The sequence below is a fragment of the Nyctereutes procyonoides genome, unplaced genomic scaffold, assembly GCF_905146905.1.
Source record: "Nyctereutes procyonoides isolate TBG_1078 unplaced genomic scaffold, NYPRO_anot_genome, whole genome shotgun sequence".
NCBI lineage: Eukaryota > Metazoa > Chordata > Mammalia > Carnivora > Canidae > Nyctereutes > Nyctereutes procyonoides.
In genome coordinates, this window is record NW_026575040.1 from 26569305 (window position 1) to 26713483 (window position 144179).

The 144179-nt window shown below is 40.0% G+C and overlaps 1 protein-coding gene across 10 annotated transcripts; it reads right to left on the reverse strand.

Moving 5' to 3' along the window:
* Positions 1-4404: 4404 nt before the first annotated feature.
* Positions 4405-60124, reverse strand: SEMA6D (semaphorin 6D). Of its 10 annotated transcripts, none has more exons than XM_055320084.1 (19): positions 59862-60124; positions 18875-19038; positions 18367-18478; positions 17737-17797; positions 17564-17626; positions 17353-17454; positions 17039-17129; positions 16286-16405; positions 15525-15613; positions 14602-14819; positions 14361-14492; positions 13900-14055; positions 13642-13815; positions 12709-12849; positions 12536-12613; positions 11966-12066; positions 11546-11602; positions 9885-10052; positions 4405-8110 (listed from the first exon to the last, which is right to left on the reverse strand). In XM_055320084.1, the coding sequence occupies exons 2-19, from the start codon at positions 18981-18983 to the stop codon at positions 6822-6824; spliced, it is 3261 nt and encodes a 1086-aa protein (XP_055176059.1). In that variant the 5' UTR covers positions 18984-19038; positions 59862-60124; the 3' UTR covers positions 4405-6821. The 10 variants fall into 10 exon arrangements, with proteins under 10 accessions (XP_055176059.1, XP_055176062.1, XP_055176060.1 ...); XM_055320087.1 differs by lacking the exon at positions 59862-60124 and adding an exon at positions 58790-59024 and having other exon boundaries at positions 11966-12027; XM_055320085.1 differs by lacking the exon at positions 59862-60124 and adding an exon at positions 58790-59024 and having other exon boundaries at positions 9897-10052.
* Positions 60125-144179: the final 84055 nt, after the last annotated feature.

Below are 144179 nucleotides of genomic sequence, written 5' to 3' on the forward strand. Positions count from 1 at the left end.
ATTAGCATTAATGGTTGCAAATGTCTCTCCAGACCATGCTGCCTGACCTAGGACAAAGCTCTGGAGCAGTCACTAAATTTGGTCCTTCAACATTTTCTGTGTGCTTACTCTGTGCCTCATGGGGGGGGGGGGGGGAGACAGCTCAAATCATCAGGAAACATTCTCCTTGAAATAAAGTCTTACTCCTCTAGCTCCCCCAACCATAAGGAGCAGTCAAAAAATTACAACCATATTTAACTCCCAATATGTAACCCCAGCTCAGTATGAAGCAATTCCAAAATAAGAAATAAAGTGAATTCTCCCCTGAGACTCTGACAGTCCACAGATGTAGATCTGGCAAGATGCCCAGAAACTTAGATGGGTACAATTTGGACATATCAGGTTAGTTTCATTTAACATTTCTGCATTCATCCTCTTTGGTTGTTTTCAACCTACACTGTGTCGGCTCAATCCATGGATTTTTTTCCAAATAATTGATTTGGCCTGTTTTTTACGATGGCCTAGCGTGTGACTGATTCACTGAATGTTTCATTTTTCACTGGATGTTTGGCACGTATTCCTGGATACTGTAATTATTCTACCTTTTTTATTTTTCCTCATTATACATGAAGCATTGGAGAGAGGCCATCCATTCTGATTGAACGCTGATATTCCCTTTCAGCCCTTTCCTGGGGGGTGTTGGTTTGTGCACAGGGCACGAGTGTGAGAATATGTGAATTAGCCCTGATTTGTGAATTGGCTGTCATCTACATTTCCATAGTTGTCAGCCACGTTGACCTCAATTTCTGTACCTTGAAAACATGAATGACAGATCTTATCCCTTTTCAACAAAAAACATGTTGAGTATTAACTGTATAGGCCTCAAAACCACAGGAAAACCTAAGATGAACCTGTCCACCCAAACCAAGTACTGATCCTCTCTCAGGTATCAATGGATGGGCTCATCATAGTTTCTAAATAAGGAAAATAAAAACAAAAGCAAACCCATATCCTTTAACTAGATCTGTAATTGGGTGATCAACTGTGAGCCCAGCTCACTGTGAAGCACAGGGGTAGATATACAAAATGCATATACAAAATGTGTCTTATCTTTTAACCAGAGTCCAATACTCCTTGGAATTGCTATATTTCAGCAGGCTGACCTCTAATAGCTGTGGCAATAACAGCAGTGGCTTTCTGGACCAGTGCTGTCCAAAAGTAGTATCTCAGGGGCATTGGCTATATTCCAGGTGCTCAGAAGCCATATATTGGATACTCATAGATACCATACTGGATAGCATATATACAGAACATCTCCACCAGCACAGAAACTTCCACTGGGCTGGGTTGCTTGACACTGACAAACCTTTCCTCTCACTAGTATACTAACTAGCCTCAAGTCCATATTTACAGTAGTGTCTTGTGGGTCCATCTCATGCAAATGAAGAAAAGTCCTAAGCAACAGTGATATTTAACAAATGCCATGTTTTCATTGTTTCCTTCACCTAGCATAAGAGGCTAAGATAAACCAAAGGGCATGTTACAAGGAGATTTATCAACCAGTAATCAATACCTAATTTTAAAAAGAATTATACTATGGGCCGGGGTCTAGAAATATTCGATTTTCTTTTATATGTGAATTCCAATTGATTCATGGTCTGAATATGCCAGATTTGACCACCCCCCACCCCATCCTCTCACCTCCCCCATTTTTTTGTGAATTAAACATTGATTTTATTATAGGTCCATTTCCTTCTTGTTTATGGTATCTCATCTATTTGATAAAGAATGCAACATTGGCAGAGATTTAAGTATTTTGCATGTTATATATGCAAAAAGGGTATACAACCAATATAGACCCAAGCTGAATGGCTTAAAGTGCATTGTTTATCATGCCTTATTTTATTGCTAATCTCACATATATCTCACATCTAACAGGGAACAAGCCTCACACACCCATAAAAAGCCTACAAACTAAGCTATTGAAAGAGTAATATTTAAGCATAGCATTCATAAAATACGGAATGGAATTATAGAGTTGACAGATACCATAGAACTGTCAACAAAACGGATGCTGAGCCATCTCTTTTCAAAAATGAGAAAACTAAAATCCAGAGAAGTATAGTGCCACAAAGTTATTTGCTGAGTGATGGAGTCTGGATTAGAACCCAGCTCCTGCTTGTGGAGCCACGGCTATTTTGGACACTTCCTTTGTTTGCTCAGATGAAGAAGATGAGCTGGGAGGGGAAGGCAGAAAAATGGACACTCTCAGACGGTGGGAAGTGAAGCATCTTGGTGCCTGGCGAGCACCTAGGCCATGAAAGGCCCACTATGTTGGATGAGAGACACTCTTTCTTCTTAGCCTACATAGGCATCTAAAGTACTCCAGGCTTCAAAATTGCCATTTCCCAAAGTAACCTAAATGCCAATCAATGAGACTTCTGGAACGAGAGTACAGGTGGTCTGTCCTGGTTAATATATTTTTTGAGTGTGCCTTTACGATGTCTTCCTTATGGAAAGCTCCAAGTTCTCTGACCCCACTTCTCTCAAATGGCCTCTAAACATTTATCTTGAGGATTCACAGATGTGGTCTTGGGGGTCTGTAAATCCCCTGAAAAGGAAAATGAAATTCAGCTTCCAGTCTGTATCATTCACTAAGTTATCAAAGATGATTGAAAAAAAGCCAAGAAAGATCTGCTATAAAGAGAGAAGAGAAAGAAGCACTTTTTTATTTATATTTTGAGAGAGAGAGAGAGCAAGAGAGAGAGCAGGAGTAGGGGAGGAGCAGTGGGAAAGTGAGAAGCAGACTCCCCACTGAGCAGGGACCCTGATGGAGGGCTTGATCCCAGGACCCTGGGATCATGACCTGAGCCAAAGGCAGACACTTAACCAACTGGCCACCCCAGGTGCCCCACTTTTTAGAGGAAAGAAAATTACTAAACCCAGGAAAACTGGCATGATGAACATAAGGTATAGGAAACACCAATTTAAAAGAAATAGGTAATGAAATTCAAAGAGAAATCAATGGTTAGGAAGCCCAGGAAGAAACAAGGTTGAAGATACAGTTCCTTTTATTGTCTTACTTCATTTTTTTTAAAGATTTTATTTATTTATTCATGATAGTCACAGAGAGAGGAGAGAGAGAGAGAGGCAGAGACACAGGCAGAGGGAGAAGCAGGCTCCATGCACCGGGAGCCCGACGTGGGATTCGATCCCGGGTCTCCAGGATCGCGCCCTGGGCCAAAGGCAGGCGCTAAACCGCTGCGCCACCCAGGGGTCCCTTACTTCATTTGTGAATCCCCAAGAGTTATAAATCAACTTCTGCAAGTCAGCGGGATGGGTGAAAACCTTCCACCCTCTTCTCCAGCAACACAAAAGGGTACAGGCTGACTCGGATTTCCTGCACTGATGGGTGGTGGGGCAGGGCTCGGAGTGCCAAGTCGGGCTCCATGGCCTGTGGCATCGCCTCGCTGCCTACCAGTTGTAGTGGTGGTAGCTATAAAGAGGGGCAAATTGCCTCCCACATTTCTTTTCCTCTCAGGAGAGGATCCTTGCAAACCATCCCTCACATCTACATCGATAAGAGTATGCCGTGATAGCAATGAAAAAGGACTCCTGAACACCACTGAGCTAACACTGAAATACAGCATTCTAATTAGATGACGCCATGAAGGAGAACCAGGCCCCAGACAGGAATAGACAAAAAGCTCCTACTTTTGCAGAGCTGCTTGCTGGGGTTCTGGGAGAAAACATGGCCAGGGAGGAGGTACACAGGGGCTTGGGTCAGGAGCAGAAGCTGAAGGGAAGAGCACAGAGATTGCTACGGATACCCCCATGGCCTCCCCAGAAGTGTTGTGACCCCTTCAATACCCACAAGATGCAATGACAGCAGCCACCAACTCACCCCATGCCAAAGGCAGGACCAAATGGGATCATAATTTTGTTTTCCATTTCCATATTTGGGGAAGGTATCTCAATATAGTCTATTCAATTACAACAGTGGAATTGAGAAATGCCATTTACCAAATTGCAAGAAACGTTCACAGGAACCTGGTTTGTCAGCTGTAACTCTGGACTAAAATGACATCAAAGTTTTCATGTGGGAATACAAATCATGCATTCTAAAAAATGCCTGCTGAACTAGAAGGGTGGACAAGGCGAGTCGCGGGTACGTCTGCCTGAAGCACTTGCCCGCTAATGCGGGCACAGTCCATCTGGCTTTCTGACTCGTTTCTCAGTTTCTCGAGGCTTCTATCAGTATTAGCTCTCCAAGAAGAGAATGGTGGTGGAACCATGACCAAATAGCAAGTATTCCAGATATGAATATTCTGGTACATTTTAAAAGGAACTCTCAGTGGTGCTGACTGTAAAATATTCTTAAAACATGATAAGCCATAAACCTCTTCAATATCAAGAGGCAGAATATAATGATTTGTATATTTTATTTTGACTTTACATGCGGTGTTAAAAACCCAAAGTACATATTATTTACACATCCACAATACAAGTTTACAAGATATCTATACATGTTAAAGTACTCTATAAAACAGTATAGAGCCACTTCACTTTAGGGTTACTTTTTTATGCCGTACCATTAAAAAAGATACAATCTGTGTTTACCTTTGCACAAATGGATAAAGCATTTAAAAATTAAATTAACAGGATAGAGACTAGATTTTATGTTAGAAATTTCAACATAAATACTGATAGAACTCACATTACAAACTACAAGGCAGCACAATGTTACAAAATGTTATCTGGGTTCACATAGAGTTACTGTTCCATTTTCCGCACGCTGGGATTAATATTGGTAAGGTGAATTCAAACACGTTTGTTGGCGGTGGGCTGAGTAGTGTTTACTGTTGGTTGGTTTAATTTATTATTAATCTGTAATATTTTAGTTGCAAAGCTGAAGTGTTTCAAGAACAGAAGTTCTAGTTTTTGAGCTTCCAGAGATCTCAGGGAATCACGTTCTTTATAAAACAATATTCTCAAAGGAAAAGAATAACTGTATCAGTATTCTACAATCTGTATAAAAATGCTCTGGTCTTCTGCAACCCATCCTCCCCCAAGTAATACATATGGTCAGTGTTATCACAAGAAATCAGTTGAACTTATTTGTCTGACTAAGTCAGGAGCGTTCCTCTGCCTTGATACTTTCTGGATTAGGTTCAATAAACCATGGTGTGGTGTGCAGCATTTTAACTGAAACAGTCATCAGGGTTACACATCATCAACTGTAAGTGGCTTCTGCAAAACTACGAATAAATGACTCTATGGTTTCCGCAGGTGTCACATTACCCGAGAAACCTCATTTGACTTCACATTATCACTGTTTCATCCTTAGGAAAGCAGGAGTGGAATGTTTATCATGGCAAAGGATGTAATGCTGCTATTTGGGTGGATTGTTTTACAATTAATTGTTCTAGGCTGTTTTCACGATTTTTTAAAAGTCTTTTCAGGTGCTGGTTGAAAAACATTTACAACTGGCACTCGGTAAATGATGTGCTATACTGAAAACACTTGACATATTTTAGTACTTCTATCATTCTCATGAATAAGGCACAAAATGCACAGATTCAGGTAAACTCACATGTAATATTTACAGTATATTGTCATTACCTGCATGACTTAGAAGAAAATTCTCATATAACACAACACAGACAGCATGATTGCACCACTGTTCAGTTTTCAGAGACTCTCTCTGTTAGGCCCAATTAGAATTCCTTTCACATTTCCTTCTTTTGTCTTCTGGTTTGTTTTGTTCTTTTCTCTTGGGGGTAGGAGGAGTTAAAGGAGGAGAAATTTTACCACATGGGAGAAACCAAACAACATCAAAATAAAACCTTATTAGTGTGTCCAAGGTTAAATACAGTGAGTCAGGCTTGGATTCACAGTGGACAGGTAAATTTTACTACTGAATACTGGTGGATAAATCAAGGATACCTCTTAACATCTCTATCTCCTTAAGCTGGCAAGACTGTAATAGAAGTTTTAATGAATAGCAGCACAAAATTACTTAGAACTCTTACATTCTGGCATTGGGGAGCATGTAAGTCAAGTTAATCATTTTGATGGTCAAATCAGCCTTGACTTTATTTCTTTTCTCAAAGCTGAACCCAATGGACTGCTGTGGGAAGAAGTTATTGTCTCTTGTTCAGTCATGCTCAATGTAAACAAGTCCATAGCACAAAAAGATGCAATGGGCACCAAAACAAATCTTAGTGGGTAGAGAACACACACACTCACACGCACGCACACATGCGCGCGCACACACACACGCACCACAGTTCATTGGTGGCATGAAAAAAATGCCACACTTGAAAAAAATGCTACAGTTTGAGTCAAAGACTGAATTCTTAGCAAATTGTTTGGTAATCTACAAGTTCGTTTCTTTGAGACATTACCATTGTTTTTTGACATTTGTGCAAGAGGCAAGGTGAATGCATACAATTAAAATGTTCACATTTAATGGGAAGACCACACATAATGGTAGTCTAAGTTGAACCCATTTTCAAGTATTTGCTCACAGATTCTTCTGAGTACTGTATCAGCTCTCTATACTGGTAGGGTAGCCCCTGAGAGCTACGCATCTCTTTAGCTTCAAACAAAAGAAATGGAATGACCAGCACCTTCCTTTGTTTTCGGGCAAGTACACAGAAGCTTTGCTGTAGTAGCTACATGTGGCAAGTTCTGATGTTGCCAAAGCAAGAAAGAGTTTCTTTGGCCACTTGGTTCTCTTAAAATACAAGGGAGTCTCTTGTCTGAAGGTACCCTTACAACATCATCCTCTCAACAACATGGACAGGATAAAGCCACACGGAGAAGAGCACACTTGAGGCCTAGTAAGTGTATTTGTTCAGTGGTCTGACAGATGTGGTTTGAGGAACAAATGAAGGCTTTGGTGGCACATCAGGTTTTAAGGACGGTGTCCTCTTTAGTCCCGTCCTAGGAAGGGTGCCATTACTGGTATAGCTGCTCTGTCTGGAGAGGGAAGGCTGCAGATGAACACTCACTGGTGCTCCCTGAATATAGTCCACCTTTGCCCCAGTGGGGGTGGGCACATACCCACCACGGTTCATACTAGGCTGTCTGGATAACAAAACACCATTTGGTGAGTTTAAGTTTTTAGGCATAGCAGATATAGAGTGCCTCTGGGAGGAATTTTTGTGGTAACCCCTTTGTCTTTCCAGAGAAGTCATTGGGACCCCAGGAGTGGTGGGGACATCCACTCGCTTGGTTGGGCTATTTCTGGGGAGAGTTGAAGGAGGAGAGTATAGGGATGCCTCCCGGTTAGGGACCTTGGGTGGGACCTCAGACATAGGTCCCACAGGATCCAGCATTAGGGTCTGGTGGGCCATCTGGATATCTCCCATGATGGCTTTAGGGTTGCTGTTTGGGTCATTTAGATGCTTCAGGAGATCATTGAGGGTATTTCTGGAATCCACAGAACGCCGGTGATCTCTTTTACTGGATGACTTTGTAAGTGGGTGGTCAATGTTTTGAAGCTTCTTTTCAGCTTTGTGAGCATTGGAGTTTGAGAAAGACGTGTTGTAGTCATGAGTAGCATTAGGAAGAACAATGGCACTGGGGATATGCCCATGACTTAATGGGGAATGGGGTGGTGGACTAGATGGGAAAAACTGTGAGGTTTCTTTCCTTGAAGCCCCATGGCCATGGGCCTTATCTGAGTGGCTCTTCATGGCCTGCAGGGTCTTCTGGTGAAGCACAGGAGTTGACTCAGGCGTGGGGAGAGCAGCCAGTTCGGGAGGTTGGCCTCGATGGTCCATCACCATGGATTTGGTATCTCCATTGGGTGGCAGCTCTTTCCGACTAGTCAGCAGGTTACTGTATAATTTGGGAGAATCGATATTCTGTTGATATTCCTTGACCGGGCTGTCAAAGAGACCATTCAGTTTGGCAAAACTTCCACTGGAGTCTGTGCATGACTGGGCAGATTCTGCATCCTTATGAATCTTTCTGTTTTTCCGAACAAACATGTCACGATAGCAGTATACTGCCACCCCTGCAATGAACGCACCCAAAACAAAAGCGGCAAAGACACAGGTGATGAGGACGTTCATGTGGACCATCTGGTTGGACTCTCCCGATTGGACTTCCCATCGCACACCTGCAACAGACACGTAGGAAAAGGTCTGAGTGGGGTGCTTCTTTCAAACCATATTAGCCGGCAAATGGCTTCCATTGAGCCAATACTGCCTTCACAATGGTCCATATGCTTAGCTTGGAGGGTCAGGGAAACTCTAAGATTCCATCTATATATTTTTCTTTAATCATGATCGGATCCCCAGAGACATACGATTGCTGCAAATGCCAGGATAACTCTGATCTCCCACCGATCCATATGTGTCTTTTTCCCCTTTTCTCTCTTAAGTAGTTATTATGTAACATTCTAAATTTTAAGAGTTTTCTGGTCTAAAAATTAGAGTTAGAAAGCACATATTTTCTAAATGGCCAATTTAGAAATGTTTTGAAATATTCTGTCTTATGATTTTTCTCCTAATTCATGTATCAGGATTACAGGGCAACAGCTGGAATTAGGAACATGTATGGATTGGCATAAAAGTACATTATGCTAAGATAATTATGCTAATATAATTATGCTATCTTCACTACAATAAAGACACATAATTGGTTCACAAACTAAAAGCATAACAATGACCTGCTTGGTGATTGTTAACTACAAATATGGACTTTCTTGTTTGCTTTGATATATTTTTTTCATTCCATCTTGGAGTGAAGTACTCTTGAATTGTTTGCTATGAAAGAGATCCAGATAGTCTAAAGAAGTATAATATGTAGTAGTTAAGCGATATTATCCAACTGTCTTGAGATATTTAAGAAATATTTAAGTTAGACTAGAAGAAGAGTGGATTAGTTTATAGTTAATGGGATTTTTAATGCAACCACAGACATCTAACAGTCAATCAAAGAAATGTTAGTTTAAGAGGTATCCAAGTCTGTTACATGCTATAAGCACAGCTATCCCAGGATAAGGTAAGTCAGTAATTTTGAAGGTTCTGTTGCTTTAGGTTAGTACTAAGGCCTTTGAACATTAGTTGTTTTTAATCAGTGTTTGGGATTATGGAATTCAGTGGCACTGGGAAAGACAAAGAAAAGAAAGTAGAAAGAAATGATATTACTAAAGAAAATAAAACAGAAAGAATGATTATAAAACTGTTTACAATGAAAACATATAAAACTCAAATCAACACATGTAAATCATAAATGACAATGTACTGGCATAAAAACTGATTGGAAACCTGATACCACAGTCTACTAAGCCCTGGAGATTTTTTTTTTTTCCCAGAGTAATATGTCTAATAAGGTAACTCAACAGGCAGCTGTTTTATAACTGCTTCTATCAAGGGCTGGAAACGATAGTTATGGACAAGGGCTCTGTTATGTTTTATTGCTTGTGACATTCAAGCAGCTCGCTAGCACCTTGCATATCCTTTTCATATTACATTTGGAATCAAAGCTAAACAGAAGGCTGGGAAAGGCTCTTAGACAAAACATCTGATACCAAGATATTTGCAATTAATGAGTTATGTGTTTTGATGTTGTTGGGGTGGTCCTGGTAATTATCTGACATTGAGCAGGCTCTCAGCACCTTCCAGCAGAAACCAACACAGACTAGATTGTCTGAGTGGCTGTCTTATCACCTCCCTTTCTTTCACGGCTTTCCACCTCCTTCATCTGTAAAGGAATGCACTCCAATACAAGCAAGGAAACTGGAGTGACCACAACCAGGGGAGGTGGCATGAGCAACAGCAGGGCTGTTCCAGCCCACTTCTAGGAAACCCTACAGCCACCAGCTCCTCACAGGTATCAGGAATCAGGTTTCCACTCAGCGAGAGATGAGTTCCCTGGTGAGGCCTTACCCTTTGGGATACCTGATAAAGGATCAGTAAAATCAGAAGTGTTTGGGTCATCTTGAACTACAAATTTCCGGGAGCTCGTCAGTTTAGGTCTCCAGGTATCAATCACTTTAGGTGTAATTTCTGGGATACTTGCCATTGTGGTAACAGATGATGAAGATACCTCCATGTCTGTGGTGGCAAACAGATTTTTATTAACGTGGATAGTGTTGACAGATTTCTCTGACTGCTCTGTTGCATTTTTAAGTAAAGCTTAAGTCAATTTTATGAGAAAGTCTGTTCGAGGATTTCATAAAAAAAAACAAAAAACAAAAAACAAAAAAACATCCAAAGAGACTACACCAAAACTCTTTCTTGCAAGGGAAAAAGAAAAACTAAAAATTAACCATGAAGACAAATTAAGCAGATTTCAAAATTAGAGACACTCAAAATGCTCCTACCAAAGCTCCTATGGTGAATAATGACCCTCATGGAAAAGGTAATATAAATCCCAAAGACTGACTGCTACTTTCTCCATCTCTTTGTGAGACGGCATTATTCTGTATCCTTTTGTGCAGAGTTTAAAAGCATTTTCGTGGACTGTTGGACACAGTATGTCCTTCACTGAGGAACCTACAGGGTTACTTCATCAGGAAAGACTTGGTTAAATCCTTGTAAGCACTTGGTTTTTGTCCTGATTGAGCTTTACTGAGGACCTCCCGTGCATCTGTGCCTTGAGGCCTCGCACTGTCCACGGTAAAGCACTGAAGCAGGGAGGATCCTTGCCTGTGCCTTTCAAAATGCTCAGGGAATTTCTTCTGAAGAATTAGCAGCAACTCATGCAAAAGAAATGGCATTTATAAGCTGCATAGGGATCTTCTGATATGTAAGATCTGCCATCCTTCTCTCCCTTCTGAGGAACCAAACTGCTGTGAGTTTTAGAAGCAGCAATAGGACCACAAGTGACTTAACCTCTTAGCGTGTATGCTACTCATTTCCACAAAGTAGATTTTCCCTCGGGATGTAAGCATACGGTTTTAGGTTAAAATTCTGGAGACCCCCATCCAGACCGGTGCAATGGTCGCAGATGAAGACCCCAAAAGAGATACAGACAGATGGGCACGGAGAGCCTATGGAACACCTTCATACGCCAGATACCAGCTTCATTCAACGGGAGCCTTTTACACACCACTGAGACCACAACATTCAAAGATTCCCGGGATCACTGCAAACCATTCAAAAAAAGATGTCCAAAATTTAGAAATACACATTTTGGGGAAATGTGTATTTGTTTACTAGGTCGTAGGAAAGGTGAGGAGAGAAGGGGGAAATAATGAAATCCTGCCATCCATTAAGTATAGATGGCCAGAGGGAACATCCACAATGCACAGGGGTGAGAGAGAAGAAAGCTCGGGTGGGCGGGCGTGCAGCTGGAATGCAGTCTATGTGAATCCATTGGGTTTTTCTTACGAGATGTGCCTTGGTCAATGATGAACTGTTAACATGCTACACAGGGGTGGAGTGCTGAGTAAGAAAAAGTCTTTCAGTACCATCAGTGGGATTATGAGTCAAAGCAGAAACATGAAGGGCTGCCAAACTGCGCAAAAGGAGGGGAGAGGGGGCTGAAAATGCTGAACTGAAGGAAAGAAAAGGTTGTTAATTCAAAAAAATTAAAAAAAACTAACCAGATGTTGGACCGCCAAATATTTTGTAATCTGGTGTAGTTGAAGTAGGCAAAATTTCTAAAAGAATTAAAGGAACAAGTAATCAGTAAAAAGTAACCAAAAGAAAGCAAAAATTTATGAATTCCAATTAACTAAAAAAGTCAAAAGAAAAGACTATAAATTAAAAGGTTAACCTACTGGTCAGACTACCTTTCTCTAGATTTTCTACAAAATTGTAAATGGTGAAGGAAAAAAAAAAAAAAAAAGTAAGATTCTCCTCTAACGTATCCCCATGACCAAACAGCTCAGCTTTTGCGAAGTTTAAGTTAAATGCTAGGTGGTATGTGTCCTGAGTCATTAAAAGGCTGATTGTAAAATAATGTTCACGTGCAAATGTGGTCAAAAAGAACTGTCAGAAGGGAAAGGAAGATCCAGTCTTACCATGGCAGTCCCCTAGGTGGGCCGTGTTGCCGTACTCTGTGTCTTGTTCATATCCTCCAGCGCTGTGGTTATGGAAAGCAAAGAAGTCTTCGGTTAACAGCCTTCATAGGGACACAAGTGACAACCAGAGCAGAACCAAGAACACAGATTAGTAAGAATGGGCAGAGAGAAAAAAATGGACATTTCAACACAGCTTGCTAAAAACGAGTATTTCTGTTCAACATCTCTCCCCTAGAATGTTTAAGAGGGGAGAGAGAATTGTTGGTTCTCTCCATTCATTTCCCTTAGGCATTATCCTGTCTACAATCTCCCTTCCTTCTTAATGCTCCAGATTTTTTTTCTTTTCTTTCTTTCTCTCTTTCTTTCTTTCTTTCTTTCTTTCTTTCTTTCTTTCTTTCTTTTTCTTTCTTTCTTTTTTTTACTTCTCCCATAGCTACAAAAAGAAAAGAGGTGAAGAAAAGAACAAAAGTGGTACAACTGGAATTTTTCTAAAATTTCTAGCTTTAGAGACCCCGAGAAGACAGACGCAGCTCTCAGAAGATCTTGGCTAATGTGACAGAGGATACTTACAGCATCCCTGGGGTCACTCTGCCACAGGCCCCCTGGCTTAACCAGCCACAGTATGGGTCCCGAGATGCAACACAAGACCTGTATAAAACCAAACAGAACGGAACTTGGATTTTCTCATTATCAAAAGTCATGATGCTGCAAGACACATGGTAAGGAAAGAAATACCAGCTTACTTCTTACAGGATCCATAACGCTCGCAACGGCTGAGAGGGAGGCGGATGACGCAGCTAGAGAATGCCACGTACACGGCGTGATGGTCTTTATCCAACTGTAAGGAGATGACCCTTCTGTCTTCCTCATTCTCAGCATTGCACCTGTATTTTGGGATACATTTTGAAGCCATATGCTTAATAAGTCGAAATGGACAAGGCAAAGTGGGGTTTGGTTTTGCAATTACTAAGAGCAAAGAGGTCCTGAGAAATATCCTCAGTAGCCAATCAGTTAAGTACATAGTTTGGGAAGTAATAATTCTGCATTTGAACTTCTGCTGCTCTGCACAATTGGCTAATCTTCAGGTTGGACAAAGGGTTTTTTAAAGATATCTTTCTTGTTCTGGTGACCCAAGGAGACTGTGTAAAGACCACTTTAGACTACTGGGAAGAAAAAGGACAGTGTTTCAATGCACTTAAATCTTGCTGTGCTAAATGTTTCTGGATCTCTCTTTAGTCTCCTTTGCTCCATTTCTCTCACCTACTTCTTGTTTTTTTTTTTTTTTTTTTTAAATGGTCTAGTTATCTTTTATATCAGTGGTTGGGAGAATTGTATTGCGTGTATGTGCATACTTGCAACCAACTGTCTGCGGCAGGTAGCAGCCTAAAATAAACCTGCAGGGTATGAGGGGTGGGTGCTAATGTGTTCTCATTGCCCATAGCTGAAAAATGAGGGCTGAATTATTTTTAAACTCATTAACTTTCCACCATCCTAGCCCTGGTGGACTTGGGAAAAACAACAAACTCAGGATTTATTTCACTGAGGGGGGAAAAACCCAAAACACTAATATTGCCAAACCACTGCTAATTTTGGGGGCTAAAAAGACATTACTAGATGAAATACACACAGGAAACTTCTGAGCAGTGCTGAAAAGCATTCTCATAAAATACACCTACTTTGCTTGGTTGTATGCTTCAATCTCTTCCAGTAATACACTGTCATTCAAAGAGAAAGGGCTGGTCTTTGCCAAAACTTTAAGCACCACGCCAGCTTCAGAGCCAACAAAGATGACTGTGTAGTTCTGATGGGGCCCAGCAGTGTGGTCAACAGCGATGGCCGTCAGTCTGTACCTGCCAGAGGAGGTATGTCAAGTCAGAGGCCCACAGGACGAGAAGGCATTAGATGGGAGTGGGCTGCTGCTTCCTGGGTCTTACCTGATCCGAGTCTTTGTGAACCAGGGCTCATCGGCAATGGGTGGTACGGCAGCGTCCATCAGCGGATGGGATTTGATGAATGACAGGGTTTCGTCAGGGAAATCTATGGAGGTTTTATAAGCTTCGGCAAGGCCATGCTTTGCACAACAGCCAGGCCTGAAAGGAAAAGAGTGTGATTTTTCCCCCCCTCAAAAATGTATCTAAGGAGTAAGCGTCTTCTCTGAAAGAAGAGGCCCAGAAAGAAGGGGGCATGAGCCAAACCAGAGGGGGAGCACAATTTCCCTGCACTCAGCAGGTTCTCCCCACGCAGGGCTCTGTGTCCTGGCTCCGTCTGCAGAGCTGCCCAGGGGACCCCTTCCTGGCATGGGAGGCTGGCCCCCCTGCTCTCTGAGGATGGATGCCTCCAGTGACCAGAGGGTTTTGTTAAAGACAATAACCAGTTTCTGTCTTTTTTTCTTTACCTTGGCTTGGGTACTTTGTCTTCAGGGACTGCTGTCCAAACAGAATCTGGGGTTTTCTGTTCTTTAAAGCGTCCTTTGAATACTTTTTCAATGTCATCCATGCTAAATGCACACACTGCAGACCCAGGAATGCTGAAAAGGGGGAAAGCATCAGGAAGACCATCGGGCGACAGTAGGCCCGCTCTCGGGTCCCCTCAGCCAGCACAGGACAGCTCGTGAAGTGCCAGAGATCTGTTCTCACCTGTTGAGCTGTGTGGTAAACACCCCAACCACAGTGGGGATGCCATTGATTTGTATGATGTCCGTAATAGACTGCAGAACATCAAAGTAGAAAAACGAATCTCCAGGGACAGAGCAGTTAAGTCGAGCCTTCAGAAATGAAGTCCAGTGTTTCTCCAGGACCCGCTGCGAGCCACCCATGTCATTTTTACATATGCGGGCCACACGGGAATATACAGCCTGCCCAAGGGACAAAAGCGAAGCCACAGGGTTATGCTCATGGAGGGGGGTAAGGGAAACAAAAAGCTGCTATTTAAGGGAGGGACAAAAGACCGCTAAAGATAGGTCTGGCTCAAAAGAATCTAGCAATCTTCTCTCTAGGGATTTGTACATAGGAATGTAAACTAGATTTACCTGTGAGAAAAGGGCCATTTTCCTGTCCTGCCAAACGAGCTCCCCAAGAAGTGGTGGGGTGAATGCAAACCATCCCCATGCTTTGTCTCATACTGGTAATGAAAGATGTCATCCTTAAACTTGGCATAACAAGGCTGTGATGCTTTAAAATTATATGGGCTTTTACTGAAGCACACAAAATTGAATGGGAGCCACTACTTTCCATCCTGCCTTTTGATGCTGAGAAAGAATAAACTATCAACAGATTTCTAAAGTGTTAAAGAAGCATCCATAGCTCAAGGGTGCCTGTAGAACACTCTCCGTAGTGACAGAAAAAAAATGAAAGCTTCTCAAGGCCCAAGGCTGCTGTTCTCACTCTGGCCATTGTTCAGGTGTTTTCCAGCAATTATTCTCATGATAAGCAACTCACTTCTCTGCACTTGGCCCTAAGTGCACTGAGTGCTAGAAAACACACAAAGAGTATAACCCTACCAAGGCAGCTCGATTCCATGCAATACAAGTCCATAATACAAGTCAAGTGCATATACTTGCCTTGCCTAAATTATTATGTTCTACAGCAATTTCTCGAAAGAAGAAATAGACATAGTTTCCATATTCTATGGCATGAAGAAAATGTGGCTCTGAAAGAAAAATTGAAAACAAGCTGGTTCCTAAAGGGTAATTCAATTAGCACAAGACCCCGGCTGCTAGGCTAGGCATGACTGACAGGTGTAGCAGAGCTCTGTTGAAGCCAGTGAGAACTCCAACACACCAACGAGCTCAAGGAGTCCCAATATGGGTGTGCTGGAGCTTTAAAGAACCCACGGTCTTTCATGTCAGCTAATGGACTGTAAAAAGCCTACAGGAACTGAACTACAGCAAAGGTCTTTGTTTCAACAGATTTATTCATTAACCTATTTAACTAGGGAAGAAAACTTCCTATACTGAGAATAAAAAAATCTTGGTATCTAGACTCTAAAGGACAAAATGGCTCTAATCAACTCTCGCTATTAACCCTGCAGGATTGGGGTAGATGGGCATGGGCAAGGAACATTATGTGCATTTAGATGTAGGCGAATTGGCACACGGAAATGAGATCTCTCTTTCTGGGGGTCAACCAGGATAAAATTGTAGAGGAATCTACTTTCCTGACATGGCGGCTAATCTCCTCTTTCCAATGTCAAAGCAACTTGTTCTTGCTCTAAATAAACAATATAAAGTCATGCACTGAACCTCCTGATGCCATGGCTCCTGTTCCCACTTGGCCATCCCAACCCCCTTGGTGATCCCACAACACTGCTTTTCGAAGGTACCTTTTATCCATTTGGAATCATATTTTATTGTACGAAGGGCAGATCCATCACCCATGCTTCGATAAATAACAGCATCACTGGCCAAGAAGTCAGCCACTGTGGCAGAATATAGCTTCCCATCTGAAACCAGAGTTATAATTTGGGTAAAATAACCATAATTATCTTGTAGTGTGTTATCCCATGTAGTGTGTTATACCCTTTGGAGTGCTTTCACCTGTTATCCCTTTTTATGCAAATAGGCCTAGACCTGAGGCTAATAATCAACCTGTGACAGGTTGCCCCATGGTATTACCTAATTTCACAGATTAAGGATCTAAGTATCAAAAAGTTAAGCAACTTATTCAGGGTCATTGACCTCATTAACAGCAGAGTGAAGTGTCAGAACACTTATGCTCACTTTTATTTTATTTTTTTAAGATTTTATTTATTTATTCATGAGAGACACAGGGAGAGAGAGGCAGAGACACAGGCAGAAGGAGAAGGCTCCTTGCAGGAAGCCTGATGTGGGACTTGATCCCGGATCCCAGGATCATACCCTGAGACAAAGGCAGATGCTCAACCGCTGAGCTACCCAGGCGTCCCTTACGCTCACTTTTAAATCCTCATTTTGGAAATCTTTTTTTCATAGCTCCTGGACTTCGAAACACCTATATCAAGGTAGCTACCCTAGTTATGAGCTTTTTTCTTTCTTTAAATTCCTTTTTACCTTCAATGTCATTAGTCATTTATATTCATTACACTAAAGGATCTTACCAGCAAAAAGGGCAACATTGGTTTGTCTGGCATCAAATGGGCATCTTGCCAGGCCACTAATTTCCTCTCCATCATACTCTAAGGTATTCAACTATAAAAGAAAAATAAATAGCTGGTGTCACATCTGTTCAATGTACCTGTTTGAAGGCAATACTGCTTTATTTGTACTGAAATTCTATTTGAAGAATTTTGTCTTTATTCTTCCATAGCATTAGGGATAAATGGGTTATAGCAGAAAGGATTCAACTCTAACAGCATGGAAGCGAAGAAAAAAAAGTTGATAAAAAAAAGCACACCATATGAAATATACTCACCCTATAGTATCTGCACATGGGATTGAATGCATTGGTACCACACACAAAAACCATCTCATCATTTCTTGGGACAAATACTTTAATAAAGTTGTGGCATTCATCCTAAAGAAAGTAATAATTAAACTACTATTAGACATTCCATATGCTGACATTGTGAGAGGAAGCCCACATAAAGACTAACTCTGGCAGAGAACTCGTCTGTTTTACTTACTTTATGTTTGCCCTTCATAGCACAGTTTTCTCGGTCCTGTTGTCTTGACCGCCATGTCAGTTTCTGTATTAATCAAGCAAAACCAAAGTTCAATGTTTTAACTGAAAATTTTTGGAGGGGAGGGAGACATTATTCGAATTCCAAGGGAATGCAAATAAGTTTCATTTGCTCACCTTGCTTGGTATTACTTCTGTTTTGGGGACTTCATTTAAGTTTACTGTATAAACTTGATCCCTGTTGGAAACAAGGCAATAAGTCACATCATATGAATGCATAAAAATGTTAAGCTGCTTCTTCCTATTTTATTTTTACAGATTTGCCTCTATTGTATTTTGGAGATCATTTGGATTTTTCTCTGTCTCCAACAAAGTCAACAAAGAGTACTTTTTCATTAGTGAGACGCTTTTTATCCATCACTGTAGTTATTAGGGAGCAAGGAAAGCTCTTCTCTTCAGGCATGGGTCAAACTGCTACTTGGTATTAGCATAGGCATACTTCTAATATTTGCTCGAATAATTCTAAGTTAAAAAAAGAATAAAGAAAGATTTTTTTCCCCTCTGCTGCTTTAGGAATAAAGAATGGTGTATGATTTCTTGATGGCAGTAATAAAATAGCACCGCTAAAGGCTTTAGCTCTGTATTTTGTTCGTGGTACACAACACTGACTCTTCTCGGTGAATATTTTTGGCTACTTGCAATTTTTGATCACAATCACATATTAGTTTTTCATGAACTAGACACATTAATGCAAGCACCACAAGAGAAAAGAATTTTAATCTAATAAACCAACGAGAGGAAAATTACCTGCCAGCAATATAAAGTGTGTCTCGAATTTTCAACATCAGCTGAAAGTCCAGCCTGTGCTGGGATTCATTGCCTGAAGGGCGTCCTCTAAAAACCGGATATTGCCTTGAATCTGCAAGTAAAAATGGGCTAAACCATCAGTCAGGATTATGGAGCTGAAGAATCAATATACAGCATTGATTAGCTGTATATACTAGTTGTAGAAGGGTTTTAACTAAATTCCTCTCTTAAGGTCCTGAATATAAATGAATAAAAGACAGTGAACGTTAGCAAATGGTCTTTTTCTTTTTACCAGAAAATATATAACCTGTACATGGGTTGCTTGAGAAAAGCAACCAACAAAGCTGTCCCATTTTCTCCAAACACTAAGCAATGACTCTGGATCAATTAATATGCAAAACAGTCTTAAGACATATAAAAAACTCTTTCTAAAAAGCGACACACTTAGAGAATCAAAACCAAAAAAGCTCCCTTCTCAGAAAAGAAGCATGTTCTTTAGATTACTTACAGTGATAATCAACAGTATTGAGGGGTTCATCATCTTCAGGAAAGCTGACTGCCCTCAGCTGGGAAATCATCAGGAGCAGCATGTAGGCACAAAGCAGGAAGAACCTCATGGTGGGGCCAAGATGAAGTCAGAGCAGCCCCTCCTCAGAAGTCCCACTTAGCTACCTGAAAAACAGAGACAATTTGGGGAGATCTCTAGTGTGATAAAACTTTCTCATCTGTAAGTGGTTCAATTTTCACCATGAGCTCTCTCCAGTGCCCCTCTCCCACCAGGAGCCCTGGCAGCAGGTGGGGGTGAGGTAGCTCTCAAAACAGGCAAGACACGGCAACGTGCCAGGCCTGATTAAAGCATCTGGTGAGCATATTGAAGTTTTAGGCACATTTGCAAGAGTTTTTGAGGTAACTATGTATGTCATCACAGCAAGATCACCAGAACCACAAACAGAAACGCTGGCTGCTGACTTGGCAAGAAGATGGGCTAAGTTGGGATTAGAATTTTAATTAAACTCCAATCTGCTTCCCTTCCCCCAGCCTGAAATACATCCAGTACAGCTTGTCTCTGCACCGTCCATCCCCAGCACCCCCCCACCCCTGCCATAAAATGGCCAAGCTGTCTTGCAAAGATCCAGGGAGCTGATGGTCCTGTCGCCCCTCATCAGATCTTTGCTAAAGGTGTTGCCAAATTCCCAGCATTACTCAAGCCTGAGCCCTAAATTCTTAAGTAGAACAGTTCTTTTAGCTTACTAAGACAAACATGGAAGCAAGGACATGAATGACACTGAATTAGGGTGAAAGAGAATTAAAAGAAATGAAATGATTTCACGATCTATCAATTAAGCAGGACAGAACTAAAGCAGCACAGCTGACACCAGACCACTAGGGAAGTCTACCTTTTTACATAAAACCATTTGGACACAAACCAATACTCTAAGTATGCCTGTCCTCTTAGCTTTATTGAACTTTAAAACCATAGGGATCCTTAGGGACCATCTAGTCCAGCCCCCTCATTTTTCAGATGAGAAAACCATGGGCTGGAAAAATTAAGGGACTTAATGAATTTCAGGGAGCTATTTAGAACATGATCAGGGTACAGACTCACATCACCTGAGTCTCCATCCATGCTCTTTTCATCAACTTAAATGATGAAATTAAGTGACTTTTTTTGTTCAAAAATATAGCATTACAAAACATCTTTTTGAGCTAATGAATATATCCATTATCTTTATTGAAGTTTCACAGGTGTATGCAAATGTTAGATTTTTATCAAACTGTACATTTACAACGTGAAATATATTGTATGTCACCATCTCTTCAAAGCCCAAAGCATTAATTGCATAATATTATCTCTCAAAAATTAAAAAAAACCCTTCAGCTGTTATTACTTTATTAAAAAAGAAAATTAGGGCTCTGCTGGGCCAATGGGATGGCTGTTTTGAAACTGTAAATGCCCTACTGTGTAACAATACTACCCTGTCCTTGGTCATATGGTCACTTACAGGTACTATACTGAACAGTTATAGCATTTAGCTTTATCTCCAGCCTCATCTACCTAAGAACTTTGGGAGATATCATGAGAATCACTTCAAATTCTGGGTGAGTCCAACAACTCAACTGGGTACTTACTGTGCCTCTTTTATCTTCTCAATGTTAAACACACAGATGCACAGGCATGTGAGCTATGCAAGGCTTTCAATGTTTGTCTTTCTAACTAAATAGAAGCCATGTACATGTGAGTGTTTGAATCCTAGCTTTGCAAAAGAGAGAACGATATTGCAGTATAGTTTTTCCTAATGAAGAATTAATCCAACAGTAAGTTAACACATCAAAAATGGCCCGCAAAAAGCATGGTGGAGTGGGACCTGTGGCAGCATCATTTTGTACTTAAGTCAAAAGAGTGTGGATGTTGGCAGTAGTCTAACTTAGGCTTGGTTGGAACTCCACAATTACTAGCTGATTGATCTGAGGAAGCTTCTTCCATCTCTCTGAACATTCATTTCCTCATTTATAATATGGAGATAATACTACATTATTCACTGGGTGAAAAGGAAGTAAATGTCCGGCTCCTATAAATTCTGAGCAAAGTTAGTCCTCCTCACCCACTCCTTACTGAACACCATGCACATGACCTTGACCTGAAGAATTTGGACAGAGTCTGGGAAAAAGATGCCCTAAAGTATTAAAGCTATTTGGCCATTTTTCCCCAGAGAGTTATTCTAAAATACAAAAGGATTATGAGGTATCTGGATGGCTCAGTCAGTAAAGCATCTGCCTTTGGCTTGGGTCCTGATCCCAGGGTCCTGGGATAGAAGCCTGTGTCGGATTGCCTGCTCACCAGGAACCCTTGCTTCTCCCTCTGCCCCTCTCCCTGCTTGTGCTCTCACCCTCTCAAATAAATAAATAAAAGGGATACTTGGGTGGTTCAGTGGTTGAGCGTCTGCCTTCAGTTCAGGGCATGATCCTGGAGTCCCTGGATCGAGTTCCACGTTGGGCTCCCTGCATAGAGCCTGCTTCTCCCTCTGCCTGTGTCTGCCTCTCTGTCTCTCATGAATAAATAAATACAATTTAATAATTAAATAAATACAATCTTTAAAAAAGATCAAATGCAAAAGGATTATTTTTAGAATAATTTTTACAACTTGAGCCTATTTTTATCAAACCTAGAAAAGAAGGTAAGAAAAATACTGTCAATCCTACCATCCTAACGTAAAAACCATAATGATTTGGTTCTAGTCTTTTTGCCACATGCACATATTTTCAATGATGACAAGGTAACCTCTTATAATGTACCACTTCTCCTGCAGCAGAGTCTTCCTGTCTTACTTTTCTACCATTTTTCTTTCTTTCTTTTTTTTTTTTTTTTTTTTGCCATTTACACAGACCCTGGAAAGTTGAAGTAGTATAAAAACATGAAATGTTCCCATAAGAACAAAATTCTGCTATGACATCAATCCCAAACTTCATTCTCTGGATGAAAAGTCACTGGGTGTTTCTGCTAGGTGTCAGGGAAAAAAAATTAGGAATACCAATCAATTCTAAAGAAACTTAGAAGTATCTGTGTGAAAACAAGAGGCAGGCAGCTCTGTGAATCTCTCTCCACCATGACAGGTAAGTGAACGGTTCACATCATGAGGGCAGAATCTTGATGTCCCAGACAGCAGGACAGGGAGGGGCCCTCACCAGGAAGGGTGTCTTTCACATCTGTGATTCCAGCATTGAGGCTGAGGGTGAAATCACTGCTGACTCACTGGCAAACACCAAGTTGCCGGCTGAGCTATCATTTCCTATAATTCACGCATCTGACACTGCAGAAAGCAATTTCTCCTCATACCCTACCCCCACCCATCTCATCCTCTAAAAATAAAGCCCCACCACTAATTGCTTCCTGTCCCTGCATAAAGCTTTATTTTAAAAATTACTTTCAGATTTGCCATAGAAATTATAAATGGAAGTATTTACTGTAAAATATATACCAAAGTAAGACTGAGTTGGGAAGGGAAGGATATAGAAATTCCTGAGAGAAACAAACTAGGGAGATTTATTTGCATAGAAGCCCCTCAGACTATCTGGGTTTGACCTTATTTAAGGAAATATCTCAGAATTCCAGGGCTCGGTAAAATCATGAGACTAGTTATGCTGAAGAAGAACAAGTCAAGAGGCAGGACAAAATGCTGGAAAAGAATACAGACCTTGGGATTTGAAAAGTCTGGTTCAAACTTGCTTGTGCCATTTACTGACTCTGGGCTTAGGTGGGCTTAACCTCGCAAAGCCTCCGTTTCCTTAAGTGTAAGTTAGGAAAATTGCCATTACTACCTTAAAGGCTCTTCTGAGGATTAAAGGAGACAACCTATGTAAAACACCTAACATAGAAGAATCTGGCTCATAATAAATCGCTTGTAAATTTTAGTAGGTATTATTATGACTATTACTGTTACCTCCTATTGGGCAAAAATGACCCCAAAAGGGGAAAGAAATGCTCACTCTTTTATCTCGTACAACTATTTACAAACCACTTATGTTTGCCATCATCACAATGACAGGAGTGTTCTGAGAGGGTAAAGGTACAGTTTCAGACGGGGATGCTTCTGAGAAGGAGGGAACCACCTTCCTCATGCCTAAATGAGATTTCTCCTTCCAGCCAGAGAACAGGGGAAACTGAGTAAGTATATTTTGTCAGTTTTTGGTATTATATATAGGCATCTCCCACGTGTTTCCAATGTTAAAGCCTAAATATAATGAGGGAAGCTCTTGAAAGCAGTTCAGAGCCGCCAAGACAGCAAGGCTCTGAGTCGCAGAATCCTTGAGAAGGGAGGGTGCCAGGAAATGAGCTCCAGACTTAGCACTTGAGTTCATATTATGGGGTTTGCTGATTCTTTCTAAAGATTTATTTACTTGAGAGAGAGAGAGAGAGAGAGAGAGAGAGAGAGAGAGAAGTTGAGAGGGGGGAGGGGGAGAGGGATAGAATTTTCTAGCAGATTCCCCGCTGAGCATGGAACCCAATGTGGGGCTTGATCCCACCACCCTGTGATCATGACCTGAGCTGAAACCAAGAGGTGGATGCTTAACCAACTGATCCACCCGGGTGCCCCAGGATTTGCTGACTGTCAAACTACCTAAAGATGAGAGTATAGCTAGGTAGAAAAGCCAGATTTTTAGCAGTATCAAGTTTAGGGCCCACTCAAGAGTCCCAGTAAATATCTACAGGCTTTCTTTTGGACCTCTGAAGATCTATACACTAAGGAGAGGAGGCAACATGAGGTAGACCAAACTGCACAAAAATTCCAATGTGGTCTCCAAAAAACTAAGTTCTGGACTGAATAGATGTAATCTCTTCCCACTCCAGCTCCTTGAATAAAAGATAAGGTGAGTCCTCTCTAGAGGAAAATAGTATTATCTGGAGACTGTAATTTTTTAATACAAAATGCTTAATTTTTTAATTAAGTAATTTACAGCAGTTACTAGACTTTCCAGGAACTAAGACTAAGAGAGAAAGGAAGACAACAGAAATAGGCCCACATGTAACTCAGATATTAGTTATGGGATGTAGATTTAAAAAATAATTATTTTGTCCAAGAGAATATATGACAAGATGGAGAATTTCACCAGAAAACTGGACTCTATTAAAAAAGAATTAAATGGAAATTCTACAACAGAAAAAGCACCATCATTAAAGCATCTAAATAGATGTGTTTAGCAGCATATTTCTTGTAGCTGAAGAAAGGATTAATGAACTAGAAGATGGCTTAATAGAAACTATCAGACAGATACATGGAGAGCAAAGGTGTTGGGAAAAGCAGACGAGAGAGAAAGAGACACCTAGGATCTTAGGAAAACATCTAATGTCAAAGTGGCAGGAAGCGAAGACAGAGTAGATGGAAGCAACATTTGATGAGTCAATGGCTGCATTCTTTTTTAAAACTGGCCAAAAATCATAAATCTCACATTCAAGAAACAAGAACTTCTAAATACAAAGAAAAAAACACAAACACATCAAAGTCGAGATGCTGAACCAAAGACAAAAAAAGTGTTAAAAGCTAAAAGATATTATACCTTCAAAAAAGCAAGAATAATACTAACAGCTGACTTATCAATAGAAATGATGGAATCCAATAGACCATAGAATGACATTTTTACAGTCCTGAAAGAAAGTAAATTCTCAGGCTAGAGTTCTATTACTAGCACAAATATCCTTAAAAAATGAAGGCAAAATAAAGACGTTTTAGACCAACAAAAGCTGAGAGATTTATTGTTACCAAATCCTCCAGACTAAAAGAAATATTGAAATGGAGTTCTTTAAGTAGGATAATGTACAGGGTTGGTTAATAGAAATTCCTTTTATAGTTAGAGAATAGTGGTCAAATTTGAAATTAATAAATCCCAGATAAATAAATTGGTATAGAGTCTATGTCTCCCTGAAAATTTTATTAGTGCAAAGGAAAAGAGACTTCAGAAATGGAGTAGGCATACTTGAGCCCCAGCCCAAAGAACCCAGATAGATACCATGCTGATTTTATTTATTTTTTTATTTTTTAAAGATTTTATTTATTTATTCATGACACACACACACACACACACACACACACACACACAGAGTCAGAGACACAGGCAGAGGGAGAAGCAGGCTCCATGCAGGGAGCCTGATGTAGGACTTGATCCCGGGACCCCAGGATCATGCCTTGGGCTGAAGGCAGGCGCTAAACCACTGAGCCACCCAGACTGCCCACCATGCTGATTTTAAAGCTCTGCCCCGGCTATCTTCTGTAGATTCCACTTCTTGAAGAGGAGCTTTTCAGACTCACATACTGCATATACCTCGGGATCTGAAAGTGGAGTTGGTTCCTCCCACTTTCCCAATTATTCCTCCTCATCTGAGAACTTCATGCTCTTCAAAAAAACAAACAACAAACAAACAAAACAAAACAGAACAAAAACAACACCCCTCCCCCCCAAAATAAACCCAAAACCTTTCTATTTGGGGTTTTGCTTTTCCTCCTCCTATTCAGCTGATAACTTCCTAGTCACCTTTTCTAAGATAAACTTTTCAAAGACTTTAGTAGCCCTGGTCTATACTTCCACTCTGGCACTTGTCATCAGCTTTAGCTTCTTCATCTCAAAACTCATAAAGTCAAGCACTGCATGCTCGACTCTCAGTCTCTTGTCCTTCCATCTTTGTCTGGCCACTTTCACCCTGACTGCTCCTTCTCATCAGAGCCATCAGTCTCCCAACTGATCTTTCTTCTAATTAATTAGCCTTCCTCAATCTTGACATTATCACTTTATACATCTTAGATGTAACAGTCATTAGTCAATCATTTCAATAATACTTCAGCCTGTATTCTAGACTTCATCCTTTGTATCCTTATCAGACTTTCTTGAAAACTACTTACCTTAGATGAATTCAACCCTTCACCTTCTGCACCTGCCCCAGAGCAGCTGAACACCAGTGAAGACAACCACATCCTGGGACAATTGGGTAGTAACTTCACAGAATTCTTGGTCACTGACTACAAGCACCACTATGATCGGAGGGGATGCTATGTTTCTCTACCAGGTTTGCCCACTCCCCAAATGAATAAGTTTAAGCTTTCCTTATTCTCTTCAAAGCCCTCATCTGATCCTTCCTGCTCTACTACATTCTTTCCTGCTATCCCATAGCTACTTCACTAAGAAAACCAAAGCCATGAGATAGGAAATTCCTCAATCCCCCATCCCCTTCCCATTACCAGTGAGATCCACTGGCTGCATCCTCATCTAGCTTTTCTTCCTCCTGTCCTGTTTTAAGAGGAGTTTTCACTCCCCAAGTCCTCTCTATGTTCTTTAAACCCAAACATTTCTGTCTTTCCTGGAATAGAAAAAGCATGGATTATGTTTTTCTCTTTCTGGTAGAGTCTCTAACTTTTTATTGACTAAATACTATCCTTCAGCACTTAACTTGTTTAAGCTTCTCTCATCTCAAAAAAAAAAAAAAAAAAAAAAAGTAAAAAGCTCCTGTGACCCCAGATCCTTCTCCAGCCACCACGTGCTTTTCTTTCCATTCAGATGCTTAAAGTTCTGTATTCTCACTGTTATCATTTCCTCACCTCCCACTCATTCTTCTACTTCCTCTGTTCTAGCTCGTCTCTCAATAACACCTTTCAGTAAAGACATGAGGACCTCCAGGTAGCTAAATGCAATGGATGCTTCCAGCCCTGTCTCATATGATTGCCCAGTAGCTTTAGACACAGTTGACTGTTCACAGCTCATTAAAATACCACCATTCCCTGCCTTCCCTTATACCATATTCTTCTGACCTCTTACTTATTCTGTCCCTTGTTTGTCTCTCAAACGTGTCTAAATGCAGTAAAGCATTATCATTTCAGAATATAAATCGTATCATATAGTATCACAATCTCCCAGTAACTTTCTATTGCTCTTTGGAGAAAGCCCTGGTGTTCATAATGGGGCCATTAAGATTTTCCGTGTTCTGAGTCCTGTCTCCATCTACCGTCTTATTTGAGCCTGTCTCCTTTATACATGCTTCTACCATGCTGGCCCTGTGTCTGGCCAAGGACTGTGTCATTCAACCTACTTCCATCAAGCCTTTGTTCCTATTTAGACTCTGGATGTCCCTTCTTGTTTCCCATCCTTGGCCTAGTTAAGTCTTCCTAATTTTTTTAGAGCCTAGGGAAGATCCTTCTCAGTGCTTTGGGATAAGCATGTCTCACAGTTGTCTATACTTGAGACAACCGTGAATGAACAGCAAATGAAGGAAGAAACAAAACTAATCATGTGCCCTGAATCACCACAATCACCACAAGTCCTGCTGAATCTCTCAGGGCAAGATTAGCATTTCAGACTCCTGTCTAATCTAGATTTATTTAATACTGTTAAATAAACAAACAACGACTATAAAAAAGGGCAGCAGACCCAGGGAACCCCAAATAGAATTAGTTGAGTATGCTGTGAACTAAAGGAAAGAATAGGGGTGGAACCAGTGCTGTAGCTTAAGGGGCACCATTCATTCTATAGTCTATTACATTACAGGGGGCAATGTTTACTTTGTAGTCCATGAGAATGATGGCCCCTGGAGTTACAGGTCTGCCACCTAACAAGCCCACAGAACGGAGTGGAAAGGGAGCAATGGTTTTTAGGTAGATTGAAAAAACAGCAGAGAGAAGCAAATTAATTGTCATTTTTTGGAACCTACCAAGACTAAGAAGGTTGTAATTGAAGATCAATTACAAAAAGGTTATGTTTTAATAGCATTAATATGTCTGGATTCTAGGCAGTGTGTTCTGTGTAGGGCTGTAGATTTTAATAAGTGCTCAACATCAGTATTTAATCAGAGTGATATGATAACCAGGCTGACAACATAGCCTTTTAAGTGTAAGAAGGTGAGAGGAAGAGATGATATACCACTACTAGTATCAGAAGACCCTTAAGCAGAGCTGAGGTGGGTATTCTGGGCCCTTCTGAGGAGCTACCATGGGTTCCTCCCTGCATCAAGCTCATCAGTGACTCCTGACTGATGGAATCTCTTGGAATAGCACCAACTGTCTTGTTTAAGGAATCTCTACTGCTATGTCACCCCCCCCCCCCAACCTCTCCTGCACATGGCCTTGGAAACCAGGTGCCATGTAAGAACAAATACATCCTCTCTTACTCTGGGTCAGGAAGAGGTGGCTGAAAGGCCCTTGAATCTGAGACCCTTCTGCCCTCTGGGAACTTGGGTGCCCAGGTAAGAGGAAGAGGCTTCAAAAGCATTGTCATGTTAATGACATTTTATAATCAACCACCTAAAACACTGCCCCATGGCTTGTTGAGGAAATAGCAAGTCATCTCTCTGACTCACCTTCCACAAGGCTGAATTTCTGCGGACACATCAGAATCTGGAAGGATATGCATCTTCAAGGAGTAGGGAAGAACCCTTGTGGGGACCTGGGGACTTGGAACAAAGGATATATCGGGGATTCTCCTCCCACTGACACTGGCAGCAGGAGAGGAGAGGGAACAGGAAGCGGGAGATTTTGGATCACAGACTTGCTGCGTGATCATGGACAAGTCTCTGGATTGAGTTTCCTTGTGTAATAAAAGGGGGTTGGGGACTGGAAGTGTAGGAACACTTCTTTCCCTACGAGTCTATGATCTTCTGAGGGCAGGATGAGAGTTAACTGTTTCTCCTCCCTACTCAAATAAACATCCCCATTGTCCACAGGTTCTTTCCCCTCAATATGTGAGCATCTCAAATGACTCCAATCACAGACACACAGTATTTCCCCTAATCCTGAGGGAGCCTCTGCTGTCTCCCTCTCTCTCACCTCCTCTACCAAGTTTCCCTCAAGAGAAGTCGGAGCCCATTGTCTCCATTTTCTCACTTTTTATTAAATTTTTAACCCAAGTCAGTCTAACTTCAATTCTTGCCCATCAACCACTGAATTATCAAACCGAACTCAACTCTCATCCTAAACCATCTTTCATCTCCCCAAGGTATTTAATCATGCTGGTCCTCCTCTCAGCTCTTGAATGTCACTTCTGGCTTTCAGTAGTTACCTCCTTACTTGTCCAGCTACTCCTTTTCAGCAAACTTCTCCAGCTTGTCCCAACATACTCACTCTTTGATGTGATTCTTCAGGGTTCCCCTTGGCTCTTTGGAGATTCACCCACACTACACCCACCCTTGACACTACCATCACTTAATTGATGAATGCCAAATCCACGTGTCTAGCACATTTCTCAGCTGTGGAGCCAGCTGTCCAATTCTCCATCAGATATTTTGACCTCAGTTAAATACAAGCACTTTAAACTCAGAAGGTGCAAACCTGAACTTCATACACTTTGCCTTAACTTGTCCTCTTGCTAAATTCCCTATAGAGCACAGGCTCTGGGTTTAAGTGCTTGGGTTCTTCTTCTTCTTCTTTTTTTTTTTTTAATATTTTATTTATTTATTCATGAGAGACACAGAGAGAGAGAGGCAGAGACATAGGCAGAGGGAGAAGCAGGCTCCATGCAGGGAGCCTGATGCAGGACTCGACCCCAGGTCTCCAGGATCACACCCTGGGCTGAAGGTGGCGCTAAATCACAGAGCCACCCAGGCTGCCCTAGCGCCTGGGTTCTAATTCACACACTATCACTTACTAACCATGTGACCTTGGATATAATACTTCATCTCTCAAAGTCACAATTTTTCTCGCCTAGAATGAGGATAATTGCAGCACTTACATCATTACAATGATTCAGTAAAATGATGTATGCAACACATATAGCCAAACCCCTTGCAACCGGTAAGGATCCAATAGTTACAGCTACTATTATTATTGTTGTCATTATTGATATTTTTAATAACCTACTCAGTCACTTAAGCCTTAAACCTGAGAGTCATCCTAGATCTCTCCCTCTCTCTCATCTTCTCCAATCTGTTAGCACGCACTATTGATTCTTCCCTTTATTGTTCTAGAATACACTCTTAACTGGTTTTTGCTTTCCTACACTTAAGTTCATTCTCCAAAAGTCACTAGATTGATCTTTCCAAAGCGCAAACAGTATCATGTTACTTTCTTGTCTAAAAACAACTTAATGTCCTAAAGGCTTGTATGGTAAAATCCAAATTCGTTTTCGAGATTTACAAGTTCACCACAATCTGATTCTCACCAGCTTCTGTTTCACCTACCAATACGTCCCTACCTTGATCTCAAAGCAGTGTCTCCTGTGAATGATTCTGTCTACTTCCCAACTCAGAATGTCCCTGGTTTTGCCTTTTTCCTATTCCTCCTTTCAATCCCAAATTCCTCGCCTTTGGCCACACTACTCTCCTAAGGATGCCTAATCATAGTCACTACGACATAAACACTTCTATTACAGAACTTAGATAATAGTACTTAGTTGTTTTCACCTCTTCTCTATTAAACTAGGATGCTGGAAATAGAGAGTAGATCTTAGTCATCCTCTATCCCAGCATCAAGCACAGGTCCTGTCACCTAGGAGGTCTTCAGTCATTATTTAATGAATCTAGGAAGAGGTAGATATACAAACGAGGTTGTACATGTAACAGGACTTAGCTACGGCGCAAGTACCACAAGAACATGTCTATACCATTGCCTCAAACACCTACAGTCTCAAGTCTACAATTGTTCTCCAATGCCATTGGCATACAACACTCATTAGCCCCCAATCCATGAGTTTCCAGGTGCTACAAAACCAAGAGGTTCTTCACAAATGGCAATAGATGCCTCTCTTCACACTTACCCATCATTAACAAATTGCTCTTTGATCCAGGAGTGATGGTCAATACGGCCCAAAGGAGTAAGTGATTTCTGTCACCCCCTCAACTGGAATTCCTATTCATTTTGCAGCTTTCCCAGAACAAAGGAAAGGAAAGTAGAGCTGTTCCTGAGATTAAAGAATAGGGTATATGGGACTGGCAGGAAGCCTACTTGACTCCTCACTACACAACAACAACAACAACAACAACAACAACAAATAAAAATCAGACAGCCATTAGGCAGAGATCCTGCAATGGGTAATTCTTTTCTTTGGCTGATAGCCTTTTTTGCCAGTTAAAAGTAAGTAGTGCTAAAGCATAAGTAAGCCAGAAATCAGCACAAATACTTTTCTAAGATCTCTCCTTTGGGCTAGATTCTGAAAGGAGAAAACAGGAAGGTGGCAGTAGATGGCACAGGAGGGAGGCACAGGCATGCTGCAGGGTAAGGAAGCCTTATGTGTTCTTTATTAATGCCTTTATAATCGATGTCTTCCCCAAAGTCGGGCCAGTTTTGTTTATTTTAATTTCATTTGACATGTATGAGGAAAGCTGGCTATTTTTAAAGTTTTCTGAAAATTAAAGCAGTTCTTACGTAAGATTATTTTAAAGCAAAGCGCACCAATATCTCCATCAGTAATGCTTCTGGTCAAATATTAATAATTCAAAAAAGAATTGAACTTAAAAGGAATTGAGCAGGAAGAGACATAAGACAGACTCTAACCTGTCTTTGCCAAATCCTAAGCAAATCAGAAACAGGGGTCTCAGAATCTGACCCCTGATAAGAACCATGGCTCCGGGAAGCAAAATTCTAGTGACAACTTGTCTGCGTGGTTTGCTGGTCCGCCCTAACTCAAATTGGGTAACTTTTTAAAGGTAGATTGTCCTAGAAACAACCCTGATTTAACGTGAAAATAACCCCAGAAACTAATGAGTGGATAAGTCCTGTATCTAAGCCGAGAGGATCCGCTATCCAGGCAGATGAGAAACACATCAACTTCTTAAGAGATCAAGATGAGGACTAGCTTTGTGAAAATACAAAACCTAGGGACCTTCTAAGATTGAGAAAGAAAAAAAAAATTAGATAGCAGAAGATTGCTGTGACAGATACTAACACAACAGTGTGTTCTTTTTTCGGGGAGGACTGTAGGGCTTTCAAGCCTAACTTGGTGACAAGAGAAATTAAAAGCCTTTTCTTTTGTTATCTCCTCCATACACAGAGTCCCAGCTCGGACCTGGGTGCTCCCTGAGGGCCTCCAGGAAAGGAACCATTCTAGACAAAAGAAGAGCTCAGGGTTCCAAGAGACGACTGAGATGCCAAAGGACCCAGCCTGTCTTTGGAACGTTGGCTTATTTTACCAGATGACCTGCTGGGGCTGCCATATGGCCTGCGCATGACATTCTGTTCAGGATAATAGGGCCTGGGTCCATGCCTGGCTCTGCTCTCGGCTGGGATGACAGAAGTAGAGCATGTTTTTTCTGATTCTGCTGACTTGTTTGATACCATCACTATGGAGTCTTAGCTTTTAACATCCTCCATGGCACCTTTTTCAGGTTTTCAAAAATATGAACATTACCCAGGCAAGGAAAGACTACTAAGGATGAGCTGCTGCTACTATTCCTGGAAGAGAAGAAGCAGATAAATGAAGGAATTTATCTGCTTCTTCTCTTCCAGGAATAGTTGTGATCCAAGAGTGGTAAAGCCAGTGCAGAACCTAGATGTCACAAGAGTCCAGTGATCTATGTCCACCATCACCACCAACAACAATAGCAATCGCTCTATGTTAAGGAGTTCGCATCTTCATGTTTTATATGCTGCAAACCGCCTCACCAGGGACCTCCAGGCGATGTCATGACTTAAAATGGTACTCAAGGGTTTACAGGAGGGTTAAACTTTAACAACCCAGAGAAAGAGATATTTTTTTTTTACATTTTAAAAATCAAAAATCCCTGGTTCAAGTCCTATGATTCTGAGCTGCCAAAAACACAGCCTTTGAATTTGCCTTCTGTATCTGTAATGGTTGCTTGTCTGTGGCAGATGTGGAGATGGATTATAATGGTTCAGAAGGACGTAAGGCATCACCATTATCCACATTCCATTAGAAAATTCACTTCCACTTATTTTTTAAAATGCCTTTCCCTGGTGAAGAGTGCAGGGCCTCTGTACTATCGTTGCAACTTCCTGTGAGGTTATAATTATTTCAAAATAATTTTTAAAAAAGTTTGTCCTACTGATCAAAATGAGAGCCCTGGTGAGTTATGTTAGGCTCAAAAGTCCTGGATTAAAAAAGAAGGTGTAAGCAAGAGTGAGAATGAATGGCTAGAGTGAATTTCCTTTTTTTTTTTTTTCCCTTAAAGATTTATTTATTTGAGAGAGAGAGAGAGAATGTGCACAAGTAGATGGAGTGACAGGCAGAGAAAAAAGGAGAAGCAGGCTCCCTGCTAAGCAGAGAGCCTGATACGGGGCTGGATCCCTGGATCCCAGGATCCCAGGATCCCAGGACAACGACCTGAGCCACCCAGGCGCCCCTGGCCCGAGTGAATTTCATGGCTGGCAAAACCTCTGGGAGGGCCCAGCCGGGGTCTGACTTCTCTTACCTGAGACTCACCTGTAGACCTCTGTCTGCACTCTGCATCCGATCTATGAGTTTTTGAAACATCTAGGTCCACAGAGGCAAACTGGAAGGGTAGGTCAATCATGCCACTTCCTGATTCTTACTAAGTCAACTCAACACCCAGAGGGTATGAGAAAAGCAGGGCCTTTTCTTCTACGAAGGGTAGGGCCTGCCTGAAGTGCCAGGCAAAGCAGCACCAGGATGGAGAATCTGGACCCTGGAGCCACAATGTCCACGTAGGAGTCCCAGCTTTGCCACTTAACTAGCCGTTTGCTCTTGAGCCACGAGGTTAACTACCCTCTGCACCTGAGTTTCTCTGTAAACCAGGAACAGAAAGCTGCTAGCAGCCTTCTCACAGAGTCGCTCTGAGGATTGAATGAGTTATTAAGAGAGCGTACAGAATTCATGATCGGGTGAGTAGCAGGAACATTGTGCAAGGCTAAAGGCACAACCTTGGAGGAAGGGTTGTGTGCTTCTAGAGCTAGTGCTGGAGAGAATTACGCTTCACACGTTATATTACCCTTATCTACATTTATTCTTGCCTCACCATATGAATCACTTCAGGGGGTACTAAGCTTACCCCCCCCCACGCCCCCGACATCAAACACACCTGGAGACACCAGGGAGTTAAGAAATCTGGATTCTACCTCTGATTCAGCTTCAGCTAGCTGGGAGGCCATGAGAAAGCCAATGCACCTCCCCTGGCTTCGGTTTCCTCCTCTGTATCATGAGAGAGTTGGGCTAGAATGTCCGTGATCTCAAAGGCCTCCTTCAAGTCATTAGAGTTTATGATTCTGAACGTGGTGTCTGGTTTGAGAGAGGCTCTTTACCAAAAGCAAAACAATTCTTAATTCACACTTCTGAATTTTTCCTATAGCATTGATGTTGCCTAGGATACAAAGTGCAAGTACTCCCTCTGAACTCTAAGACTGAGGAGCGCTGTGATCGCTGCCTCTGATCCCGAACACCAAACCACAAACGGGCTTTCCAGTATGAACTGATGTGTTGAACGCAGAATGAGGCTCCACTGGCACTTATGGATGTGGATCTGGCATTCTTTTTTTTTTTTTTTTTTTAGATTTTATTTATTTATTTATTCATGAAAGACACTGAGAGAGGAAGGCAGAGACATAGGCAGAGAGAGAAGCAGGCTCCAGGCAGGGAGCCCAGCCGGATGTGGGACTCGATCCTGGGACTGCGGATCACGCCCTGAGCCAGGGGCAGGTGCTCAACCGCTGAGCCCCCCAGGCGTCCTCGGATCTGGCATTCTGGTGGACTCCCAGATGAATGGCAGAGGGTCCATTTTCCCCCCTCCCAATCGAGTAGCTTTGGGAAATGCTAGCTTTAAGTGCTGCCTCTAGCTTCCCTGGATCTGGAGATCAGATGGAGCAAACCCTCCCACCAGTAAACAGATCACTTTCAATTTCTTCTTTACATTTTATTATATGCTTGTTGGAAGCTCAGTTCACATACACCCGGGACCTCTGGGTTTCTTCATCTCTCTCCGTTCCCACATGTACTCTGTAGCTGACAGAGGTATTCCATGCACTTCTGTGTATGAGAGCAGCCCCCAGCTCGCAGGGATATTCATACTATACCAGGGGCTGGGCAATGAGCTTTTTCCCTTTTATAGTGTTTTATGCTTTTAAGGCAAACATGCCTTATCTATTTTGGTCCTTAAAGGTTTAGGACAGAAATAATTATCTCTACTGAATTTCTCATCAGCTTCATGAGGACAAAAGTTACTACTATTCTCGACTTTATCTTTTTTTTTTAAGGGGGGGTTGGGAGGGGCAGAGGGAAAGGGAGAGAATCTCAAGCAGACTCCCCACTGAGCATGGACCCACCCCCCCGCCCTGATGTGGGACTTGATATCACAACTCTGAGATCATGACCTGAGCTGAAACCAAGAGTCAGATGCCTAACCAACTGAGCCATCCAGGCACCCCTCTGGACTTTATCTTTACAACTACCATGGTATCTGGTAGCAGATACTTACTTTGAGAATATTTGCTGAGTTAGTGAATGGATCTCTACTTACAAATGAGAAGTTAAAGAACTGCTTGAGGTAAGGCTGTGAAAAAGAGGCTTCTGGATCATCTATCTCCAGGTCTGCTGCTGTTTCCAATACCTCAACAGCTAATCTCGGAGAAGCTCAAGATGGATTTGCATAGACAAAAATAAAACCTATGTTCCACGGCAACATTTGGCAGTGACCTTACAAATACAAGGCCTAAGAGAGACCGGGGGCAGCATTTGGATGATGATGCTTCTCTTAGCACCCACATTTTGAGTGTATGGATTCACCTACTTCTCAAAACAAATCTGCTTCTCCTCTCTGCCTTTGTCTGTGCTGTGCCTACCTCCTGGAATGTTGTTTTTTTTTTTTTTTTTTTTGAATGTCCTTCTTGTCCTTTTCCTTCCTTGATATGGTTAACTTTTAATCAGAAATCACGCCCCACCAAGAACTTCTCTCTTTCCTCACCTCTGCCACCGAAATCTGAGCTCACCTTTGTCAGAGCACATACCACACAGTATTCTATCTCTTCATTTTCTCAACTTCCTTTCTCTTCCCCAGCCCCACACTATAAGTTGAGTACAGGGACTGTCTTTTTAGGAATAAATTCCTAAAAAGTGGTTGGTATACAGGTAATAGTTGTTTGTTGAATGGATTGTTGTGTGCAACCCTGTATCTTATCAAGAGGGAAAAAAAAGTTGAAAAATATCCTAAGAGCACTTTTCCCACTGATGATGAACCAGTAGCAATAGGTTATCCATATGTACCAGTAATGAATACAGGCCGACGTGAAATCATGCTGTGGCACGTGTGGAAGGCATTCTCCCTTGTGGCTGCTGATGCAACCATAGTAAGACATGGGCTTCTGTTAATGTTGCAATTGTAGGGATAGATGCACAGAAGTTACACTGCCCCAGTGTTATTGTCTGACCCATTTCCTACAATGACCAGGGCCTTGGACCTGGGGCCCTGGATTCAATCCCAGCCAAAGGAAGTGGAAGTACCCTGGGAAGGTATAAAAAAAAGAGTGTTGCTGCACACATGCAGACAGGCTGAATTTCATGGAAAAAAGATTGAAGGGAATTAGCCTAATTAGCTTTGGAGGGAAAAATGTGGTTGGATTTCCTTTTCACCACTTACCCTTATTACAGGCTTGCAACTCCTTGGTAAAAAAGCAGTATAAAACTAGGGAAGGTAGAGGGTTTGGGGTCTATTGTACAAAGGATACAGGGACAAAGTGTTATTCTCATTATTCTTATAATAAAAAGAAGTAAAAAAAAAAACTCTATAAAGAACTTTACCAGGACTTGGGGGAAAGAAAACAAAAGGGACTTCTAGATGTTCTTCCTAGGTTGTGTCTATTCCAAGCTGAGGAGAGAGGGAAGGCTGCCTCTTTCATGTTGCACACACTGAAGGTTCCAGAGAGTCTTCAGTGTAGTGGGAAGTCAAGTAGAGGCGCCCATGAACACAGGCACAGTGCTCACCCCATGGGGGTGGGGACACTGCTCTCAGAGGCACTCTAATCAAAAGTTCCCAGGCCCTAAGCTCCATCTCAGGGGAGTCGCTAACACCTTCTCTGCTTCCTGTGTCTCTCTGCAGCACCCCACTTTTCCAAGGCATAGGAGGAAAGACAGAGCACTGTGGAGCATCTGGGGGCTGGGCAGCAGGGCTCCACAGCCTCTGTGGACTCGCGTGGCCTCCCACGCTCTCGAGCCAGGCCTGTTGCCTCTTCTGAGGTGAGATCCGGGAGCACTGCTGCTGACTGCCTTGCCACGGTTTTTTAAAGGGACAAGTGAGAAAATGGAAGTAAAAATACTTTGTCAATCGTAAAGGTGCTATACAAGTGTGAACAAGTAGTATTATCATCAGTGCTTTATTTAGTTGCAGTTTGCATGAGCACGATACACTGACATCGCTTATGCTTTTGCTCAAATACATATCAATATTCCTCATTCCACAGATGTGGCTGCTCCACGACTTGCCAGCCTGCTGGGCCTCCTGCCCTTTGCTCCTGCTGTTCTCTGAACCTGGAAGGTCTTCTGAGTGAGGCTGCTCTGAATGGCAAGTTCTCAATCGTCCCTGATGGCCCATCACCAGCTTGGGCCCTCTTCTCTTTCTCTCTCGGGTTTCCTTTCACAACACCCCGTCCATTTCAAGTAGGGATTTGCCATGGTGGGTAGCACTGGCCACCTGCTTGCTTGCCTTTCTGATTAGACTGTGACTTCCTGGAAGACAGGATCTATGACTCATTAGTGGAAACGCGCTCACAGGCCGGTACATGATGTTTCCCGCGTCTGCTCCACTAATGTTGATAACATACTCATTTGGTTTACATGCGACACACCTGGAGTTCTGTGGAATCTGCACATGCTGGAGGCTGGAGAAGTAGAGGTGATAATGATCATGACGAGCCACGGACGAATGCTGAGGAGGCATGAGGCACTGTGCTAAGTACTCCCTAGGATGCTAGTGCTATTTTATTTTACCAAATTTGCAGATGAGCAAATAAAAGAGGCAATCTGCCTTCAGTCTCCAAACTAAAGAGCAGGGCTTAAGTCAGTTTGACTCCAATGTCTGTGGTCTAAATCACTTCACCAGAAAAAGATAATGCAGAAGAAATGGAAAAGAGAGGAGAAAAGAGGGATTTGTCATTTACAAAGGAAAGAACATCCTATTTTTAGCTTGACTTTATTATTGATGTTTTAAGAGATAAATAGCACTATTTCCCTTACATCCTTTCTTTTAGTCTAAAGACCCAGGAAGTAATGGAAGCAGACAAATAAAGTTTCTATGAAACAATAAAATAATAAGAGAGGACTTTGATACAGAAGAGAGCCAAGATCCTGCCCCCCGTAAGTCTTGGGAATTGGCTTCTACCCTTTGCTCCTATCTCCACCCTTGAAATGGTCAGAGACCTCTTCCCTACCATCCTTGACACAACAGCAAAGTCTTTAAATTGTTTCCAGGGATGACAGGGCAGGGGTGCAGCAGGGACCCACCCCCAGGGCCAGGGAATCTCCTTGTTCAGATGCTCCTGTGTAGACACAAATTAGTGTGGAAGGCCTGACAGGCTTGTTCCCCAGTCCTTCAAAGCTAAAGAAAGGCTCGCTTGATAACCCTTTCCATTAAATGTCTGGCAGGCCAGAAAGAGTAGATGTGAGGTAGGTCTCCATCTCTAGAAAGCTTGTCTACTTTTTTTTTTTTTTTACTTCCTGTCTTCAAGGACCAATAAAAGAACAGCAAAGAGGAAGTTCTCACCTACACCCCATCTCAGCCCCATTAAATGAGGGGATAAAGGCTGTCATTGTGTGGAACTCAAGGAAAGAGCAATGGGATCATGGTCCATCTTCTTACTGCTCCTGAGAATAAACACCCTCAAACAATTCAATGAGGAAACAAGCTTTCAGAATATTCTGGCTCCACTACCCACTGGCTGTATGATCTTGGAAAAATTACCTCACCCTGTATCTGTAAAAAATAAAATATAATGCCACCTGTCTTAAAGGACTGATCTGAGGGTTATGGGCTTAATATACAGAAAACCTTTAAAACTGTGCCTGGTGAATAAGTGCAGTAAGTATTAGCTGTTAGTATGGTTATTGCTGTTAGTATTATTATTAGCATCACTCTGTTATCCCTCTGCTTTGTCCCCTGCCCTATGATAATCTAACCTTTTCTGAGATAAACTCTAGATTATAGTTCCAAATTCTCTCTTGTAATATTCTTTGGAAGAAGGGACAAAGAAACTGACTTCAAATCATTTCCCTTTTCAGGGCACTAGTAATAGAAATACCTAAGTCAACCACTCAGCAATAATGCAGGATTTTCATAAAGATGGCTTTTGGCACGTTAGAAGTTAAGCATTTGCCAGTATAAATGCACCAAATATACTTAATGTCATTATTAGATGCATCACACGTTCAAACTCATCTCCAATATCTATCTTAAAAGAAAAGAGTCTTGACAACAAATGATTAATAGCAGAGGCCTAGCAGAGAACTGGCTTCCTGAAGAAGTCTGGATAATGGAAGGAATAGATTACCAGTGGCAGAAAAGTGTCCAAGAGACGCTGGACTGAATTATTTGAGAGAAAGGTAAATGAGGTCAATGGAAAACTCACTCGTGATACATTCTGGAAAGCAGAGGTAGAGGTTAGTGCTACAACACATCCCAGTCTGATATGATTCAAGTATCTAGATGTTCAGACTCTCAAAGGGCTAGAAATTCCATATAGCAATTTAAAAACAAGGTACCCAAATATTTTTATACTGTTCCCATTTAGAAGTGGACCTATATATCCTCCCCTTGCACCTAGGATGTAACTACTGGAATAATGGAATATGCTGGAAGTAATGTACCAGTTTCTGGCCCAGAATATAACAAATAGGCAGCTTCCACTTCCTGTTTCTTCAGATACTTGATTTTGAAGGAGCCACCATTGCATGAGGAAGCTCAAGCTGCTCATGGAGAAGGCTTTAGGAAGAGGTCCCTGTAGAGAGGAACTCAGGCCAGTCCTAGCTGAACTCTCTGCTCATGAGCAACACTGGCCCCCATGTGAGTGGGCCATCTCAGAACTGGATCCTACAGCTCCTGGCTGAGCCATCCTAGATAATACTATGTGGAGCAGAATGTCTGCCAAAATGTAGATTCGTGAATCAAATAAGTGATTTCTTAAAAAAATAAATGCTGTGTCCAATGTGGGGCTGGAACTCATGACCCCAAGATCAAGAGGAGCGTGCTCCTCTGACTGAGTGAGCCAGCCACCTTGATTGTTTTTGTTTTAAACATCTGGCTTTGACACGGTTTCTAATGCAGCTATATAACTTATATATTCCATGTTAAGGGAGGAATCCCTTCCTGGATCCTTTCTACGTATTCTTTCTATCATCAAATATTGTTTTCTTTGCCTTCTCCTCTTAAACCAGCCAAGGACTGAAATTAGCTGTCATATATATTGCAGAAGATATTGCTGGATCTATTGCAGAAACAGAGGGAGCTTTGGGTCAGAATGCAGATGCCATGACAATTCCCTAGGAGGAGTTTTCAGATTGTTTTTCTATGTGTCAGTATAAAACTTGTTCTAAGATATTTGGTACCAATGTCCCAAGATAATGTCTTCTTGTTACTTTTTGTAAGATTTTACTAATTTGAGAGAGAGAGAGAAACAGAGAGACAGAGTGAGCTTGAGCAGGGGCAGGGGCAGAGGGAGAGAATCTCAATCAGACTTCATGCTGAGCACAGAGCTTGACTTGGGGCTCAATCTCATGACCCTGAGATCATGACCTGAGCTGGAATCAAGAGTGGGACATTTTACCAACTGAGCCACCCAGCTGCCCCTTATTATGAGAAAAGCAAATTACATCAATGAGGTACAATCTCAAATTAGCTTCTTTTTTAAAGGATAATATTTAATGCTGGTGAACATGGGATGAGATCACTATATTTATTGTACATGGCAAGGTAACAGTACAACCACTTAGAAAACAATTTGATAATGTGCAATACACACATTCCCATCCACATACATTAACAATACTAACCTTTGATTCACTAATTTTACCACTAATGATTTATCCTACGCAAATAATCTAAAGTAAGAAGTTAAAAAAAGGAACCGTATCAGAGGAAGATACTCATTTTAGCCTGGTGTAAAAAATTGGAAGCAGGCTAAATTTCTACACATGGAGAAGAAATTAAAATAAAAGCATATTATGTCACCCTCGTGGAATATTATGTAACCATTAAGATGATAATAAGGAAAACTAGTAATCCTCAGCTTATGATGTAACACTAAATGGGGAAAAAAAATCCGAATATAAAACTGTCATTCTACTGACTACAAGTTTATTTAAGGTAGAGATACATATAAACACATATTAAAATTAAAAACACATATTTAAAATATTAAAAACAAGTTATTTTATATAATAGTTTACATTAGATTTTTTCTCCATAAAAAGAAAACTTTGTATTTTTTTAATATTTAAAGAAGTGGGATGGAGAGATGATCCATTAAAAAAATTAAAATTACCTTCCAACTCAATTAAGCAGAGAATTTTCTTGGTCAAGATGGTTGTGGTTGCCCTTCTGTGGAATGAAACCAAGAACTAATACTTGGAGCCCAAGAAAAATAACTTATTTTAGATGGTGACTTCCTAGTCAATAAGTATCTCTATCATTTTGTATCATATTTATATTCTGGATGTTTAGTAAGAGAAAAATGGAGGTAATTCAGAAATTGCAGTTAAATGAGCACATTATGTTTTTGGCTTTCTTTCTCTCCCCTTCCAACCTTCTACTCTTCCCTTCTTAGATGTTCAGAATATAAAGTGCTAAAATAAAACCAGCAACAACAGTTTCTATTTTTAGAGTGAACTTTAATCCAATTTTCACAAAAATCCATGACAATTCAAAATCACTGCTCTTCTCTTGGTGCTAGTAATACAGTGATTGTCTTTTGCATTAAAATGTAAGAATTACAGTCACATATGAGAAAGGAAACTTGGCTTAGACTTCTTTGTGGTCAAATGTATACCAGCTAAAGCAAATGGAAAGCTGATCGCAATTGTGTATTTGGATATTTAATGCCAACACCATTTTTACCCCAATGGCTCAAATATTGGCATTAAGGTCTCCTTTCTTGACTCTAAAAACAAGCTCAGGAGAGTGGAGGAGGAAGGCCTGGCCTATTCAAATCCCCAAATTCCACTTCCAGCCATGTGAGCAGAGTGGCAGGAAATAAGGATGCTCTGTCTGCCAGCTTTCTGTCCACTGCTCTAGTCATCACCCTCCTTCACCACGGTCCAAATAAGTGACAATCTACGCATTACATTAACTTTGATTTGAATGTGTAGAAAAACATTAAGTACATGTTTTTATAAACTAATTTCCAAGCAGAACTGTTTATATTCTACCTTAGACATTAAATGGCTGCTGGAACACTGAATCTATTTCAGAATTTGGTCACATTGAGCCATTTTTCTTAGTCATAAAATAAATACCACAGCAGATAAGGATAATTCTGTCCTGCCACTGGTTGTTAGAGCAACAAGAAGTCAGACTTGGGCTCTCTCTGCAGCCCTTTTCAAATCAGCCCATTCAATACTAATGCAAATGTAAACACATCATTCTGCCAACCATTGCAGCCGAAGGAATCTCTTGGGAGCTAAAATGTGAACTCCCCTCTGGTTCCAAGGCTTCTAGGCTAAGCACCCTAATGCCACAATAAAACAGGCAGAAGTCAAGATGTTCTCCACCAGGAGAAAATAAAGTTAAATAAGGTTGAATTAAATTAAAATAAATAAATAAATAAACAAACCTCTAAACTGGATAACTTTTAGGAGGCCCAAAGACAGGAAAGTAGAGAGAGAATAGTAGTGCTCTTGAAAGTAGAAAAATTACCACTCTCTTTCTTTCTCTCACATACAGACACAAACACCCTAAGCTATTCAAGTTGCTTAAAATAATCTACATTAACACCTCTTGATCAGGGTCAAAGTAAAAATTGCTTAATACTTAAGTGATGAAATCCATAGCACTAAGCATCAAGGCTTTGATCTTAATTGGCTCCTGCTACTGTGACTTACACTGGAGTTGTTTGTGGGCTTTTAACACTACAGACAGGCTCCCCGTCTCTTCGCTCAAACAGCATGCTTATAAAGTGGAGAGGCCCACTTGATGAGGCAAATGTTCAGGTGGGTGATTAGGGACACTTTGAGCATCAAATTTTCTTGTGATCTAAAACTTGCTAAAGTAGAAGGTGGCTTCAGGCAGAACTGAAGGTGTATCTAAAAATGATGGCTGCTGAATCTCAGTTAATTTAGAGGGTTTTTTTTTTCCTTTGAAATGTCTTTATTCATCGCAATTTGCCAATGACCTCAACTTGATAAAAATACATGAAATCTGTGCTTGCCGTGAAAAAGCTGTAAGTTTTAATACAGAATTTGCAACAGTGCTCTCAGAGGTGTCAGAATGCCTGAACCAGAAAAGATCTTGGTTCTCACACTGAGTGGATGCAGATTTAATGGTGGTACCTTATTTTTTTATACTTTGGAGATGCTGGGTCTCCGTAGATATCTGGGCCACTGTGGTACAGTGGTACCTTCCTCAAAGTTCATAGCGAGTGTAAGACTACGTGGAATACATCTTGAGCTGGCATTCACTTGGTGTCACATTGTGGAGTCTGTTTTTTTTTTTTTTTTAAGATTTTATTTATTCATTCATGAGAGACACGGGGGGGGGGGGGGGGGGAGAGGCAGAGACATAGGCAGAGGGAGAAGCAGGCTCTATGCAGGGAGCCCAATGTGGGACTCGATCCTGGGTCTCCAGGATCAGGCCCTGGACTGAAGGCGGCGCTAAACCCCTGAGCCACCCAGGCTGCCCTGTGGAGTCTGTTTTAATTGGTCACTGCCCATGCCAAAAGGCTGGCTAAATATTTCGATTATCACTTTGCAACATTCCAAACTTCTTGGATTATAAATTAGAAAATCCTCAAAGATACCAATATTTATATATTAGAATTTTAAGGTCTTAGATGTAGATTTCTTTTTAAGCGTGGCGGAGTACTGGAGTGAGTTAAGTCTCCTCCGAGATGTTAGCATAAAAATCTGTAGAGAGGAAAGGACAGATCCAAATGAAAAGGGCAGAATCATGCCAGTGCTCAATGTATTTGATTTTATGTTGTAAGACCACCAAATAGCATATAGGCCTAGTCTAGAGGTCAAAGGTTTCAAAACGAGCCCTGATTTCAACCTTTTTTTCTTTTGGTCCCATAATCCCCATTTCTTAATATCAAGTTTTGAGAGTGTGATCATTACAGTTATCATCCAAGTGCAGGCCTGGCATACTTTTATACTAGTATCTAGCCTACTGAAGTGTGAGGACTGCCAGCAGTGACCCTGAGGACATGTCTATTCCGCCTTAGTTTACAACTGAGAGAACCAACGCCCAGGGAAATTAAGTGGCTGGTTGAATATATGATGCAGTCGGAACTCAGACCCAGAGCCTGGGACTCTTTACAGTTCATGTCTGTCTACTCAAATCAATACAAAACAAATGCCATTGGTGAAAAGGAGCCATCAGGAGAGGCCAGTGCAAAAGGAAAAGGTCCTTATTAAAAAATTTTTAAGAATTTTAAGACAGCTACAGTGGAGCATTCTAGGCATGCTCACTAAGCATGCTAAGTGTCACTGCAGAGGTAACAGACCCAGAGAAATGACCTGGGTGCCATTATTTCATTACTTACTGGACTTTGACTCTTGGAAGGCAAGAAGAAAGGCTCTTTGAACACAGAAAATGCTCAAAAATTATCTGTCACATGGATAAGTGAATGAATGACTATATAAATGAGTGAAAGAATGCACCCAGGAAATTACTACTAAGATTCAGAGGCAGGTTGAGTTAATGTAGTAAGTCATCATGAATAAATACTTGGTCCATTATTTAAGTGTCACAATTCATAATCTGAATACACTGCACAACATAATAAACCTTCCCAGCCCCAACACAAATAAGTTGCCAGAACTATGTCCAGCATGTGAGTGGCAATGTGCACATATGGTAGCATTATTGTGCTATTAGTGCTCAAGAAATGCCAACCTCTTACCAGAACTGTTTTGTATTTTTTCTCTCTTTCTGCATTTAGAAGTAGCCATCCAGATATATTTTATGAAACCCATCCAAGTGCAAAATCAACAAGCCCTTCAGATATGAATATTTCATACATTCCCAGGCATCCTTGATTTAAAAACAATAGTAATAATAATAAAACTACTACAATTTATTGAATTTTTATTATGTCAGATATCATGCCAAGCGCTTTGAATATATTTCCTCCTGAAGAAGACCTCATAACATCTCAATGAGGTAGATATATTACCCTGATTTTCCAGTGAGGAAAACCAGGCCCTGAGAGGTTGAGTGGTAGAATCAGAATTTGACCTTAGGACTATTTGGATTCCTGGAGACTCACTATTCTTTGAAAGGAAAATAGTGCAAGTTGGACATACTGAGAATAGCAGAGCAGGAGCTATTGCTTGACTTGAAAGAATGAGACTTTTATTTGATAAGGCCTGAGTGAAGTTTCACTTTGGTGAACAGAAACGAAAATCTAGGTGGTTAATTTTCAGTTTACTACAAAGACCGATCAGTTATACAAAGACAGCTAAAGGAGGAGCCTCCTTGCCCACATTTTATGGGGCCTTAGGACTGATTTACTGCATTACTATACCAGGAAAAGAGGTTAACAGTACAACAGTACAGAGTAAAAGGTGGCTCAGAGCCAGGCTAAGATTTCCACTCAGGTGGTTTGCAGTATGTTTCATTAAAAGACAAGAGAAAGATTTTTTTTTAATAGTGCATAACTTTCCTCAGTAGATACAGATTTACAATGTGTAATAGAAACCTGGAAAGCATTAACTTTAGAGATTCAGGGGTTAATGGTTTTTTGAAGTAGGAATCATAAGAAAATGTGAGTTTATAATGATGAAATGTCTCAGAATTGAAGAAAATACAGTTAGCGTTTCTGTCTCTACCTCCCAGGAGATAAAAGTACCTTCATAATTATGGCTTCTATTTATTATGACGTTTCAAAGTGTTAATCTGGCAGGAGTATCTTATTTCTTATTTAAAACAAGCTACAGAAAATAAAGGAAAAATGTGGAGTGTAGCAAAAGCAAATTCATTTCATATATATTCTTGTCCACATTTTGTAGCATTGTCCTCCAGTGTCATATCTTTAATAGTTTTAATTACCTGATTAAATAAAAAGTCCGGTTTAGGTATGCAAAATTTTTAAATAAGGGCAGAAAAATATTTCTGGCCAAACACCAAAGTTCTATGACTGAGCCCACTCATGAATAAGTCTATGTAATACACACTGTACGCACCTAGTATGCATATATAATAATGTGATACATACAAATGATTTGCAGCACAATGATGATTTTGTTTATGTATCCAATGGTAAGACAGTCAACCCCATCTAAGTCCATTGGGGTGGTCCCATTCCCCTGCCCAAGACTGCTTTCGGATTTAGCCATGAGCAGGTGTCATGAATCTATACACAGAGACCAAGGAGAAATGTGTTACTAGGAAAGGTTTCTTAGACTCTTGATCTGCTGGATACTCACTTGGAAGGTGCGTTTTACTGGAAATATGAAAAGAGTTAGCAAGGGACAGGATGGTAGGCTGAGAATGGCAGAGGACACAGAAAGCACCCGAATCTTTGATGATATTGTTGAACCAAAGAATTTACCAACCCTGGAGCTATCTCATCTCAGGACTTCTTTTTTTTTTTAATTTTTTTTAATTTTTTTTTTTTATTTATGATAGTCAGAGAGAGAGAGAGAGAGAGAGAGAGAGAGAGAGAGAGGCAGAGACACAGGCAGAGGGACAAGCAGGCTCCATGCACCGGGAACCCGACGTGGGACTCGATCCCGGGTCTCCAGGATCGCGCCCTGGGCCAAAGGCAGGCGCCAAACCACTGCGCCACCCAGGGATCCCTCAGGACTTCTTTTTATTTGACTTAACATACATGTTCTCATTGTTGAAATAACTTTGAGTTTTCTGTTACTTGTGTAGCCAGCCCCAACACGACTGACACCTATTATGTTCTAAGAACTACTCTGGCCAATTTCCGAAATGCATCATCTCTAATTGATTTCACATCTCTAAGCTAAGGGATATTTTCTCCATTCAACAGAGAAGGAAACGAAGACTTGGAGAAACTAATCACATACATCCAGTTAACAGATAGGACAGGATTCCAACCTTGGTTTGCTTAAATTTGAAAGTTGTCATTTTAAAACCTCTGTATGTGGAGCGCCTGGGTGGCTCACTCAGTTAAGCATCCGACTTTTGATTTCAGCTCAGGTTATGACCTCAGGGTTGTGATATCAAACCTGTTTGAGATTCTTTCTCCGTCTCTTTCTGGCCCTCTCCCCCCAACCCCCGCCTAAAAAAAAAAAAAAAAAAAAAAAAAAAAAGAGCTTCTAAAATCTCTGTGTTTCTGTACCCGTATGGTGGTATTGCATTTTTATATATGTCCACACTTACATACATGCCTATGGTGAAGGCATTATCTGTGGTAGCCCATCATTTATCACATTTTTCAGTCTTTGAAATGTTAAATATAAACACGTTTAACGTAAAACATTAAAAATCGTGAGGCATGCAAGATTGAGGGAATATGCATTAAACAAAGCAAATGGCAAGAACTGGAGGAAGCAATCATTACCAGGTTTCGTTTTCCATGGGGATTACTTATTTTCCTTCTCATGGGTCAGATAATTCAAGCTGTGTTCTTGCGGCTGGCTGAGACACTGACATCGTGCCGGATGTCATCTGCATTAAATACTTATCAACCTGCAAGGGTACCATTAATAAGTACGAGTGTCGTAAGGGAGATATGTGTCTCTAAAGAAAATACCGAATCAAAGATGGCAAATTTGCTGCGTAGAGGCTACCATGAACCTTCCCTTTTCATAGAGGGCTTCTGTAATCAATCAAGGCATTCCTTTTCTCCCTGACCTTGGATGTAGATCCACAAATTTCTACAACTCTGGCTGCAGCCGCTACCAATCAGTCAGGTTTGGCTCTCTACTTGGAAACTCATTTGCCCTGTGTGTCCTATATGTTCCACGGGGGATGGCTCTTCAGGGACACAACTGAAATTACAGGGAAATTGTGCAATGCTAGCTTATCAACCCCTGAGAGCTGAATGAAGTGAAATTACTGCTAACTGAAAATATTATCTATGTATTTCTGAAAATTGAGTCTAAAAACTATATTAGCAGCAACGAAGTTTTAAGTGATCCCGAAAGAAAAGGGCAAAGTGTTGTAAAATATAAATGGCAATAATAAACTTGAAAGTTGGACTATTTGTGTGCCTGTCCCTTCTTTTCACATAGCTATATGCACATTCATGAAGTGAACTTAATTTTTTAAAGATCACCACTGGATTTGAGCCTACCACCTAGCTAATTAAAATATGAAAATAAATATAGCATTTGGAATTGTACTCCTAGAAAGAATCTTGGAGATTGTCCAGACTCTTTCTGCTGCCCATCCCCACCTCACTTTGTTCTAGTGACAGATCTAAGGGCAGCAAGGCCAGTGCCTTGTCCATTGAGATCTGCTAACTCAATTAAAACACCTTCCTTATAGTCCTTCAAAACGACTCTCTGGTCCCCCAAATTCTCCTCCTTTACTCAGTCACCCTGTAAAAGGCAACTGGATTCAGGGATTCTGTACATGCAGTTAATCAGGTAAAGGATATTCATCCTCAAAATAAATAAATGAAAGATACAAAATAGAGGACATGAAGATCAGCATGGTTAATTTTTATTCTGTTACTACTCTAATGATTATTTTTAAGAGCCCCCAATTGATTATTCTAAAAGGAACAGGGCCCTCCTGAGCACTTATGTGCTAGGACTTTATTGTTTCTTCCACTGATTGAACCAAGGAGGTGTTATAATGAGTGGCTGGGTTGTGGGCTTGGAAGTCAGGCAGGCTTGGGCATGGATTCTGACTCTGCCACTGCATGCTCCTAATGAGGTGCTGACCTCTGGCGGAGGGAACAATGTCCCCACCGCTCCCCAAAGATGTCCACACCCCAATTCCTGGAACCTGTGGAGAGGCTTCTTTACCTGGCAGGAGAGACTGCATATAGGTGATTAAGTAAAAGATCTTAAAATAGAGAGATTTTCCTGGATCACATAGGTGGGCCCAATGTAATCATAAGGGTCCTTAAATGATGGAAGGAGGAAGCAAGCATCCAAGGAGATGTGATGATAGAAGCAAAGTCAGGGCTGGCTGGCTTGGAGGAGAAGGGACCACAAGTGGAAGAAAGGAAGGCAGCTTCTGGAAGCTTCCAGAAGCTGGAAAAGACAGGGAAATGGCTTCTCTCTTAGAGCTTCCAGAAGGAACATAGCCCTGCTAACACCTGGACTTTAGCCCAGTGAAACCCATTTGAGCCTTCCTACGTCCAGAACTGTGATGTAATACAGTTGCGTTGGTTTAGGCTTCTAAATCTGTGATAATTTGTTACAACAGCAATAGGAAACAAACTGATGCTCCTGAGCATGTGTCCTCATCTATAAAATGGGAATAAAAAAGTATGTGCCCCAAGGGGCTGACACGATGATTATATTAAGAGAATATAAATAAAACACTTTAGTGCCTGGAAGAGATTAAAAACTCAATGAATGTTCACTGTCATTATGCATATGATCTCATCCTTTAGACTAGGGATTTATATATGGCTAATTATAATAAGTGGTGATTCCATAAAATGTAATTCATCTTATCATAATAGTTCCATATATCTGAGCAGCGCTTATCTGGCATTTAGGAAGCACGTTCACTTCTGTTGTCTCATGTGATGCTTATTATAACTGTGACTCCACAGATGAGACTGAGGGTCCGAGGGGACACTCAGAGAGTACTCTGTTGGCCAGAGTTGGAATCCAGGTCATCTGATTCCAAATACCGTACCCTCCCAAACTCATCGATGAGTGTGTCTTATAGAAATATACAGGCACGGTATGCAGAATCTTAATAGGAAACAAAAATGATAAAGCCAAATGATGATGGGGTTATTCATCGCACACCAGACCATTTCCCCTATGATCTCACGGTGAAGTTTCCTGTCCAGGCTCCCCAGCTCCTCCAAGTGCAGCCCGAGTACTCTCTCTAATGCATCTAGTCAATTGTGCAAAGCACAGGGGAAAAAATTCCATCCTGACCGCAGCAGGCAATCACCTTATGCCCTGAAGCATGAAGTTTGATTACCCTTATCTCAGTTTATCATTAAATCAGAAACTGTTGCTATGAATACTGGCCTAGGACTCCATTTATGAAATGATATAGGCCAGTCAGCAGAAATAAGTGAGTACCCTTTTTCTTTCTTAATTTCTGCTCACTGTGAAGATTTTTTTTTTTTCTTTGAACAAGGGGCGGGGGGAGCCTCTTTAGCTTTGAGCAGATTTTTACTACTTTCTTCACTTTCATGAGCTAGCCGGGATTCCTCTGGCTCATCACCATTCTTGCCATGCTGTAGGCAAAAGGTTTCGGATACCTAGTGGCCTGCCAACACTAGCCTTGAAGTCTACATCTTGTTTGGGTGGGGATCTGCCCTCTGGCCATACCAGAACATCGTTTATCAAAGCATGGTCAAGGGACTGCAGGGTGTAAGTCACTTGAGATGTTTGTTGAAAATGCAGATTCTGAACCCGGCAGAACAGAGCTACTAGTGCTGGGACCCTGGGAATCTGCATTTTAGCCCTACATGCTACTAATGAATTCTACAGTTGAAGGACCACTGATAGAGATCAAAGATGTGGCAGGAATGGTCTGGGAGTGTGCCTGGATTTTCCAGGTGCTATTTAGCTTTTCATCAGCCCACGGGGCAACCAGCACAGAACTCATGCCAATCATCTCTATTTGCCTTCAATACAACCAACAGCAGAAGGCAGATTTCTGACGCCATGAATCTGAAACGGCTGACATCAGGGGCAGGGTTATGTTACTAAGCATCAAGGTCTGGGGTAACTTTCCAGGCCACTGGACCTCTCCTGCCAAACTCCCCTTTCCAGTCTGGCTGAATCTGTGGCGAGTGTTGTGCATGTGCATGAGGGTAGAGGATAGCTGGTGGTGAAACTGGCTTCAAGGGCTATAGATCAGTGAAAGAGATACATGATAAAATCCCATGTGAAGAGACAGCACAGTATAAGGGCTAAAAATAAGGGCTCCGGAGCCAGACTACATTTACTTTTGTTTAACAGACCCTGAGGTATAGATGGCACTCACTAGCTGCCAAGCACTATTCTAAGTGCTGTTCAAATATTAATTCGTTTGCATCGCACTATAACCCTTCTGAGTGGGTGCTACCATCGTGGTCCAGCTTTTCTGTGGTGAAACTGAGGCTCAGAGAGGTGAAGTAATTTGCTCAACATCACGGGCCATGAATCACACTGCCTGGACTCATACCTCAACGGCCTGGCTCCAGAGAGTTCATGTTCAAGACCCTGCCATGCCATTTCTCATGCGTCCAAGTCCCCTGCTTTGACCCTGGGAAAGCTGCTCAACCTCCCAACCCTCTATGTCTCCCTGTATAAACTGTGGATATTATTAATAATAGTATCTACCTCAAAGAATGCTAACCAGCTCCCTTAATGTACGCATCGAGAAAGAGTATCACACAGTAAGCACTCAGTAAACGCTAGCTCTGGGTTCCCGATCAGTCCTACATGCTCAGGGGCAGCCTGAGGATTAAATTAGATAACATATTTAAAGTGTTAGGCACAGTGCCATGGCACACAGTAAGTGCTAGCTGTTATTATTAGCTGAGCTGAGCCAGGCCAGTTTATTTTAGGTCCTGTCTGGAAGGCAACTGTGCTTTATGCAGGGAGAGGCCGCCAGTCCTTCAAAATAAATAAATAAATAAATAACTGGGTGGGAGCCAGACTAATTATTAGACTGAACAGGTTCTCTGCTTTAGGTCACTGGAATATTCCTGAAAAGTTCCCGATATTGAATTTGTGTATGCTTAATCCTTTTTCCCCATTGACCTATATTATACCTTCTGATTGATCTTTCATTGGCACAGATTCTTCAGTCTTTTCTCAGACTGTCATGTAACTATTAACTTGTAAAAGACTTAAATATACCAAGGAAAATTGAACCACTGGAGCAATTCTTGGCAAAGTAATTGGCTTAACCATTCCCTAATGTAATTGTTTTCATTTTATTTTTCCTTTATTATGTGTTCTAACAAGCATGCTTATACTACACTGAACGTCCCGTCTTTCCTTCCATGAAGCTTATCACCTCCACTATTAAACTTAACCGTGGTTAAGTGGCTTGATTGCGATTTCTGTTAGTTCAAGGGGTGTATGATGGCTTGGCAACCCTCTTACCCAATAGCCTAACTTGCAGCAGTAGGGTTGGACATGGGAAGGAGGTGGGGAGGTGGGGGTTGTGGGGATCCACTGATAGGGGCTGAGTTTATCCTGAAAGCTCAGACCCAGAAAGTATAGCTGAAATCCCCAGGGTATCTCCAGGATGGAATTTTCCAAAAGGAAGTATTAGTAACTTCCCAAGTTGTTTACTGCTACTTTTTCACTTTATTAGGAAAAAACTGTCAGTGCCAATCCCACCTTTTGCAGAGCTTACCAGGCAGTGATAGGCTATATCTGCAATGTAATAAAATGCTAAACTCAACCCGCACGTTTACTAAGATGTTTGCTGCATGTTGCTCACTCTGCTACCTTTTGGAGATGAACAGGCCATCCAGCCTCAGAACCTACAGTCCAGCTCCTCTCATTCTAACAGTTTTGACAAATTTCTGTTCTTCTGCTTCCTTTCTCCACATTCCCTTCTCCCCTCTCCAAACCCCCCCCCCATAATCCCTATCACAGAGTCTATGTCTAGAGTTCTTTCAAGTTAAAAAAGATGAAACCAGTGAAGCAGGACCCTTCTGGTATGGTTCTCCAAACAACCCTGTGGGGGGAACCCATCTTACTGGGTAATCTGAGGCAAATCATGTCATCCCTTCCGTTGTTCTGGCACGACACCGAACCAGCTGGCAGCTGACATGGGGTTTTTAGCTCTGATCACGGAGCAATCGCCCCAAGATTGATCCCATTCATTCTGATGGCTTAAGGACGGGGCTATCTGCTGAATGGCTAGAGTAGACAAGAGACACTCAACAAATATTTGTGGACTGCACGGCAAACTGCCTCTTCACACCTGAAATGCAAGTCTGTCCTAGGTTAGGACTCAAATGTGGACAACTGACCGTGACCCATCCCCATCCCCATCCCCACCCCAGGGCCTTTGCCTAAGCTGTTCTCTATGCGTGGAATGCCCTCCCTCTCACCACCTCCCCCACTGCCCCTCACAGTCCACCTGTCCAAATCCTACCTAGTTCAAGGACCAGCTCAAATATCAGCGGCTCCACAAAGCCCTCCCTGACTACCCTAGCCAGAAATAACTTCTCACTCCTCTCAATTTCCATAGGTCTGGGTGTCTGTTTTCTGGCACTTAAAACGGTTGCCATTTCATCTTGGCTATGTGTTTACCTTGTCTTTTCTACACCACTCAGTAAGACCCTTGAGCTCTGGAACTCTGTGTCAGTTCCTCCTTGAACCATTTCCCCACCCTGCACCTAGTCGTGCAGAGCACACACTTGGGAAAAGTTGCCTGAATGAACAAATGGTTCCCCCAGCAATGACAGAAACAGAAACAACTGCAACATTCTTTATTCCTTCTTCTGCCTCTCCTCCTTCTCCTCTTCCTTCTGTAGCTTTTAAAATATATTTACTTGATCCACCAATTACCCAGGGGAGGAGGTTTGGGGACTAACTGATGGATGTAGACAACTCTGCAGACCAAAAAAGCTTCCAGAGACCCCTATAACGACAAGTGATGCCTAGGCCAACGTAGATGCTGGGGAGCCAGAGTCTCTGGTCTGTTGACAGCCGGCTCCTGGGAATGGAAGTGTTATTTTCCCAAAGAGCTTCATCTGCTCTGGTTCATATGTGCCAGTTCCTCGTCTGAGTAGAAACTCCTGACTTTATTTTTAAATACAGACTCCAATAATAGGCTAAGTAATTGCAGATCTTCCCGAGGCCTTATTATACATGTACCAACATATTGGCCTTCTTAAAACCCATATTTCTTTCCTGTAAATATATGTTGAACACCTGAAATTTCAGCATTCTATGTAGTGGTGGCATGTGTTTGTTTTTTCCCCCTCCCCTAGGAATCCTGAATAAAACAGGGACAACAAAAGAAATGCTGATGTACGAGCGACAATTTCTCAACAATGTGTCTGATTACTCGTATAGGTAAAAGGATTCTCCTGCAACCGTAAGTAAGAAAAATGTGTATTACAATATAATACATAGTCAAACTTCAATAATACACTTTCCATCCTGGTGCCACTAATGCTTGAACAGCTGCAGCTCTCACTGTCTTTGCTGATGGGGCCCATAAATACTCCTGGGAAATGGGACAAGGATACATAATGGATCTTCACCTGCCAAGATCAGGGAAATGAATGTCAATCGCACCCTGGATGCAGACGCACTTTTTGGTGGAGAGTGATGAATATTGCCATTTGTCCTATGCCACTGTAATCTTGGACAGGAAAGCCTACCATGGAGAAAAATGGTGGGAGAAGAGGCTGTTCTGGGACACTCGAAAAGAAGAGTGTGTCATAATTATTTGGCCACCAGGAATAAAAGCGAGAGAAGTGTATAACAATATGATTTAGTTTAGAGAAAGGTTAAAATTTAAGAGGGTACCCACACTGTACATATCATTTCATTCGGTATAAAATTTTCCCTCAAAAAAGGACTCTTTCTTTGAAGACCAAATGTCAGAAATATCAAGGAAGCACACAATTATAGGGCAGTTTATGTTACCAGAAACAAGTCTGGGTGGTGATTAAAGGGTGTGGGCTGACGTGTTAAGCAGACCTGAGTTCAAATTCCGACTCTACCCCCCTCCCTGCTGTACCATCTCAGGAAAATGACCTGACTCCTCAGATCTCTGAGCTTTCTTTTTAGAAAAAGCAGCGAAAATATCAGAGCCCACCTTGTGCAGCTGATTAAAGGTTACGTGATATAATTACTATCAAGAGTAACAATAAGTGCTAGGTATTGTGTGGTCGCTACTGTCTTCACCCTCTTCCCCTTCCTCCTCCATCATCATCATCTTCGTCATATCGTCCCAGCTGCTTTGGGGCTGATTTCCTTAGGAAACGTGAGGGAAAGAAGCAAGAAGACTATCTCCCACCCAAATACGAGGCGGTCGCCCCCTCTCACATCAAGCTCCAAAAGCAGCACTTCTAATCATAAGTTTTCTTTTTAAAGCTTTCACCCTAACTGAACAAAGGTATCCACCTAACTCATGTCATTCTCTTTTTATCAAGCAATGACAACTGTAACAGATACCTTCTTAGTTAAAAAACAAAAAAAATCCCCCTCCTACAAAAAGAGCGATGGAAAGCATTGCGTACTATTAGACACGAGTCCCAGAGCACGCATCATACGTTCTCTGCGAAAAGGGAGGAGGCAATGACACGTCCAGTTCTCCAAAGAATTTAGGCAAGGTCTTTTTCTGTTTTCAGCCATTTGGAATCACAGGCTAAAGACTACTTCATTCTTTTCTGCCCCTTTTCAAAAAGACTGCATTCTGAACGTCTGGGATGGGTGGTGTCTGAATGGCTTCTTCTAATTGTGCCATTCTGGTGGCTTCACCGCATCAAGCCTCCCAAGGCGTTCGTGTGGGTCGTGTAAGGCTGTGGCAAGTCCCCTCGGGGGGTGGAGCACGCCACTGCAAGGCGGCAGGGCCTTTGTGCAGGTGGACCCCCGGAGCTGGATGAGGGGCCCAGCACAGGTTGCCAAACAATGGAAACTTTCCCGTTCTGGGTGTTAACTTTAGTTACCACAGCCAGACAATGCTGCCAGTGGTGTGGAAGAAAAAATTGCTGTAGCCAGCTGTGCTGTTCACAGTCGGATGGATTCTGTGTGGCTCCAAATGGTGATGGAGCCAACCGCCTGTTGTAGCCAAGGACAGGATGATGGATGATCTACACACTGTGTCCAAGTGGAGAGAATGGCAGAAGTTCACTTCGGGGTTGTTAAAATGCTAATCTGGGCGAGTTAACAAAAGCTTAATAGAAACGAAAAAGTTTGAGAAATAAGTACACCTCATGTGGTATCTACGTGGACCACTGATTTGATCGCCCTTGGTAACACAAACGGTTGCTTTTCAGAGTAGAAACGTTTCCTTGTTTTCCCGGTGGATGAATGGAAGCGGCTCCAACTATCAGCTGCACCGCCACTGTTGGCGGGGTCTGAGGAGGAGAAGTCGGCCCAACAATAGCCACCTCGACGGAAGACGCTTATGGCGTGGCTTAACATAGTTACAGGACTTTTATCTCTCCATGTGTCCTGGGAGTAAATCTAGACACACTTTTTCTCCCCCAAGCTAGAGGCTGGCAGCTGTTCATGAAATGAGCAGAAACCTAAGATACAGGCTTGGGTAGATTTTAATGCTAAGTCTCTGTTCACAGGAGTTCCCCTGTTCTCACCACAGCTTCAATTCGTGAATTACACTAGGAGTAGATTGAATTCTTAGTGTTCGCAATTCAGGATTCAACAACATGCTTCAAAAAAAGGGTGCGTATTTACATAATACGTAAAGTGATCCGTTTTGCCACACTCTGGTTCTTTGCATTCTTCTTAAGTTGAACATACAACAGAAGCACGTCTGCCTCACCTGGTGTTGGAACGTTATTGGCTAGCACAGCTTCCCGCAAACGACAGGTACTCAATACATTGGCCTGGTCGGCACCCCCCAAGTGCCTCTTGCTTCCTCTAGAATGAATCTAGAATGTGCAGGCTTAAAGTCTATTAACTGAATAAAAGGGAATATTTTATCCTGTACCCTGCGAGGGAAAGAGTTCGCCTCCTACGGTTACACCAATAGCAGTTAGGCATTCAGCCAGGCTCTTAACTCTGCGTAAAATGCATCAGAATGGTGAAAAATGACACTCTTTCACATGCATTTTTCACTCTTTGTAGCTTAGCGAAACTCACATGCAGGAACAATGACTAAGCTAATTACCAGCCTTTATTATGATGGAGCAGCAAGAAGGGAAGAACTTCTCCAGGTTCAGTAAGTCCTTAACAATTATGAGTAAATTGTGAATCAAAGCTCTGATTGCCGCTTACTTGCCCGTGTGCCTTTCCAGCAAGAGAAACCACCAGAGGAGGATGCAGGGGCCCATTCACCCAGAGCACAGTTATTGGACAGATCCTTCCTGAGCAGCAAGCAGCCAGTGAACTGAAGTCCACTGGATTTCTGAGTTGCGCTCACTCTAAGGACTAATAGGTTTACGTCACGGCCATCTTTCAGATTCATCAAACCAGGGGAGACATGACCAGATGGTGCTATTAGTGAGCACCAAAACATGGAAGAAAGGAAGGGGGGAGAAAGAGAGAGAGAGAGAGAGAGAGAGAGGCAAAAGGGCAGAATGCTCACAGATCTAAACCAAACTCAAGTTAACCAGCTGTTTGTGATGAAGAAGTCACAATATTCCTGGCAAACTGTCCTGCATCACAGAAATGTTCCTCAAAATAGGTCAGCTCCGTAGCACCTCTGGTAGAAGCAAACACAGGTAGCAATATTCTGAAGGATCCAGTAAGAAATAGTAACTGGTTGTTAATCTAACTAAACGTGCCAGGGGAAGAAAAACGGTCTGCTAACAACACAGTTTGGAAATCTTAGGGTTATTTATTTAACTGCCGTGCTGAGAGCACATTCTAGGGCCCCAAGTCAGAGCACAGACATCAACTATAAAAAAACAAAACCCAGCTATGGCTGGGCTATAGTTTATTTACCTTAAGACGTTTTAAGTCCATGAGAATATAGGCCCAAATCTCAGAGCTTACTTGGCAATTTCTATTTATCTAAGTCGGGTAAATGTTTGTGTAATATTTGCCAGCCTCACAGAATATGCCTGTCACTCACTACATTAAACAGGACTACTACGCGCAACTCAGTTTTCTGAGTTGGATACCTAAGAGAGCAATAGGATTTCTTAACAACTTGAATAAACTAGCATCAGAATCTATCATCTATTAAACCAAAACGACAGCAGAGTCCTCACCTTGAGGTAGGATTTTTCTCAATTCTACAAGGACAAAAAACCTGGAAAAATCTCTCCAAACAAGAATTTTTTCCTATGCCGAGGGACAAGACAGACCCAGCCAGCTGAGAACAATGTTAAACCTCTCTCTAGGACTTTAGCCTCGAAATAAACAAGAGAATCCACTTTACTGCTCCAAACACCAAGCAGAGGGAAGGACAGTCCTTCAAGAGTACCTGGACTTGTCACTGCAGACTTAAAATCCTCAGTAGCCAGAAGTTCTTGGGAAAATCACTCTAGACATTTTTCCCCCCAATTAACTGGAAACACTACCGCTGTTCTTACGAGAAAACAGGCGCCCACAGCGGCGGACACCAGGTCCAATTACTGTTTACCAAGTCTCTGTGTCTGTCATAAGGATCCACTGTCCCTCTCCTGTGGGAAAGCCACCCAGCTGAGGCCGGTGAGGCTTTGGGATGCTGGGGCTTGGCTTGCTGATGGGTCACCTCGCTACACCTAGTCCTAAGCCTGAGCTCCTCTAATGCTGTAATTAATACTGCTACTTGGTCCCCCTCTAGCTCCATGACATTCAGCTCTTTCCAAGTTCAGGATTTCAACAAGCCCCAGACAGCGCTGCTCCCGAGAGTCGACTTAGCAGAAACGTTGCAAACCCGGTTCGCATCCACGCCAAGCGCTTCATGACCTTTCAGTTCAATCCAACACTTTCCTCCACGACGGAGGGAGCCGTCAGCCCTCCCGGATACCCCAGGCGGCGGCGGCGGCGGCGGCGGCGGCGGCGGCGGCGGCGGCGGCGGCGGCGGCGGCGGCAGGTCCTGCGCACCAGGAACACACCTCGTCGCTGTCAGGACGGGAAATAAAAGTTCGCCTACCTTCCTGCTCGCCATGGCCCTGCGTGCGGCGGCTCCCTCCGGGCTGCGGGCGCCTCTGGCCGCGGGAGGAGCGGCTCCTGCTCCTGCGAGACCGCCTCCTCCTTATTTGTTTCCATGCATAATTGATGGGTAGACGAGGACGCAGCGCATCTCCGCGCGGGGCCCCGGCCGCCCGGCGGACAGCGCGTCCCGAACGCTTCCGTAAATCATTTGCAGCCGCGGAACAAAGCGCGGAAAGTTGCGGGGGAGAGTGGCCAGCAGGAGGACCCGGGGCGCCGGGGGAGGGGGGGGGCGGGGGCAGCTCCGGCCAGCAGGGGGAGGGGCGGGCGGGCCGCGGCCGCCTCCGGGCTGGAGCCGCGGGCCGAGGCGCCCGAGCGCGCCCCCCGCCCGGGTTCCCGTCCCCGCGCGCGGCCGCGGGCTGCCCCAGCCGGGGGCGCACGGACAGGCGGCGGCGGCCGCGGCTCTGCGCGCCCCCTTCGGGCGTCGGGCGCGGGCGCAGGCTCGCGGGTCGGCCCCCTGCCTGGCGGGCGCGAGCGACCCCGACGGTCCCAGCCTGCGCTCCGGGGCGGCGGGCTCCGTCGGCCTGGGCCGGGCTCCGGCTGCAGCCGCCGAGCCCCAGCCCTCCCGCGGCGCCGCTTCCCACCGACCGTGCGCGGGAGAGCGCGGAGCCGGCTGCGCTGGCAAGAAACTTTTACTTGCCCCCTCCTTCCGCCGTTTTCATCATCATTATGTTTTCCGGGCTGGGGGTGCACAGCGGCGGGGGCCTCCTGGCAGCCCACGTGCCCCTCCCCCTGCGCCTCCAGCGGTGCCCGTTCTGACGGGTCCCCAAGCCTCTCGGGCCCGCGGCGCGCCCCCCGCACGGCGGACGGACAGAGCCGCTTGGAAGAGAAATCAACACACACACGCGCGCACACACACGCGCGCACACACACACGCGCACACACACACACACACACGCGCGCGCACACACACACACGCGCGCACACACGCGGGCTGCTGCTCAGGCTCCGAGGATCCGGGCCCGAGCCCCACCGGGCGCCCAGGGCATCGGCGGATTAGCAGAGGGTCTTACCTCATGGGGGGCGGGGGGGGGGCTGGTAAAAAGAAAAAAAAAGAGAAAAAACAACCCCAGCTCGTCACGCGCAGGGAAAAAGAAAAAGAGAATAAAGAAAGAAAAATCCCTCTTTCTCTTTAGGTCTTGGCTTCCTCGGTACGATCCTGGAACTCGCCGCCACCAGTGCTCGCAGCAGCGCCGGCAGCGGCGGCGGGACGGAGCCGGAGCCAAACAAATCGAGGCCGGGCAAATGGTGTAATTCGATCCATCTCCAAGTCAATCCATCAGGCGAGCCCGAGCCGGTTCCCTCCCCGCACCGGGCGGCTCGCGGCGCGGGGCCCACCCCCGGGCACGGACGGCAGGCGGCGCGGGCGGCCCGGCGCGCTCCCGCTCCGGCTCCGGCTCCGGCTCCCGCTCCCGCTCCGGCTCCCGCTCCCGCTCCCGCTCCCGCTCCCGCTCCCCTGCGCCGAGCGCCGCCTGGAGGCCCCCAGCCCGGCGCCGCGGCCCCGCTGACCCCTCGGCGGCCTCGGCGGCCCCCCTCCGCGGCGCTCGCTGCGCGCCCTCCCTCTCCCCACCTCGGAGGGCCGCTCCTTCCAGCAACCCCCGGGGCCTCGGTCCTCCAGCTCGCGGCGGCCGCAGCAGCCTTCCTCCCTCTTTCCCTCCTCCTCGCGTTCCCTCACTTTTTTCAGAGCTTTCCTCCAGACGTGCGGAGGACGAATCCTCGCAGCCCGGAGGAGCTGCAGGCGCAGTTGCTCTGCGAAAGTTCGGCCTTGGTTTCCTAACCTAAGATTTATTTTTCAAGCGCATCCTTTACGAACCCGCCCCCATATTACCTTTCTGGTCCCCCGGCCCCCTCCCAATTTCTCTTTATAACCGCTAAGCAAAACAGCTGGGGAGAAGCAATCAAACATTGCTTTATCTTTATAAAGTACAGAAATTGCCTACTAAAAATCCCATTTCTCCTTTGAATGAAAGCCATTCAGTACAGTATAATTTTGCAGGCTAATGAGCCGGTTTTACAGGCAAGTGTTTCGTGTAATATGTTGTGGGAGAAATGAAAATGTCCTTGAAGTGACATCATTTAAAATTGACTGTCACAAATGAAAGAAAGAAAAGGCCATATATTCCAAAACAAGAGGGTTTTAATCCAAACTTCGTTTCCAAGAACAGAACGGGGGCTGTGTTTTATTAATTTCCAGTTGAATTATGAATCACTGAGGGCTCTAAATGGCTGGAATGAACCATGATATCCCTATTTAAAAAAAAAGAAAGAAAGAAAAAGAAAGAAAGAAAGAAAGAAAGAAAGAAAGAAAGAAAGAAAGAAAGAAAGAAAGAAAAAAAGCTTTCTCGCCAAACTTTTAATTTTCATTTGAGTATGGTTAATTACCGTGAAAGAGAGAAGAAGGGGGCAGAGAAAGGATTTTCCTTTCCTCAGTGGTTCCTGCTTTCTCCCCAGCACAAAGTTACATGTTTACATTTGGGTAAAATACCCTGTTCTGAGTTGTTTCCGCAACTTCCACGACAGGCTTGAAAAGGAACTCAAAAAAGACACCCCAAGGAACTGCTGCAGGACTCACCCGGAGAACTGTTTTCTCACTAGTTAACACTTTGTTACCAAAAGGAAGAAGGAGGGAGGAGGAGGGAGATTCTTTTAAAATATAAACTCTCTTCCTGCTGTTCTTCCTATTCGAAGAAAGGGGTAGGGGGCGGAAAGAACAGCTTTGGCAAGGCAGCTCTGTGATTTTTTCTGTTGTTGTTAAGGCTTTTGTTGGCTGGCTGGCTGGTGTTTTCTGGTTGTGCTGGGCTCTGACATCATTGCAAGTTACTTGGCAGTCAGGGCCCTTCCCCAGCCAACTTCTGACCCAGAAAGCTGTGCCTGTTTTACTGGCATCCAGTCATTCCGTATTTTCTCCATCAAGGGAGCAAGCCCCGCTGCAGGCAGAGGGCTCTGTGCACTGAATGAAGATGCAAGGGGGTGACCAGTGGCTTGATGAGAATCAAATTGCCACCCACCTGGAGGCAGAAGGCTTAGGAGTTGTCCCGTCTGCAGTAGCAGCAAGTTGTGGTGGTGGTGGTGTGTGTGTGTGTTGGGGGGGGGGGGGAGTTTAATTCTTTAGATTCTTGAATTCTCTGCTGTAATTCCATGATGGCCAACTTTACAGAGCACCGCCCATGGGAATGCAGTTTATCGTGGACTGTGTTCTTAAATCCAGGATTAAAAAAAAAAAAAAAAAAAAACTTTTAGGCTGCAGAAGGATGTACTTACTAATAGGTCATTTCGAACCAAGGACTTGACGTGTTTTCAGTCTAAATACTAGTCTAGACCTCTGAGCCAATCCCGATGTTTGGTTCACTGGGAGAGAGAAGTAGGGAAGTGGACAATCCCCGGACACGGACAGAAAGACACCCATTATATTTTGTTTGGTATCAAAACATTACTCTTAGGGCTTTATCATTCCCTTGCTTCCCAGAATCTGATGGTCAGGAAAATGATACTCTTTTAATTCGGAATTCAGTGGAAAGAAGTCCAAGGAAAGTACACACTCTCTGCAGTTTGTTAGCATTTGGTTCTTTCAGTTGACTTCAAAAGTTGATCAAAAGTTGATACTTTGAAACTTTCGGCCCTGTTTACTTCTCTAGGCTGACACTCCATCCCACTTTACACTTTAGGCTCTATAGCATCGAGTGGCCACTGGCAGTTCCCCACCGCTTCACACTGATTCATGTCTCCTGTCTTCACTTGTGGTGTCTCTGCTTTTAAGGGTTCTCTTTCCCCCATTATTTCAGGTACTTTAATTCTGGCTTTTCTTCACTTTTACCAAAAATTTTCTCTAGGTGTCATATTTTCCCTCCTCTCACTAGCCCCAGGATGGGTGTAAGCACCTCTTTTCTGTGCTCTCCCAGCAAGTTCATCTATGTAATTCACCACATTGAAGGGAAAATGCTTAGGATGTCTTCTCTACTGGGTGCTTCCTTTGTTTTTTTAAAGATTTTATTTATTTATCCATGAGAAATACACAGAGAGAGGCAGAGATATAGGCAGAGGGAGAAGCAGGCTCCCTACAGGGATCAGGACCTGAGCCAAAGGCAGGTGCTCAACCACTGAGCCACCCAGGCAACCCTCCTACTAGGTGCTTCTTATCTGCAGGGATCTCGCCTGTTTATCTCAACAGCTCCAGTGCCTAGCACAGTGTGTGGAATTTAGGGGGTACTCAATAAATCCTTGTGAAACAGGACAGATAGTGGAGCCTACAACTTTCTCACACAAGCTTATGTGCTAAACCAGAGAGTATAGTCATCTCTGGATTCTGTATTCCTCCAGAGTAGAGATTTATTCATTTGTATCCCCAGGGCAAGTGTAGTACCTAGTAAGGATGTTGATTGAATGAATGAAGAAGGAAGGAAGGAAGGAAGGAAGGAAGGAAGGAAGGAAGGAAAGAAGGAGAGAAGACAAGAGAAAGAAAAAGAAAGAAAGAAAGAAAGAAAGAAAGAAAGAAAGAAAGAAAGAAAGAAAAAGAGGGCAGCCCAGGTTGCTCAGTGGTTTAGCGCTGCCTTCAGCCCAGGGTGTGATCCTGGAGAGCCAGGATCGAGTCCCACGTCAGGCTCCCTGCATGGAGCCTGCTTCTCCCTCTGCCTGTGTCTCTGCCTCTCTCTCTCTCTCTCTCTCTCTCTCTCTGTCTCTCATGAATAAATAAATAAACTCTTTAAAAAAAAAAAGAAGGAAGGAAGGAAGATAATCTGGCTCTTTTCACACTCAGAAAGAATACCTAAAGGACTCACTGCTGTAGATTGTCAATGATTATGCTTTAGTGTTATCTGCATACATCTCCCATTAGTGATAAGTAGTAACTTAATTCACAGTCGTTTGTTTGACTGTTTTCTTTAGGAGTAAAGCTCAGAATTTAATTTCTATGTTTCATTTCCAATCTAGTTTTCAGAATAACAGCTCTCTGAAAATTATAGAGAATCTGTGTGTGTGACAGTAAATAAAAGTATATCAATCATCAAAGAGTACAGCTCATTAACTATTACATCACAAAGCATTAGTGCTTAATATGTGCCAAACTCTATCCTTAGCATTTTACAAATATTAACTCATAACAATTTTATGAGGTAAGTACTATTATTCTCTTCATTTTATAGAAGAGGAAATTGAAGCTTATAGAGTTCAAGTGATTTGCCTAAGACCACACACAGCTAGTAACTAAGTAGGGTCTGAACTTAACCTCTTGTTTAGTTTTAACAGTAGTTAATAGTGAGGTCACAGTTAATAGCAGTAGCTAATGGTGCAGGCTTTAAAACATTAGACAACCTAGCTTCAGGTCCAGGCTCCTCCTCTCTTGGGATCAAATTTATTTGACTACACTGTGCTTCAGTCTTCTCATCTGTGAAGCAGGGGTGATAACAATATTTCAAATGGGTCTTATGAAGACTGAATATGATAATGCATGTAAAGTGTTTAGCATCTTACCTGGAACACATCAAGCACTGAATAAGTATTAGCCAATGTTCTTACACGTGCCTTGAAGGCAGTGCAATCTTGGAATCCTGCAGAATTGAATGGGAGACTTAATCCAACCTCACATTAAATGTGAGACGTAGCGCAAAAGCACTTGGTGTACAATAGGTTTTCGATAGCTTTTTGTTCCGTTCTATCTCCTTCATTCCCCCATCTCTGTCTGCGTGTCTGTTAATTCAGATACACACACTACTCACTATCCAGTTGATAGGAAATAACATTTTTGCATGAATTTTAATGAATAATACAGTTTAGGATCTAGAATTTCATGTTCCAAAATAAAAAGAAAGGTATTGAAATTTCAAAGGCAGCTAGCTACAGCTTCTGTGATTACTTTAATTTCGAATGCACATATAGTATTCCTTGCATTCGCACATTATAGAAAGTGCTTTTGTGGCAAGGGATTGCTTTCAAAACTAATCTAAGCTCTCCATGACATGATAAATCATTAATAATATAGACCCAAATCTCGGCATCTGCATGGGCACAGCTGGCCTCCTTGTGTCAACAGTCTGCATATGAAAGTGACTCTGCCAAGATATTTCACTTTAATGAAAAATATTTATCACGGTAAATCTTAAACCTCAAGATTTTACTGACATAATTCATTTCTATTATTATGTACTATGATAAGATACCACCACAGCTATGCTTATGTTTGGAATTATAAAAATGTGCCTTTTTAGTCATTTTGATTACTATTCCTTTGCATGAACCATTTTTGCTATACAGTCTAAGTAAAGGGAATGCACTGTGCATTTATGGAAATAATAAATCGGTTACTTATCTAATTTTTCCAATGACCCCACAGATGCCCACTGTGTGGAAGGGCACTGAGTGCTTAAGTCAAATAAAATCAGACTTTTTTTTTGGTACCAACAGAAAGATGAACGGTAAGCAGCCCTTAATAATACTAGCTCTTCTGAAAACAGACAACAGATCGTTTGAAACAGCAGAGGCAAAATAAACTTTTTAGAGGGAGGTTCAAACAAAAGGATGATAATTTAGTCAAAGTTGCTTACTTGTATAATATGTACTTTGAGAAGGAGTGCTTAGGATGTGGGGATGCTAGCTTACATCTCTGCAGACATAGGGAAACTGAGGCTCTGTGTAAATTCCTCAGAGTCTTCTCTTCCACAAATTTACAGTGATCAACCCCTTGACCTTGAGAAATTGGGGCTGAATAATATCTATTAAATGTTAGAATCTCTTCACAAAAATGCAAGATAATATAAATAATCAAAAGTGGTAGAGAATTAGAACATTTTATGTTTTTTAAAGTATATGCTTTTTAATTTTTTAACACAGGTATCAAATATATTTTTTTAAAGATTTTTTATTTAGAGAGAGGGAGAGCATGCACACTAGACGGGGGAGGGGCAGAGGGAGAGGGAGAAGCAGACCCCTGCTGAGCAGGGAGCCCAATGCAGGGCTCAATCCTAAGACCCTGAGATCATGACCTGAGGTGAAGGCAGATGCTTAACCCACTGAGCCACCCAGGCGCTCCAATTTGTGCTTTTGAAATAAACCTCACTTTTTCTCCTTCATACCCACTCCACCCTTGCTTACTATTATTATTGTTTTGTTTTTTTTTTTTTTGCCTCAGCCAATGTTAAAATTCAAATCAACAAAGGGAGAAGAAACTAACTGAGTACTTATTACATCCTATATACTGATGAGCTACAATGGAATCCACTTAATTTTTACCATAACTCTTAGAGACAGGAATCATTTAGGAATGAAGAAACCCAAGTTTGTTTGAGCTAACCATCTTGTCAGGGTATCCAGTCTCATAGATGATGGAGTCTAGAGTCTACCACAGATCTGTTTGGCTCTCAAGCCTAATTTGCTTTCTAAGAAACCATGCTGTAAAAAAATGAAAAAAGCACACATTTGAAAAACAATGTGTCTTGGATAACACAGGCAATAAAAATATTTGAAACCCACAACTACACTCTCAGAGATAGGTTAAAAATGTGTGCTTCAATTTCTAATTCTTGGATAGTTGTTGCTTGTTGCATACAAACTAGTATTAGGAACTGTGTGATAGGGTTTATAGCATACTTTAACCTTCTCTACATTATATGCATACTATTCCCCGTATACCTCTTCTGGATCACTTATAAATAATAATTAAAACAACTATTTAACAGCATGCAAATTTATATTAAAAATAATCCCCACTGGGTAAGCTACAAATGTTTCAATTAATGGTTAGGGGCATACGATGGCAACTTAAGCAAAAAAGAAAAAAAAATCCTAATCCCTAAATCTTACATATATTAGAGCTGTTCATTAGAACTACAGAGTCAATTCATTGTTGGAAACCACTTAGTGCCACCTACTGGTTAAAAAAAAAGAAGAATAGGATTCTGGGTAATTTTCATCTTTCCAAACAAGGCATGCAAGGATACATTTTCTCTTTCCTTTGCCTTCCCAGGAGGATGTTTTCTATTGTGGACATTTGATTAATATAGAATATATTAGAGTAATTTAAAAATGACAGTGGTAATGTGCAAGGGAGTGAAGGGTAATATGTGTATGGGGGGCAGGAAAAAGTTGACATTCTGGAATAAAAATCAATAGCAAACACTGTTCACATTCTGCTGTAATTACAGGAGTTGTCTAAAATCCCAAATGCCTTATTATAATAAATTGTGATGAAGTGGCAAGGGCCAGCAGCACAAGGGGAGATACCTTTGGCTAGCAACTGTTTAAATCTGAGTCTGGGATATGGTGTCATTGAGTCAGCAATGACACAAACGAAGTAATAGGAGGCAATGGTCTCTCCATCAGCCCCAGCTACTGGAGTTTCACTTATGTCCTACAAGGAGGCTCAGGAGAAATTTGCTGTTTGTCTAACCTTTTGTTGGTTCCACAAAGTGGTCTCCCCAGATCTCTCTGGCCTTCGAAACCAGAAGCCATCATCAGTAGCCAGCAAGTAAAAACAGTTAAGGATCATAAATTTTTACAACAGAATTTTCTTACTGGGACGGTCCTAGCAACCAAGTTGGATTTAAACATTGTCCAATTTACTGTAGTTGAGCATGAGCTCCTCAATGGCTGTCTTCTAAAAGTTTGAATTGTGGTATGTGCTGAAAAAAATCACTTCCAATTTATATTCCTAAGGACACCTTTAAAAAAGGGCCTCAGAGTTTGTCACTGCCTGAATTTGTATTTCAATTATAAAGCTAAGAGAAGAAACTGTTTGGCTGGAAGCCTTTCTGGAAAACCCAGAAAAGGTCCAGAAGGACTGGTTAGAAGCTTTTAACAGTATCACACACCCATTAAATTAGAATCTTTCCATGTTACAGTTGTATTCAATAGTTGACTTTTCAAATCTTATTGCATCTTGATCCACACACAACATGGTGTGTGTGTGTATGTGTGTGTGTGTGTGTTTTTCTTCCAAGAATTCCTGTTTAAAGTATTTGTGAATTCTTTTGCTATATTAAAATCTTTCGAATTGTGCTCATAAACTACCCCAATGTTTTCTGAATTTCTGGGTCATAATTACATAATAAACAGATTCATTTCTCATCACAAATTTTAATTAAGAATTCCAGTTAAGCAATTATTTGCTAATGAATAATACCTACTCAGTACCAAAGCATACTACTAAATATGTTTACTCAAAAGTATGTTTTCCAAAGATATTTTCCATGGGTCAGTTCATTTTTAAGTCATCAACCTTATATTTAAAATAAGAGGAAAACGTTTATCTCCGATGTTGTTGAGATGTGTGAGGGTTCAGAAGACAAGGAGAGTAGCTGGAATAAATTAAAATTAAACGTCAATCAACTAAGATTGCAGCTCTTCGAAAATATAAAGATCCCTAAATTCTGTGATTTATCTTTGTTAGATCATTTGGTGAGGCTACCCGATTGCCTATTCAATGGCCAGACTTTTGCCTAGGAAAAGAGTAGCGGAGGCAAATATTTGCCCCATGTTTATTTATTATGCTTTTGAAAAAACTACCTCAGGCTACTGATTCCTCCAATATGCTCTTAGTTCCCATGTAATAAGGGAATAATCAATTTTCTTGCTTTTATTTGCCAGCTTTTATGTTGCTGAACGAAAAACATAAAAAAAAATGAACCAATTAGTCATCCATTTTGATAGCAGGTAAGTGTGCAGCCTATAGAAGGGGTGTATTTATGGGAATTTCAAACAAATTAAGTTAAACCACTGGGTTGAGACAGACTACCTGTAAAAATGTTTCCATTAAGAGACAGTGAGTTCCAAGGGAACAGAAGACCTTCCATATCAAAGCAGGACATTGCAAAATCCAATCAAGGTGACAATAAGAGATCTCCCAGATAAGAATGTAACTAATGTGGAAGATGGCAGGATCATTCACTCATTCATCCTTGCATACGTTCATTTCACCATTTGTTATTAATAGCAGCAATCTGCTTTGTGTAAAGCACTGTGCAGAGATAAATGAGATATACCTTGCGTTTAGACAGCAACTTAGAGTTTGAAAAGCAGCTTTATCAGTCAGTGTCCTGGCAGGGAACAGATGGCACATTCAACTTGTGTAATTTGAGGTGCCTTTGATAAAGGAACTATTTGTAAAGGTGTGGGTAGAGGGCAGGGAAAGCACACAGAGAGGTACCTTAGCACCTGACTACCCATAGGACATAAGGAGCCAGAGGAAGGAGCACTTAGTAGAAGCTAGAGACAATGTGGGGAAGACCCCCTTGCTTAGAAGTCAATTTCTAGAGGCACAGAGGTAGAGAAAAAGGAGAGACTAGATGTGATGGAATAAATGGAAACCTGTTATTTACTTTTATTTTGATTCTTACAGAATAGTAGGTGGTAGAAATCTTAATTTTGCAAATGCAAAAACTGAAACTAGATTTATTTATCATAACTTAGTTACAGAGCAGAATCAGACCTTGAACTTGAATCTTCTGAATCTAAATCTGGTGCTTATCAACCTATCTCCTTCTTCTCTACCCTTTGGACTTCCTTATTACACGTACTATATTGAATTATTAACATGTTTTATCACTTAGTGGACTGAGATTCTTGAGAGGGAGAACTAGGTCATTGTATTTAGTGTACAAAATTGCTGCTGGATAGGAATCCCGGAGACCTCTGATGGAGAGAATGGAGAGAGCATGCAACCTAACTAGAGAGAAAAATGTATGAGGCTAACATCATACATAGCAGAATGCTGCAAATGCTAAATCCAAGAGTAGAGGGAGAATGCTCTAAATAGACAGAAAAAGGAGGAATAGCTAACAGTGTGTATTGTAAAAACTTTATGATGTAGGGTCATATGAGCTGAGCCAAGCACATTGAAAGACAAGTGTCAAAGGTAGAGGACTATAACCAACTGACTGTGGGCCGAGGGGACAGGAGGGGCAGGAGACAGTGGGAGGGCATGGTATAGTTGAGCATGATTGGCATTCCTGGAGGCAAGCAGAGATGTGGCTGGAAGGACAAGATAGGATCATAGCATGGAATTTCTGAATTGGCACTTGCTGGAATTAGAACGTTTTTCTCAGGGTGTTTAGAAGCCATAGATTTTTAAAGAAAAGATGATCCTAATCTAGGCCATACTTTTGAGAGACCGTGCTCAAGTCAAAGGGTAAAAAAGCTTAGAGAAGCGAGAGTTTCAGAGTAAGGATGCTAGTGTAGGGGTCAGGGCAGAAGATGGCTTCAGTGGTTGCCGGAATCAGTATATACCAGAGACCAATGCTTGACTATCCATGTGAGATATGTGAGATCTTTCCAAGTTTTCCTAGTATGGCCAAATTTAAGAAAAGTTGTATTATTATAAGAGACACAGGGAGTAAAGCAGGTTTGTGGAGGGGATAATTGAGTTTGGCTTTGGAGAAGTGGAGCTTAAAGTGCTGGCATGGTATTCTTGCAGCAGCAAATTAGAAATTGCTATTATAATTATAGTTAGTGGACAGGGGAAACTTTCTATGTTCTGGAGGAACAGCAAAATCTAAATGAGCTAAATACAAAGAATAAAGTAAGAAGAAATTTCATTTTTATCAAACTACCCAGGTTAGCCTGTATGCCCTCCTAAGTCTCACATGCTCAGAGATGCTCAGGTGAGAAACTTTAATCCTTCCCATTCCAGGACTGTTTCCTCCAACACGGAAAACGTGCACTGGAGAATTACAGAATGATTTCCATTTCTCTGCCAAGTCCATACAAACATAGGAATAGCAGACCTGGCAATTCATCATACTTTATCTAATACCTTTTGGGCCCGCTGTTCAGTGATATCTTTTCCACCTGACACTTTTATAGAAAATGCTGATGCATTCTTTTAAAACTTTTTGTGAACCTATTCAATATCATTATTTTAGAATGCTAAGGGAAATTTGATGTTTCTTAAAGTGATGTAGATGAGAAAAGTATCCAAATATTAATTAATTAATTTAAGTTAAGCCATTATCACTCTATGTCATATTGGATAATTAGGATCTGATTATCAGTATTTGCTACTGAAGACTAAATCAACTCAGAGAAATACAGTTCAGTGGTGTCTTCTCTCAGTTACCTTAAACAATGTGAGCATCGCCATTTTACTTAATTTGAAATGTTAACATGAAATATAATATGGATCGTTTCAGAGTAAGAAATCACATCTTGACAGCCTGATGATAAAATGCTATAACAACAAAAATTAGATCAGTGCCACTTCTCTTTACAAAAATATGGGAAAAAATAGAATATGACTTTAAATCCTTCAACCTTAAGTTTTTCTACTTATTAAAAAAAACAAAAAACAAAGTGAGTGTGGGGACCATGAATATCACGGTATTATTTAACAGTTGGAGTGAGCTTCAAAGTAACTTCTGACAAGACAGCTAATAATGTAATAGTTATAGGATTTGATCAGTTTCTTCATTTATGTTATATAGATTAAAAACATACAGTGTTCTCGCCCAGTACCTATGGGAAATAGACAGGAGGGAAAAGGGGTGGAGGTAGAAAAAAAAGTAGAGTGACAAAATGAAAGAAAAGGAAAGCAAATGAGAAACCTAATTAAACAGCACATTTCCAAGGAAAAGATAAAGTCTTTTGCAACATCTGCAGGTTCAATTTCTGAAGTGTAGGTACTCACATTGGCAGGAACTTACTTTTTCCCCCTTTTTGTTTTATTATTTGCCATTAATGGAAGGAGAAATAAAATAGATATAAGTATTTGTTAATTTCATGCAACCCATTGCAAATTACACAGAATGTCATGGAATGTAAGCTTAATTACACAAGCAACCTTTGTATTAAAAACATCACTTTATTACCCTCTATAAACATTTTATGAATCCGTTTAGTTTACAGTTAAATTAAGAGGAAATGAAAGGCAAGGATAAACTACAAAGGATTCCTTCTTCATCTTTTAAACTGACTTCATTAGAGCCATAATTTAGTTCTAGGTATATCTGAGCAACCCGAGCGTAGAGATAGGACAAATCTACACTTGTATTATTCAGTCAAATGTTGAAAAAGTAGTGTTTGGCTTTTGATGAATATTTAATATGCCAGAGAGCTCTCAAGATTCCACTTTAGCAGTGAGATCTGGAGCAGTTTTCAGCAGAGACTGAATTGCTGATCTGGCCCCCTGAGCTCCCTTTCCACTTTTTCTTCCTCTGATATTCCTTAAGTTGTAGAGAAGTAGAAAAATACAACACCCTGTTGCCCAAATGGTCTCCTATGTGTACTGTATAAATGAAGACGATTAGGAAAAGTACCCTGGGACTGAGAAACTCCCCTCTCTGGAGAAGTAGCCTGTTGTTGGCTTGAGGCCACAGGAGTATGACTCAAAGCAAAGATTTTTGACTCCCTGGTAATGGCCTTAAGCCTTGAGGGCTTAACAGAAATCCAACATTTTTCATACTGCAACATGAAATTTGGACCCAATTTGAGCAATCTGGACCCATCCTTGCCTCTTAATCAGCATGAGTCAATGTGGGATAAGAACACAGGGCTTTCACAGAGGACTGGTCTTAGTTTTTTCTGCAATTCAGAGGACTGAGAAAAGCACTGGTTGGGATGGCCTGGTGTGATCAGCCAGAGATTCTCTGGTGAAAGTGGAAAATGGTGAACTTCTGGGCAAAAAATCAGGAAAGAATTCTAGAACCTCTGTCAAAAATTGTTAAAATAATTAAGTCATATATTTTATTATTTTTCAATTATTTTATTAGGGTAGGTGCACAGGTTTTTTGTTGTTGTTTTGTTTTGTTTTGTTTTGTTTTTGCTTAGCTTTGGTTTCCTAACAATTCCAAGTTTCAGTTTCCTCTTTTGCAACGTTGACATATTAATTATGAGGTTATTGTTAGGAGTAAAGTAATCAACATTTGTGAAAATATTATATAGGTTTTATAGAGTAAAACTGTAAAATCTTATATTAAGGTTAGATATTACCAAAGTTCAGTGGCCAATCAGATAAGAATCACTTGTATGTTTGTTAAACCTTGTGTGTCATACCTGCTTCCTCTTTTCCTTCCCCATTATGATCCATCCCTCTAGTGTCCTTCTCTTCTCTCTCACTGAGTAATCATTACTTTAGTGATCCACTGTTATACTGTGTCTTGTAAGTTCTTCAGAGTAATAAAAAGGGTAAAAGTAGCTGCCTTTAGCAGGAAGTGCTAGAAAGCCATATTTGTATCCCTAGTGCTTAGAACAGTTATCTGGCTAAATATATATTTATTGAATGGACAGTTTAAATGATAACACAAGGATTACTACCAGAAAGGTGAATGTATTTCTACTACTGTTGTACATCTTTTAAAAACTTTAAATATACCTTAACTACAGCTCTGAAAGAAAAAAACAGAATAGGATAAATTCTTCAACATGATCAAAATGCAAGCCATTCATATCAAAATTCAACAAGTTCCTAGTGGTAGAATACAAGAATTCCTCTTTTAAAAAAAATCCACGGATATCAGTCATCAAGTTCTTCTATAATATACCATAATTTTGAATGTGCTAGCCAAAGCAGTAAGTCAAGAAAGTAAAATATAGTCATAAATATTAGAAAGAAGGAGACAAACATTGTAAAGGTTTTAGAAAGAATAAGAGAGCTTACTAAGCTTAGTAATTTATAAAATGATGCAAAAATCACTAGTCTTCCCATATACCAAATACCACACAAATATTATTGCAGCATATAATGGAAAAATATCACATTCACAAAGGCAAATGAAACATAGATAGATTACCTGAGGATAAACTTGGAAAGAAATGTGCTGGATTTCTATTAAGAAGACTGTAATGCTCTTCAGAGGAATGTAAAGGAAGATGATTAAATGAAGAACCAGATTTTATTCTTACATCAGAAATCTCGACAAATATGTCTATTAACTCTAAATTAATCTTGAAATACAGTATACCTGTAATTAAATTTCCAGTACTTTATTTTATGGGTGTTGGGTGTGTTGAAGATTGCTTTAAAAAACATTTAGAATCATCATACATGACTAATCTACATAGTTCAGGATATAGAAGGTAACTCTTTTCTGCTTGAGCAATAATATGTATGCTAAAGCTACAGCAACTAAAACAATGCTGTGGTGATGCAGGAGGAAGCATCCAAGTAAACAGAACAGAGTACAAGTATAGACACAAATTTTTATATAAAATTAAATTCATGAATATGCAAATTAAAATATAAATATGGTAGCATTTCAAGTAACAGGGAAAGGATACATTATTAAATAAGCAGATTGAAGCAACTGGTGATCCATTTTAGAAAAAGAAAAAAGCTAGAATCCCATTTCATATTTCATTGCCAAAAAATAAATTTCTAATGGATCATATATCTAAATTTTAAGAAGAGATTATAAAAATGTATAAGTGATTATTTCCACAAACCTAAAATAGTTTCTAAATATGACACAAAACTAAAGATCAGAGGATAAGAGACTGATACTTTTCCTAAAAAAATTAAAATTTATATGCAGTAAAAAACACAATAAAACTTAACACCAACTAGAAACCATCTGTAATATAAAAACAAAAGGATTATTATTTCTTTCTAAATAATAGCTATACTAAGATGTAATTCACATACTACAAAGCTCACTCTTTTATAGTGTACAATTTAGTGTTTTTTAGTATATTGATAGAGTTGTGCATCCATCACCACAATCAAATTCCTGTATGTTCTCATTACCCCCAAAAGAAACCCTGTACCCATCAGCAGTCACTCCTTATCCCTTCCTTCCCCTGACCTTGGTAGCCATTAATCTACTTTTTTGTCTCTGTAGATTTGCATATTCTGGACATTTCATACATATGGAATTATACAGTATGAGGCCTTTTGTGTCTACCTTTTCCCACTTAGCTTAAAGTTTTCAAGATTCATCCATGTTGTATCATGCATCAGTACTTTATTCTTTTTATGGCTGAATAATTTTCTTTTGTATGGATATACCACATTTTGTTTATCACTCATCAGTTGATGGACATTTGAGTTGTTTCTATTTCTTGGCTATTATGAATAATAGTGCTATGGAAATTTATATACGAGATTTTGCATGGATACATGTTTTCATTTTGGGGGGCGTGTACCTAGGAGTGGGCTTGCTATGATAACACTTTAATTTATTAAAGGACTACCAAACTGTTTTACACTTTGGCTGCTAATTTATATTCCTATTAGCAATGTATTATTAGAATCCTAATTTTTTTATATCCTCATCAACACTTGTTACTGTCTTTTTGATTAAGCCATCTAAGTGCGTGTAAAGTAACATCTCATTGTGGTACTGTTTTGCATTTTTCTAATGACTAAAGGTGCTGAACATCTTTTTATGAGTTTACTGGCCATTTGGATATTTTTTTGAGAAATATCTATTTACATTCTTCACCTGTTTAAAAATTGGGTTATTTGTCTTTTTATTAATGAATCATAAGAGGTCTTTATATATTATAGGCAAGAGTCCTTTACCAGATATATGATCTGCAAGTGTCTTCTCTCATTCCATGGGTTGTTTTTTGCTTTCTGGATGGTGTCCCTTGGAGCACAAAAATCTAACATTTTGATAAAACCCAATTTATCTATTTTGTATTTTGTCACTTATGCATTTGGTGTCATATCTAAGAAGCCATTGACTAATCCAAAATCATGAAGCTTTACTCCTATGTCTTCTTCTAAGAGTATAATAGTTTTAACTTTTACATATAGAGCTATGATCTATTTTGAGCTAATTTTATATGGTGTGAGGTAGGGGTCTAAGTTCATCATTGTGCATGAAAAAGAATATTATCCTTAATATGTTAAGTGCACTTCAATAAAAACTACAAATAATAAAATGGAAAAATGATATTGAGCAGATAATTTCAATCAACTGAAAAGCTATCAACTCTAAAAAGTAATCAAAATGCTAATTAAAACAATGAGTTATCATTCATATTCTGTAAGTTTAGCATTACTTCAAGAGACTAGCAGAACCCAATGTTGAGGATGTATGGGGACATACAGTTCCTTGTATTTATTGGTGGGAGCAATTAGGCACCATGTATCTGAATGTAAGATGTACTTTTCTTTCAACCAGAGGATCCATATCTATGAACTAATCCTCTTTTTTGAAGATTTTATTTATTTATTTATGAGAGAGAGAGAGAGAGAGAGAGAAAGGCAGAGGCATAGGCAGAGAGAGAAGCAGGCCCCATGCAGGGAACCCAACATGGGACTTGATGCCGGGTCTCCAGGATCACGCCCTGGGCTGAAAGCGGCGCTAAACTGCTGAGCCACCCGGGCTGCCCAAACTAATTCTTTAAAAAAGAGTTAGGCTACTGCACATACTTAGGACTATCTATGGTAGCAATAAATTTCAAACAACCTAAATATCTATCATTAGAGGAATATTTAAATAATGGTGTATTTGGTCAGTGAAATACTATACAGCTATTAAAAGTGATGGGACATTACTTTTTACTACATACTAAAAGATAAAGATAGACTATAGAGCAGTTTATTTCATATGATTTCATGTTTTAAAAACAAAATTCAAAAATAAAAAAACAAAAAAACAAAATTCAAATGAGGCATGTGTGTATATATAAATAAAAATGTTAAAAATGGTTTTAAAACAGGTAATTTTCTTTCTTCCTTACATCTCCATGGACTATCAGAAATTTTTCTCTTTTTATCAAGAAGGAATTAATTTTATTAGCAAAAAAACTTAATTTTTTAAGCAAAATCTAAAGCCTTGTAAAACTTTTAATATGTTCTGATATATGGTGCATATACACACTTAAGCCTACCCCATTTCCCTTCTTTCCAAAAAAGAGAGGGAGAGAAAATTGGGTCATTGTTTAGTATCGGACCCAAATGCTATTTACATCTGTTTGTATATTTGTATATTTCACAGTGATTTGTATATTTGTAGTGATTTGTGATTTGTATATTTGATTTGTGATTTGTATATTGATTTGTATATTTCACAGAGATTTTTCCCTCCCAGAATTATCTAGGTAATTGTATTAATTTTCCACTTTCATTTTTAATTTCAAAAGGTAGGAGCCATCTTTCATAGGCTTCATTTTTCCCTGCACGAAATTTCTGGAAATGGTCACAAAGTGAGTTGCCTCATGATGGGTTCTTTTCTCTTTTTCCATAGGAGCAGTAATATATGTGGAAGTTCACATAGCTGATCAAAATGTATCATATTGTTGATATTATGACATAAATAATAACGTTAGCCTATGTCAAACATTCAAATATGCAAATATGCCCCTTTGCATTTACTTTAAATAAGAAAATTATATTTCACGTCCTATACAAAGAAGCGTGAAAATATTTTTATTGATGATACACAAGGAACCCCAAAACTAAAAAACAAAAGGATAGCCTATAAAATACAACTCCACCATGGCATAAATTACTGTTAGCTAAAGCTAATGGGCTAGCTGGAGCAAACTTTAGCCACTTGACTAACAATGCATATACTTGCTTTAGAATTTAGAAATTCTTTTGGAGAATGTTTCAACAGACTTTTTCAAAAAAGTTGTACATGAAAATTTGAAATAAGAATGTTTTATTAACAATAAATTCATGGGGATCCCTGGGTGGCGCAGTGGTTTGGCGCCTGCCTTTGGCCCAGGGCGCGATCCTGGAGACCCGGGATCGAATCCCATGTCGGGCTCCCGGTGCATGGAGCCTGCTTCTCCCTCTGCCTGTGTCTCTGCCTCTCTCTCTCTCACTGTGTGCCTATCATAAATAAATAAAAAAAATTAAAAAAAAAAACAATAAATTCATGGACTGTATTCAAAACCTTTCCATTTCTCCTTTTCTTAAATGCACACACAAATTGTATCATAATCAATTTTGGAGAGACTGACAATCATTCTGCTATAAGAAGGGGATTAGGAAGTAAGAATATATTGAACTGTGTGTTCTTGCTTTTCCTCTGTTTTCTTTTCTCCCCCAAATATTTCCCTCCCTTTGCTACTGAACTGATGCTAAATGCAAGAGGGCAATTGAAACTATTTGTTTAGGCCTGACTTGGAGGGATAGTCACTATTCTCTGTTGTCAGTAGCTTATGTTTTCATGATTCAGTTTTTAGAGGTAATCTGGTGTAGTGGAAAGAACACTGCACAGAGACAAATAAAGCCAATTTTATATACCAATTCTATTCCTTATAGTTGTTGGAAAAATTACGCTAACAAGTTTTAATTCCTTCATGTATAAAATAGCAATAGTAATATCAATCTTCATAGGGTTGTTAAACATCTAAATGAGACAGCACTGGCAAAGCACTTAGCATAATGCTTGGCACACAGTAGGCTGGCAATAAATATTAGGTCTTGTGTTATTTTACCTAAATCCTATGATTAGATGGAAATTTGTTTCAGAGAGGAAATACAGGTGCTAAGTGAACAGTGTTGAATAAAGGAAGTGAAATAAAGGTCTTTGAAAAGCTGGCACAGGCTTACCCTTTACATCTTCATGAGGCTGGGCACAGAGTAGATGTTCAATAAATTACATAGATAGGATAAAAAAAGCAATTTAGGGATTACTCTTTTTTCCTGTTCTCCCTCTTTTAAAATCATAGTTGCTTCCCTTTTGCCTGCCTCTGCTCTCACAGCCACTTTAAAATTTAAGTTTATTCTACAGTGGAGAATGTCAGAACTACTACTTTGGCAGTGGTGGTAGGCTAAAGCAGAGCCTGGAAAACCATACCATTAGGGACCTAGATAGTGTCTGTCTGGTTCATAGGAGCAAGTAAGTGTAATATATTGTGCCAATTCTGCTAGACAGTGATTGCATGGGATAGTGCATCGCTGAAGATGCTGTGGCTGCATGGGGACACGTGGGGAAGAGTTCTGAATGATGAGTTATGCCGGCCATGGGTACAACAATATGGACCAGACACCTCTGCACCATCTATTTCTATGTCGTATATGGAAATCAGCTATACCAGAGGAAAAACAGAGGAAGGGAAAAAGTAACAGGTGATTTCTACACGTGAAGAGAACAGTCAAGTTTATAAATGTTTCTTTTAGTAGATTCACATTTTTAGGTCCCATCTACATCAAAAAAATTTTAATTCCCCTCTTGAGAAGTTTTCCTTGCTAGGAAGATTTTAGTAGCCATACCTTGGGGAAGTCTTAAGAGAGTTTTATTTTTATTGCTAGAGGTTTTGCCATAGAAGCAAAAAGCATTTATAAAATTTTGTTCTTGCCATTGTAGTTTGACCATTTGGTCTATTAAATAATATCTAAGCTTGCACAGGCTCTCGTTTTCTCATTTCCTTGTCTATTCCTTTGGTTACATACGGACAGAACATCTAAAATAGCTTACATTTATATGTTTATTGACCAAGCCCCCACTTTGCCGTAAGCACTGTTCAAATATTAAATTTCATAGATTATGCAAAATATCTGTAATCCCAAAGGGATCTTGCCAAACTCATTTTTAATAATTGAAAATGTCTATTAAAGTGCACATAGTTCCTCCAAGCATACATTAAAGATCAAGGAATTTCTGATAAAAGATACTCAAAATTGAACAGATTCTAAAGATCATCCATGGTCAAGTTTTCTATTTTCCTGGTGGAAAAACTGATGCCTAGGGGAGTTAGTGATCCTTTGGTCTTAGTGAGTTAGGTAAGCACCATGTTGAAATGGCTCTTGACACTCAGTCATAGCATTTTCTACCAAACGTCATTACCCCTGGGAAGAGTTGTATTAGAAGTAAGATGATAAGGGTGTGTATTCAGGATGATGTTAGGAGGCTTACAGAATAGAACGAGTAGGTAGATTGAGATGGAAAAGTGAGGAAGGCTTAAACAGCAACAGAATTGAATTAATTAGGAATAATCTTAAATCAGCATACCTCACTATGGGAAGAGAGATTTTGATAGAGACTAATGGACAATTTAGAAACAATGAGCTAAAGAAGTTTTGGGGTCTGAATCCTAACCAATGTGGTTTATTGGAGTATTATCTGAAAACAAATGCAAAGTTTGGAGTAAAAATGCAATCAACCATGGAATCCAATGACTATCGGTCAATAACCAATGAGTTAGGAGAACAAACACCACAATGTTTGCTAGTGAGAGAAAAGAAGAGGCAAGAGTCAAGGTGGCAGCCAACCATTGTGCCCTGGACCCTGGCTGTCCTGAGAAGTTCTTACGGGGAGTTCAGAGAGGCAAGTGAGGCAGGACTGGCTCTTTTCAGGAGAGTAGGGTAACTGCTAACCCTCAGATTGCAGAACTGGATACCCTGTACACAGACTGCCTTCCTGTGCTTCTCTGCTCTGAAAATGAGGAGAGATATTCAGGTCCCTACACCCTGTTTCCTTGTTTCTAGCAAGTTCACAGATATGCATTGCCCTTGCCTTTCCTGCACAAGGGGGGAGAGGGTGCAGTTGACATATCCTAGTGCATTCTTTAAAACCTGAGCCTGGTGTGAGAGTGAAAGGAAGAATAAAGACATCCTTTTCTCTATGTGATTATCTGATAATCTTACAAAAGCTTATCGGATGCTTATGAAATGACAAGCATACCATTACATAATAATAGGGGCCTGGGTAGGACTTACATGATGATGATGATTACAATGATGATGATAATAATAATAATAGTGGTTTCCATTTATTGAGTCCCTACTGTGTCAAGTACTTAACTGGATCCTTTACAAATATTAATCTTTATAATAAACCTATGAAGTAAGAATTATTATCATCAGTAATGTATGTGTATCCATATAATGAACAAGCAGTCTCTAGGGCAGTGGCTCAAATGCCAGGTCTATCACCACCTGTGTGACTAGAGAATGTAACTGAACTCTTGGGAGTCTCAGTTTCTTATGTGCAAAATGGGAGTATTAATTCCCACACAGCAGGGTTATTGCTGAAGTGCCTTTCACAGAACTTGGCCTCCAAGAAGCCACAGAGCAGACGTCAGATTCTTTCCACTGCCTTCATCCTTTCTGTTCACCTTGGCAGCAAGAGAAGTCACTAGGAGCTTTTGCCAAGTTTTCTCGCCACCGAGAACCCCTTTTGCTTCCCCTCCCTGAGCCCCCCCATCCGAGGCCCCACCCCTGCTTCTAAAAATAGCTGAGAGCTTTAGTCCTGACAGCAATGTCTAAAGTGTGTTGTTCAGGCTGAGAGAAACCTCTGGAAGTCTCTCCTCCCTCTTGAACTTAGCGGGAGACCTTGTTCCTCAAGAGACTTTCAGAATTTCAGTGTTACACAATGTGGACTTCTAGGGATGGATGGAGAATGCAGAACATCCTACCAACTCTTGCAGTAGATAAATATAACCTGGCGAATTTGAAGCCTGAGCCATCTAAAGAGACTTTGGATTGAAAACAAGTTTTTAGGTTCCCAGTAAAAACCTGGAAAAGGTGGAGTTCAGATCATCCTCTTAACACATCATCAACTGACATCAAGGAAGCATGTTGGAGGTGAGTGAAGACTTCTCTTGTGCTAAGGATAAATACATTTCCTAGGGGGTAGTGAAGAAAATTAAGCAGCAGAGATGTGCATGCACATGTGTAAAATATGTATGTGTTTTTTTTTCTTGCAACAAATGTTTGCAAATGTGTACTAAAATGAGCAAGGACCTGATTGTAACAACGCATTACTGAAACCCACGCTTACTGGATATGCTCATGGCTTACTGGTTACAAAAATGCCAGCTTAGTTTATCACAGATCAATAACTCATTACATGCTCCAGAATATACACAATCCAATATGAATCAGCTTGCTGTCACATCCCGCCATTCAAATCCCAATATGGACTTTTAGTCACGTGACCTTCATTTTTCCTTCTTACACTCTACTAGCTTTGGGGATTAAAATGCATTTTATATTTTATTTAGAAAAATAATAAAACTTATGTTTAGCTTTCATTTGGAAAATTTGACAGCTGAAAGGAAGTCAGCAGATGATGATAAAAAATAAAATCTTCATTTAACAAGACCTGTAAGTGTGTGTGTGTGTGTGTGTGTGTGTGTGTGTGACACAATGCTTCTCTTTCTTACTTAGAAGTTGTCAGGGCTTTCATAATTCAATTTAGCAAATCTCTTCCAGCTGATTTTAGTAGAGACCATTCTTGGTATCTTGTAGGGAAATGAAGATACCCAAACTGCCCCTACATTGTCTACCCCTATAACTCACTAGTGCCTGAAATATAGCTTCACTGAAGGGGACATAATTTACATGGCTGTGCTAGCAAGGTTCTTAAAGGCAAACGGGAACAAGGAACGCATAACCTTTTTCTTCTTTTCTTCATTTGAAAAAGTAGAATTTGGGTTTGGCCTCGGTATTACAGATCAGTTTGAGTCCACGGAAGTTTGATGTACGTTTGGACGCAAATGAGGAATTTCATTAAGTGTGCCCACCGAACAAGCATTAGCCACCTAGTGACTAGGCAATCTGCTTGTCTGTGTTACATAGATTTTAAGCCCTGGGGGCATATGTCAGGTACAGTGCTGCCATTCAAGGAATAAATAACCTCTGTCAATATTAACTTAATTTTTGCCTAAGGCAATGCCTTGCTCAAGCCTATCATGTTTGGGGCTCTGGATCCTCTCCCTGTTACTGGCATACATCACTACCATCTCAGTAATTGTAACACACACTCTAATTGGAAACAGATGTATTTTAATTACTAACCTTCTCTGCCATGACTTTTCATCTTTGTCACTTTTATATAACAATGATTCTGATTTGAGAAAAGCTGCTGTATTCTTTCTGTGCCCTGCTGCAAAAAAATAACTTGCAGTTGACTGGCCACAACAGACACATGCGTTGATCTTTTCACAGCTGGATTGTTTGTATTCATGTGAGCCTAGGAAAAATATTGCCATTTGTATCAGGTGAGTGAATGCACAGCTCAACCACAGGCCTGTAAACCTCAGGATGGAGATTGATGGCCACAAGCAGGAGGCACAGGCTTCTCCCAAGCAGCTCCTAACTCAGCTTGAAGGAGCATGAGGCAGGACAGGAAAGGCCTTTTCCTGGGAAGTATTCTTATTTTGCAATTAGGAAAGGGCAAAACGCTCTCTTCTAAATTTATGGTTTGGTGGGTTGGAGGTGGAGAGGAGGGGTCTTAAGTTCCTAAACTTTTGACCCTGAGACATCCATGGACCAGACAGGTAGACTGTGAACTCTCTGATATTAAATACAAAATTCGGGGCACATGTACATTTCTGTGTGTACATGCATGGAAAGAGTCCACAACTTTTCAGATCCTCATGAGCTTCGAACATGTAAAACAGCAATGTACTAGGTCAGTGTTTTTCTAACGTGAGCATGCATCAGCATCATCTGTAGAGGTTGTTAAAACACCGATCCTTGAACCCGAGCCCAAGAGTTTCTGATTCAGTAGGTCTTATGAGCCTTGAGAATTTGCATTTCTCACAATTTTCCAGTGGCTCCAATGAAGTTGGTCTGGGGACCAAACTAAATGAATACAAGATTGCCAAACCTATCTGCACACTGGAATCACTCAGGGGAACTTTTTAAAAGGACCAAGTCCTAGTCTCTGCTCCCAGAAATTCTAATATGACTGATCTGGGGAGTCTGGATAACTTCTTTTCTCCAGATTCACCAAAGTTCTCCAAATAATTCCAGTAATATGAGGCAGAGCTGAGGATCACTGCCTTTGAGGAATAGGGGAGTTGTGGTGATAATTGGGGAGGGAATGTATTGAGAGAAAAGATCCCTTTCACTTTCAATGATTTAGCCTTCTGATTTTTTTTCTTCCATCTCAGACGATAAACAATTATATGAGTTTGCTAGGGCTGCTCTACAAAGTGCCACAGACTGGGTGGCTTACACAACAGTAATTTATTGTCTTCAGTTCTGTGAACCAAAAGTCCAAAATCAAGGTGTCTGCAGGGTTAGTTCCTTCTGAGTGCTGGGAGGGAGACTGCCTTCCAGGTGTATCTTCTTGGCTTATAGATGACTGCCTCCGTCCTGTATCTATTCAAATTGTCTTCCCTCTGTACACATGTCCAAATTCTCCCTTCTTATAAGGCTGCCAGTCAAACTGGATTAGGACCCACCCTAATGACCTCATTTTAAGTTGATTTGCCCTGCAAAGATCCTATGTTCATATAGGTCACATTCTGAGATGCTGGCAGTCAAGACTTAAATAGATGGATTTGGGGAGGAATGGAATTCACCCTGTAACAATAATACTGTTGTTTCTAAAACTGTGAATATCTGGAGATGGGAGAGCAATACTCTCTACTCCTTTTTTTGCAGATTTCCCATTTAAAATGAAGCCTTTTCTAATTGTAGAAAATCAATCTTTTGTAAATACTTTCTTTTTAGCTTGTAATTGCAGAGTCCAAACTTCATGCTATGCTTTTGAGACAGAACATTGAGCTACCAGAATGAGGCCCTAGGATCACTGCTAAACAACTAGAAAATAGACAGTCATTGGTATGCAATAGATGGCCCATCCAGCTGACACTATGGGTCATCTCTGCAACAGATCCCAAGAAAACGTGAACACTCTTTCCAGTTCAGCCAGCCAAGAATTTTCTGACAGGTTTACATGACTCTGCTTTATTTTGAGCATTGGAGAATTGGGTATAATGTGTTTTTAATGTAACGTGACAATATTTAAGGTGCTAGACAACCTTGTTTTCACAGCTTAACTCTCTGTGCTGAAGGGATGCTAAGTTTGCAGCATGCTTAGGGATTTTTTTTTTTTTTAGCAGAGAAAATTGTGTAATCAGCAAGTGGACCTTAGCAAGATCATTACTAGGGCGGCAGAACAGTAATTGTCATGGAAGATGTGGGAAAGCAAAGACAGTAAGTGGGTGCATGTTCAATATTCTGATATGTTCACAGTGGAGGAAGAAAAGCTTCATGGAATAAATAACACTTTCAACTACCAGCAAAATTAAGGCAAGGGCTGGGGTAGGGGGAGAAATGCATTTCTAATACTACCAATGACTTAGAAAAATGCTTAAATCTGAGCAGAACGCTAGATGGTCATCAACTAAGGGGGAAAAACATGTAAATAAGCTTTCTGAAGAGTTCTGGCTATTAAATACTGTAACTCTTAAATTCTTCAACTGTATTTCAGTTGCTCTGGCCATCTTGCATTTTCTCAAACATCTTAAGCTCTTTCCCATCTTAGAGTCTTTGCCTTTGTAGTTGCTTCTCCTAGAAATACTTTTTTTTCCGGCTCTTTGTACAGAGAAATCCTTGCTACCTTTTGGGTTGCATTGTAAATATCACCTCTTGAGTGAAGTTTTCTTCTTACCATTCCATCTACGTATGTTCCCTCTCCCATTCTTCTTTTCATTCTTCCTTTTTTTTTAAAAAAAAAGATTTTTATGCATTTATTCGAGAAAGAGAGAGAGAGCACAAGCAGGGGGCAGAGGCAAAGGGAGAGGCAGAAGCAGACTCCCCACTGATCAGGGAGCCTGATGGGGTGCTCAATCCCATGATCCTGAGACCATGACCTGAGCCAAAGGCAAATGCTTAACCGACTGATCCACCCAGGTGTCCTCCCATTTTTCTTTTAGAAGAGTTTCACATTGTAATGTTTTTCATTTATTCATTGGCTTTTTTCCCATTACAGTGTAAGTTTCATGAAGGCAAGGACTGTACAACCAGCACCTAGCTTCTGGTAGACACTCAATATAGATTTTTTGAATGAATATGTGAATGAAGCAGGCTAAACTAAAGGTTTCATGAACATGGACAGCTGACCAATGTTACATAGGAATAGAGACATCTAACCTCTTTCCCATCAGGCATGGTGAATACTTTTTATCATGAGAGTACTACTAATTGTCCTTTAAGTCACTGTATTCTCTTGCAACTATAGACTATAGACTAAAGCTGCTGGTGACAGTGGTAAAGATGGAAGAAGTATTTATACTAACTACTACCTTCAGTAAACATAGCTACAAATGAGAAAGACCATGTTTCAGCTTTGTTTCAAGCATTTGAGGTGGCACAGTGATTATTATGATGGGCTACATTGGCTTCTATTATTCTATTATTATTCTATAATTTTTTAAAATAATAGTTCAGGGGCACCTGGGTAGCTCAGTCGGTTGAGTGTATGACTCTTGGTTTGGGCTCAGGTCATGATCTCATAGACCCTGAGATAGAGCCCTGTGTCAGACTCAGCAGGAAGTATGCTTGAGATCTCTCTGCCCCTCCCCCCACTCAAGCATATGCACATGCTCTCTCTCTCAAATAAATTTAAAAAAATAAATAAAAATAATAGTTACAAAGAAAAAAATAGTAACTTCTGCAATAGAGTAAGCTGGGATGCACCACTTTACGAAGTAATCAAAATTAACATAATTAGTGATAAGACATATTGACATCAAGTACCTTCTGATATGATGCTCTGAGATGGGCTTAATATTATTACTTCTTTGATATTTTTGAAAAAAATGCATAATCTCATTTTAATCATGAGACAACAGAGATAACTCCAAATCAAGGCATATTTCTAACCAATAACTAGTCACTACTCTTTAAAAGTGTCAAAGGAGGGTGAAGAACAGTTCCAGATTAGGAGACCAAGGACACATGACAGTTAAATGCAGGGTAGATCCTGGATTGACTCTTGAACCAGAAGTAGGATGTTAGTGGGACAATCACTGAAATTCAAATAAAGTCTACAGATTAGTTAATACTGTTGTATCATTGTCAATTTCCTGGTTTGGATTATTGTTCTGTAGTTCTATAAAATGTTAACAAGTGGTGGTGAGGGAAAGTTGGGCAAAAGGTATGATAGAACTTTGTGTATATTTTTGTAACTTTTTTACTAAAGTATAATTAGCACAATGTCATATTAGTTTCAGGTATACAATATAATGATTCAACAATTCTATACATTTCTCAGTGCTCATCAAGATAAGTGTACTCTTAGCTCTTTTTATCTTTTCCACCCACTCCCCCTACCCCCATTTCTCTTCTGGCAAACACCAGTTTGTTCTCTGTATTTAGGAGTCTGGGTTTTTTGTTTGTTTCTCTCTCTCTCTCTCTCTCTAATTTGCTCATTTGTTATGTTTCTTAAATTGTACATATGAGTGAAATCATATATTATTTGTTTTTCTTTCAGTGACTTTTTCACTTAGCGTTATACCCTCTAGATTCATCCATGTTGGAAATAGCAAAATTTCATTCTCTTTTATCTCTCAGTAATATTCACACATACATATATATATGAATATTATATGTATATATAAAACACACCTTCATGTATATGTCTTCTTTATTCATCTATAGATGGAAAATTGGGTTGCTTCCATATATTTTTGTAACTTTTTAAAGTTTAAAATTATTACAAAATGAAATGTTAAAAAACCACAAAACAGCATAGTTTATAAAAATATAATAAAGATGTTTCAATTTTGAAAAACAAACTAAAACATAGCCTACCAAAGGGAGTCTAGAACAATGTTTCTTTATAAGTTGGTATCTCTAAGTTTGGTGCCACTGAGAACCACTGTGTGGTGCCGAAGCTTGTTTAGTGGATTCTGAAGGTACAATGCTTGGTTATTATTGTGTCTTGTAGAGGAGGAATCAAGAAAAAAACTTGTGGGATGAAGAGTATATCTCTGCACATATGAATGAAAATAGACAGTCTTTGATTCACCGCTCCCCCATTCTTGGGAAAATGAGGAATTCCTTGTGGAGAATGTGGATAAAGTCTGGAATCAAGAAATGAAGTGGACACTAATTGTCTGTGTAACAACTATAATCTCTCTTAAGATTTGTGGTTCCTCTGTTCTCCATCTATCATGAAAGACTCCTTCAAATTCTGTATCTGCCCTCTTTTTACCATACATACCACACCTGAAACAGGCCAAGAGAAAGTTCATGATAAGCCACTCTAGGAACAATGACTTCTCAAAGCCACAAGGGAGAATCACCTAGGTTTTGAAGCTTCTGAGCTTTGCAGTAGATGCAAGTTGTTCCCTAGTGTAGCCGGCCTATAGCTTCATATGTGGGCAAAATGCCATGCCTCCAGATGGGCGGAGCAGGGTGGAATTTTCAGAGGGAGTCAGTGCCTCTATCCATGTGACAGCAGCATGCCACTTAACAGAGGAACAGAAGTATATGGCCATGAAGGAGCTTTGTAACAGCAGAACCAGCCTGCCCAGGCAGTATGTTTCAAACACTTTGCTCTAAATCCCTGCTTTCTCTGCCCCCCTAGCAAATATCCTGCTGCCCAGGAAACCCCTGCAGAGCTGTGAACAGGAAAGGGATGATGATGAGCAAATTCATGCATACAGAAAAGCTGTGGGCCCCAGTGAGCTCATTTCATCAGAGTACTGTGGAAGCTGATGGTTTGAGGAAAGGCAAGCTAACAAGGAGAAGGGGCAGGAATGGAGTCAAGGCCTTGCTCTGAAACATGCAGTCCCACTCATTTCCCAAATAAGTGGGGAGTGTGGCTGCAGATAGTGGCCAGAGAAAATTAAGCTTCTTCGAGGCCAAATCTCTCCCTCTGCTAGAGCTAGAGCTTTTAGGCTGACTGGGGCTCTTTACTAAAGCTCTGACGGGAGGCCCTTCTTCATTTTACCCACTGCCCAGGGCAAGCCCTTATGCTGTGGTATCAGGGGAAAGAGACTGCAGAAAGCAAACCAGGGTCTACTTATTTTCTAGCGTTCTTTTCTATCACTAAAAGCTGACTTCACATGGCCAGGACCCCTACTCTAATATAAAACCAACTGGCCCAACTAGGCACAAACAAAATTCTCTGGGAATTGCCATCTGATTGGCGCAATTTCACATGTGTTCCTTCATGAAGAAACCAAACCAACTTTTACTATAGAATTGAATTACATGCTGAAACTGCCTCCCTATAGCAATTTGCAGGATTTCAGCCTTTTCTGAACAGGCCATTAGAACCTAGAGATGTTCCAGCTACCCACATAAAAATGAAATTCAAATGAATGACTAAGATTGGAAGCATACATTTAAAAAATCTGAAGGTAAGTGTAATCGTTGAGTTTGAGTGTGAACAAATATCACTGATACACTTTGCAGTGTAAAGTCTAAGCTATTATCTACCATGGCTTTCCCAACCCTCCCTTTCCTGGGTGGGCCTCTGAGCAATAGTAAATGCCTTAAATTCTCCATGATTCAAATGGCTTATCTATGACTCAAAATGGTTTTACACTGTTTTTGCCGACTTGCACAATGAGCCAAGACTCATTTCCTCTGCCTCCTCAGAAACCCCCCCCCTCTTTTATTAGAGTTCTTTCATCCAACCAAACCATGTACGTGATGCATCTGCATAATTGAAGTGTATTGGTTACATGTGGGGAGACAGTCTAGTCAGGAGTATTAGCTAAAGAGTATGACCCTTCACAGATTTTAAGGCTCTCAGCAAACACCTGGTCAGTTCCTCATTGTTCACTGAGGAGACAGCACAGTCTGGTGAGGCTGCCAGGTTACATTATGAAATGCTTGACTCAAAACTAGAAAATAAGTCTTCTTCCAGGTTGTCTACTAAAATTTCGTTTCTTCATGTACGTCCCTCTCTCATTCCCAGTGTGAATCATAGAATGCCAAGGTTGGAAAGTACATGAAAACTGTCTTAACCTACCCATTCAACCGATCTTGTCATTCTCTCTACAAAATCCTTACCCAATCTTTACCCATCCTATGTTTAAATACCCGCTGTGACAAGGAATGTACTACCTCCATGCTTTTAGTAAATACTTGTGGAATTAATGAATACATAATTTTAATCCAGCGCCTATGTGATTGCCCTTTTAATATTTGAAGATGAATCATCTTTTATTTAGACTGAGCATTCATGTTCGCTTTAGTAATTCTCAGATTTTATCTTGGTTTTCAACCACTTCATCACCTGGACTTTCCCTAGTGAATCTACCTTTAATGGAGTGCCCGACAGTTAATATGATGCTTGCAAGGAGAACAGGACTCTCCATTACCTTATTTTAGCACTAAATACAGTATTAATGCACCCTATCATTACTTTACTTTTCTGTAAAGCCATATCACATTATTGATTCTTTGAATTTAGTGTATATTCAAAATGTACTTTCTGTATATTCTAATTCTCTGGCCTCATTTACTCCCTTGGCTTTACTTACCATATACGTGCTGACAATCAAACATGTACCTCATTCAATGAGCTTAGAACTCATTCATGAGCTCCAAATTCTTACATCCAACTGAACCTTGGTCATCTGTGCTTGAATAAGCTATAGAAATGTCAAATTCTGCAGGACTCAAGTTTGAATCATTTTGTCTCCTTAAACTGCTGTTCCCCTAATATTTTCATTTCACTGAACGGCACAATATAAGCAGATACTCCAGCCAGAAATGTGGCTCTCGCATCTCATATCCAATAACTTAGTACATCCAGTTGTTTCAACCTCAAATATCGTCCTACTTGTCTCCATTCTTAACTGTGACTAGCTATTAGGTTGTCTTGCCTGGGATTCTCCTACACATGACTATTTTCCACATGGTTCCAGATTGGTACTTCAAAGACTCATATTTGATCATGTTACTTTTCTGCTTAAAAATGTTCAATGATCAGGGACCTGGGTGGCTCAGTCAGTTAAGCAGCTGCCTTCAGCTCAGGTCATGATCTCAGGTCCTGGGACTGAGCCCCACACTGGGCTCTCTGCTCAGTGGGGACGCTGCTTCTCCCTTTTTCTTTGCCTGCCACTCCATTTACTCGTTTTTTTCCTCTCTCTCCTAAATAAATAAATAAATAAATAAATAAATAAATAAATAAATAAATAAAATCTCTAAAAAAAACCAACAAACCCCACAAACAACAAACAAACAAAACCCTGTTCAATGGGTTCCCACTGCCTTTCAAGTAAAATCTAAACACTTCATGTGGCTAAAAGGACTTTCATGACCTGGATTTTGCTACATTCTCCAAATCTTTGAATAAACCATGCTATATACTGCTCCCTTCTGAAACATTCCACAACTCTGCCTTACTCAGCTAATTCCCAGTCAATCCTCTTTGAGGTAGGTTTTTTTGAAGAATCCTATACCACTGAATTACATGGTTTTTTTCCTTCTACACAATGAAGTTGGTTAGATGTCTAACCCTTCGTGTCTTCATTGACGCACTTTAAGAAAGTTTCAGAAGGTTGGAACTTACTAAAATGACCTTTCTAAAATGTCTAAATGCTGAAAGACTTTTCCTTTTGTCCCCAATTTATGATTAACTTTTAAATTTACTTGTGAATCACTGCAAATGATTTTGTAATATGGCATTCTCCTGGGAACAAGTTAGCTTATAAATGACACAAAGTCCACTTAATATATCTTGCCATGTGCAGGAATGCATCAACCTCTTTTTCCATCCAAATAGGGGCTGAGATTAAATATCTACATTTTTATTTAAATAAATAAGTAACATCCAATATTTTTATTTCTATTCCTCTCTGCAAATCCAGACCCACTTGCTTTCCGGTAGACTCTATGTCAGTTATCATACACTGCTCCACTGGCCCATTTCTCAGATATGCTTTTTTTTTTTTCCATCAGGCTGTGTTTCCCAATCATTACGAGTTCTCCCAGCAGTGTGGAGTGGAGTCTCAAAGAGATGTAGAGCTAATCCAGGAATGTGGCACATCTTCCTGGGGTCCGTTTACTCACAGGTTGTATTAGACTCCTCATGTGGTCAGCCCCAGATCCTCTGGGCCTCACCTGTCTCTAGGGTCGTGGTCACATGTTTTGCCATAACTGTTGTGGTTTGAGATTCTTGCTAGGGATCTCAAAACCCTCCTATCACTTCTGGGCTCAAACAAAGCACAACCTCAATTATGGGAGATATGACTTGCTCCATGGCTTGTCGAAAGGGCTATATGGTCCAATTCAATATTCAGGGGAGTTAATTCCATGTGGGGCAAATTTTAATAAATAGGGAAGGGGATCAGTAAAGAAATTCCTCCAGTCCCCGCCCCATGCTGCCCCACCCTGTCCAATGGACTGTTCAGCAACACAGTAATCCCTATATGGCCTTTAAAAAGACTTTTGGCCAGACCAGGCAATCACTCTTTTGATACAAGTAATGGCTACCTTGGTGATGTCCTCCCATGTTCACTCTCTCTCCTTCTCTGCCTCACTCCTTTTCTCCTTCCCACCTGCTTCTTTGGAATTTCACTAACCAATGAAGTGTTTGCATGAAAGTGTTTGCCTCAGGCTCCGTTTCTAGGGATGTGAGAAAACTTATTGGATAATATTGCAAAAAAAATTCTTGATAAAACAGGATTCTCTAACTATAGTTAATGCTTAAAATGGACCCCCCATGATATTCAACTAGACCCCTTGTAAGACAGGTTTTTGTTCTCAATTGCTGTTAGAAATTCTTTAGGAAAAACATTTGAGAAGGACTGGAAAAAAGTGCAAGTTTTTCAACATACTTCTTGATCTTGAATTTTGGTCCACTCTGTCTTCCCCCACTTCCTTCTGTGACAAAATAATCATATCCCTTTGTTTAGTACTGTTGTTTTTTTAAAGATTTTATTTATTCATGAGAGACAAAGAGAGAGAGGCAGAGACATAGACAGAGGGATAAGCAGGCTCCCTGAGGGGAGCCCGATGTGGGACTTGGTCCCAGGACCCCAGGATCACGACCTGAGCCAAAGGCAGACGCTCAACCACTGAGTCACCCAGGTACCCCTGTTTTGTTTCTTTTTTTAATAAGTTTCATTATGTCTCTGATATTTGGCATTGAGCCTGGCATATAGAATCTAATTAGTGAATATTTTAAAAGTCAATTTATAAGTGAATGAATGAGTGAATAAATGGGTGGATGGAATAACTTTCTCTTCCCTACCATAATGATTAGATTGAATTGTAGTTGTAAAAATCTGCCAATACAATTTTTAAAAAATGGAATTCCTATATTAAAAGGTCCTATAATTTGTTAAATATTTAACTTTCAATTATAATTGGATAACTGCCAGCATAGTAATCTTTGACAAGCTACATTCATTCGTTTATTCAACAAGTAATTATCAAGACCCTGGTATGTGCCAGGCATTACTACAGACTCTAGGAAACAAAGCAGTGTACTACACAGTCAAGCACTCCTGCATTCCTAGAGCTTATGTTCTAACTCATGTCTATGTGGTTTATTTTTTTTTAAGATTTTATTTACTTATTCATGACACAGAGAGAGAGAGAGGCAGAGACACAGGCAGAGGGAGAAGCAGGCTCCAGGCAGGGAGCCCAATGTGGGACTCGATCCTAGTACTCCAGGATCACACCCTGAGTCGAAGGCAGACGCTTAACCACTGAGCCACCCAGGCGTCCTATCTCTGTGCTTTAATACTAACTGTAAAATGAGTATTTCAACCTTGATTTTAAAAAGAAAAAATAGTATGGATTATAGAGTATTATATACTATTACAATAACTTGGTATAGTATATATTATATAATACAGTATTATAATATATGACAGTATTATATTACTATAATATGGATATAAATATCTCCATAGTTTTTAAGGTCCTACCAAGGTCCTACTAAACATGTAGTCCACACTTAGTAAATGCCAGTAGTTGTTACTGTCCTTTTTTTTTTTTTAATTAGGCTGGGGAATGTTCCATAAACTGCATAGCTCACATGAAGATAATGCAAGCTTGACCACCCTATAAGTGCAGGCAATATTTGATGTGGCCTTTGGAAGGCATCAGCATATTTTAGGGAGAGGGGAATGAAACCTATGATGCTTTTCTTTTGGCTAAAACTGCTTAGATGTGAAGACCATTGTGTCTGCCATTCTGAAGATGACTCCATGTCAATCGATACAAAACATATCCATTCCTTTAAAGAATCCTGCCTTTTTATCATCTGTCTTCAGTATCTCTTAGATTTTGCTATTACTAGGTATTAAACTTTATGAATGTTACTAAGTGCATGTTGCTAGAAAAAAATAAAATTAGTTACACATTACCAGAACTGAACTGAATGAAGACACATTTCATTTTCTTTGTGCAGTCAATATTTCATTCAGTCATGGCCTCAGTGCCTGGACTCCCAGAGAGGAATGAATCACTCATGTTTCAGTACAACCACACTAATACTTAGGAACATAAGGCTAATAGTAGTAATACTTAACTATTTTGAGTGTGCCCAGACATATGATTTCTGCTGATAAAAACAGGGCAAATATCAATACAAACCAAATAAAATGTTCATGGATGATTTTTTTTTCTGAAAATAATGCAGGCAAGTTAAACTAAAACTTTTATCACATTCAGATAAACAGAAGGTACTAAACACAAAAAGTATTATGCTTTCCAGGTCGCAAAGTTTCCAATGCAACATACACTTAAGGGTTTTGAGATTTTCATAAACTACTAGCTTTTTTATTTTCAGAACTTGGACCTCACTGCTTTTAGGTGCAGGTCTTGACATAAAAAATGCACACACACTAATCATTTCTCTTCATGGTCTGCTGTTTGGAGTTTCGATGCAGCCATGGGAATTAAACCTGAGCGAATTCACTGTGTTCAGGAAATCAATCAACAGCCTTTATATGCTTAGCATTAGTGTTGAGCATGCTCTTTTGCTGATGAAATCTATCCCCTTCCTTCAAGTGGTGTTTGTGTGGTGTCCAGGGTTTCTATCTTCATTTCTCCCAGTGGACATATGTGAGGAGAGTTTTATGTACCACTCAGGCCAAATGACTCACATCAAAAAATGATTTAATTTTCAGCCTAACTAGGATATTATTATTTGGCAGAGCTGTGTTATTTTTAGAGTACAGTATCGGTTGATGTACAAAAGTTCAATTGGTCTTTGGCTTATAGGGAACGCTATGGGTAAGCCATTCTGGTAAAGAACCATCCCAGACTTGGTTTGTAGGATGAGTAAACCAAGTAAACCAACCCTGGAAATGGGAGAATAAAGAAGGAAGTCAGTCCTGGAAGTTACCAATTCGTGACATATTTTAGTTAGTGATTCGAAGAATGATTTAGAATGATGTGAGTACTGCAGACAGTGACACAAAAGTGGCCCTGTTTGGGTCACATTATGGTACTTCTGTATCCTGAAGTACTAACTGATTGAAAAGAGACCTAACAGCTAACTTTACTCTTTAGGGGTTTATATATATTCCCTAAATCACACCTTACTCAGTGACATTTAGTAAGATTAATGTTATGGAGCTGAAACTTGGCTTCTATAAAAATTGAATACTATTTGAGACAACTAGGCCATTAGATCTAAAAGCTTTTTCTTAGAGGGTAATTTTTATGATAAATATATTTTTTTAACTGATCAAATGGGGAATTTTGTCAACAGCAACCACATCCCCATGATAATCTCTCCTTTAGGTGAAGAATACTAACATAATTTGTGATAACAAAAATAAACCCACCTTTCATTTTATAATGCTTTGCAGTTACTAATCATTTAATTTAAACTTTATATCAACACTGTTTAGAAGATATTACTATCTAAGGATTGAGGAGGACAAATATCATGTGCAATATACAGTGAGTGAGCAGTAAAGGTTGGTCTGAAGTAGGCATTCATTCATCCATTTACTTATTCGTTCATTTTTTTTCTTTTTTTACTATGAAAAATAATGGGTAATATGAGATCAACCGTCTTAACAAATCTCATAATACAGTGTCGTTAAGAACAATGTTATATAGCAGATTTTCAGAACTCTTTCAACTTGCATGACTTGAAACTCCACCCATTGATCACCAACTGCCCATTTCACTCTCCCACCAACCCCTGACAACCACCACTCTACTTTCTGTTCTTAGGAGTTTGGGGTTGCTTTAGATGCTTCGTATCCATTGAATAATGCATTATTTGTCCTTCTGTGACTGGCTTATTTCACTCACTTTAATATCCTCAAGGTTTCTCATGTTGTGTAGCCTGTGTCAGATTTTCCTTCCTTTTTAAAAGCAGATTAATACTCTATTATATGTGTATACCACATTATCTTTACCAACTCATCTGGGTTTTAGGTTGTTTTCACCTCTTGGCTTTGTGAATAATGCTGCAATAAACATGGGAATGCAAGTATCTCTTTGAGAAACAGATGTCAATTCTTTTGGATAAATAGCCACAAGTGGGATTGCTGGATCATATGATCATTCTATTTTTAATTTTTTCCAGCAACTTCCATATTGTTCTCCATAGATGCTCACCATTTGACATTCCTACCAACGGTGTACAGAAGTTCCAGTTTCTCCCCATCCTCGCCAACATTTATTATTTTGTTTATTTTATAATGGCCATCTTGGCACATGTGAGGTAAAGCTCATTGTGATTTTGATTGGCATTTCCTTGATAATTAGTGATGTTGACCATGTTTTCATACATCAGGTGGCAATTTGTATGTCTTCTTTGGAGAGATGTCTATTCAAGTTCTTTGTCCATTTTTTAATCAGGTTATTTGTTTTGTTTTTTTTTTTTTTTTTTGCTGTTGAGTCATGGGAGTTCCTTATATAGTTAGATATTAATCCCTTATCAGATGGATGGTTTGCATATATTTTGTCTTCTATTAAAACATCCAGTAACCATATACACTGAATCATTTAAGAAATTGGTAAAGCATCATCTTGCCAATAAACATCTGACTTTTTGATATGTTCAAGTGATTACATTTATGTCATTGGCCTCATTCTTTTAAGGATAAGGACAGATAGCCTTTCAATTTATGCATATTATCTGGAAGGAGAAATATATTAATCAATTGGTATCCACAATTTCATATAAAATGAATTATTTATTACATTTCTATCGTGCTCTTTGGTTCAGAGCAGAATTCATAAGTTATGTGACACCAAATATAAGAACTCTAGTGGTTGAAGGGGATCAATTCAGTTGAAGAACATGAGATATACCCAGGAGAACAGGTTTGGGGATATAGGGATGCATTTCAGGGAGCACCTCTGAATCATAAGAAATAGTATGAAGAGTATGAAGATTCTGGACATACGCTAGTTGCTGTCATGGGCAGGTGATGAAAAGGGCAACAGAGGCAAAATTTTGCCATTTTGTCATGGGAAAGAGGAAGCTAGTTCTCATAATCTTACCTGGACAGCAGGTAAGTGTAAATAGGGAGGGGGGGCTACTCACACTCTGGAGCTTTGTCTTCAGGTTGTTATGCAGTTGCTTGAGGCAATTCCATGATGGGGATTATCTGGTGATTCTTAGACCCTTGATCCTTGGCATAAACTTAACTGGATTCATTAATGCTTTAAGGCCCACTTCTGCCATTCAAGAGCTTGGAGATATGATACAATCTAGGAAACCACTCAGACTTAAACCATCTATATCCCCAGTTTTCTTCTCTGTGGAAACCAGGATTGACACGAGGACCAAATGAGCCTAAGACTGGGAAAATTATTTAATATCTGTAGAATGTTAGAGATATATTATTAGTGATCGCTATAATTGTTTGTCCTTCAGGTATCTTATCATTTACAAACCTTGTCATGGGAAAAATGATTTTAACTTTTAAACAATTTCCAAAATTTGCCCTGTGAACCACTTGAGGAGAAGATAGGGAAGTTGTAGAACAGAAAAGAATGACCAGGTGTTGCCTTTCTGGCAAGTGCGAGCATCAGAAGACACTGAAGGTGCCTGAAGAACCAGAGCAGAGCTACAGGGAAAACAGGATCTTTTTTCTTTTCTCCCATGAAAATGTGAGAGACTCACTTGGAAGAATGTAAAAACTAAGGCCAAAGTATTCTCTGTCTTTCTTAGCCAGAATATATGGATGGATAAATACCGTGGTTTTAGATCTCAGAGTCATCCTCATGAACCCATCCCTTTATTTTATATATAAGGCACCTACCCAGTTGCCTGAAGAGGACAATGAACTCCCTCACAGTCACACAGCCCTAAGTGATAGAGTTTAGGGTCTTCTCATTCTCAATTCAATGTTTTTCATTTCAAACATTGGAATTTCAAAAATGGAATTTATATTAAAAAACACATATCTATAGCAAAAGTTAGTCAAGACACTTTTATTTGCAGAAGCAATAAATATACAGTCTATTACATTGGACTGACTTTTAATATCAAATTCTTATTTTTCAAGAATCTATAAGTAAAAGTATAGATTCACCTTCTCAGACGATCAGAGTTCATTAAGACTTTATAATATATCTTAGTAATAGTTAAAATCTGGAGATAGACATAATGGCCTTTATTCCTGGCTCTAATACTCAGTAGCCTCATGACCTTGGGACCTTAATTTTACCTGCTGGTGCCACAGTTGGCCCACCTATGAATGGGCCTAATAATAGCAGCTATCACACAATAACATTATTGTGAGGATTAAATAAACTATTAAAATGAGGAAAATAGAAAAGATTCAATAAATAGTCATTATGACAGCAGTCATGACTAAAAGGAAAGAGAAAGTGTACTTCACCATGCCCATCAGCAACACTTTGCTACTTACTAGCTGTGTGTTCTTTGGCAAACCTCTTAATTTACAACGGCTCCTTTTCCCTCAGTTGTGGGAATGTGGGCAATGGTAGTATCACTGTATTGATGTGAAGATCCAATGAAATAATTTAGATAGCACTTTCTAATATATAATATACCCATAAGAAAAGATAAAGAAAGACAAGAAGGGTGGGATGAAGGGAAGAAGGGAGGAAGGACGGAAGGAATATGAAGATATTAGAAAATCATAAAGCATTTTTGACTGTCAGAGGCTAAGAAAGGGACTGCTGTCAATCTGTGGCTGAAAAGTGGCTTTACCTTCTTGCCACAGCTCAGCCACTGACGTATTGTTTGATGCTGGGAAATCATTTAATCTCTAGATTACGATCTCAGTGGGTGTATATAATTTGTACTCTTCTGCCCTGTATCATTGCATTAGATAAGATGACCTTGAGGTCCCCTTCAGCTTTAATTTTCTATGATAAAATTATGTTCCTGTGCCAGTGGTGCCTCTCCAATAAAAAGAAAATAGTAAAACCTTAGGCTAGTGAGTGTGTCAAATGCTTTGAGATTTGCGGGAGAAAATTAATGTTCACAGGGTGGTTCTCATTGAGAAAGGATACTCCCCATTTTCACACTCCCTTTTTCTATTGAGGCTTTTAATTTAGTGGAATTATAATGCTTCTTTACTGCTCTACAGCTTTCAAACATGGTGTGCTTTTGTGAAAAGTCTTTAATCATCTAATTTCTTACATTCTCTGTGTAAAAGCTACATCACGAGGATTGCTGGCAATTTAAACTTTCCTTTTTATGTCATTTCTTGGTTTTCAGGACCTATAGCTACATAGATACAGATGTCGTTCACAATGAACAAAACACTGAATATTTTTAGTGTGAATCAACTGTAAAAGGTATCTTGTTCAGTTATCTCATTTAAGAACTGAAGATCCTGGGGCTCAGAGAGAGAAGGCATCTAAAACAAGCTCACACAGGAATAGACTCTAGTAAATGGCATTTTCTAAAGATGGTTGTATCATTATTTCCCATTCCCATATGCTTGTCTGTAATGTGTTTTTTTCCTACTCTTCCATTAAGATTTAGAGGCTAATCCCTTTTTCCTTGAATATGCCTAACCAATAGAATGTGGCCTGAGGGACCTTAGTAGCTTATGCCTGGGCCTCTTGGAATGCTTTCCCTTAGAATTCATCCCCCATGTTGTGAGAAGCCCAAGCCACATGGAGAGGCCATGCATAGGCAATATAGTCAGAGTTCTTAGCCCCAAACCAGAAGCTACTGTTAACCAAGAGTGTCAGTTTTCTTGTATGGTCAGCTCAGTAGAAACAAAAGTCTCATGGGGTCACAGCCACCATCTGTGACCCCATGAGACATCCCAAGAGAGAACTCCTCATTTGATCCCAGCCTACCAACAGAACCATAAGATAATATTTGTTTCAAGATAGGCCATCCTAGAAGGGCTCCCCCCAACCAAGCTTTGGGGTCTTAAGCAGCAAAAGATAAACCTAAGAGTACCTCTCCATTTCACTGGCTCTTACATTCCATACTACTTCCTTCTGATTCTACACTACTTCTCACACTATTTGGGATTAGCAGATAAATAAATATAATTAGTACCCAGGTCTTAACTGTTGCATGGAACTGAAAATGAGAGCCAATTTGAGTTTGACTGGGGGAACAACTTAATGTCAGAATTCTTTAAGTTGCACAAATTATAACTTCCCACCTTTTTCTTGTATGGAAAATTTGCCTTGGTTTTTCACATCGCCCATATTGAACTAGCTATCTCTAAAAGTATCAGACCTCATCAAGTTTAATATGAAAGGAGTCAAGCATGGAAGTACTTTTTAAAGATACAGTTGCAGAAACAGCTATTTGCCACTCAATATCTAAGATCCTCATCTTCTCTGGTAACAGAGTCCTAATTCATTCATTGTGTCTGGACCCACTTAGTACACTGTATTTCTCAGCTACCTTTGCTACTGGGAATAGTTGTGTGACTAAATTTTGGCTAATGAGGCATAGGCAGAAATGTTATATGTGATTTTCCAAAACGTTGCTTCAGAGTTGACATAGCCAGGAGGTAAGATCTTTTCATTCCCCTTTTGCTTCTTTCTTCTTCTGTACTAGAACTAGACATGATGGGTAGAGTTCCAGCACCTAGCTTGGACAATGAGGTGATATGGAGAATAGAAGTCACATCTGGCAGGGTCTCAGCAGGAAAACAAGGCCACATTTTGTTAATGCTGATGGAATTCTAAACAGGGAATTGGTTTCATGGGTATTGGAAGAGTGGAGAAGCCAAACAGAATGGTGAGAAGACTTAGAAACTACTAATAGTAGGTAGCCACCACCAGGGCAATGTTGGAAGATAAAAGAAGGAGGTAATGTTCCTGGAATCTAGAGTGCAGAGTCACCCAACACAAACTGTAACTGTGGAACTGTCCTGCTGGAACTAGAACCCCAAAGAGACACAGCTGTTCCAGAGGGGCAGCCCAAGGCAGAAGAGCTTCATCCTTCTGCCTGTCTCATGAACTCTGGCCAATGCTTCCTAGTGGCTAACTGCAGCTTGGAGCCAGTAATCTCAGGAATCAGGGAGATACCAGCCGCAGGAGCTAGCTTCCCTATAGTACAGGGCAGATCAAGGAAAACGGTTAAAAAATGACTCTGAGGGCAAATGAGCCCAGGACTATCAGCCCAGGACTATCACAGAAGCCACTGCGGGCATGATCAAAGAGAAAGCTAGAAGGAGGGGGAGCCCTGATGATCATGGAATTGCTGTATTAGAAAAATGCCAGTCATCTATACATTGTTATTTTAGATTTTCTATTACATACAGCAAAACACAATACTAATTGATATTTTTGCCTCTTAGGGAGGGGAGTACATTAGTTTATTAAGGCTACCATAACAAAATACCACAGACTGGAGCGCTTAAACAATGGAGATTTCTTTTCCCACATTTCGAGAGGCTGAAAGTCCAAGGTATTAGCACCTTTGGTCTCTCCAAAGCGCTTAAACAATGGAGATTTCTTTTCCCACATTTCGAGAGGCTGAAAGACCAAGGTATTAGCACCTTTGGTCTCTCCTTGGCTCACATACTTCTCTGTCTGTGTGCACACGCACACCTAGTGTTTCTCTGTGTGCTCGAATGCCTTCTTGTAAAGACAGCAGTCAGATTGGATTAAGACCCATCCCAATGGCCTCATTTTAACTTAATTACCTCTTTAAAGGCCTTTTTATCAGTTATATTCTGAGGTACTGGGGCTTACAGCTTCAACACCTGAATTTTTGGAGGAGACACAATTCAAGCAATAACATAGGTTAAGAGGAAAAATCAGGATATTGGAGAATTGAGTCAATTTAAATTATATATGCTAAGTAGGAAATAACAGTGTTGGGCAGTCCAGGTGGCTCAGCGGTTTAGCTCTGCCTTCAGCCCAGGGCCTGATCCTGGAGACCCGGGATCAAGTCCCACGTCAGGCTCCCTGCATGGAACCTGCTTCTCCCTCTGCCTGTGTCTCTACCTCTCTCTCTGTGTGTCTCTCATGAATAAATAAATAAAATCTTTAAAAAAAAAACAACTCTGAATATTTGTTAAAAAAAAGAAAAAAAAAGTGTTGACAATGCCAAAAAGCAAATAATTTAAGAAACATTTTTAAGTGGCTTTATACTACTGTGGTCACTCCTTAATCTTGCTTTGTGTTTCGCATTGTTGACAGACTGTTATGTAACTCAGTCTGCTTTATTTGCTCACGTGGAAGCCCACCATTAGTTATCACTTAGATCACTGAGCCAGGAGGTCTTCCAAGAGACCTAGGATTTGGCAGGTGCTAATTATTCACTAACCCCTCAAATAACAGGAATTCCCACTTCTGCTGGGGAAAGGATGCAGATGTTCATGAATTCTCAATAAAGGGGCAGCTGCAAAACCCTGTTGCTTCCATAGTTTGCTCCTATAATTAACTCCACCTTAATCCTCATGTATAAACTACCTTCTGAGACTACAAAAGCCCAGCCTTGTCCAGCTGCCATTCCTCCCCTCTAAGCTTGCTTTTGGCTGGACCATACTGCTTCTAAAGATAATAATTAAGTGTTTTGGCTTAAAGGGCAGAATCCAGTAAGTGATCTTGAGTAGTGATAAACAGAATCCTGACCCCTCCAACCACTATGGTTACAAACAGGGTAAGAGAAAGCAGAGGCAGTTAGAATGTCAGTGAAGGGGGCAGAAGTGACTTTGTCGGTGGGAACTTCAAGTTCCCTTCTTAATCAAAGAACAATTAATGGATGATGTTTTCGACCTGAGCCAAGCTTTCTCAAAGCTTTGTTTATTCCAGTTTAATTACGGGTTTAACATGGCCCCAGTGACTTCCCATGGCAATGGCGATGGTGGCTGAAGGATGGGATGGATGCTCTGTTCACAGTCCACTTTTTTCCCTCCAACCCTTTCTTGCCACTCTCCCTGCTACCAGCAGAACAAGCCAGGCCCCAGGATATTTCACTGATCTGAAAATTAGCCTCAAACTGATGTTTGAAGTAGGCACTGAGTCCTTATTTGGAAATGCTTTTGCTACCAACAGCATATTTTCCCCACTTCACATTACACGGGTTGGAACCAATGGGCCTCTGGGGTGGCTTCAGTCAGGATGGGTCCTGGGAGCCAGCGCCAGTGTCGTGTGGAAGGAAGGGGATGGCCCACAGGCCACACAGAATGAGGGGAGACCTGCAGAGAGCGTCCTGGGACAAACTTAGTTGCAAGTGCCTGAAGGACAAGATGCAAAGAACCGGATGGGAAGCAACGAGACAAAAAGCAGAGGTGTTAAGCCACAGAAAAGCCAGCCTGCGAAAGCACTGTCCATCGGGGGGCACCGCCTGAAGACCCAGCGAGGAACGAAGGGGAGCATCCATCACATCTCCCACGGAAACCTGTCTGCGGCCCCTATGCAAGTCTCCCCATGTGCGCAGAAGAGCCTTCCTGCAGGCATCAAGCTAGTTGGGAAATTCACTCCTTGGTTTCTTTTCATTATCTTTCTTCCCCCAGTTATCCTGGTGCTAATCCACCACCGTCACCACCACCCCCTGCGCCCAGCCCCAGGGCCCTGAACCACTTCCTTCTCCTACCCCACAGCAAGCTCCTGAGCAGAACTGGCTTTGCCCCATAGGATGGGCTGGCGTTCAGCTGATTATGCTTACAATGTTGCCACCGCATCCAAACAACAAGCTTTCCCTGCAAACCTCATCCCCGGATTGAACGTGACATATCCCACTGAATGCTTTCTGGACCAGCCCCGTCGTTGTGTGACAGGCGTGTAGGCAGCATTCCCAGTCACGGATTCTGGTAGACAGCCATTTGAAAGCAGGGGTTAAGCTGGAGAGGGAAAAGGGGAGGGGGGAGTGTTCTCAGCTCGTGTTGATTTCTGTCAGATTTCAGTTGAGGTTTGTGAAGAGATAATTGTGTTATATTTTCTCATCCTTCACAGCCTGGTGGTTCCTGTATAATTATATATGCCTGAGCTTAATATTATTTCAGAAAGAAGAAAAGTATACAACAGATTTTTAGCCTCAGGCTTTTTATGATTGGGTACAGATTTTACTCTTGCAAATAATTTAGTTCTTTTTTTTTTCCCTTTGCAAAGACTAATTGTAGGGACGTGGCTCGAGTGGATAGCTGGCCAGTGGGGGATTTTCTGGGGCTGAGGGAAGATTGCCAGGCTATGGGCATATGTTATTCAGGACCCGATGAAACGCACAGAAGTGGTCCTCCCGCGTTTTCGACAGCAACCAGGGAGATGACGGATCTTTCTGCCTCTGGCATCAGAAGCTAAAGGAGTTGGCTTGCAATGAAAATCCCATTTGAAAAAGTTCCTTGTCTTTCGGATAACCCAGCCGATTTGTTAAAATTGTAGGAGCATTTCGGAATGTCATTTAATTTTTGCCACTTACATTATTAATATGATTAAATATTATTAGGTCGTATTTATTATGTTGCACTGAATTATTCTGATAATTATTAATACATTGCCTAGAGTGGAAAAATAAAAAGAAGCAATTCAGGTTGAGTGAGATTTTCATATTGATGTTATATAATTATCATTATTTAACCAGAAAGAGAAGCTGATGCAATTAGGAAAATAAAACATAGTCCAAACGTTTTTATTGATATCATTAATACACGTGCTTAGGACTGCCAATGAACAATTTAATACAACTTGGTGATAGAATAAATTACATCAGTAAAATAATTATTTCAAGTTAATTAAAATATTATTGGCATATATTTTTCTTAAAACTCAGTACTTAATCCTGTGTTCTTCAACTATTTGCATTACTTTCAGGGTTCAGTCTCTATAAAGTTGACTTCTACATAGGACTTTGTTTTGGTTTTGCCTTCTTTTTCATAAACTTTTGTGGTCTATAGCTAAGAAAGCAGTGGGCATTCCCTATAATACTGCACTTTCTAAGGGTCCATTTTTGATATGTAAAATGGGAATGATAGGGAAAGTAATTTCTCACTACTGTTGGACTCTGCCTGGTGTGATTAGTTAAAGCATATAAAATGCTTTGCAGCATAGCATAGCAGTTGAGTTCAGACTCCAGCCAAGCTACCTAGCTTTGAATCCTGTCTTTGTGTGTAACCTTTGGGCAGTCACTTAACCTCTCTGTGCTTTGGTTCCTTCCTGTGTAAAAGAGAGATGAATATATCATGTAGGGATATTATAAGGATTATATGTGATCATAGTATCACATAGGGATGGTAAAGGTCTTCTATGAATCCACATAGGTAATGTTTGCCATGTTTATTAGCAGACACCTTGTATGCAGTCAATGCTCAATAAATAATAGCAGTTGTTATTCTTACAAACATACCTACACACGCCTGTCCTCGAAGCAGAACGTGGGAACTTTCTGTTCTGCTGTAAGCATTGGTATCGTATTCCTCCCTGTCAGTCAAGCTCTTTCTCTCTTGCTTGCCCTTTTATCGACCCAGTTACCAAGCCTTATAGCTACTTCTTTCACATCTCTTTGCTTCCATTTTATTGCTACCACCACCAGGTTTTCAAACTTAAAATATTGTAATAGCTTCTGAACTGCTATTCCTGCCTCCAATTTCTCCCATTCCAATCCATCGTTTGTGGTAGTAAAAAGACATGTTTTTCCTGCTCACTTACTACTTGGATTCCCACTACCTAGATTCCTTATTTTGTCAACCTAAACTTTCCATCTCTGGGCCCCAAATACGTTATTTCCTTTCATTACCCAGTGCTCCAGCAGGCTGATTTATTTCTCATGCTCTCAAAAAACTACAGGCATGATCTCTTTCCTCTTTGTCTGAGGTCCCTCTACCAATTCAAACCCTACCTGCTTTTCTGCTTAAGTTTCTCTTTCTATCCATCAGTTATTTCTCATTATGCCAGTTCCTGTAGGTTTCATCTAAATCTTGTATACATTTGCCATAGGAACAAATATTGTATGACATTATTTTATAATTTGACCTGTATCCACATTTTGTATACACTCTGGAGAGCATTGGCCACTTCGGACAGCTCTCTTGTATACCCTCCATTGCCTAGGATGGTGACAAGCAAAATGGTAGGTATTTCAGAAATTCTTAGAGTAACTATCATATCTAGCCCAAACCACTCAGTTTCATTTCTCAACTCAATTCAGCATCATTTTCTGGTTCTTATGCACTGCGTATAATGAGATTTGCTTTGAGTTATCAACACTGCAGGGAAATGTTTAAATTAGAAGGGGAAAACCCGCCACCAATTTCTTTGAAAATGGAATAAAAACACAAAGATATTTTTTCTATATTCTATTATCAAAATAAAATCTAAATCCAAAGCTATCATCTCGACAATACCATTGTTTTCTCAAGAATGTAAACTTGGTTTACAGAATGTACTTACTGAAAGTAATTAAATGGAAACCAAAATCCTTCTAAAACACTACTGTGTAGTATTTCTCGCTATAAAAAATAGGATTGGCTAACACTTAGTAACTAACACAGCAGGAGGAAAAAAGCTGATACCCACAAGAAAATCAGCGGACTTGGGAATTTAATTCAGCCCTTTAAAAATGAGTGAGAAAGGAGGAAGGCAAGTAAGTTTCATAAGTGTTAAAGTGTGTCTTTACATATAGGAAGGAGACACTGGAGCTTGCTTTTGTTCTTCAATCTTCAGTTCCTTAACTGTATTAATCCTTTAGATGATTTTTCTTGTGCACATCATGGGAACAGAAAATCTACTAAGCATTATTTTTTTTAAAAGATTTTATTTATTTATGAGAGAGAGAGAGAGAGAGAGAGAGAGAGAGAGAGAGAGAGAGGCAGAGACACAAGCAGGCTCCATGCAGGGAGCGTGACATGGGACTCGATCCCAGGTCTTCAGGGTCAGGCTCTGGGCTGAAGGTGGTGCTAAACCTCTGAGCCACCCGGGGCGCCCTACTAAGCATTATTTCAAGTGAGTCTGCAGTGGTGGGGAGACATCATTAAAGCAGTGCTTCTCCATTTCTCGTTGGCTTTCTGTGGCAAATTGGCCCCAGGAGTCTTCACATTGATTTTTTTTTGGTCAGTCATACCAATAACCAAGCAAGGACAGACACAAGAAAATCCTACCCTTCTCAGTTGAGATACTTTGTAAGCTATAGTGGTTTCTCAGGTGATGTACCACATTCTGGTACATCACCTGAGATGGTAGGGTTAGCACATGTGTATATAAAACAAATGAAGACTTCACAGCTCACAGAGTAGTATGATTAGTGTTCACAATGCAACATAATGAATATTTGTAACAGTGTTAATGAAGGTTAATGGAGCCTAGAGAAGGGATTGACTAATGCTTTTATTTATTCTTGGGTGTTTAAGATGGGGATTGTATTCTAGGAATGCTTCACATGAGTATGACATTTGAAAAATATCTTGAAAGATACGCAGAATTCCTCCAGCCGTAGGAATGCTAGGGATATCTCAGGCAGGGCAACATGCCCCAAGGTGCAGAATGAGTGAAAGAACTCAATGTTCTTAGAGAGCTGGACAAGCATGGGGACTAATGCCAACTTACTGGCTAGCATATGCCAGGTAGTTGTCTCACAAAGCTCCTGAACTTAGAATTACCTATGATAACAATACAAACCCCATTCTCTGGAAGAAGAGAAGGTGGTAATAGCTATAAAATGTTAGAGCTGGGATTCAAGTCCAGGTCAGACTTTAGGGCGGTTTGTTCTATACCACATAGAATGGGATGTGATGAAGCAAAGATGGAAGTGTTGCTCCGCAAAGGAAGAAGGAAATTTCTTTCTCTGAAATAACTGAGAAGGAAAGGACAGATGTGTAAAAGAAGGAAATTGATGGAGGAATTGATAGATACATATGAAGAGACAGGCTAGGTCATCTTTTGATAGTAAAAGGAACAAAGCCAGGGTAAGAGAGGAATAAGAGTTTTGAATAGTAGCTATGGGGAGTGGAAAAGGGTGCCTTTGGATTGTCAAGGAAGGCATGGCAGATGGCTAAGGGGATGAGAAGCTTTGGAATTCTGGGATGGGAAACCAAATGACGACTATCCTCATTTAGCCATTCATTTATTTGAGTAACAGTTAACAGACATGCACCATATGCCAGGCACCGGGCCAGGAACCGACGATGCAGAGAAAAATAAGAAAAGGATCCTGTCCTTAGAGGTTTACAGCTGATCAAGAGGATACAGACATATATGCAACTCCATGCAAGACTAGTCACAGATGCTAAGATCAAGGTACACATGTGAAAAACGAGAGGAGGATGCTCAAAGGAAGAGGTGAGGATTCCATTTGTGTGGAGGGAATGAGTTCCAGGATGGAATTCAAAAGATGGTGCTTATAAAATATCCTTCTCCTGAGGAGCTCTGTGTCAAAATAGTCACAGATGAAATGGCCCAATGGCCCTTCCCAGCTTATTTTCAAACTACACAGCAAAATAAAAGAAAAATAGAAATTGATGGGTTAAAAAAAGAAGAAGATGTGGATGAAGCCTAAGGCAGCAAAGTGATGACTAGCGGATCTATTTTGGTATTCCTTGTATTTCCTAACTTTTCTGTAAGTTTGGATTAAAACAAATTAAAAAGTGGTGGAGAAGAAAAAGAGGAACCTTACACTAAGAACCAAGCTGTAAATTATTTCCTGCCAGTAGATGTAAGATGTGAGAATGTCCAATTAGAAGAGGCTATGGGGGCTCAGTCAGTTAAAAAAGTCTGACTCTTGGTTTTGGCTCAGGTCATGATCTCAAAGTTGTAAGATGGAGCCCCAGGACAGGCTCTGCGCTCAGCAGGGAGTCTGCTTGAGATTCTCTCTCTCTCTCCCTTTGCCCCTCCCCTGGCTCACACACGTACTCTCTCTCTAAAACTAACTAACTAACTAACTAACTAACTAACTAACTAACTAACTAACTTTTAAAAATAGAAGAGGCTATGGTAGCATGTAGACAAGACTTAGTGGGAACTGCAGGCAGCAGCATTCATTCTTGGAAAGATTAGAACTTTCCTCCAAATGCGGAAGTGGGGAGAGATGAAGCTACAGTGGCAGAGAAAGGCCAGTCATGGTCAGGAAAAATAAGCTATTCGTTAAGTCAAAGAACAATGATAATGAGGTGTTGGAAGAGACTGTTCCTTCCCAATCTGCAGAGGGTTTCGCTCAGTAGGTTCAAATAAGTTTTTGGTTTCTTGTGGAGAGCTGGATGGAAGGCAGGATGGCATTTATCTCATTGATTTTGTAATTTCTGAGATTAATGAAACCAGAGCAAGCCACTAGAAGCAGAACATAGCCCATATATTACCCAGCTCTTTATACATAAGATGTTGGAATAGTATATATGTTATAAACAGTGGAGTAGGAATTAGTTGACCAAGAGCTGGAATAGGTCAGACTTCATTTTAGTCTTAACATTCTCCCATGTTAGATCAACTAGATGTTTATAGTATGACACAGAACAAACTGATTCAAGTCATTTCAGAGCCATTAATACTGGGTATTGTTTTTTAGATTACTGTTTTAACTGAGTATATTCCAAACTTTAAGGTACATCGAAGGGGAAATAAAGTCAGTGTCAGTATCAGAGTCAGTATCAGTGATGCTTTTGAGTAATCTTGGAGATAAATACTCCACAGTCACACTTCTAAAGCATTAACTTTTTCAAAACAAATTTTATAGAAATTATAATTACTTCTAGTTGTTTAAGATGATTTTAAAACAAAGAATTACAATTTTTTAAATGTAAGAATAGAGACAGAGAATAAGCAAATGGGAATAAATAGAAAAGGAAAAACTTTCCTCATCATAGAGCCTGCCCCAGACCGCCTCCCCCAGGACCTTGGACACCTCCCTCAGTGTCATGGTTTATGGAGCTGTCTGGTCTCTCCTGGGGACCAGTCTGAGGAATTAGGCATCTTCATGTGGCTCTCTATGAAGTGTGAGGCCTGATGTGCTAGAGAATGCTTATAGCTTCACACAAAATTAGACTATGTTGTGCTTGAATAGTGTTTTTAAATACCCTCAGTGTTCTGTATAGCTATTTAGTGTTTCAGCAAACCAAAACTTCAGAATGACAAGTCCATTAATGATGATGGTGATTGTTCCAGTTAGTCTCACTTTGTAACAAACCACTCCAAAATTCAATAATGTAAAATGACTGATTATGCTCATAGATTCTGGGGGACAGGAATTTGAACATGGCACAGTGGGGATGGGTTGGCTATGCTCCAGGATTTTCAGTGCTTTAGCAGGAAGACCGGAAAGCTGGGAGTGACTAGACAGCTGAGTGCCAGAATCATCTGGAAGCTTCTTCACTCCCATGTTAGACAGTCAGGCCATGATGATTCTAATGCTAAGCCCAGTTAGGAGTGTTGATTAGGGTTCCTATGAGTGCTCCATGTGACTTGGGCTCTTTCCAGCATAGCAGCCTCAGGATAGTTGAACATCCTACATGGCAACTTATTTAGGATTATGTAAGAGCAATGAAAAGGCCATGATAGTTATAATAATTTAGAAAGCACTTTTCTTTCAAATACATGAGAAGCTTCATTTGCTGTTCATATGATGAAGACACATTGCCTAGATGTTGAGACTGGGGAGCAAGAGCCAAAGGAGCAGGGAATTCTCACAGGTGGGGCATAATGGAGATAATTTATTTATATTTTGATTAACTCTAAGAAGGAAAAAATTCTATAAGCAGAAAAATTCAGACCTGTACTCTGAACACTAAGAGCATATATACTTATGGTCTGTGTCTCTATCTTGCTCTCCCTACACAGTTCTGATTTCCAAAAGATGCCACACACCCCTAGGACTCACCTTGCTTAAAAGCATCCTCTTAGCTGTAGCCTCCCCAATTCTCCCCCTGAATGAAAATAAAGGAGTTGGTGACTAAGCATGGGATTATCCCTTAAATGTCCCAATTTTGCCCCAGCCAGGTTGATGCTAAATATAATTCCTAATACAATTATTCAATGAGGGTAAAATAGGGATTTTGCTCAGGGTACTGGCTTTGTCATTAAATATAGAGACATGTCTGGGCCCAACTTCCTGAAGCAGGAAGACAGTTCTATTTCTTGTTTTTTTCTCAGAGCATTCTTATGACCCTGTGAAAACTCAAACGCTATTAGAGCGGGACTTGTGAGTAGGAATTTGTAAACAAGCATTTTTGTAACTTCAGAAAAACCCATCACACAAAATTTCCCTTAACTATAGGCTGAAAATTTTACCATGGATGTTTTGGAAATCTGAATTTTCATGTTGCTGGGACCATCCATGTATTATTGACAAGCACAGAGTTTTAGAGCAGCAATATCTTATTATCTAGGAATTGGAACACATGGCCTAACAATAGGAAAAACCCAGGAACTCTGAGTTTGTTCTGGATACTCCTGGCTGTAGTGTTGCCAAACTTAATTCTCTAAAGGTTGTTTTTTCATCTGTAAAAATGTGAGTGCCACACTGATCTAATGCTGGCTTGTTCTTATCAGCTATACTCTAAGTGTAAACATTTCTTTAAAAGAGCCCCGAATGTATTTACCTTAGGCAGTGTCTGCCCACACCCTCTCTCTAACCATGATCTTGCTCTTTACCCTCCTGACGTTCTGTCTTCCTGAAAAAGTCAGAGGATCAGAGAAAGACTGGAGGGGACGTGCAGTCCCTTGTTTTTTTAAAAGACAAAAACATGAATAAAGAGGGGCAGGTGCCTGGGTGGCTCAGTTGGTTAAGCATCTGACTCTCAATTTTGGCTGGTCACGATCTCATGTGAGATGGTGGCCTTCATTGGACTCAGTGCTTGGCATGGAGGCTGCTTAAGATTCTCTCTTTCCCTCTCCCTCTGCCTCTTCCCCCTCCCTCTCTAAAAACAAAAAAGGAAAACATGAATAAAGATAGGTAAGGGGAGAAAAGTCAGGAAGGATGGAAAGTGAAGACAGAGAGCAATAGGCTATAACACTCAAGAGTATTAGGAGATGACCTAAACCTGCAAAGAAAAGAACGAAGAATAGTTTTCTTTTGCCCCTTCCTTCTTCCTGTTCAAGGGCTGAGAATACCAAGAATCATTCATAATTATAATTTAATAAAAAAATAACAATTCCAGCAAGTCAACACCTATTTGCTATGGCTAGCGGGGATATTTGACAGAGAAAGACATTACATTATGAAGCATAAAGTGCTCTTGAAATGAGAGATGACAGAGGAGGTTCTGGGTGACACTCTGCTTGGGAATTTTGCCGTACTTCCCGCACCTCCCATTAAAGCTCGTGAAATGAATACAATCTGAGTTCTGTAACTGCCATGGATGTTGAGGTCATCCACTGAGCCTGCCCAGTATTTGCATCTGTCTTTCCAATTAATGCAGATGCTGTAAACAGTATAAAGAGTTGATGGGTAGGACTCAACTCTAACGATGAGTTTTGAACAAATACAAAGAGAATGCTTGAAAACTGTGCAAGTAGATGTTGAGTGCTGCTCCTAGAAAGTGGCTAACCACCATAGATTGGCGTGTTCAGTGAAGAGAACAGGTCAGGTGCATAACGGGTACAAAGGAAAGGGGAAGCCAAAGGAGGACCAAAGAAGAGATCTCATTCCTCCTGAGGAAGTGCCTTCACAGAGATGCTAAATGATCTGCCCAGGGTCACATCCAGTGAGAAGGGGCTGTTATAGTAAGGCCTACAAATGTTTCCCACTTATTTTTGAATATTTGATAGCTATAATCCATGATAAATGGATTAGCTCCCGTCACAGTACAGATTTGAGTCTAAATAATTATTGTATTATTTTTTTAAGATAGGAAGACTTCTTAAGTGGAATCATCACTACCTGGAACTTTGCCTGGCTCATGTAGTAGGAGCTCACTAAATATTCCATGAACAGAATTTAGTTATTATAAGGTGAGGAATCTTCAAAAATAACCAATCAGAGCCAATTTATCTGTCGTTGTGCCTGCATTTCTAAAGCATAAGGTTGGCACCTTATAATGTAAAACAAATGTCACCATTTTATGTGTATGTGTATATAGGCAGAAATAAGTATAAATAAATAATATCTATAGTAGATATAACCCTATGGGTTGAACATTGTTTTGATATGAGGTTCTATTAATATATCCACTGTCATTTGTCTTCAGATTTGGTCATACTGACTTCTGGATTTTTTTTAATCATAAGATGAATATCTACTCAATTATGATGAAAAAGTCTGACACAGCAAAATACAGAGAGACCCAGAAGTCAAAAGATTCAAGGTCTGATACAAGTGCTGCTAGCAGTCTACACATCCATGAGCAACTACTCTGCATTTCTGGAGCTGGATTTCTACATCACCAAACAAGAGAGATGAGCCAGGTGACTTTAAGGGTCATATCCATGTGCCCAGATTATCTACATAACAGTTGCATTTTCACTCTTTTTCTCTCTTCTCCCATGTAAACCACGAGAATATCTTGGAAGTTCCAGCACTTCAGTTTTCTAATTACATTACACAGCCTGCCTTGAACTCAAAGAAGCACTGAGATCTTTTGATTTTGATTCCAGAATCCTGGTGAAGAACTATGACGACTGTATTCTAGGTATTCCCTTCCTATGACACTAAGCTTCCCAGGTTTTTATTTCTGGACACCAGAAAGCCTAGCACCAGTTTACATATAAATGTCTTTTTTCAAAGCTCCCAACTCCATTGCTACTGTGGAAACAAAACAAAGCATCATCTGTTACTTCAAAGATCAATCCAAGATTAATTCAGGATCAGGAAATAAGGTGATTCAGTTCTAGTGACATTGAATTGAGTCAGAATAAACAGTTTACTGGCCAAAAGGAGTAAAAGATTTTGCTTTCTGGTTGGAACAAAGTAATTTTCCATTGCTGAATACAGTTGGGACTTTTTCACAGTGACCAATGTTCTTGGAGTACTCTTTCTGGAAATTGCTCATGTTCGGGTAATCTTTAAGGGCTCCCACTGCCCACAAAATTTAAAGGAACTGATGTTTATTGAGCACCAATGTTATACCAGATGGTATTAAATGCCTTATGTATGTTGTTTCATTTGGTCATCAGAATTGCTTTAAAATATGAGTATTTTACTCTGATTTTCAATGACTTCTGTAGTATGGTCTCAGCTTAGCTTTTGAGACTACTTCTCCCCAATATGTAGCATAGGGTTATTTTATACTAAAAGAACTATATGCTATTCCCAAAATATTTGATTTGCCATATCTTTAACTTATATCATCCCATATGAGTCAATTGTGTGTGTGTGTGTGTGTTTGTGTGAACAATAACTACTTACTTTGAACTCCTTCTTTCCTACAACCTACCCCTTCAGTTTAGGTGAAATGCCATGTGTTCAAAAAAAGTCTTTTGTACTCTACTTAACTCAAAATTGGTATATAGTGGTACTCAAAATATATATACTGAGTTGAATTAAGTTCACGTATTCTGTGTTTGAAATAGAAGTTTAAAAGAAATTGACTCCGAGAAGTGAGGTATATATGTATACACACAGAATGCCTAATGAGGCAAGTTATTGCTGAAATGTATGCGGACATATTTAGGGCTCAAAAAGAGACCGAGGAAGATAAATTCTGAAAAGGATGTGCAAAGAGTGATGAGCTAATAACAGAATTTTCTGGTCTTCCTGATTTTACAACACTGTCATTAGTAGATAAAACTGAGATGAATGCTATTTCATAAAGACTTGGCTAATTTTAGGTTTCAGTAGTGCATTCAAAGAGGATGGCAGAAACATAGAAATGGATTTACCACTGCCATTCTGCTGCTACTTGTCCTACTGCTTTTGGAGATGGTACTCAAAGACTGTGAGGAGACAACACAAACATACACAGGACTCTGCCAGAGAGCATGTGCACGCAGAGTGGTGGTGGCAATACTCCTGCTCCAACACTGCTTCTCTTTTGTATGCATAGCTTTGGAAACATTGCAACCTGTCACGTTCCCAAACACTGCAGACACACACTGATACACTCGAACATACAACCTTACTAGCTGTACTTGGGCTTCCAAGGGGAGGCAAATCAGAAATATACTTTGCATTTGCATGCCATGCTGGAAGTCTGCAGTGACTGGCTTGGAATGGGCTTCAGGTCAATTCATTGCCTGTGTTAGGAATACCAGAAAAGAAATGAAGACGCAACTGAGCACTTTTTGTGGAAGTCATCCAGGCTGACTGTCTGACTGGAACAAGAAGTATGTCTGAATAACAAAGTTCTGTATTAGCATCGTTTAAAATTTTTTTTCTTTATTTTAGGGATATGGGTTCTAATTCTACTCCTGTCCGCACTTTTGCATTTGGAGCAAAATCTCTCTGTAACTAGGCAACGTGGTTTCCCTTTGAACAAAAGGACTCCAGCATCACCTTCTGGGGACACAAGCTGGCCATTCTTCTTCTTGGACGCACAAACATTATTACCTTCAAAGTCCCCATTTTCCCACACAGCCAGTGCTTCAGTTCCTCTGCTCACTTCCTAGAATGTGCTTTTCACGAATACTGTTTTTCTCTCTGAGTTTCTCCCTTCAGGAGAGAATGTGAGAAGCCAGCTCCTCATGCAGTTTCCATAGCTTCACCCCTCACCCAGAAAATCTTAAGGATTGTAGATTTAGCAGGGCAGCGCCAAGGTGTCAAAACCAAAATGGATTTTAAAAATCTTAAATCAGCCTGGCAGGCAGAGATTATTACATCACCAGCATTTTCATCATCATCAAGTTTTATTTCATTTTTGTTACAGTAGAAATTCCAAGATGAATAAGTATGTAAGAAAAGAGCATTTAAATAGGCCATCTTAGAAACAAACAGTTCAATCTTTGTATCCATCTCTCATGACACAGCTTCCAGGGGAAGTGCCTTATTGGAAATTCCATGGAGGAGGGGGTAGGGAAGAGGACCATCAGGTAAATGTTCTCCAAAGAGATGTGCAATGACACAAGGGGGGTCTAAAGCTGATTATGAAAGAAAATCTCCTTTTCTTTTACTTGGCTTTCTAAGAAAATTAAGTGAATACAAAAAAGAACTAATATCTGTGACTCAGAGTTCAAAACTGACTGGCTCTCTTTTGCTCTAAGAAGACATTTGGCAAATGTGACTGTTTCTTTATTCAAAACCTAATTGTATTAACAGATGAAAGCAGCAGACTAGGCTTGCTTTTCAAATTACTTAAATTTGTGTATGAAAACATGGGTTCTCCTGAACTGTCCAAATAAGTATAAAGAAATATAGTGAAAAATCAACTCTTCAAGATCTTCAGAAAGTTTGTGAGTCACTCAGAATGCAGAAAAATATCACTTGTCATACCAAAACTGGGTCTTAAATAAACTACATTTTTTTATTGAAGAGGCACCTTGTATGTGGCAAAAATTCAAATATTACCAAAAACAATCCACCAAAAAGTAAGTTTTCTCCATACTCTAGTAACTGAGTCCACTTCCTTAGAGCAACTCCTGTTATAAGTGACTTGCTTATCCATACAAAAATAGGTAAATGGAACCTATGTAAGCATCTGTGTCTCCATGTGTCTATTATTTTTGCCTACATATCACAAACACTTTTCTAGATGTTGTTCCTCTTATTTTTTAATCTTAGAACATACCAAAGTTCTCTCTCTCTCTCTCCACTTACAGATCTAGCCCATTTTAAAGAAGACGATGAATTGTCACATTACGCCAATCTCCATAATTTATTTAATTTGGCCTCCTATTCATTCATATTTAGATTATTTCCACTTCTGTATCACAGCTTTTCTTTTTTTTTATTTTATTTTATTTTTTTTTATATCACAGCTTTTCACAAGTGTTTTATGCCCCTTACATGAAGCATGACTTCAGGTAAGTTAGTTAATCTATTTCTCATTTCTTTATTTGTTAATTGGGGACAACAGTAGTACTTATATATGACAAATACTTTTTTTTTTTTTAAGATTCATTCATTTATTTGAGAGAGACAGGGGGAGAGAGCCCATGCATGAAACTGGGGGAGGGACAGAGGGAAAGAATCTCAACCAGACTCTCTACTGCGCACTGAGGGCAAAGTCTGACGTGGGGCTTGATCCTAGGACTCTGAGATCAGGATCCAAGCCAGAAATCACGAATCAGGCATTCAACTGACTGAGCCACCCATCTATGGCAAATACTTTTGATTGCCTTTCCAACAACTATTCTTTCTTTTTTAAGTTTTAGAATCCTGACTTTGTCTTCTTGGCCACACAATACACTCAGGTAAGTTGAGTCCCGCCCCTAGTCCTAGGGATGAAAAAAATTTTGTTTCAGCAAGATTAGCAATTATATTCCCCTTTGTTAGGGATTAGTTTAAATCCAGGCACAAAACCTGGTGATAAAATTAATTGTTTAAGAGTGTAACTCTTATTATATTGAGCTATGTTCCCTCTAAACCTCCTCTGAACCTGTTAAAACTCTCAGCAAAGTAGGTTTAAGGAAACATACCTCAACATAATAAAGGCCATATACGAAAAACCCACAGCTAACATCATACTCAATGGTAAAAACCTAAGAGCTTTTCCTTTAAAATCAGGAACATGACAAGGATGTGCCCACATTCACTACTACTATTCAACATAGTGCTGGAAGTCCTAGCTGTAGCAATCAGATAATAAGAGATGAAAGACATCCAAATCAGTAATGAAGAAGTAAAACTCACTATTTGCAGATGACATGATACTATTGTATATGGAAAACCTTAAAGACTCCTCTAAAACCATTAGACCTGATAAATGAGTTCAAGTAAAGTCATAGCATACAAAATTAATATGCAAAAATCTGTTGCATTTCTTTACATAAGTATAAAGAAGTAGCAGAAAGAGAAATTAAGAAAACAGTCATCTGCATCAAAAATAATAAAATACCTAGAAAAAGATTTAAAGAGGTGAAAGACCTGTAATCTAAAACCTATAAAACATTGATGAAAGAAACTGAAGATAATGCAAATGGAAAAATATTCCATGCTCATGGATTAGAAGAACCAATATTGTTAAAATGTCCATACTCCTAGAGCAATCTAGATAAGCAATCTAGATATTTAATTCAATCTCTATCAAAATACCTGCCACATTTTTCACAGAACTAGAACAAATAATACTAAAATTTGTATAGAACCTCAAAAGACCACAAATAGCAAAAGCAATCATTAGAAAGATGAAGATTTAAAAATATTCTACAAAGCTGTAGCAATCAGAACAATATGGTATGACACACAAAAGCAGACAGAAAGATTAATGGAACAGAATGGAGAGTCCAGAAATAAACCCATGCGTATATACTGACCTATGACAAAGGAGGCAAGATTATACAATGGAGGAAAGATTGTCTCTTCAACAAATGGTTCTGAGAAAACTGGACCACTTTCTTACACCATGCATAAAAATAAACTCAAATTGGATTAAAGATGTAAGTGTGAGAACCTGAAACCATGAAACTACTAGAAGAAAATGCAGGGAGTAATTTCTTTGATATTGGCCATAGAAATCTTTTTCTAGCTATGTCTCCTCAGGCAAGAGAAAAAAAAGTAAAATTAAACTAGTAGACTACACCAAATAAAAAGCTTTTGCATAGCAAAGGCAATCACTGACAAAATGACAAGGCAACCTACTGAATGGGAGAAGATATTTTCAAATGATATATCTATTAAGGGGTTAATATCCAAAGTATATGAAGAATGTATACAACTCAACACCAAAAATCCCAAATAATCCAATTAAAAATAGGGAGAGGACCTGAAAGGACATTTTTCCAAAGGAGACATATAAATGGCCAACAGACATGGGAAAAGATGTTCAACATCACTAATAATCAGGGAAATGCAAATGAAAAATGAAAACCACAATGAGATACTAACTTACACTGTCAGAAGGACTAAAATAAAAAAGATAAGAAATAACAAGTGTTGGCAAGGATGTAGAGAAAAAGGAATCTTTGTGTACTGTTGGGAATGCAAATTGGTTCAGCCACTGTGGAAAACAGTGGAGTTTCCTTAAAAAATTGAAAATAGGATTATCATATGATCCAATAATTCTACTACTGGGTATTTACCCAAAGAAATGAAAACACTAATTTCTAAAGATATATGTACCCATATGTTTATTAACAGCATTATTTATAATAGCCAAGATATTGTATGCTAATTGTATTTCAATAAAAAAATAAATAAAAATTGAGATCCATATTCAAATTTTATTTAAAACAAAATAAAATTTAATGTAATTAAAAAAAAAGAGAGAGAGTATAACTCTGAAGTCAGCTGCCTGGATAAGATTCCTGGGTCCAGAATTTATTAGCAGTGTAATCTTTGGCAAGTTACTTAAACACCCCTTGATCCTCAGGGATACTAAAGTACCTACTGTATAAAGGATATTGTGGAGATTAAATGGGTGAATTGGTATAAAGAACTCAGAGCATTCCTTGATGTTAAGTCTTGATAAATGCTACTATTAATATTATCTGTCTGATAAAATGTCTTCTATAAAGACGTATGCTCCTAATCAAAGAGACAGACTAAGAAGACATTGGCTTACCTCTTGCTTCTGATGCTACCATGTAATGTGTGAGACTGTGATGATCAGAGCTGCTGTAGCCATCTTGTTACTGTCAGCAGGCCAAGGGAATTGCTCAGGCATCAACCAGAACCCAGACTGCTGCACCACAGATTATTTACGTCCAAACTTCTTATTTAATTAATTTCTAAATTGTTTAGCCCACATTTCAGTGGGCATTTGGTTACTTGCAGCTAATAGTACTCCCTAATTGATACAACAGCTATAGGTGTTTGTGTGGATTAAATAAATTGATACTATATGTAAAGCACTTAGACTGATACTTGGTCTATGATGAATGTTCAATAAGTAATTGTTATCATTATTACTCTTATAACATTTAAGTATTATATAATTACATATTTTACATAAATTCGTACAAAACCAACTTCTGGTCTCAGAGCATGTGGATTTCACACTTTAATATGTATGATAAAGTTATCCTTTAGAGAAGTACATCAAAATAAAAAGGCAGTATCTTATTTTTTAAGTTGATACATTTTTAATTGTATGTACAATTTCAAAAGTGAGGTTAAGCATCTTTCTTATAGGTCATTTTGTATTTCTTTTTTCTGTGATCAATGTAATCATGATCTTCACCCTTTCCTTTATTGAATTTCAAGAACTTTATATACATAAAGGAAATCATCCTTTTGTCATAGGATACAAATATTAATTTGTCATTAAATTTCTTTGTTATGCAAAAACTTAATTCTGATTCAAATTAAGAAGACATCATTTTCTTGCTTACAAAAACCTTTCCACTCCAAGTTTGTAAACAAAATAAAACAAAAATAAGGACAAAAACCTGTAATCCTATATATTTTTCTAATATTTTTTCTTTTTTTTTAACATTTGATTGGTGGATCCATTAGTATTTGGTAACAGATGTAGCTTTATTCTTTTGCAGATGGCTGGCCACTTTCCCAATACCATTTTATTGAGCAATTCCTGTTTCTCCATTGATTTGAGCATTACATTTATTATACACTAAATTTTCTACATATATTTAGAACTGGACTCTCTGTCCTCTCTTACTGTTCTATTTGTATATAATGTGCAAACACCAATTGCTTAATGTCGAAATACATTTATATAGCAACTGAGTTATCCTCACTTATTATTTCTATTTTTCTGAGTATTCCCATGGGTTCATTTTTCCACAAAGACTTTCCCCATCTGTTTTTCTAATTTAAAACATTCCATTGATATTTTACTTTGGATTCTATCAAATTCATTAATTGGAAAACTGACATCTTAACAATATTGAGACTTCCCTTCAAGGATAAGGTATGCCTTTTTTATTCCTCAATAGTTTCTTTATAAAAATCATGCTGATTTCTTGTTCAGCTTATTGCCAACTATTTTTTTGGTTGTTATTTAAAATGTTATCTTTTCTTCTATTATATACTTTAAACTGTTGGGTGTATAAATCTGGGGAAATTGAATAATAGTCCCTATGCTTTCTTAAACAGAATATGCCCAATATAATTTAACTTTTTTCTTTTAACATAACTTGCTAAAATTATGTAGACTATTGTGACTAATGTGATAAACTATAACTATGTAAAATATCATAATAGATGCTAGAAGATGATGGATAAAATTTTTATAGGTAAAGGTGTATATATTGCATAACCTGACATCAAAATCGGACAAAGATAGTTTTGTCCAGTGTTATTAATGAATCTCATTGTTAAAATTAAAAAATAAATTCTTGAAATTTAAATTCAGGAGTCTCGATCATTTCGTTAATTCTAAGCTATACTTTTTTTTTACATTTTCATGTCTTTGAAGATGAAAAGCACATTATAATTCATATGTATATCTTACATAGTAATGTTTCTTTTTTCTGTTGAAAATTTCTTTACCATAATTGATGACATCTAAGACTTGAGAAAATACATTATAGCCATGTAGGTTTCCTACCCTCCCACTTCAGGAAAGCAAGGATGGTTTAGTATACTTATTATTATGATCAATTTTAACTGTTGTTCAAAGAATAAAATGCATGAATTTATTGAGAGATGTTGAAAGATTTGGATAAGATCTAACATCTGATTTTTTTAAAGTAACATATTAGATAAAGTATAATACTTCACTACCATCATAAGAATATCTTAAGCCAATTACCACCACCATTCTTATAAGACAGTACATACATATTTTACATTAAAGTTATTAAGAAAAAATGAAGTCCTTCTATCATTGCATGGAATAAATTTTTCTATCAATTCTAGCTTAAGTTTTGTTGTATTAAAAATGGTATAAAAGTGCAAAGGAGGAGAATATGCATTGTTTTAAGGTATATTCTTACTCTTTCTAAATTAAATTTTAAAGTAAATTCAATTAAATTTAAAAATGCAAAAATCAATAAATTCCTTATACTCTTGTAACCATGTAGTCTGAAAGTTGAATAAATATTGTTCATGGCAACAGAAATAATTCTGAAAACCTAGGAAAAAACTTAGAATGAGTGGGAACAAATTGAAGAAATTCAAAAAACTGCTAAAGACATAAAAGCAACTTAAAGACATAAGGAATCATATTACTTCTTTATATAAAAATCCCAAGTATGTCACATATGCAGTTTTAAGGCACTTAGAACCTACAAATGTTTAACAATTTCCTATTCTTTATTCCAATTTTAGGGCTTAAAAGCTTACTACTCAGCTGACTCATTATCATTTGTGCTCACCATTTTTGTCTATTAATGTTAGCAATACTTTTTTGCTTCTCTCTTTTGCCTTTCACTAGAGGAAGACAAATCAAACTGTGCAATTTCACCAACGCTCTGATCTACTACAGAGATTGCACACATCATATTCCTCAGAGTAGCATTTTTAGGATAGCTCTAACATTGGATACAATGGGTGACCTAGAGAGAACCCATTGTTGGATGACATGTGTTCAACATGGTTGTCTGACATCCTCTAGGATTATAGGCATTACACAGGGCATTCTTTGTGCCTTAATCATCATAGCTGTTTGCTTTTTTTCTCTTTTGTCACTTGTTATTCTCCATTGTCAGAGTGTCTACTGGTTTCCATGCCTGTTCTGCTTCTAATTGATGTCACCATGCTGATCACCATCCTTCTCCTCTGCATGTTTCATAGTTTTTTGCAAAAGGCAGGCTTAGTATTTCATCAAAGGGCCCTTCCCATCCATGTGGCAGCTTTTATCAGCTGCATTTGGTGCTGTGCTGCTTCTTTGCTGCTAAAAAGTTTCATGTATTTTTCCAGCTATTTATGAGTTTGAAGGCTTTCTGGAAGTCTGGCTATTCTAGAAAGTTGAATTCTGGATAGTAAAAACTTCCATGGAATTGTCTTTACAGATAAGAAAAAATGCAACTTTTACTATAAATAGAATGAATGTGTTCATTGGTATCTGGACTTAATTAAGAATAATTTTAAGATGAAAATCCCAAGAATGTATAGGAAGGGCATGGAGGCTAATCTTTTCTAGCAAGAATTATCTGTCAGCCAATCATGCTGGCCACTTTGTACGGTCAGTTCTCATTGTTTAAGGTATTCATGTTCTATAAAATCACCACAACACTTGACGGATGAGCACTGGGTGTTATTCTGTATGTTGGCAAATTGAACATCAATAAAAAATAAATTTATTATTAAAAAAAATCACCACAACCATTGGAGAATATGGAACCACTGCTCCTATGGGAAATATAGGGTTAGGTTCCTGTAAGCCTCTGTCACAACATTTTTGTCAACTAATCAATACATAGCTTTGTTATACGGGTGTTTTTATCTAAAAGCACCTTATTCAATATATATTGTTCATTGATTTATTGACATGGAACTCATGGCAAACAGGACTCTAGCTTAAGCCTGAGTGAAGCTTATCTAACACATGCATTTTCTCCAAAAGGCACATCATACTCTTCTTGCAGTTAGAAACATCAGACCAGCACTTCAACACTACGCTTGGACATTTGGGAGACAATTTGTGAAGCAGTGAAATTACCAACAAAAAGCAAAAATAAATAAATAAGTAAACAAATTATCCAAAACTATGGCACTAAATAGACCATGGAAGGACAACTTTTACAAAATGAGAGGTGAAACAAGAAGGCAGAGCATAGTCTTCTTTGACTTCAACTGTGAATGTCTGTCAGGCAACTCAAATTTTTCACCAGTTCTTGTATGTCCATAAATGACCAGGAGAGTGCCATGAGCATTGATTTTGGAGTTACAAATACATTTTGGCAAGTAGATTAATTCACAATTACTGAATCCATGAATAACAAGAATAATTTGTATTTGGAATTTCATTTAATATTTTAAAAACTCTCAAGGATAAATCTTGGTATCCTCAACTTACAGAAGCTTCATAGTAGAGAAGTTTCAAGAATATGTTAATAACCTGTGGTGCTTTGTTTATTTAATTATAATACCCTAATAATTCTTCCCATGACAGTTTTCCAAAGGTGAATAATGACCTTCTAATTCATTTTCTTTGAAGAAACTTTAATATATTTGCAATATTTAAAATGGGTGCATGCTCATCTAAAAACAATAAAATAGTGATCTATGTCATTTTCTTGGGCTTCTTCTAATCTCTGTAAGTATTTACAGCAATAATACACATGCACATATTACTCCTGACTTTCTTTTTGGAAGAGTTTAAAAATATAATTATGGAAAGGCAAGAATTATGACCAGAGTTCTTAACTCAGGCTTCACATGAGAATCACTTGAGAAGTTAAATAAGGAGATATGAATGCCCAAATCCTAACCTGGGTCAATTAATGAAAATCTCTGTGGGTGAGACCCAAGCATCTATAATGTATTTAAAAACATCCCAGGGGCACCTGAGTGGCTCAGTTGGTTAAGCATCTGCCTTTGGCTCAGGTCATGATCCTGGGGTCCTAGGATCAAGTCCTGTATCGGACTCTCTGCTTAGTGGAGAGCCTGCTTCCCCCTCTTCCTCCTTTCTGCCTGCTTGTGTGCTCTCTCTCTGTCAAATAAATAAAATCTAAACAAAACAAAACCCCCCCAAATATTTCAGATTATTTGAACGTGTGGCCAGATTGAGATCCATTGACTTGCAGGGGATGCAGAAACCAGGCAAGCCTGTTTACTTCATTTTATTCAATGAGGAGTCCTGAAAAGTATGGAAAAAAGGATAAAAATCCATGATAGAATCATAGAACTGGCTGAACAGTGGTGTAAATGATAATCTAACACCACTGAATTAAATGGAAAGAAGAACCTTTGGAATTTGGAATCAAAAGATTATCATGATCCCTCCTTTTTTCCTCACCTTAGATTATGACCTATGTATGGGTCTTTGGTAGAAGTTTTACAATCACATCAAAAAAATGGAAGAGAAGATTCCATATCACTGTAAATTCCCGAGGGCAGGGACTATACCTATTTTGCTTGCCACTGAATCTCCAGAGCCCAGCACAGTGTCTGAAAAAAAAATGTATGTCTCATTAAATATGTATTGAATATATTAGTAATGCTTCGCATTGTTCTGAGAATGAGTGAGGCAGGGATCTTGAATCTTTGATTAATTCTCCATTTATTTATTCACGGGTGGCATCTCTTCTATATGTATGCATGCCTTGTGTGTGTCTATTCACTGTGCAATATATATATATATATACACAAAAGAAACCATATACACTTAAAAGAAACCAAGAAACTCGTTATATTGCTGCATAGACAAGGCCCATAAAATATTAGTAATCCTTATTAAATAATTATTTTAACAGCACCACACTGAATCACGAAGATAAGTATTGCTGTTGGGAGTATTTGGGCAAAGCTTTACAGAGGCATTGGGTCTCCTGGAGAACCTGTAGGCTCTGTGTAGAAAAGAGCAAGTCAGTCAAAGGAACATTCAACACATGGAGGAGATGCCAGTGGCATCAGCTCTATTCTCTACTTTACTATGAAGGCCTTGCTATGAAGGAGTTAGCATTTTCTCAGGGTTCGGGAAGAGCGTATAAGTGGGTTCTAGTGAAAGAGCAGCAGCAGTCAATTTCCTCTGCTTTTTGTGATTTTTATTTTCAACGTATATTTGAAGAGTCTCTATTATTTCCTGAGGAGTCAAGTTTCTTTTTATGTGCAGATTCCATCGCACATTAAGCATGCTTACATGCGGATAGCTTCAGGTTACAGTTCTATTTGAAGTTTTTCTATGTAAAGAGCGATTCAGCCTTGATTTAAGAAAATTTCTCATTATCTTGCATTTTCCTTGTAAACTGATCTTCCCTCAATTATACCTTGCCAGGTGTATGGGCATGTTTAACTGCTAAGAAGACAGAATCATTTTTGCCAGAATCATTTTTGCCATCCCCTTTCCTAGCCAAGGAGATCTGGAAGTAATAAGAAGAAGAGCATGTCTCTCAATGCTCCTGAGTGCTTGGCACCACAAACTCCAAGTCCAAGGAGTAGTAGGCTCTTGTACATTTCACTATTTAAATAATTTGGTTGCTGCCACTGAGTGGTGAATTGATTTAAAACCAGCTTTACTGTAGTTGGACTGTGGGCCCCTCAATAATACTTCCACGCACCAATGGGGAACAATGGTATGGGTGTGTATCTAATTCTGAGGCAAAGCAGAGACCAAAATGATCAATCCCTTAAATAAATGAGACACCAACGAGCCAAATGTATACCAAGCCAGTCCTTGAATCTTTGTTTGGACCTTGAGATGTGTGGGATACAAGCTACACGTGAAGACTTTGTTATTATTATTACTTTAGGTAATAGTGGGTGCCACAGGAGGACAGCCTACATTTGAGGCGGATCTAGGAAGGCCCTAGCAAGGACCTCTGTGTATGTATAACTCAAAAGCACTAAGTATTATCTAGCTATCTAATTTCACAGTTCCATCTTTAGCACTCCCTGGAAAGTGGAGAGGGGTGGGAGTTCTTAAAGAAGAGGATAAAGGTAAGTGGAGGGTTGGGAGGGGCACTTGGGGAATTCCAGAGCCTAGCACAGACTTCAAAGTCCTATTCCTGTTAATCTCATAATGTCCTTGAACTCCTCCACAGACAGCTGCACTTGTTAGTAAAACTCTTCTTAACCCTTCACGTACCAGTCCCCTGCAAACTCAGAAAACCACACAAAGCCCAGGTGGCATACCTTGCAAAAATGATGAATTTTGTTTTCTGTTTGTCTTCCTCATCTTTCTCATCATCTCAGCATTACCTGAGTGAAACCTCCTACATGCAAAGTGCTATTTAAAGAGAGTAGGGAATTTCAAATTTAAGAATTATTTCCTGACTACCAGGAGTTATAGTTTCCCAGTGAAGATGGGGCAGTATATGTATAGCAAAAAATGATTCAGAAAATAAGGTTATGACCATTAGAGGTAGGACGAGATCACCACCAATGCAGGAAACTAGGGAAGTGTTCCAATATTTAAGCAGGTCATTCCTGAGGAACACACAGATTTCCCATTGCCCAAGGTGTGTTCAGGCAGCAGCAAGATGCAGTGATTGCAAAGTGCAAGGGAGTGACTGGTCCAGCTGGGATGAAGGAAGGTTCACATGGGGTGGCAGTGACTGATAAAGCTGAACAGGGAGGTTGGGGCCTAACTGTGTAGAGTGGTGAAGTCTCTCTCATTGAGAAGCACATAATAGAGAGGATACTTTAGGAAAACGATTGCCTTGTTGGTATGCAGTATTGTTTGAAGACAGGAGAAGATAGGGAACACAGTGCTGTTCGGGGGGTATGAATGATAATCCTATATATTTGTATAGAGATTTACCTTTTATGAAGTGCTTCCAAATTTAACTCTCTTAGTACAATAAAGAGGGGAAGGGGGGAGTCTGAAAATTTCATGGCTTTCTTGGCAAAACCGAACTCAAATATAACTTTGATGTGAAGTTATACACCAGGGATTTCTTCCAATTTCCCACAGCCCCTACTGTTCCAATTGGGGCTCAAATCTGTGAACTGAGGTAGTGGCTGCGGGAAAAGGAAGTAGAGGTGGATACAAATGAGATTGTAAAAAAAGGGTCCCCCAGGTCTTGGTGACTGATATGCAGGACCTGGCTTATGGGGCAAGAGAACAATCTAGACTCAACTACTGACTTTCATTAAGCCCTTATCGAACATTTCACTTTTCTGAATTCCTAGCATACATTGTCTAAACACATATCATTCAGTTTATTCCTTACTAGTATGTTCTCTAATCGTTTTTTGAATGTTGGTCTCTTATCTCCAAGTCTAAGTTTACCCAAACATGAGACATGACTTTGTTTATTTTCTTTGTATTCCCTGTATCGATTAGACCATTACTGAGAATATACAAAGAGATTTATTAAATAATGCTCTATCATGTGTGTGAAATACAATTTCTTTAGGTAATAATTGAGCCAAACATGTACATCATAGAAAGGAAGTGGCATACAGAGTAATAATACTAATCAAGAGATGGATTGGTAAAATGTCGACATGTTATGATTTTTCCAAATCTAAAAGACACTAATGTTTGGACACTACTCATCTGTCACTATCTAAGAATTTCATTTCCCAGAGGTACTGAGGGTGAAGATTAGCTTTTTTTTTTCATTATATAAGCCTGTGTTGTAACATAGCTTGGATTATAGTCATTGATTCATTTAGCAACCATTAATGGGTGCGCCCTATGAAATATGTCCTGTCCCATGGAAATGAATGAACACCCTGAAACTCTAGCCCTTCGTGGGGTTTGAGGGATGGGTTTCTCTGGGACTAGATAGCAAGGCAAGGAGTTCTAAACTGAAGCAATTGGAAACACTACTCTCAATAGTATATCAGAAAAAGTTTAGGACACAGAGGGTACAAAATTGCTGAGAGGAACATCAGAAAGCGTGCCAAATCTAGCAAGGAACATGGCTAGAATATCAGATAGCAGAATCAGGAGGTCTGATCTAGAAGAAGAGCCACCAAAGATGAACCAGACCAAAAACAAGGGCAGAGCATGGAAAGATACTGAGTAATTGCCTTAGTTGAGAACATTCCTGAGGTGTCACGATTCATAATGCAAAAGTAGTTTAACTCTGGTTTAAAGGCCTCAATCAGATTAGTCATGAGTGGATTAGGAATCAGACAGGATAATTTCCACTGGAAGAAGCTCTTTGAAGACGAGATCTTTGTTTATTTCATGTTTGCATTCATGTCCCAATTACTCCATTCTGATTTTTTGATGGTCCCTAGTTTACAGCAGAGGAAAAGGAAAATGGACTGCTACCTCCTCATGTTATTAATATAAAGCTTTGTCTGAAAATTATTAATAAGATCATAAACAAAAAACAGCAAGCAGACAGTTATTAACACATTCTCTAGCAAGCAGTAAACAAAGAACAGATGCAAACATTACTGTTCCAATGAATCAACAACACGGTAAAATCAGTATTAGCTTCCAGATACTTTTAAAGTTCCTTCTTATAACATGTCAGCAAATTTGAATGCCATTTTCATGTTTTCCAGAGGGAAGTATGATCTAAGCAGACGTGAGATAGAGCAGAGTAAGAGAAATATCACCCTGAATCGACATTTCAGGTTGGCACGGCCCTAAGCTTGCAGTTTGGTGAATTAATTAATTCCTTCAGGCCTCATTTTCCTAATCTGTACAGTGAAGAAAAAAATGACTGTTTTATACCTGTGTTCTAATGTTATTGTAAAGATAAAATAAGTTAATAAATGTGAATTTGGAAATAAAGGCTTCCTGTGGTACCAACTACCATATAAATGCATGGTATCTGAATCAATTGAGAGAGAAATCAGCAATTGATTACTGAGTTGGGAGTCAGCTATGTGTATGTGTGTGTGTGTGTGTGTGTGTATGTGTGTGTATGATAATATATGTGGGCAAGGATACATATATGTATATATATAATACACATTAATATTTATATTGAGCATCTCCTATGTGCTAGGTAGCATATTTTCAAATTTGAAGTCAGCAAATACCACTCAGCTGTGAGTTCCCACAGAGCCAGAGTCATCTCTTGGATGAGATGTTACCATGCTTTTTGCATTCCAAGCCCGTTCCCTAGGTGATTCTGTTATCTTCATCTATGGATTGATATGTGGACATGTTGTATGAAGTTACGTGTAGCAAGGCATTCATGGGCTAGGTCTCTAGAGTAAAGGCAAACCTAAAAACCAAAGCCTGAAAAATAGAGAACCTTCAACGAATACAATTCCAATCAGGAAATCGGTGTCTACTCCTGAATCCCTACTTAACTAGCAGTTGTAACCTGGCCCAAGTCAGTTAACTCAATGCTCGAAGTCTCTGCAAAATGACTGGGAAGAGAAAATTTCACCATGCCTGTAAGTGTTTAGGATGTTACTGACACATCACAGGTGCTCGGTAACTGCTGTCTGTCGGTGGTGATGGTTGAGAAAGGACACCAGGGGTCAATAACATGGTTTCCAAACTCTATTACCTGGCGATGGTAAACAGCAATGCTTCACAAGAAATACTTTCAGAGCAACCTATACTTTTTTCATGTACAATTTTTTTTCAGCCAAGACTGAGCTGGTGGGGAAATAAGTTTTAAGAACACACTACTAGCCTTCACTGATTCATTATGGAAATTGCCTACAGGAACTATTTTGTAGCAACATTTTTGAAAAGTTGTAGGCATTTGGCTTCTATGAAAGTGAACTGCCATCTGTTGGTCCTGCAGGCATTTGCACGAGAGTTGTAGCCCTTTCTTTTGATGACTTGTGGCTGGCGCCCCCCCCCCTTTTTTTTTTCTATTTTTGTGAAGGTCTCAGAGGGAAGTCCCTTCCTGTGCAGGCCACCTTGATTAGTGTTGGATAGTTGTTCTCCTGTCAGCTGATAATGTTCCAATGGCTTGTGCAGTTCAGTTTTGAATGACTCAGTGTCATCTGTGTCAGGCATTTATTTTTAGTACATTTTGCCCCATAGATACGTCTCTGAGATGTGTCTCTTCCATCTGTCTATCTGGCTCAATGCTTCTGTTTAAGTGACACATAAAGCTTTGTATCCAATTCTTTATACCTAAGCCTTTCCATAGCCCTTCTCTTCCTTATACCATCGAGATAGCCGCACAGAGCTACTGGAATGATTGTTTATTCATTAGCAAATGGGTTCCTCATGGTCATGACTTCAATATTATAAGTACATGTTAAAAATAGGCTCATTGAAAGTACACAGATACACATGCATGTATGCACACATACACATTTTCATGCAGAAATAGATGTGTATTAATTTATAAGTACACATGTGGATGTATTTTATAGATATAATGTATCATCAATATTATATTATCATGTTAAAACAGGCACATAAAATGTATTTACTTTTATTTATACAGAAATATATTTTCGTATATAAATATAAACAGATAATATGTTTTGATCATCAATTTTACATTCTTCTTTTGATTTCTGTTAGGTTTTATATTCCTAAAATTGCCCAGAATATGAACACATGTATATGCAGAAAGGAGTATTTTAACCACTATCCCTTTGTCACTGCTTTAGAATGAAATGTTAAATCTACTTTTGCAGTTATGTTATACTTTAGAGAGTGTTCTGCTGCTTCTCAGTTGTGCTATATAAGAAGCCATGGCCATTTTACAATATGTAGAATAATTTAGGCTATTTGGATCCATTGCATAATTTGCCTCTATGAAGGCTGTCAGGGCTGATTTCCTTTGTCCACAATTGGGCGTGCTCAGTGTGAATTCTGATCTAGGAAAACTCCATTTAGTAGAACTTCAAAGATTAGAAATGTATGAATTTAATTTCATCTGCTATTGACCAGGCTGATTTAAGAATTAATATGTCCCTATTTTCTCCTCTTTCTTTTTTATCCATATGCTTTGTCACTAAAAAAAAAATCAATATGCCCATTTTAATTTGGAAATACTACATATTTTTGCATGACATTTGCACATGCAAAAAATACTCAATACCTCTTAAGTATATCCTCCTTAACTTATCAGGCATTTCATCTGTCAGCCTGAAAAATAAAGACCTTCAAAGAATACAATTCCAATCAGGTAATCTTGCTAGTTCAAAGTGAGCTTCAATAGCCCTTGACAGACCCCAGCAGAACTAGCTCACTGTGTGAAACCAACCACACAATTCTGTTTTTATATATACATTGGTATATGTTGACAGACTATTAAATTGTTTTAATAGGACCTACTTAGGAAAGTGTATATCTTGGTAGTTAAAACCTACTACATTGTAAAGTACACTTTATATGCAAAATATTGCTCTCATAGGAAAATTGTAATTACAATGTTTAGACTTCAAAGCCAAACTATGTTGCTTTGTCTTGTCTTTGGAAAACCTATACTAAGCTAAAACTGTACCTGTCATTGAATCAGCAGTGACGAGGAAAAAAAAAGAATCACCTGGGGATTTAGTGGAATATGGAGGGTGTAGGTTGCTGCACAATTAACCACAGTTCTGCTTGATTATTTTTGGTCACAGCTGCAGTCTAGATGAAACATAAATGCTGACCTTTTTTCGTCTCTGAAAATCCTGTTCTTCCATGAAATTTGTTTACCACAGCTTTCTCTCAGAGAAGATGGCGGATAGTGATACATTTTTCAGTTAGTGACAGATTTTGCCAAAGGGGACACGTTTGCCTAGTGAATAAGTAAATCCAGTCCTACTCACACAAGCAGTTATTTCCTTTCATTCTTATCCTGAAGTTGAACTCCCTGGCTGCTTTTGTCATCATATCCCAGAAAGTGAATGCATGGTCGTAAGTATGAATATGGATCAGTATATCCTCAGCCCTTTGGGCTTAGAGAGAAATACTGTGACTCAGAATTATGCTGCCCACCAAACATTTCCAGTTTAGCAACAGGAATTTGATTTACTTCTTTCCACTCTGAAAATCATGAAAATACTATCAGATTTTCTCTTTCCCCCAAATGATTCTACTAATGTTCAGAAGTGTCTTTTTCTGATTCACAAATGGAGATAGTTCCAAATGTCTTCACTCAGTTCTCATGTCTTGGTGGGCATTATAAACTCAAGCATCCTTCTTGAGACATCCTGGCACATCTCTCTCATCCACTCTGCCACTGCCTGGGAGCCAATCTGCAGGTAAGTTAGGCTATGTAAAGAGAAGACGGGAGAGAAGGCCAGGGAGTGGGCAAGGCAAAGAGCAACTCTGGAAGATGTTATGGTTTTCTAGATGTTCTGTGTATTACACATGGTAGCACTGCCCTGGTGTCTTCAGAGAGGGAGAAGCAGTCCCTTAAGTTGGAAATTGTTTTGCAGTGATGACAATATCAACAACCCAATAGATGAGAAGAGAAAGGAGAAGATGAAAGGGAGATGCTCATTATCCACAACTTGACTGTTTTCTTAAAGCTGTTTCCAATAAGGGGCTAAGGCAGCACATAATTTGGCCAACTTCCTTTTTCCTTCTTGTTTGGATTATCAAAGCTGCAAGCAATGAAACAGATTTGGAACCCAACCAGGCCTCTGATAGAGTCCCAGCACCCACATGCTTACTTCACTGTGGACAGGCTGATCTCAACATCTTCACCAGAGTGGATGTTCTTCTGTTGTTTTGGAAACAGATGTGTTTGCCCTTTTAGAGACACATGGATCAGCACGTTGTGTCCCTGAAACATCTCCAATATGCTAATTTTAGTCCCTCTTCTAATATCTGTAAACTTCATTTGGTCACTCAAGACTAATCCAGGCCTTCAAAAGGAAACACCTACAGTTGATGGGAACAGGACAGGCCCAAAGAGCCACTTGAGTTGTTTCCATAACCTACCACTATAAACTATTTGAGGTGAAAGAGCTCTCCTTACTGTGAATAGAAAGCTAGAATCAATTCCATCAAACTGTATAGTTGACATAGTCCACTTTTATCATTATTAAATGCTTTTACTTAAATGATATGACATTATCCATGACATAATGATTTTTAATGCCAACTGGGTATTGTGTATGCATTTAACATCTGTATATCATTTTCACTCATTATCAACCATGCATTGACTCAGGATTCACAATATGCTAGAAACTGATAAATTGTTTAAAAGTTTATGATATTTGCAGGAATAAATACTAAGAAAGAGGATAAAGCACGGTACAAACATTTTGATTTTTGAATGTATTCACTACTTCACAGCAAATAAAATAGAAAGGCTGGAGTGAGACTTGGCTTGGATAATTTTTAAAAGCCCTCCCACCCCCCTGCCAGGGATATTCAGGGATGAGGGTAGTCTAGACCAGGGGGGGATTAACTGACTGTCGTCAAAGACATGCTATCCACTCCCTTATGACCAGTATCACCATCTCCTGGAGGTTTGTTCTGAATACAGAATCCCAGGCCTCATGATAGATCAACTGAATCAGAATCTGCATTTTAATAAGTTCCCCGGGGGATTGGCAAGTGCATAGAAGTTTGACAAGACCTACTGTACCACGCCACACACTACAACAGCTAGATCCCATATTTGAAGATTATAACTGAGCCTTGCTACCTTCCTCCTTCAAACCTGCCTCGGAGGCTCTGCTGGAGGCACTGAGAAACTGCACTGTACAGGCAAGACATATTTTCCTCTTTTTGTCAGATTGTCCAGAGCAGTGCGAATGCAGGCTCTAGATATTCCAAGTGGCAGAAGGAGCCAAGTCCACTCACAATAATAAGACCAGAATATGTTTTTCATCAGAGAAGCAGAAGTCACATGTGCAAAGTAATAGATTTAAGCCTCTGCGCTGTGCATGGTGCATTCATCACACACTGTCTTCTTGTCAATACAAGTGTGATGACCATAGAATAAGACATGACACCTGTTTGACTCAGTAGAGACTCACACAATTCCAACTTTCTTTATCTGGTACATGTGGGGTATCCTTCCTGGTAGCTGGACTATGCAACCATGCCCACTTCTGTTCCTGTTTCTGCCTCTGTCTCCTTATTTCCCACTCCATCTCTATGTCACAATCTATCTAGCTACTCTGCCATTTTCCAAGCATTAGCTGAGGTGGTTCACAGCCAAAGCACAGGATAAAATCATACATCACCCAACCCCTCCTGCCTTCCTACCTTGTGCTTGCTCTCGTGGAATGGCCTTCTCCACCGTGACTGCAAATCCAGCCCCATCTCCCGGAGAGCCCGGTCCATTCTCTTTCTGCTGTACTACATGGTCCCCTTTGCTCTTCAGTCTCTCCCTCTCTCTCTCTCTCTCAGACTCCTGGATGAACCGTGCCAGGACCTCTGAAACCTTGTGCCTCCCCTCAGATTGCTGCATTGCTTTTATCTAGATATGTACATGCCTTGCCTCTCCAACCAGATACAGAAGCCTTTGAGGGTAAGGCCTGTGGCTTTGGATGCTCAAAAAGCTGTGTACTCTGCTGTCCTCGCAGTGAGTCCTCAGCAGCTATGTATTTGGGGTTTGTGTGTGTGTGTGTGTGTGTACGTGAATGTGTTTCTCTGTTTTTGTCACAGGGTGAAGAAGAGTAGAAAAAGCACTGAGTTCTGAGTCAAAAAATCACAGCATTCTCTAATGACCTTTGTCAAGATATTTCAACTCTGCACCCCAGTTTACTCATGTGTAAAAGGAGGGATTGCACTAGTCATCTCTACATTTCTTTTCAGCTCAGACTTGCTCTATTTCTGTTACTATCCTCAGATAAAATCTCTACTGGCACTGACTGCTTTAAAATCCACTGTAATAGGCACATGCCATATCTGTGCATAGAACAATAATGTCCATCAATTTGCCTCTAAGATACAAAAAAAAAAATCTGATCCTGTCATCATCACCAAGACAGATAGGCTGACTCCATGAAGAAGGTTGGGGAAACAGATCATGATTAATTCGGCAAACATTTATTGAGTACCTCTATGTGCCAGACACTGGGCTGAGCCTTGGTCACACGGTCCTTGAGGCTAGGGGAGAAGCAAACAAAGAAGCCAACAACCGCAGCAGAGCATGCTCTCTTCTACCTTAGAGGTACACATAGCAACACCAGACAGTAGGAGGGCTGGGGATTACTAAAGAAGTGATGGTTCTGGTGAGTTTTCTATAGAGTGAACCATACCAGTGGACAGGGTTGGGGAGCACAGTGTCTCATGTCTCATGGCGGAGGGAGTTGTAGTTACAGACCTCAAAAGGGGGAAATAAAAGTAGTTCAGTGTGGTTGAAAGGCAAGAAAGTATAAAGGCAGATATGGCTGAAGAAGAGCAGAGCACAGTAGTCCTGTCCACCTAGCTTCCCGGCTAAAGAATGGGAGTTTAGGTTGGACAAACCAGGGGAATTCCCTCTTCCTCAAAAAGAAGCTGCAAATACCCCAAACTCCCGGCCAAGTAAGTACTCTTTGGAAGAATCCAACCAGCCCAGGTCTAAGCCTTGCCATGATAAGGATTCTGTTAACCTTAGCCCATACCAGATACTCTCATAAGCTCAAGGCAGAAATTATTAACTAGCAATTTTGGAAAAGGTAGAGAGAGAGCAGAGAGAGATTGAAACACAGAAAGACACAAATAGAGACACAGAGAAGGGGGAGACATTCCTAAGGATACAGGAACAGCAAATAACAGACCCAGGATTCACAGAGAGATCCTCTGCCAACAAATTCAATTTTCACTCCTTTTTAGCCTCCAATTTTGAAAAGTTTCCATGTGTTTTTAAAAATCTGCTTAAAGCCATGATATTTCTATAAGTGGCTCTTGCTTTCGCTGTCCTTGCTGCTCACCAAGGCCACTCTTTATTTCACCGTGGTCCCCAAGCTGCATAAACATGTGGGAAGGGGATAAAGAAGGGGTGGAGGCTATAGCTGCCCTCAGGGCCAGAAGCAGCTGTGGGGACCTGGTGAAACTCCTCCCCCCTCCCACTCTGCTCCATCTAAGTTGGCTTTGAAAAGGCAGACCATTGAGAACCAGGTTTTTATCACTAGTGACGTCCTTTCCCAAGAAATGTGAGCCCTGTGGATATGAAGAATAATTGGTGAAGTACTTTGAGATTTCTTGAATATAAAGGACTGTGTAGGTGTGTAACATTATTATTACCACTTTCTGTTCAAGAAGTGATCTTTAGAAAAAAAAATGGTATGTAATTTTCAGCTTTTCTCCCAGACTGGCCTATAGCCATATTTAACATTAATATCATATTCTTTTGGGTGCACATAATTAGGATGTTTTTTATGAATAGTTAACTCTTGACTTGGGGAGTGTATTACATAACATCATCTTTGCTCCATGACTAAGCAGCAAGGAGGCAGAAGTAGCTAACCCTGATGGCCTTCAGTCATAAAAGAGAGGAGAAAATATCTGCAATATATCAATTAAGGCTGCTTGCTAAGACATCATTTGAAAAGACACCATGAATATATACAATTCTTTTAAATTAATAAACAACTTCCTTTATAGTGATCCTTTAGGTACATTGGAAGCCTTTTCATGGGGTACCAGAATCATCAATTTCACTAGAGTACAAGACATTTCTTTGAGCTCCCTCCAGGTTTAGATAATTTCACAAGTTCACTCTAAGGTGGGAGTTGGACAGGATCTCAAGGATTGCTCTAAAACCATAGCAAGCTTTTAAAGATAACAGACATATTTGTATCTTAACAACAGTCCTGATTCTTTATATATCCTCTTCTTGAGACACCTTGGTTCATCCCATCTGCAGGGATTTCCCTGCAGATGGTGAGATGACTTGAACATGGGAATCTTGCCTCAGTCCCAGCCTGTTTGTTCCTCACACTATGAATTATCCTTGGTGTCCAATACTTCTTAAAAGAAAAATTACACATATTTTAAAAATAGACTTTATTTTTTAGAAGAGTTTTAGATGTGCATAAAAATGTAAAAGATTGTTACAGAGACTTTGCATATATCTCTGAACCCAATTTTCCCTGTTATTAACAGCTTACATTCATATGATAGATATTCTGTTATATTAATAAATCAATATTGACATATATAATTAACTAAGGCCCATAGTTTATTTAGATCACCTTAGTGTTTACCTAATGAACTTTTTCTGTTTCAAGATCCTGTCTAGGACACTACATTACATTTAGATGTCATGTCTCCTCAAGCTTCTTCTGGCTATGGCAGTTTCTCAGACTGTTTTTGATGATCTTGACAGTTGTGAGGAGTGCTCCTCAGGTATCTTGAAGAATGTCCCACTATCGGGATTTATATAATGTATTTTTCATGATAATACTGGAGCTATGGGTTCTTGGGAGAAGACCACATGGATAGAGTGCCATTTTCATCACATCATATCAAAGGCATAAACTATCAACATGATTTATGGTTGTTGGTGTTGGCATTGATCACCTGGCTGAGGCAGTACTTGTCATGTTTCTCCACTGTAAAGTTACTCTTCTTCCCCATGCCCCTTTCCATTCTGTCTTCTTTGGACGGAAGTCACTATGTGTAGCCCATACCTAAGGATTGGGAGTTATGCACCCCCTTCTTAAGGGTGGTTCACCTCCATAAATTACTTGGAACTTCCCTATGTGGGGAGATTTGACTTTTATTCCCCATTTATGAATGTGTTCAATAATTTATTTATAACAATATGTGTTCATGGATATTTATTTTATATTTTGGCTTACAATCCAATATCACTTTGCTATTCAGATTGTTCCCACTTTGGCCATTGGGAGCTCTTTCAGTTGGCTTCTGTGCCCCTTTTACATATTCCTATCAATATGTTGGCTTTTATGTTTTTTGTACTTTTTAAAACATTTTTATTTATTTGTTCATAAGAGACACAGAGAGAAAGGCAGAGATATAGGCAGAGGGAGAAGCAGGCTCTCTGTGGGGAGCCTGATGTGAGACTCAATCCCAGGACCCCAGGATCACGTCCTGAGCAGAAGGCAGATGCTCAACCACTGAGCCACCCAGGTGTCCCTTTTGTACTTGTTTTTAGCACATCCTTATTTTCTGGCACTATAATATGCTCCAGGATCATCTTGTATACATGCTTTTCATTGGTGGAAAAAATCTGGTCACCAGAGGTTGTGGTCCCTTTAAAGAGATTTGCCCTCAACCTTTGAATGAGCCAGCAAGTAGATGTAGTTGAAAACCCTGCACTGACTGGTACCTTGTGGAAACAGAGTTGCATCCTCCTAACTGAGAAAGTGGCCCAGGCTTCAGGTGTCATTGTGCATGGATGTGAGGGAGGAAGGCACAGACATGAAGGTGACCGGACAGAAAAATATCAGAAAGAGATTGCAGCCTAGGGCCATGTCTCTTCCCGAGACCAAGTTCTATTTTCTCAAGCTCAGAGGACTGATCATTCGCAGCTGAGAGCAACCACATAGCCAACCTGATCCATCTGCTCACAGAACATTTGAGTTGAGGCAGCCAGTTTTTAAAGACATTTGGGGGAAATCTTTGGTTTAGACAGGAGCGAAAAACAGGGAGAACAGAGAGAAGCATCTCCCTGGTGTCATGTGCCAACCGAAATTAACAACTAATGAAAGCAGATTGTATTTAGCAGATTTTAATATAAATTAGGTTAATGGTGACACATTTGAAATAGTGCACTGAAAAATCAGTCTGTAATAACAAGCTAACAGATGTTGGCATTTTTATTATTAATTATACATTTCATTATCATCTGATTATTGTCAAACATCATCATACAGAAAAAAATCGTATAAATGATTCATACACATTTGTTACGTTGTTAAGGGTTGTTAGTGTCTCTTTTATTAATGCAATGACTTGAGTATTCTAGTATCATTCCAAAAATCTTAAGTTTAATTAAGACAATTGAGGCATACACAATGGGTAGCAATAATCTTTATCTGTGCTAGTCATTGGAGGATCTCAAAGAATTTCACATCCTTATGTCTTTTACTCACTCTTCTAGCTTCCTCAGTGTAAGGCCTATAGTGAGGAGGTTAAGGTTCTCAGGGAATATTACTGAACAAATATAATGGCATCATCACATACCATATTATTATTTCTCAAAAAGATCCCCAAGAGAAGCCATTATGAGCCTGCTGTTCTGGAGTCTGGGGAACTGAGAAATTGGGTGTTTGTCTTAGATAAGCAAAATGAAATTAAGAAATGGGTAGCATAAATAGCCAGTCACCAGACCAATACAATTTTAGTTGTTGTTTTTTTTTTTTCAGATACTCTTGTTCAAATCTGCTTATACAATATAGATCCTACAGACTGTCTGTGGCAGCAGCATAACCTTTTGACTTGGATATTATTCTGGTTATGGCTTGCTGAATACTTCAGACAGACACCGTAATAAAGTCTTGTGACGCATGCTTTCTTCTGGGACTTGTATTAAGCAAGTAGCTTCTTAGCTGTGTTGGAGTGTGGGTCATTGATGAAGACAGCCAAGCATGGTGTAGAAGCACCAGATGTTCCCTCTGTAAAGAACTGGTGATGGACCTGGAGACACTTAGCAGAAAGGACAGCTTATATCTGACTAGTGGGCAAATACCCTTTTTGCATGATTTAAAGGTTCTAAAAACCCTCCTGAAAATATCTTCTCCCAAAAGCTTATCATAGCATCATACCTCTTTCCAACCTGATCTGTGATTCTCAATGTGAAAGTCATTCCCCTTGGAAAACTGGTAAAATGCTAGTGATAGAAAGTGATTGTGAAATGCTCCCATTTCTTAAACATAGAGGAAGGCTCATGAGTTCTCTGCCATTGAGACACAAGGGAAAAAAAGTATGTCCTGTATTAGTCCAGTGATTTACCTGGGAGCACTACCCTGGCTCTTAGAACAGAGCAGTGGATGGGCCAGCCAAGCAGCTGCCCATGACCCAAATCCACACGGGGTGATGGGGAATGAACAGAGATAACACAAGATTCAAAATATCACATCAATCAGAACCTCTCAGGGAGAATGCTGTTTGGGGTAGAAAGGAGTATTTTATTTTATTTTATTTTATTTAGAAAGGAGTATTTTATTAGCTGCTAGGGTATAAGTCAAAGTCTTCTGGAGTGTGCTCTGGTAACAATAGGTAGCAGCTACATTGGCTTTCTAGAGGATGTGCTCAGATCAAAATGGACCTTTTGTTTCTCTGAGAAAATGTAAGAAAATTGTGTCCAGAGCTGAGTTGCTGAGAATCATTAATGGGATCTGAGCTTGTACTGCTGAGCTCCCTTCTCTGCCCTTCTCTCAATAGCACTGAACTCACTTCTACTTCAGGCTCAACCACTATTTCAAGAACACTGAGTTAACTGGGCATCAATTTATCAGCCTGCTGAGTTTGTCCGCGCATCTCAGCCCAGCCTACAATAGCCACGGGCAGGTATGGAAATAATAATGAAAAATACTTAGGGAAACCTTCAAGGGGGGATCAGCTAGCAACATTGAGAAGAGATTTGTATATGCATCAGGTGGAGCTCAAGGTCCCCCTGCACTGCAGGTCCCAGTGCTATGGCAGTGCTGCAGTAACTGAAGCCAGTATGTGGCTTTTCCTCACTGACCCTGTACAGTGCTACCTGCAGGGACTGCTAAAACTGCAGTGGGGTCAAGGAGTTTCTTGCCTTGGTCACAAGATGTTCTTGATGTTAGAGGCATGGAATCATGTAAGGAAGTAAGAGAAGAGGACTGACCAGAAGGCATCACCTGGGGTTTGGGTAATTGCAGAGGCAGGGAGCTCTCAGAGTGTACTGTAGCCAAGGAGGGCAGGTTCAGCTTGATGAGAAATCTGGGGTAGGTAAATTCAGGGGATGGCTCTAATCTATGTTGAAAAGGAGACAGAGAGAGAGAGAGAGAGAGAGAGAGAGAGAGAGAGAGAAAGCCTTGTGAACAGTCTGCACTGGTTTCATAATTCTGCTCATGCTTGGCTTTAATAAGAGTTTACCAGGGACAAAGAAGTGCATTCATTTCTCTTTGGGTGTTATGCTAGTTCATCCTTGATCAACATTAATTTTCAAGAGTATAATTCAAGTTTTAAAAACTGCCTGTAGTTCAGAAAAGAGGAAATTCTATCTGTGGCATTCTTTATTCTATTACTATTTTAATTTTTCATAATTTAATAATTTTTTTGTAAATGTATAAAGTTGTGCAACCATCGCCACAATCCAGTTTTAGAATATTTCCATCATCTCTGAAAGTTTCTTGTGCCTGTTTGTAGTCAATCCTGCTCCCCCTCTGCATCAGCTTTGAGAGCAAAAGCAATACGTGCAGGGTGAATATTCAAGACTGCCTCTGTGAAAACAATTGTGTGCTTGAGGCTCCTAAATAGAATGATCATCCTTAGTAATAAGATTTCTCTAACATTTAAGTTTTTAAAATTCTTATTTTTTGGTCAGGGGCAGTCTTTATGGATACTGACAACCAGGAGAGAGTTCCTGACTCACGTGTATTTAGTTAAAATGTACATAACATCTGTCATGACTGTTGATGTGGTTGCCTGGTTGTCAAAAATCAGATCTGCAATTTTGGCTGTATGTTTTGGTGCCCTGGTATAGGATATTTTCCAACATCAACAACAAATTCTCTGATTCCCCAGACACCAACTGCATGCTCAACAATTCAATTTTTACACCAAATGCCCAGTGTTAGCATAGACCTCAAAGTTTAAGGGTTCAGTCCCACAAGACTATCCCCCACTTCAGATGCTGGGTTTAAGTCCTGGGACTCCTGTACTTTTGACTGACTGGCTATAAATCAAGGGTTCCCATGTCCTCTTCCTCAGATTCTATAATTTGCTAGAATAGCTCACAGAACTTAGGAATATACTTTACTTTCTTTTACTACTTCATTATAGAGGACATTATAAAGGATACTAAGGATAGCCAGATGAAGAAGTGCATAGGGTAAGGTCCTAAAGAGTCTCAAGGGCAGGGGCTTCTGTTCTCTGCAGCTGGTGTACACTACCTTTCCAGCACATGGCTGTGTTCACTAACCTGGAAGCTCTTGGAACTGCATCATTTAAGGTTTGTAATGTCTTGTCATGCGGATATGGTTGATTAAATCACTCGCCACTAGTTGACTCAATCTCCAGCCCCCTTCTCTCTCTGGAGGTTGAGGGGAGGCTGAAAATTCCAAGTTTCTAATCAAGGCTTGATCTTTCTAGTGACCAGTCTCCATCTGAAGCTATACAGGGCCTACCAAGAGTGACCTTATTAGAACAAAATATACTCCTATAACCTTTATCACTCAGGGAATTCCAAGAGTTTTCGGAGCTCTGTTCCCATACCTGGGACTACTTGAGAAAGTCCAGTTCACAGGTTATATCTCTAGATTCTGACCTAGTTGATCTTAGTGGGGTCTGGATGATTTTATTTATTTTTTATTTTTTGAAGATTGTATTTATTTATTTATGAGGGGCAGAGAGAGAGAGAGAGACAGAGAGAGAGAGAGAGGCAGAGGCATAGGCAGAGGGAGAAATAGGCTCCCTGCGAGGAGCTCAATGCAGGACTCGATCCTAGGACCCTAGGATCATAACCTGAGCCAAAGGCAGACGCCCAACCACTGAGCCACCCAGGCATCCATGTCTGGATGATTTCAAAAGTGGTATACATGAGTCTAAGGTATAGCTGAATTTGATAATCACTGTTAAATATCTGTTAATCACCTACACACTTAGGGGCTATACTGAACCTTTTACGGCAATTACAAAGGGAAATAAAACTTACTCCAATACCTCAGGGGTTTTATTATCTAGACTTAGGATCAGATAAATGAGTGCATATATTATAAAACAAAGAAATGTGATAAGGTGTGTTATCATTTTATGAAGACATAATAAAGAAACCATTGCTTTTGGTTACAGGGAATAGAGAGGGCTCTAAAGAGGTGGAGGTCTGTGGTCTGGGCTTTGAAATATGAGTCTAACTGTTATATGTAGAGAATGTGGTATAGGCATTACAGTCTCAGTATATGACTTATCCTCAAATTTCATTGACATCTCTGATGTCTTATTATTATGGAATGAAAAATAACCTTCCTTTTCTTGCCTTCTTTATTCTAGAAGTAAAAATAACCCTTCCATTGAAAATACTAGGTATACATTTATGTATTTAGCAAAGATCTTTTATTCCTTACTTTACAAAGAATTTGAGATTAACATCGCAAAAATCGGTGAGGACCAAAATAAATACATCCCATGTTCTGGTACACCTCACTCTGGCAAACAGAGTACTTGGTATACTTTTGTACAGTGAGCTTGACACATTTCAAATGAAGAGTCAACCCATGGTCTGGGAAGGAAAGTGTGCTAAGATAGATCTGTGGAATAACACCTGTTCTGATGTTAATACTAATTTGCAGGACTGTTTATTTCATAAGTGAAGGGTGTTTGTATCTCAAGTCTGTGTGTTCTAAATTTTCCATAAAATGGTATATTCATTTCCTAAAGGAAAGTTATAGAGGTTTATAGCATCTGGCCTTTGTTAGGGAGTAGAGAAGACAGTCCACATAGGACTTATCATGGAGGAACAGAGTCTAATTGCTCAAAGGTCATGACACTGAGATGATAAAGTAGAGGAGTTCAAGGTAGCTCCAAGCTATTAACAGAATTCTGGTGTTCACTGTACCATTTAAAGAGTCAGTGATTTATTCCATTCATTTGTTATTTATCTTTGTGATTCTAATGACTAGGAGATGTCATCTTCACTGATAAGAGAATTTCTAAAGTGAGGGTCCTAAATGAAAATCACACGTAAAAACACATCCCTCTGGTGGAATCTTCTAAGTGAAGGGATTTCACTTAACAAATTTCACTTATCATATGTATGATGTCGTTGAAGACATCTTCTGGTGGGAATTACAATCTAAATTTGGCAATTACTATTAGAGACTTTTGTTTTAAAGAAGTCACATACAAAATATTAAAATCAAAAGGGAACTTCTGATTCATCCAGGATGGAGTAGCCCAATTATACCAAGATCTTACCTTTTACAACTAAAAAAACCCTGGACATCATAAAACAACAAATATAAGTAGGTTCTGAAAGAGGCAAA

What these genes read in the sequence shown, in the direction of transcription:
- SEMA6D (XM_055320084.1), bottom strand. Translation starts at nt 18,983, where the DNA reads ATGAGGTTCTTCCTGCTTTGTGCCTACATGCTGCTCCTGATGATTTCC. An exon ending in CAATACTGTTGATTATCACT is followed by an intron (nt 18,479 to 18,874) that starts GTAAGTAATCTA and finishes TTTTACTTGCAG; the next exon opens with ATTCAAGGCAATATCCGGTT. An exon ending in CAGAAGTAATACCAAGCAAG is followed by an intron (nt 17,627 to 17,736) that starts GTGAGCAAATGA and finishes TGATTAATACAG; the next exon opens with AAACTGACATGGCGGTCAAG.